The sequence below is a fragment of the Pelophylax lessonae genome (assembly GCF_965119305.1).
Source record: "Pelophylax lessonae genome assembly, chromosome: 2".
Taxonomy (NCBI): domain Eukaryota; kingdom Metazoa; phylum Chordata; class Amphibia; order Anura; family Ranidae; genus Pelophylax; species Pelophylax lessonae.
This window is the reverse complement of record NC_138769.1, coordinates 732770345-732914523: the sequence shown is the minus strand read 5'-3', so window position 1 is coordinate 732914523 and position 144179 is coordinate 732770345.

Genomic DNA, 144179 nt, shown 5'->3' with positions numbered 1-144179 from the left:
AAATCAGAGCTCAATAGTACAAATTACTCAATTCTATTTTACAAGCTTAAAAACCCATAAAAAAAACCCTTGACATAAAGACAAAGGTTTGGAAGAAACACGTTGCCCGATGACTACAAAACTGTCTCCTTTGTTTTACAAGATGGTCAGACCAAATGTTGCTATCAGTAATTTAATTTTCATAATGCCCTTCAGGTCCAATAAACTCCTTTGTTAAATGTTATTCATTCCATTTTGTACTGTAAATATTGAAAAGGGCCATCTCTGTGCTCTTGCCGTAAGTGGGTACTAAGTAGCAGAGTGAGTCTTCTAAACATTCCAATTACACCCGGTATAGGTGAATTAGTTCAAAGTGGCCAAAAGGATAACTAGTCCACTAAGAGGTGTGAAGACCACCCAAATAGAGGAAAATGGCGCCCAAAGAGTACAAACTCCAACCCCAAGTGGCTCCACTTTTCACATTGCAGGGGGTTATAGGGCAACAACACCCACCTCCTATAAAATCACTGGCCCATTAGGCAAGAGGCAAGAGGTGTTATTTAATTTTGAATTGAACAGGGAACTGAAAATGGACTTTGTTGGCACATCATAACCTAGAATGGGGTAGGGTATAGTGATAGCATACTAGATCACTAGTATCATTATACCCTACCCCATTCCAGGAGTGGAATATAGGCTTTTTTCCATTGGTTCGGTTGGTTTGGGGGTGTTCATATGTCAATTGTCAAACATGCACTTTGATGGTGGTATATATTTTAAGGCAATGTTATGTATACTTGTCAATATTTTTAATTTTTCTTCAATAAAGCAAACGTTTTTATGACATATGGTGTCATTTATGATGTGCCAACAAAGTCCATTTTCAGTTCCCTACTAATTTCTATAAATTAGGACAAGGCACGGGTCTGCCATAGTGTCCATAGTGCCACCCTATGATGACACTTTAATTATTTAATTTTGAATTGATGTACAGTGGTTTTATACACGATTCCTTTCTAGCAAGTGTATTACTTCCTACCAGGGCTTTTTTTTCAGCGGGAACGCGGGGGAACGCAGTTCCGGCACCTCCAGCACTGAATGTATGTAATGGCAAGGAGTGCTGGGTTGTGCTACACTGTCTATTGATGCTGGCTGCTGAGGAACCTATTGTTGCTGGAGGGGATCTATTCCTGCAGGAGGATTTATTGCTGCTGGCAATATCTAGTGTGGCTGCTGGGGGATCTATTGTCTCTGGAAGAGATCTCGTTTTGCAGGGGGGTCGATTGTTGCTGGGGTGGGTCTTATGTTGCTGAGGGGTCAGTTGTTGCTGGGAGGAATCTACTGTTTAGGCAGCAGTCTATTGACGCTGGCTGCTGGGAGATTTGTTGCTGCTGAGGGCCCATTGTTTCTGGTTGGATCTATTGTTGCTGGGAGATATATTGTTGTTGGCTGCATGGGATCTATTTTACTGCTTTTTTGTTATCATTGACAAATTCCATACAAATTACTTAGTACCACAAATGTTACTTTGTTCTGTATTTTCTAAAAGGGATGGTACTGGGAGGTGGGTGGAACCAAGGAGCGGTTCACGGAGGTAGGTAGGGGCGGAGACAAGGGGTAAGTCCAAAAGAGGGAGTTCCTGCACCTATTCTCTGAGAAAAAAAGCTCTGATTCCTACTTGTTCAGAGAGCTGACCCTCTTCTTATACATTCACTGGCTACTTTATTAGATACACCTTGCTAGTACCGGGTTGGACCCCCTTTTGCCTTCAGAACTTCCTTCATTCTTCTTGGCATAGATTCAACAAGGTGTTGGAAACATTCCTCAAACATTTTGGTCCATATTTACATGATAGCATCAGATTTTTTGGCTGCACATCCATGATGCAAATCTCCTGTTCCACCACATTCCAAAGGTTCTCTATTGGATTGAGATCTGGTGAACGTGGAGGCCATTGGAGTACAGTGACCTCATTGTCATGTTGAAGTAACCTGTGGTGGGAGGATGTGAGCTTTGTGACATGGTGCATTATCCTGCTGGAAGGAGCCATCAGAAGATGGATACACTGCAGTCATGAAGGAATGGACACGGTCAGCAACAATACTCAGGTAGGCCGTGGCATTTAACCAATGCTCAATTGGTACTAAGGGGCCCAAAGTGTGCCAAGAAAATATCCCCCACACCATTACACTACCACCACCAGCCTTAACCGTTGATACAAGGCAGGATGGATCCATGCATTCTTGTTGTTTATGCCAAATTCAGACCCTACCCTCTGAATGTCGCAGCTGAAATCGAGACTCATTAGATCAGGGATCAATTTTCCAATCTTCTATTGTCCAATTTTTGGCGAGCATGTGCGAACTGTAACCTCAGTTTCCTGTTCTTAGCTGACAGGAGTGGCACCCGGTGTGGTCTTCTGCTGCTGTCGCCCATCTACTGTAATGTGCATTCAGAGATGGTATTCTCCATACCTTGGTTGTAACGAGTGCTTATTTGAGTTGCCTTTCTATCATCTCTATGTCTATCTGCCTATTCTCCTCTGACCTCTGACATCAACAAAGCCACACAACTGCTGCTCACTGGATATTTTCTCTTTTTCCGACTATTTTCTGTAAGCCCGAGAGATGGTTGTGTGTAAAAATCCCAGAAGATCAGCTGTTTTTTTAAATACTGGGACCAGCCCTTCTGGCCACAACAGTCAAGTCATGTTCAAAGTCACTTAAATCCCCTTTCTTCCCTATTCCAATGTTCGGTTTGAACTTTAGCAAGTCATCTTCACCTTGTCTAGATGACTAAATGAATTGAGTTGCTGCCATGTGATTGGCTGATTAGCAATTTGTGCTACCAAGCAATTGAACAGGTGTACCCAATAAAGTGACTTGTGAGTGTATTTTTATTTGGTATACCTAGAACAGCCATTCTTTACCAGGGCTATTTGGAACCCTAGTGTTCCTCCAGAGGTTGCTATGGGCTCCTAGAGCCCTGATTATTGACTTCCTAACTGATGGTGTCTTTATATTTAAAGGGCCATCCCCACTTGAAAGAGAAGGTAGCATTATACCAATGATTTTTTAGTTGATTTTAGGGTGGTATTCTAACTAATCAGGTTCAGGTTGAGGGGGTGGGGGGTCAGCCTGTTAGTGCTCAGAGCATGATCCCCTCCCTTCGGGGACTGGGCCGCAAGGTAGTATTCCAACATAACGACCCCAAATACACCTTTTTTTTATTCAATTATTTTTCTCTAATAAAGTTTTTTGCTGTTTAAAATACCTCACCTTTGTTGGAGCCATATTTTGCAACTGCTTTTCTTTTTTTGTTTTTTCATATTCTAAATAGTTGCTTGGCCCACAGGCTATATGCTGCTGGTTTTGAGGAAATAGACTATATACACTATATGTCACACCCTCATACGCCGATACGGCTCTGAGTGATTTCCTGAGGTTCAGTTTTTTCTTCCCCTTTCCCTTGGTATATATGTTTTACAATTGATTCTATATGAATCATTTCCTTACTGGACCACAGAGTGACATAACTTTATTGAGACTTTTTTCTTTTAATAAACAGCAACAACATCGTTTAAAACATATATGTGTATCGTTATAATATACATGTTTTCCCACTGATATGTAGATGTATCATCTGTAGAGGTATTTCGGGAGATACATATATATGGTTATTTATGTTGCCCCCTTGAGCAATTTTTTCAGCATCCCGGTGTGGTAATATATGTTAGGGCCTGTTTTCCAACTATGGCCTTTGTACTAGGAGATTCACTGGATGAGGAGATCCGGGCAGTATTTAATAAAGAGACCAGCATAGAGGAGAGTTCAGATGATGCTTTAAAATCTCTGTTCAGGGAGCAAAAAACGGCTTATTTTGCGCTCACTCAACAGAAAATGGGATATATTATCCCTGGAATCGTATATTAGTCAGGGAATTATCCCACGAGGTCTTAGGGAGAGAGTTATCCCTGCTATACATCTGCACAATGACAGGTTTTTAGAGAAATGGAAGGCCCAATGTATCTCACATGGCATTGAAATTATGAAGCTCATCGTAGAAGAGGAAAAACTCCAACTTAAAAATTTGGAAGATGAAATCAGTGAAACAAAAGAAAAACTGGAACACCTCAAAACCCTAGATGAGTTTGATAAGTTCAATGACCAACTTAAAAAGGAGATTGATAAATCCCAAAAAAATCTCAAAAGTACAAAGCAATCTAAATTCCAAAGGGATTTATCAGACTGGGCAAAGGGGGAAATTTTTGACCTAACTGGGCGAAACAGAAGAAGTCGCTCCAGACGTAGAAGAAATACTAATAGAAGTAGGTCCAATAGTAGGCTGGGTGCTTTGGGAAGTGATGATGAGGAAGATAGGTCTGTCCGTTTTTTAGGGCAGGGAACCTTGGAAGAAGAAGACTCACCCCCTCCATCAAGAGGGATATTGAAAACAAACAACCCTCCCCCCCAAAAAAGGGCGTAAAAGGAGGAGGAAACGTAGAAGCAGGATCACAACGGGAGACCAGGGCACGGACCAAAAGAAATTAGAGGTAAATGTTCCTATTGCTGATCAGCCCCTAATAGTGGAAACCCCTGTTCATGATGACTGTAAAGTGGTTAATCTATCCAACTTCCCGTTAAATAAATCACATATATCGCTTCTACAAAAAGGTTTATCATTTTCACCTACTGCAAAAATGGACCATTTCGATGTATATAAAGATATTTGTCTATTTTTAGGAAAAGTTTATCTCTCTTCACTATTCTCCCAAGATCAGGACACAATGGCCAATGCCCATGGGTCAATTGACCCTAGTGATAAAGAAGCATTAGAGATCCTTGAGTCCCTACTAGACGAGAATACCGATGAACCGCTGGATGAGGAATTGATTTCTGGTCCCTATCGTAGAAAATGTAAGCTCCTAATTAGATCCACCATTATGCCTAAATTCACTACTAACAAATGGCTTTACACCTTTCTGATGCTTGTGGAGGAAGATTTAACCAAGATTGATTGGAGCCTTCCGGTCTCTGATAATCTCTCTGCTGATGAGAGACTAGCTCTAGATGAGCTCAAGAAAGCAGAGGGTATTGTCATAAAAAGAAGTGATAAGGGCGGTAATGTGGTACTGCTGTCCGAGACTAGCTATGAGGCTGAGGTCTCTCGGCTGCTCTCGGACAGTAGTGCCTATAGGAAGCTGGCCTTCAACCCTTTCCCACAATTGGCAGCTGAGATTCACATCAAATTGTCCCTGGCGTATGAGGCCGACTTAATCACCAAGTCCGAGAAGGAATACCTAGAAATTCCTAATTATAACCTACCGACATTTTATATTCTTCCTAAACTTCATAAAAATTTCTGTAACCCTCCAGGACGTCCCATTGTATCGGCAATTGGAGGACCTCTTGAAAAACTCGGTAGATATCTTGATTCATTCATCAAGGACTTGGTGTTTGACTTGCCCTCATACGTCCGGGACACTGGTGATGTCCTGCAAAAGATATGTGATATTGAGGTCCCTAGTGGAGCTCTCCTGGTGGGAATAGATGTTGAATCACTATACACCTCAATTCCTAATGAATGGAGAATATTAGCCGTCTATCATTTCCTTGAACAAAAACACTATCAATTTGGGGCCCAAAATGAATTCTTGGTCGAAATCCTAGATTTTGCATTAACTAATAATTTCTTCCAATTTCTTGGGAGTAATTTTCAGCAAATACGAGGGACTGCGATGGGAGCCCCATGGGCCCCATCATATGCCTGCCTCCACCTAGGCTTATGGGAGGAGGAAACCGTATACGCTTCCTTAATGTACCTCAGCCATGTAAAAACATGGCTGAGGTACATTGATGACGTATTGGTTTTATGGACTGGCTCCAGAAGTGAGTTGGATGAATTCATGATTGAACTCAACTCCAATCCTAGAAACATTAAACTTACATACACAGCAGATCCCCTTGAAATTTCATTTCTTGATCTTAAAATTAAGATAGACCAAGGTCGTCTTTCAACTTCCACATTTCGAAAGGAGACTGCTGCAAACACGCTATTGCGTGCAGACAGCCATCACCCCGGATCTTTGATTCGCGGAATACCAGTGGGGCAATTCATCAGGGTCAAGCGCAATTGCTCTGACCCAGTTGAATACCACCGAGAGGCCGATACATTGTATTCTAGATTTAGGGAGAGAGGATACTCTCATAGAACCCTTAGACGTGCAAAAAAACTGGCAAGTAAACGGACACGCCAAGATATCCTCAACCCCCCTAAAAATAAACAAAAATCAAAACAGGATAACTGTCCTAGATTGATCACCAAATTTGGTGGCCAATGGAATGATGTAAAAACCATTTTAGAAAATCATTGGCATATCCTGAGAAGAGCGGGGAAAATAGGAGAGATAGTAGGACCAAGGCCCTTGTTAGTGGCAAAACGAGCGAGCAACCTAGGTGATTACCTGGTTCACTCAGAATTTCAAAAGAACACTAACCATACTTGGCTGACAGACCTCCCTCCACTTAAGGGAATGTTTCCCTGTGGCCATTGTGGCATTTGCAGGTTCGTGGAGAAGACCAACATCTTTACAAATTCAGAGGGTACCAGAACTTTCCTCATCCAGCGGTTCATCAACTGCGGGACTAGTAGAGTCCTCTACTCTATCCAATGCCCGTGTAATAAATTTTACGTGGGAAAAACGAAGCGTCCGCTTCGTATAAGAATCAACGAACATATTAAGAGTATTAGACTCAATGAAGACACCCCTCTCGCCCTTCACTTCAAAGAGCAACACAACAGTGACCCCAAAGGCCTAAAAGTAAAGGGTTTCTTTTCCCTTGATCTCCCACCTAGACGTGGTGACTACGATAGGATCCTTCTTCAAAGAGAAAAGGCCTGGATTTTTCATCTTGGTACTCTTACACCCAAAGGCCTTAATACCGAGTGTAGTCTTAAAGTATTTTTGAATCAATAATAACTAATTTGAAGGAAAAAATTATATATATTCGGACATACACCCTATCATTGTTCCCCACACGATAGGTCATTACTGTGACACACCTGCTATATACTAACAGAAGCTACACGTGTCTGTTGTCCACTTCCTTTCTGGGAAAATAGATATTGATCAAAAAAATACATACCTTTTAAATACCCCTAGATCTCTGTTCTGGGAATAAATATGACATGGTTTGCTTTCTTTTTCACTAACTCGGTTATCTCTTCCTTTGGAAGTGACTTTATCTTTGAACCTTAATATGCTCTCCTCTATCTCTATTATGTCTTGAAAAATGAAAATTATAATTAGATCTTTCTGCCTTTTCCATATACAAACCTCCAACCAACCGGGATGCTGATTATTTATAACCATATGTGATATATTTGATTGATGTATATTATATACTTTCTTGGTAACAATTTGTGCTTTTTCTTAGTGCTAATCCTTCCCGAATCCACTAGGGGTCTCTGTTTATGTGACAACACGTTACTAGGGAGCCTGACTGTTTTTATCCAATCACCGCTGAGCTCCTGGTATTAAAAGATGAACGTGATGGACGCCAGTTACGTCCTGAAGAAGCGTGCTGCGTCATGCGAAACGCGTCAACGTCACACGCTGCTACGCTCACAGACTCCACCCTCCACCCTGCTTGGGACACCAACCGCTTACACGGACTGGCTGCTTGGCGCCCAAACACTACTTGGTAGATGGTAAGCTCCCACACCCTCTGGCGGACATCACGGCTTGCTCCCTCAACGGATCCACCACGGCCGGACCTGCCCATGGATTGATCCTCTAGCTACTGACAGACTGTGCGCAGCGCAAACCATATGGACTTACACGACTTATACGGTCAGTAACCGGCTCTGTTCCTGTCGCTTTATGCCTGTGTACTTGTCAGCCCTGGCGGTACTTATATAACAGACCATACTGCAATACCGCACGAAAGGCTGATCGCATTATTTGAGATATACCACATGTGTCTAAAAGTGAGCACAGTCACCTATCCCGGACTGTTATACCCACAGACCAGAGGACATTCCACTCTATAGGTGTTCTGATTGCTCAGACACAGATACTGTCTCAATATCAGATCGTATACGCTGAATCACCGCCTCAAGCTGTCAGTTTGCTTGCTTCGCTTGTTTGTCTGTCTGCTTTAAGCCACGTCCGTGCTGCTTTATATGGTGTCTACTGCTATGTCTCTGTCTATATAATATTGGAAGACTTTGGAAAGTGAAGCCATATAACTACATATCCATTTGCCAGAGTGAGCTTGTGGTAGAGCAATTGCCTCTTACACCGACACAGGTGTGAGGACCCTGCATCCAGCGGTCATCATTGGAAATCCCTGCATTACTATGGACTGAGTCTTTTATACCACCAAGTTGATCATTATTCCCAGCTGGGTAACTACACATATTTGGAAGTGGCCCATGTATATACATACATATATTTACAAACTAAAGGGTGGTTAATTCCATGATAATTTCTTGACCTAATCATCAGGTTGATCTCCACATGTGCCATCTGGGTGGTAGGTGGAGTCTGATCATAGCGTAGCAGCAGCATTTCACAAGACAGGACCCAATACATGATTTTATCTCCATGTCAGTGGGTTAATTGTTAATACTATTTCATATAGTGTTGATGTTGTTGCTTTAATTTTTTATTCAATTGTTTTTCTCTAATAAAGTTTTTTGCTGTTTAAAATACCTCACCTTTGTTGGAGCCATATTTTGCAACTGCTTTTCTTTTTTTGTTTTTTCTATTCTCCTCTGACCTCTGACATCAACAAAGCCACACAACTGCTGCTCACTGGATATTTTCTCTTTTTCCGACTATTTTCTGTAAGCCCGAGAGATGGTTGTGTGTAAAAATCCCAGAAGATCAGCTGTTTTTTTAAATACTGGGACCAGCCCTTCTGGCCACAACAGTCAAGTCATGTTCAAAGTCACTTAAATCCCCTTTCTTCCCTATTCCAATGTTCGGTTTGAACTTTAGCAAGTCATCTTCACCTTGTCTAGATGACTAAATGAATTGAGTTGCTGCCATGTGATTGGCTGATTAGCAATTTGTGCTACCAAGCAATTGAACAGGTGTACCCAATAAAGTGACTTGTGAGTGTATTTTTATTTGGTATACCTAGAACAGCCATTCTTTACCAGGGCTATTTGGAACCCTAGTGTTCCTCCAGAGGTTGCTATGGGCTCCTAGAGCCCTGATTATTGACTTCCTAACTGATGGTGTCTTTATATTTAAAGGGCCATCCCCACTTGAAAGAGAAGGTAGCATTATACCAATGATTTTTTAGTTGATTTTAGGGTGGTATTCTAACTAATCAGGTTGAGGTTGAGGGGGTGGGGGGTCAGCCTGTTAGTGCTCAGAGCATGATCCCCTCCCTTCGGGGACTGGGCCGCAGGGTAGTATTCCAACATAACGACCCCAAATACACCTTTTTTTTATTCAATTATTTTTCTCTAATAAAGTTTTTTGCTGTTTAAAATACCTCACCTTTGTTGGAGCCATATTTTGCAACTGCTTTTCTTTTTTTGTTTTTTCATATTCTAAATAGTTGCTTGGCCCACAGGCTATATGCTGCTGGTTTTGAGGAAATAGACTATATACACTATATGTCACACCCTCATACGCCGATACGGCTCTGAGTGATTTCCTGAGGTTCAGTTTTTTCTTCCCCTTTCCCTTGGTATATATGTTTTACAATTGATTCTATATGAATCATTTCCTTACTGGACCACAGAGTGACATAACTTTATTGAGACTTTTTTCTTTTAATAAACAGCAACAACATCGTTTAAAACATATATGTGTATCGTTATAATATACATGTTTTCCCACTGATATGTAGATGTATCATCTGTAGAGGTATTTCGGGAGATACATATATATGGTTATTTATGTTGCCCCCTTGAGCAATTTTTTCAGCATCCCGGTGTGGTAATATATGTTAGGGCCTGTTTTCCAACTATGGCCTTTGTACTAGGAGATTCACTGGATGAGGAGATCCGGGCAGTATTTAATAAAGAGACCAGCATAGAGGAGAGTTCAGATGATGCTTTAAAATCTCTGTTCAGGGAGCAAAAAACGGCTTATTTTGCGCTCACTCAACAGAAAATGGGATATATTATCCCTGGAATCGTATATTAGTCAGGGAATTATCCCACGAGGTCTTAGGGAGAGAGTTATCCCTGCTATACATCTGCACAATGACAGGTTTTTAGAGAAATGGAAGGCCCAATGTATCTCACATGGCATTGAAATTATGAAGCTCATCGTAGAAGAGGAAAAACTCCAACTTAAAAATTTGGAAGATGAAATCAGTGAAACAAAAGAAAAACTGGAACACCTCAAAACCCTAGATGAGTTTGATAAGTTCAATGACCAACTTAAAAAGGAGATTGATAAATCCCAAAAAAATCTCAAAAGTACAAAGCAATCTAAATTCCAAAGGGATTTATCAGACTGGGCAAAGGGGGAAATTTTTGACCTAACTGGGCGAAACAGAAGAAGTCGCTCCAGACGTAGAAGAAATACTAATAGAAGTAGGTCCAATAGTAGGCTGGGTGCTTTGGGAAGTGATGATGAGGAAGATAGGTCTGTCCGTTTTTTAGGGCAGGGAACCTTGGAAGAAGAAGACTCACCCCCTCCATCAAGAGGGATATTGAAAACAAACAACCCTCCCCCCCCAAAAAAGGGCGTAAAAGGAGGAGGAAACGTAGAAGCAGGATCACAATGGGAGACCAGGGCACGGACCAAAAGAAATTAGAGGTAAATGTTCCTATTGCTGATCAGCCCCTAATAGTGGAAACCCCTGTTCATGATGACTGTAAAGTGGTTAATCTATCCAACTTCCCGTTAAATAAATCACATATATCGCTTCTACAAAAAGGTTTATCATTTTCACCTACTGCAAAAATGGACCATTTCGATGTATATAAAGATATTTGTCTATTTTTAAGAAAAGTTTATCTCTCTTCACTATTCTCCCAAGATCAGGACACAATGGCCAATGCCCATGGGTCAATTGACCCTAGTGATAAAGAAGCATTAGAGATCCTTGAGTCCCTACTAGACGAGAATACCGATGAACCGCTGGATGAGGAATTGATTTCTGGTCCCTATCGTAGAAAATGTAAGCTCCTAATTAGATCCACCATTATGCCTAAATTCACTACTAACAAATGGCTTTACACCTTTCTGATGCTTGTGGAGGAAGATTTAACCAAGATTGATTGGAGCCTTCCGGTCTCTGATAATCTCTCTGCTGATGAGAGACTAGCTCTAGATGAGCTCAAGAAAGCAGAGGGTATTGTCATAAAAAGAAGTGATAAGGGCGGTAATGTGGTACTGCTGTCAGAGACTAGCTATGAGGCTGAGGTCTCTCGGCTGCTCTCGGACAGTAGTGCCTATAGGAAGCTGGCCTTCAACCCTTTCCCACAATTGGCAGCTGAGATTCACATCAAATTGTCCCTGGCGTATGAGGCCGACTTAATCACCAAGTCCGAGAAGGAATACCTAGAAATTCCTAATTATAACCTACCGACATTTTATATTCTTCCTAAACTTCATAAAAATTTCTGTAACCCTCCAGGACGTCCCATTGTATCGGCAATTGGAGGACCTCTTGAAAAACTCGGTAGATATCTTGATTCATTCATCAAGGACTTGGTGTTTGACTTGCCCTCATACGTCCGGGACACTGGTGATGTCCTGCAAAAGATATGTGATATTGAGGTCCCTAGTGGAGCTCTCCTGGTGGGAATAGATGTTGAATCACTATACACCTCAATTCCTAATGAATGGAGAATATTAGCCGTCTATCATTTCCTTGAACAAAAACACTATCAATTTGGGGCCCAAAATGAATTCTTGGTCGAAATCCTAGATTTTGCATTAACTAATAATTTCTTCCAATTTCTTGGGAGTAATTTTCAGCAAATACGAGGGACTGCGATGGGAGCCCCATGGGCCCCATCATATGCCTGCCTCCACCTAGGCTTATGGGAGGAGGAAACCGTATACGCTTCCTTAATGTACCTCAGCCATGTAAAAACATGGCTGAGGTACATTGATGACGTATTGGTTTTATGGACTGGCTCCAGAAGTGAGTTGGATGAATTCATGATTGAACTCAACTCCAATCCTAGAAACATTAAACTTACATACACAGCAGATCCCCTTGAAATTCCATTTCTTGATCTTGAAATTAAGATAGACCAAGGTCGTCTTTCAACTTCCACATTTCGAAAGGAGATTGCTGCAAACACGCTATTGCGTGCAGACAGCCATCACCCCGGATCTTTGATTCGCGGAATACCAGTGGGGCAATTCATCAGGGTCAAGCGCAATTGCTCTGACCCAGTTGAATACCACCGAGAGGCCGATACATTGTATTCTAGATTTAGGGAGAGAGGATACTCTCATAGAACCCTTAGACGTGCAAAAAAACTGGCAAGTAAACGGACACGCCAAGATATCCTCAACCCCCCTAAAAATAAACAAAAATCAAAACAGGATAACTGTCCTAGATTGATCACCAAATTTGGTGGCCAATGGAATGATGTAAAAACCATTTTAGAAAATCATTGGCATATCCTGAGAAGAGCGGGGAAAATAGGAGAGATAGTAGGACCAAGGCCCTTGTTAGTGGCAAAACGAGCGAGCAACCTAGGTGATTACCTGGTTCACTCAGAATTTCAAAAGAACACTAACCATACTTGGCTGACAGACCTCCCTCCACTTAAGGGAATGTTTCCCTGTGGCCATTGTGGCATTTGCAGGTTCGTGGAGAAGACCAACATCTTTACAAATTCAGAGGGTACCAGAACTTTCCTCATCCAGCGGTTCATCAACTGCGGGACTAGTAGAGTCCTCTACTCTATCCAATGCCCGTGTAATAAATTTTACGTGGGAAAAACGAAGCGTCCGCTTCGTATAAGAATCAACGAACATATTAAGAGTATTAGACTCAATGAAGACACCCCTCTCGCCCTTCACTTCAAAGAGCAACACAACAGTGACCCCAAAGGCCTAAAAGTAAAGGGTTTCTTTTCCCTTGATCTCCCACCTAGACGTGGTGACTACGATAGGATCCTTCTTCAAAGAGAAAAGGCCTGGATTTTTCATCTTGGTACTCTTACACCCAAAGGCCTTAATACCGAGTGTAGTCTTAAAGTATTTTTGAATCAATAATAACTAATTTGAAGGAAAAAATTATATATATTCGGACATACACCCTATCATTGTTCCCCACACGATAGGTCATTACTGTGACACACCTGCTATATACTAACAGAAGCTACACGTGTCTGTTGTCCACTTCCTTTCTGGGAAAATAGATATTGATCAAAAAAATACATACCTTTTAAATACCCCTAGATCTCTGTTCTGGGAATAAATATGACATGGTTTGCTTTCTTTTTCACTAACTCGGTTATCTCTTCCTTTGGAAGTGACTTTATCTTTGAACCTTAATATGCTCTCCTCTATCTCTATTATGTCTTGAAAAATGAAAATTATAATTAGATCTTTCTGCCTTTTCCATATACAAACCTCCAACCAACCGGGATGCTGATTATTTATAACCATATGTGATATATTTGATTGATGTATATTATATACTTTCTTGGTAACAATTTGTGCTTTTTCTTAGTGCTAATCCTTCCCGAATCCACTAGGGGTCTCTGTTTATGTGACAACACGTTACTAGGGAGCCTGACTGTTTTTATCCAATCACCGCTGAGCTCCTGGTATTAAAAGATGAACGTGATGGACGCCAGTTACGTCCTGAAGAAGCGTGCTGCGTCATGCGAAACGCGTCAACATCACACGCTGCTACGCTCACGGACTCCACCCTCCACCCTGCTTGGGACACCAACCGCTTACACGGACTGGCTGCTTGGCGCCCAAACACTACTTGGTAGATGGTAAGCTCCCACACCCTCTGGCGGACATCACGGCTTGCTCCCTCAACGGATCCACCACGGCCGGACCTGCCCATGGATTGATCCTCTAGCTACTGACAGACTGTGCGCAGCGCAAACCATATGGACTTACACGACTTATACGGTCAGTAACCGGCTCTGTTCCTGTCGCTTTATGCCTGTGTACTTGTCAGCCCTGGCGGTACTTATATAACAGACCATACTGCAATACCGCACGAAAGGCTGATCGCATTATTTGAGATATACCACATGTGTCTAAAAGTGAGCACAGTCACCTATCCCGGACTGTTATACCCACAGACCAGAGGACATTCCACTCTATAGGTGTTCTGATTGCTCAGACACAGATACTGTCTCAATATCAGATCGTATACGCTGAATCACCGCCTCAAGCTGTCAGTTTGCTTGCTTCGCTTGTTTGTCTGTCTGCTTTAAGCCACGTCCGTGCTGCTTTATATGGTGTCTACTGCTATGTCTCTGTCTATATAATATTGGAAGACTTTGGAAAGTGAAGCCATATAACTACATATCCATTTGCCAGAGTGAGCTTGTGGTAGAGCAATTGCCTCTTACACCGACACAGGTGTGAGGACCCTGCATCCAGCGGTCATCATTGGAAATCCCTGCATTACTATGGACTGAGTCTTTTATACCACCAAGTTGATCATTATTCCCAGCTGGGTAACTACACATATTTGGAAGTGGCCCATGTATATACATACATATATTTACAAACTAAAGGGTGGTTAATTCCATGATAATTTCTTGACCTAATCATCAGGTTGATCTCCACATGTGCCATCTGGGTGGTAGGTGGAGTCTGATCATAGCGTAGCAGCAGCATTTCACAAGACAGGACCCAATACATGATTTTATCTCCATGTCAGTGGGTTAATTGTTAATACTATTTCATATAGTGTTGATGTTGTTGCTTTAATTTTTTATTCAATTGTTTTTCTCTAATAAAGTTTTTTGCTGTTTAAAATACCTCACCTTTGTTGGAGCCATATTTTGCAACTGCTTTTCTTTCTTTGTTTTTTCTATTCTCCTCTGACCTCTGACATCAACAAAGCCACACAACTGCTGCTCACTGGATATTTTCTCTTTTTCCGACTATTTTCTGTAAGCCCGAGAGATGGTTGTGTGTAAAAATCCCAGAAGATCAGCTGTTTTTTTAAATACTGGGACCAGCCCTTCTGGCCACAACAGTCAAGTCATGTTCAAAGTCACTTAAATCCCCTTTCTTCCCTATTCCAATGTTCGGTTTGAACTTTAGCAAGTCATCTTCACCTTGTCTAGATGACTAAATGAATTGAGTTGCTGCCATGTGATTGGCTGATTAGCAATTTGTGCTACCAAGCAATTGAACAGGTGTACCCAATAAAGTGACTTGTGAGTGTATTTTTATTTGGTATACCTAGAACAGCCATTCTTTACCAGGGCTATTTGGAACCCTAGTGTTCCTCCAGAGGTTGCTATGGGCTCCTAGAGCCCTGATTATTGACTTCCTAACTGATGGTGTCTTTATATTTAAAGGGCCATCCCCACTTGAAAGAGAAGGTAGCATTATACCAATGATTTTTTAGTTGATTTTAGGGTGGTATTCTAACTAATCAGGTTGAGGTTGAGGGGGTGGGGGGTCAGCCTGTTAGTGCTCAGAGCATGATCCCCTCCCTTCGGGGACTGGGCCGCAGGGTAGTATTCCAACATAACGACCCCAAATACACCTTTTTTTTATTCAATTATTTTTCTCTAATAAAGTTTTTTGCTGTTTAAAATACCTCACCTTTGTTGGAGCCATATTTTGCAACTGCTTTTCTTTTTTTGTTTTTTCATATTCTAAATAGTTGCTTGGCCCACAGGCTATATGCTGCTGGTTTTGAGGAAATAGACTATATACACTATATGTCACACCCTCATACGCCGATACGGCTCTGAGTGATTTCCTGAGGTTCAGTTTTTTCTTCCCCTTTCCCTTGGTATATATGTTTTACAATTGATTCTATATGAATCATTTCCTTACTGGACCACAGAGTGACATAACTTTATTGAGACTTTTTTCTTTTAATAAACAGCAACAACATCGTTTAAAACATATATGTGTATCGTTATAATATACATGTTTTCCCACTGATATGTAGATGTATCATCTGTAGAGGTATTTCGGGAGATACATATATATGGTTATTTATGTTGCCCCCTTGAGCAATTTTTTCAGCATCCCGGTGTGGTAATATATGTTAGGGCCTGTTTTCCAACTATGGCCTTTGTACTAGGAGATTCACTGGATGAGGAGATCCGGGCAGTATTTAATAAAGAGACCAGCATAGAGGAGAGTTCAGATGATGCTTTAAAATCTCTGTTCAGGGAGCAAAAAACGGCTTATTTTGCGCTCACTCAACAGAAAATGGGATATATTATCCCTGGAATCGTATATTAGTCAGGGAATTATCCCACGAGGTCTTAGGGAGAGAGTTATCCCTGCTATACATCTGCACAATGACAGGTTTTTAGAGAAATGGAAGGCCCAATGTATCTCACATGGCATTGAAATTATGAAGCTCATCGTAGAAGAGGAAAAACTCCAACTTAAAAATTTGGAAGATGAAATCAGTGAAACAAAAGAAAAACTGGAACACCTCAAAACCCTAGATGAGTTTGATAAGTTCAATGACCAACTTAAAAAGGAGATTGATAAATCCCAAAAAAATCTCAAAAGTACAAAGCAATCTAAATTCCAAAGGGATTTATCAGACTGGGCAAAGGGGGAAATTTTTGACCTAACTGGGCGAAACAGAAGAAGTCGCTCCAGACGTAGAAGAAATACTAATAGAAGTAGGTCCAATAGTAGGCTGGGTGCTTTGGGAAGTGATGATGAGGAAGATAGGTCTGTCCGTTTTTTAGGGCAGGGAACCTTGGAAGAAGAAGACTCACCCCCTCCATCAAGAGGGATATTGAAAACAAACAACCCTCCCCCCCCAAAAAAGGGCGTAAAAGGAGGAGGAAACGTAGAAGCAGGATCACAATGGGAGACCAGGGCACGGACCAAAAGAAATTAGAGGTAAATGTTCCTATTGCTGATCAGCCCCTAATAGTGGAAACCCCTGTTCATGATGACTGTAAAGTGGTTAATCTATCCAACTTCCCGTTAAATAAATCACATATATCGCTTCTACAAAAAGGTTTATCATTTTCACCTACTGCAAAAATGGACCATTTCGATGTATATAAAGATATTTGTCTATTTTTAAGAAAAGTTTATCTCTCTTCACTATTCTCCCAAGATCAGGACACAATGGCCAATGCCCATGGGTCAATTGACCCTAGTGATAAAGAAGCATTAGAGATCCTTGAGTCCCTACTAGACGAGAATACCGATGAACCGCTGGATGAGGAATTGATTTCTGGTCCCTATCGTAGAAAATGTAAGCTCCTAATTAGATCCACCATTATGCCTAAATTCACTACTAACAAATGGCTTTACACCTTTCTGATGCTTGTGGAGGAAGATTTAACCAAGATTGATTGGAGCCTTCCGGTCTCTGATAATCTCTCTGCTGATGAGAGACTAGCTCTAGATGAGCTCAAGAAAGCAGAGGGTATTGTCATAAAAAGAAGTGATAAGGGCGGTAATGTGGTACTGCTGTCAGAGACTAGCTATGAGGCTGAGGTCTCTCGGCTGCTCTCGGACAGTAGTGCCTATAGGAAGCTGGCCTTCAACCCTTTCCCACAATTGGCAGCTGAGATTCACATCAAATTGTCCCTGGCGTATGAGGCCGACTTAATCACCAAGTCCGAGAAGGAATACCTAGAAATTCCTAATTATAACCTACCGACATTTTATATTCTTCCTAAACTTCATAAAAATTTCTGTAACCCTCCAGGACGTCCCATTGTATCGGCAATTGGAGGACCTCTTGAAAAACTCGGTAGATATCTTGATTCATTCATCAAGGACTTGGTGTTTGACTTGCCCTCATACGTCCGGGACACTGGTGATGTCCTGCAAAAGATATGTGATATTGAGGTCCCTAGTGGAGCTCTCCTGGTGGGAATAGATGTTGAATCACTATACACCTCAATTCCTAATGAATGGAGAATATTAGCCGTCTATCATTTCCTTGAACAAAAACACTATCAATTTGGGGCCCAAAATGAATTCTTGGTCGAAATCCTAGATTTTGCATTAACTAATAATTTCTTCCAATTTCTTGGGAGTAATTTTCAGCAAATACGAGGGACTGCGATGGGAGCCCCATGGGCCCCATCATATGCCTGCCTCCACCTAGGCTTATGGGAGGAGGAAACCGTATACGCTTCCTTAATGTACCTCAGCCATGTAAAAACATGGCTGAGGTACATTGATGACGTATTGGTTTTATGGACTGGCTCCAGAAGTGAGTTGGATGAATTCATGATTGAACTCAACTCCAATCCTAGAAACATTAAACTTACATACACAGCAGATCCCCTTGAAATTCCATTTCTTGATCTTGAAATTAAGATAGACCAAGGTCGTCTTTCAACTTCCACATTTCGAAAGGAGATTGCTGCAAACACGCTATTGCGTGCAGACAGCCATCACCCCGGATCTTTGATTCGCGGAATACCAGTGGGGCAATTCATCAGGGTCAAGCGCAATTGCTCTGACCCAGTTGAATACCACCGAGAGGCCGATACATTGTATTCTAGATTTAGGGAGAGAGGATACTCTCATAGAACCCTTAGACGTGCAAAAAAACTGGCAAGTAAACGGACACGCCAAGATATCCTCAACCCCCCTAAAAATAAACAAAAATCAAAACAGGATAACTGTCCTAGATTGATCACCAAATTTGGTGGCCAATGGAATGATGTAAAAACCATTTTAGAAAATCATTGGCATATCCTGAGAAGAGCGGGGAAAATAGGAGAGATAGTAGGACCAAGGCCCTTGTTAGTGGCAAAACGAGCGAGCAACCTAGGTGATTACCTGGTTCACTCAGAATTTCAAAAGAACACTAACCATACTTGGCTGACAGACCTCCCTCCACTTAAGGGAATGTTTCCCTGTGGCCATTGTGGCATTTGCAGGTTCGTGGAGAAGACCAACATCTTTACAAATTCAGAGGGTACCAGAACTTTCCTCATCCAGCGGTTCATCAACTGCGGGACTAGTAGAGTCCTCTACTCTATCCAATGCCCGTGTAATAAATTTTACGTGGGAAAAACGAAGCGTCAGCTTCGTATAAGAATCAACGAACATATTAAGAGTATTAGACTCAATGAAGACACCCCTCTCGCCCTTCACTTCAAAGAGCAACACAACAGTGACCCCAAAGGCCTAAAAGTAAAGGGTTTCTTTTCCCTTGCTCTCCCACCTAGACGTGGTGACTACGATAGGATCCTTCTTCAAAGAGAAAAGGCCTGGATTTTTCGTCTTGGTACTCTTACACCCAAAGGCCTTAATACCGAGTGTAGTCTTAAAGTATTTTTGAATCAATAATAACTAATTTGAAGGAAAAAATTATATATATTCGGACATACACCCTATCATTGTTCCCCACACGATAGGTCATTACTGTGACACACCTGCTATATACTAACAGAAGCTACACGTGTCTGTTGTCCACTTCCTTTCTGGGAAAATAGATATTGATCAAAAAAATACATACCTTTTAAATACCCCTAGATCTCTGTTCTGGGAATAAATATGACATGGTTTGCTTTCTTTTTCACTAACTCGGTTATCTCTTCCTTTGGAAGTGACTTTATCTTTGAACCTTAATATGCTCTCCTCTATCTCTATTATGTCTTGAAAAATGAAAATTATAATTAGATCTTTCTGCCTTTTCCATATACAAACCTCCAACCAACCGGGATGCTGATTATTTATAACCATATGTGATATATTTGATTGATGTATATTATATACTTTCTTGGTAACAATTTGTGCTTTTTCTTAGTGCTAATCCTTCCCGAATCCACTAGGGGTCTCTGTTTATGTGACAACACGTTACTAGGGAGCCTGACTGTTTTTATCCAATCACCGCTGAGCTCCTGGTATTAAAAGATGAACGTGATGGACGCCAGTTACGTCCTGAAGAAGCGTGCTGCGTCATGCGAAACGCGTCAACGTCACACGCTGCTACGCTCACGGACTCCACCCTCCACCCTGCTTGGGACACCAACCGCTTACACGGACTGGCTGCTTGGCGCCCAAACACTACTTGGTAGATGGTAAGCTCCCACACCCTCTGGCGGACATCACGGCTTGCTCCCTCAACGGATCCACCACGGCCGGACCTGCCCATGGATTGATCCTCTAGCTACTGACAGACTGTGCGCAGCGCAAACCATATGGACTTACACGACTTATACGGTCAGTAACCGGCTCTGTTCCTGTCGCTTTATGCCTGTGTACTTGTCAGCCCTGGCGGTACTTATATAACAGACCATACTGCAATACCGCACGAAAGGCTGATCGCATTATTTGAGATATACCACATGTGTCTAAAAGTGAGCACAGTCACCTATCCCGGACTGTTATACCCACAGACCAGAGGACATTCCACTCTATAGGTGTTCTGATTGCTCAGACACAGATACTGTCTCAATATCAGATCGTATACGCTGAATCACCGCCTCAAGCTGTCAGTTTGCTTGCTTCGCTTGTTTGTCTGTCTGCTTTAAGCCACGTCCGTGCTGCTTTATATGGTGTCTACTGCTATGTCTCTGTCTATATAATATTGGAAGACTTTGGAAAGTGAAGCCATATAACTACATATCCATTTGCCAGAGTGAGCTTGTGGTAGAGCAATTGCCTCTTACACCGACACAGGTGTGAGGACCCTGCATCCAGCGGTCATCATTGGAAATCCCTGCATTACTATGGACTGAGTCTTTTATACCACCAAGTTGATCATTATTCCCAGCTGGGTAACTACACATATTTGGAAGTGGCCCATGTATATACATACATATATTTACAAACTAAAGGGTGGTTAATTCCATGATAATTTCTTGACCTAATCATCAGGTTGATCTCCACATGTGCCATCTGGGTGGTAGGTGGAGTCTGATCATAGCGTAGCAGCGGCATTTCACAAGACAGGACCCAATACATGATTTTATCTCCATGTCAGTGGGTTAATTGTTAATACTATTTCATATAGTGTTGATGTTGTTGCTTTAATTTTTTATTCAATTGTTTTTCTCTAATAAAGTTTTTTGCTGTTTAAAATACCTCACCTTTGTTGGAGCCATATTTTGCAACTGCTTTTCTTTTTTTGTTTTTTCTATTCTCCTCTGACCTCTGACATCAACAAAGCCACACAACTGCTGCTCACTGGATATTTTCTCTTTTTCCGACTATTTTCTGTAAGCCCGAGAGATGGTTGTGTGTAAAAATCCCAGAAGATCAGCTGTTTTTTTAAATACTGGGACCAGCCCTTCTGGCCACAACAGTCAAGTCATGTTCAAAGTCACTTAAATCCCCTTTCTTCCCTATTCCAATGTTCGGTTTGAACTTTAGCAAGTCATCTTCACCTTGTCTAGATGACTAAATGAATTGAGTTGCTGCCATGTGATTGGCTGATTAGCAATTTGTGCTACCAAGCAATTGAACAGGTGTACCCAATAAAGTGACTTGTGAGTGTATTTTTATTTGGTATACCTAGAACAGCCATTCTTTACCAGGGCTATTTGGAACCCTAGTGTTCCTCCAGAGGTTGCTATGGGCTCCTAGAGCCCTGATTATTGACTTCCTAACTGATGGTGTCTTTATATTTAAAGGGCCATCCCCACTTGAAAGAGAAGGTAGCATTATACCAATGATTTTTTAGTTGATTTTAGGGTGGTATTCTAACTAATCAGGTTCAGGTTGAGGGGGTGGGGGGTCAGCCTGTTAGTGCTCAGAGCATGATCCCCTCCCTTCGGGGACTGGGCCGCAGGGTAGTATTCCAACATGATAACGACCCCAAATACACCTCCAAGACTACCCCTGCCTTGCTAAAGAGGCTGAGGGTAAAGGTGATGGACTGGCCAAGCATGTCTCTAGACCTAAACCCTATTGAGCATCTGTCGGGCATTTTCAAATGGAAGGCGAAGGAGCGCAAGGTCTCTAACATCCACCAGCTCCGTGATTCTCTATCCAGGTGAGTACCTGGATAGAGAACTGGCTCCAGGGGAGAGTCCAGAAGGTGGTGATTAATGGGGAGTACTTGGATTGGGCGGGTGTGGAAAGTGGGGTCCCCCAAGGTTCTGTCCCTGGGCCAATCCTGTTTAATTTATTCATAAATGATCTAGAGAAGGGGATATTCAGCACAATCTCAGTATTTGCAGATGATACTAAACTAAGCATGCCAATATCTTCTATGCAGGATGTGGAAACCTTACAAGCGGACCTGAACAAAATAATGGGGTGGGCAACTACATGGCAGATGAGGTTTATTGTTGAAAAATGTAAAGTAATGCACTTATTGTGTCAGAAACACAAAAGCAAGCTACTCATTAGGGGGGGGGGGGGAACCTTTGGGTGAATCTACGATGGAAAAGGACCTGGGGGTACTAGTGGACAACAGACTTGGCAGTGGCATGCTAAGCCAAGCCGCTGCAAACAAAGCCAACAGAATACTGGGATGTATAAAAAAGGGGATTCACTCCAGAAATAAAGAGATTATTCTCCCACTCTATAAGACTGGTTCAGCCACATCTGGAGTATTCCGTCCAATTCTGGGCACCGATCCTCAGGAAGGATGTGCTGGAACTGGAGAGAGTCCAGAGAAGGGCAACAAAAATAATTAGGGGAATGGAGGACATCAGCTATGAGGAAAGACTACAAGCACTGAACTTATTCTCTCTGGAGAAGAGAACCTTGAGAGGGGATATGATATCAATGTACAAATACTGTACTGGCGACCCTAGCATAAGGAACAAACTTTTCAGAGAAAGGGAATACAATAAGACAAGTGGTCACTCACTAAAACAGGAAAAACGGTTTAACCTTAAAATACGTAAGGGGTTCTTCACTGTAAGAGTGGTAAGGATGTGGAATTCTCTTCCACAAGCAGTGGTATCAGCAGGGAGCATTGATAGTTTCAAAAAACTATCAATGGGCACCTTAAAGACCACAACATACAGGGGTATACAATGTACGGTTAACAGAAAACACACACACACATGATAGGTTGAACTGGATGGACTGATGTCTTTTTTCAACCTCACAAACTATGTAACTATGTAACTATGTCATCATGGAGGAGTGGAAGAGGACTCCAGTGGAAACCTGTGAAGCTCTGGTGAACTCCATGTCCAAGAGGGTTAAGGCAGTGCTGGAAAATAATGGTGGCCACTAGTGTTGAGCGAACACGGACTGTATTATTCGTGTTCGTACCGAATAATTGGATTTTTTGTACCCGAACACGGACACGGACACTTTACTGTATGTTCGGATAAAAATCCGTGTTCGGTCGTTTTATTTCCCGGTTTTGCATGCTTTGGCGCTCTTTTCATGGCGGGCTTTCAACAGCCAATCAACAATCGTTTAACTGGTGTGCCTTAAGCCATCCCAGCCATGCCTGCAAATGTCTCAGTAGCTGTGATTGGCCGTCTGAAGCATGTGACCAAGTCTTTATAAGTTCCAGGCAGCCGCAGCGTCTTCATTCTGCTGCTTAGATCAGGGACAGAGCACACATCAACGTGCTGGCTGCTGATTAGGGAAAGACAGGCAGGAAAAAACCATTTGTGTCCGGATAGAATTGAGGGACAGGTCGGAGTGTTTAGGCAGGGCGAGTTGTAGGCATTTTAGGGATAGAGTCTGCTGAATTATAGGCTCAGTGTCTTCTACAAAGTACAATCGATATTGCTGTGTGGGGGGTGGGGTGACTCTGCACTCAATCCTGATCTACGATCTCTTCTCAATCCTGTTAGGGAGAGGCTGCTGCTGCTGAATTTTAGGGAAACTGTGTTCTACAAACTACAATCGATATTGCTGTGTGGTGTGGGATAGGAGATAGGAAGGTGTCAGTGATCCACATCCATTTTCCTGTGTGTGAGCTGCAGTGAACACAATCTTTTTGGGGTGCAGTGAACAACGTCCTTTTTGGGCTGCAGTGAACACAATCTTGTTGGGGTGCAGTGAACAACGTCCTTTTTGGGGTGCAGTGAACAAAATCTTTTTGGGGTGCAGTGAACAAAATCCTTTTTGGGGTGCAGTGAACAACATCCTTTTTGGGGTGCAGTGAACACAATCTTTTTGGGGTGCAGTGAACAAAATCCTTTGTGGGGTGCAGTGAACACAATCTTTGTGGGGTGCAGTGAACACAATCTTTTTGGGGTGCAGTGAACAAAATCCTTTTTGGGGTGCAGTGAACACAATCTTTTTGGGGTGGAGTGAACAAAATCCTTTTTGGGGTGCAGTGAACAAAATCCTTTTTGGGGTGCAGTGAACAAAATCCTTTTTGGGGTGCAGTGAACACAATCTTTTTGGGGTGCAGTGAACAAAATCCTTTGTGGGGTGCAGTGAACACAATCTTTGTGGGGTGCAGTGAACACAATCTTTTTGGGGTGCAGTGAACAACATCCTTTTTGGGGTGCAGTGAACAAAATCCTTTTTGGGGTGCAGTGAACACAATCTTTTTGGGGTGCAGTGAACACAATCTTTGGGGGGTACAGTGAACACAATCTTTTTGGGGTGCAGTGAACAAAATCCTTTGTGGGGTGCAGTGAACACAATCTTTGGGGGGTACAGTGAACACAATCTTTTTGGGGTGCAGTGAACAAAATCCTTTTTGGGGTGCAGTGAACACAATCTTTTTGGGGTGCAGTGAACACAATCTTTTTGGGGTGCAGTGAACACAATCTTTGTGGGGTACAGTGAACAGAATCTTTGTGGGGTGCAGTGAACACAATCTTTGGGGGGTACAGTGAACACAATCTTTTTGGGGTGCAGTGAACAAAATCCTTTTTGGGGTGCAGTGAACACAATCTTCGTGGGGTGCAGTGAACACAATCTTTTTGGGGTGCAGTGAACAAAATCCTTTTTGGGGTGCAGTGAACAACATCCTTTTTGGGGTGCAGTGAACACAATCTTTTTGGGGTGCAGTGAACAAAATCCTTTGTGGGGTGCAGTGAACACAATCTTTGTGGGGTACAGTGAACAGAATCTTTGTGGGGTGCAGTGAACACAATCTTTTTGGGGTGCAGTGAACAAAATCCTTTGTGGGATGCAGTGAACACAATCTTTGGGGGGGGGGTACAGTGAACACAATCTTTTTGGGGTGCAGTGAACAAAATCCTTTGTGGGGTGCAGTGAACACAATCTTTGTGGGGTGCAGTGAACACAATCTTTTTGGGGTGCAGTGAACAAAATCCTTTTTGGGGTGCAGTGAACAACATCCTTTTTGGGGTGCAGTGAACACAATCTTTTTGGGGTGCAGTGAACAAAATCCTTTGTGGGGTGCAGTGAACACAATCTTTGTGGGGTACAGGGAACAGAATCTTTGTGGGGTGCAGTGAACACAATCTTTGGGGGGTACAGTGAACACAATCTTTTTGGGGTGCAGTGAACAAAATCCTTTTAGGGTGCAGTGAACACAATCTTTGTGGGGTGCAGTGAACAAAATCCTTTTTGAGGTGCAGTGAACACAATCTTTGTGGGGTGCAGAGAACACAATATTTGTGGGGTACAGTGAACACAATCTCATACTTCTGAACATTTGAGGGTGCTGCCTGTTCCATACTCCTCCTCCTACTGCTCAACCATCCTTTTAGGGGTACAAACAATAGTAATTGGGGCCTAGTGTGGTGGTGTACGTGTGAGATACATACACTTTCTTTTTGATCATATTTTCTATTCCGCTATTCAATTAAAACCTTTGGGGATCAATTAAATTGCGTGATAGTCTGTGTCGGTACGTGTGAGATCCACCTTTCCAAGTTTTTGGGGTTCATCTCATACTTCTGAAGATTTGAGGGTGCTGCCTGTTCCATACTCCTCCTCCTACTGCTCAACCATCCTTTTAGGGGTACAAACAATAGTAATTGGGGCCTAGTGTGGTGGTGTACGTGTGAGATACATACACTTTCTTTTTGATCATATTTTCTATTCCGCTATTCAATTAAAACCTTTGGGGATCAATTAAATTGCGTGATAGTCTGTGTCGGTACGTGTGAGATCCACCTTTCCAAGTTTTTGGGGTTCATGTCATACTTCTGAAGATTTGAGGGTGCTGCCTGTTCCATACTCCTCCTCCTACTGCTCAACCATCCTTTTAGGGGTACAAACAATAGTAATTGGGGCCTAGTGTGGTGGTGTACGTGTGAGATACATACACTTTCTTTTTGATCATATTTTCTATTCCGCTATTCAATTAAAACCTTTGGGGATCAATTAAATTGCGTGATAGTCTGTGTCGGTACGTGTGAGATCCACCTTTCCAAGTTTTTGGGGTTCATCTCATACTTCTGAAGATTTGAGGGTGCTGCCTGTTCCATACTCCTCCTCCTACTGCTCAACCATCCTTTTAGGGGTACAAACAATAGTAATTGGGGCCTAGTGTGGTGGTGTACGTGTGAGATACATACACTTTCCTTTTGATCATATTTCCTATTCTGCTATTCAATAAAAACCTTTGAGGATCAATTGAATTGCGGGATAGTCTGTGTCGGTACGTGTGAGATCCACCTTTCCAAGTTTTTGAGGGTTATCTCATACTTCTGAAGATTTGAGGGTGCTGTCTGTTCCATACTCCTCCTACTCCTCATCCATCCTTTTAGGGGTAGAAACAATAGTAATTGGGGCCTAGTGTGGTTTTGTACGTGCGAGATACATACACTTTTTTGGATCATATTTCCTATTCCGCTATTCAATAAAAACCTTTCTAGGGCAAGATCTTAAATTACAGAAATATGAGGAGACCGTCAAATAAGGGCCGTGGCCTGGGTCGTGGTGCTGCTGGTAGAGCTCCTGTTGCAAGGAGAGGACGTGGTCGATCTGTGCCAGCTACAAGCACAAGTGAAACACCTTCCTCAAGTGTGAGTAGGCGACAGAACCTGCATCAGTATTTGGTAGGGCATCATACGCCCCTAGAAGTGATGAGGCCAGAACAAGTGGAGGCGATAGTAGATTGGTTTGCTGCTGACAGTGCCTCCAGTTCCTTCACATTGTCTCCCACCCAGTCTACTGCAGAAAGGTCACAGTTGGCACCTGCAGCCGATGTCCAACCATCTTTCACCTCACCCCCTTGCAAATCAGGCAAGCAGTCTGAGCCCCAAGCCGTACAGCAGTCTCTTCTTCTTTTTGATGACTCTGTCAGCAGGGTTTCCCAGGGCCATCCACCTAGCCCTGCCCCAGAAGTGGAAGAGATTGAGTGCAGCGATGCCCAACCACTTATTTCTCAAGATGAGTACATGCAAGGATCATCGCAGCACGTCTCAGGTGCCAACTGCTGCGGCGTTCAGCATTGTGGAGACCGACAAGGAGGGCAGGGGTGAAGACTGGGTGGAAGATGATGTGGAGGACGATGAGGTCCTCGACCCCACATGGAATGAACGTCATGCAGGTGACCTGAGTAGTTTGGAGGAAGAGGCGGTGGTCGCACAGAGCCACCAGCACAGCAGAAGAGGGAGCAGGGTGCAGAAGCGGAGCGGCCGTGCCCTAGACACTACGCCCGCTACTGCCCAACGCAGCAAGGGAACGAGCGCACCAAAGTCAGCTCAAAGGAGTTCTCTAGCGTGGAAGTTCTTTAGAAAATGTGCTGATGACAGGACACGAGTGGTTTGCACCCTGTGCAATCAGAGCTTGAAGCGAGGCATAAACCTTCTCAACCTGAGCACAACCTGCATGATCAGGCATCTAAGTGCAAAGCACGAGCTGCAGTGGAGTACACACCTTCAAAACCAAGAAATGTCTCTGGCTCATCCTGCTTCCTCTTCTGCTGCAGTCTCGGCCGCTCCAGCCACATCTGTAGTGATACCGGCACCTGCCACCCCGCAAACAGACGATCTGTCAGCAACACCACCACCTGGGTCACCAACAACCATCTCCACAATGTCCCGTGGAAGCGTTCAGCTTTCCATCTCCCAAACACTTGAGAGGAAGAGGAAGTACCCCCCTACCCACCCGCGATCCCTGGCCCTGAATGCCAGCATTTCAAAATTATTGGCCTTTGAAATGCTGTCATTCCGTCTGGTGGAGACGCACAGTTTTAAAAACCTTATGTCGGTGGCTGTCCCACAGTACGTCGTGCCCAGCCGCCACTACTTTTCCAGGCAAGCCATCCCTTCCCTGCACAACCAAGTGGGGGAAAAAATCAGGTGTGCACTGCGCAACGCCATCTGTGCCAAGGTCCACCTAACTACCGATACGTGGACCAGTAAGCACGGTCAGGGGCGTTATATCTCCCTAACGGCACACTGGGTAAATGCAGTGGCGGATGGGCCTGAGGCGGATAGCAATTTGGCGCATGTCCTTCCACCACCGAGGATTGCAGGGCGCTTCAGTTTGCCTCCTGTTCCTAACTCCTCCTACTCCGCTTCCTCATCCTCTACCGCCTCCTCATCCGGACAGCGTAACACCTTCACCACCAACTTCAGCACGGCCAGGGGTAAACGACAGCAGGCAGTTTTACAACTTGCCTGTTTGGGGGACAAACCACACACCGCGCAGGAGTTGTGGAGGAGCATGGAACAGCAGACAAATGAGTGGTTGCTGCCAGCGAGCCTCAAGCCCGGCCTGGTGGTGTGCGATAATGGGCGAAATCTCATAGCAGCTCTGGGCCTAGCCGGTTTGACGCACATCCCTTGCCTGGCGCATGTGCTGAATTTGGTGGTGCAGAGGTTCCTTAAAAACTACCCCGATATGTCAGAGCTGCTGCAGAAAGTGCGGGCCGTCTGTGTGCACTTTCGGCGTTCTCACCCTGCTGCTGCTCGCCTGGCAGCGCTGCAGCGTAACTTCGGCCTTCCCGCTCACCGCCTCATATGTGACGTGCCCACAAGGTGGAACTCCACCTTGCACATGCTGGAAAGACTGTGCGAGCAGCAGCAGGCCATAGTGGAGTTTCAGCTGCAGCACGTACGCGTGAGTCGCTCTGCGGAACAGCACCACTTCACCACCAATAACTGGGCCTCCATGCGAGACCTGTGTGCCTTGTTGCGCTGTTTTGAGTACTCCACCAACATGCCCAGTGGCAATGACGCCGTTCTCAGCTTAACTATCCCACTTCTATGCCTCCTTGAAAAAACAATTCGGGCGATGATGGAAGAGGATGTGGCACAGGATGATGAGGAGGAGGAGGATGAAGAGGTAACATTTCCAAGGCTTTCAGGGCAGTCATTCGCAAGGGGCTCCGAGGGTGGGTTCCTGCACACACAAACGCCAGGGACACAATTGTCCAGCAGGGGCACAGTTCTGGAGGATGAGGAGGATGAGGAGGAGGAGGAGCTGGAGGAGGAGAAGGAACCATGTTCACAGCAGGGTGGCACCCAGGCCAGCTCATGGCCATCACTGGTGCGTGGCTGGGGGGATACAGAGGACATGGACGATACACCTCCCACAGAGGACAGCCTTTCGTTGCCTCTGGGCAGCCTGGCACACATGAGCGATTACATGCTGCAGTGTGTCCACAACGACCGCCGAGTTGCCCACATTCTAACTTGTGCTGATTACTGGGTGGCCACGCTGCTGGATCCCCGTTACAAGGACAACGTACCGTCCTTAATTCACTCACTGGAGCGCGATCGCAAGATGCGCGAGTACAAGCGCACGCTGGTAGACGCCATGCTGCTGGCATTCCCATCTGACAGCGGGGCCGCAGTGGAAGCACAAGGCAGAGGAGGAGGAGGTCGCCAACGCAACCAGGGCACCGCCAGCACCTCAGAAGGCAGGGTTAGCATGGCCGAAATGTGGAAAAGCTTTGTCAGCACGCCACAACAAACAGCAGCACCAGCAGCTCAGATGGAACGTCTTAGCAGGAGGCAGCATTTTACCAACATGGTGGAGCAGTATGTGTGCACACGCCTACATGTAGTTAATGAGGGGTCTGCCCCCTTCAACTTCTGGGTCTCCAAATTGGGCACATGGCCTGAGCTTGCCCTTTACGCCTTGGAGGTGCTGGCGTGCCCTGCAGCCAGTGTATTATCTGAACGGGTATTTAGCACGGCTGGGGGCGTTATAACAGACAAGCGCAGCCGCCTGTCCAGAGACAATGTGGACAAGCTCACGTTCATTAAAATGAACCAGGCATGGATCCCACGGGACTTTTCCGTACCTTATGCAGAATAGCAATGGATACCGACCTTACCCACCCATTGTTCCATTTTTAGGGTGTACCCTCATTTAAAATTTGTGAAAAGAAGCAGTGTTGGCTACCTCGTCCTCCTCCTCAGGGCCAGATTAACGTAGGGGCTATTGGAGCTGCAGCTCCAGGCCCCTACCTTTTATATAGGCCCCGGGTTGGCCATATTCACTGTTACCGCTCTTCTGTCACTTGTAAACAAAGAAGTCTGGCTTCTATGCTCGCTTCCCCAGGCAGCACCCTCAGAACCTCCCCACACAGCGCGAAGGCCGGACAAGGAGGGACAGTTGCCGATGCATGGATGTGTTTATGGGCTTCAGAGACAGCATCCCATGTTGAATTAGGCATGCATGGCTGCACCCTTCTTCCTCTGGGTGCATGGCAAGGCACGGCCCTTAAGGCCCTTCAAAATCCTCAGCACCAAGCCCATGATGCTCTTAATCCGGCCCTGGTCCTCCTCCACCGCCGCTTCCACCTACACCGCCCATAGGTGTGCGCAGCCTATTGCATTAAGGTGTGCTCCCCAAAGTTGAAATACACATGCATGTGTTTGCCAGCAGGGAGAGTAATGTATCGGGGCCATGTACCTGTAGGCAAAGAGAAATAGAGCAGAGCAGGTCCGAGGGAGATCTTTCCCATCTCCTCACTGGCAATGCTATGTGCCCTAGGTGATTAGGGTGTGCCCAGGCACACCCGGCACACCCTGTGCGCATGCCTATGTCACCGCCACATCCACCACCACCTCAACCTCCCTCCTACTCCATATGGGCCTCGTCCTTCAGAGATGAAGAAGAACATTGTTTTATTTTTCTGTTTTTTTTTTGTTGTTTTAAGTTATTTCCCTATCCACATTTGTTTGCTGAGCACTTGCCATGCTCTTAATTACGTTTTGCTGCCATTTGCAGCACTCTAGTCCTTTCCTTTGGTGTTTTAGAGCCATTTTAGTGCCTTAAAGTTCGGGTCCCCATTGACTTCAATGGGGTTCGGTGTCCGGGAAAAGTTCGGTAAAAGTCCGGGACACGGACCCAGGCTTTTTTTTAAAGTTCGGCCGAACCCGTCGAACACGGACATCTAGGTGTCCGCTCAACCCTAGTGGCCACACAAAATATTGACACTTTGGGCCCAATTTGGACATTTTCACTTAGGGGTGTACTCACTTTTGTTGCCAGCGGTTTAGACATTAATGGCTGTGTGTTGAGTTATTTTGAGGGGACAGCAAATTTACACTGTTATACAAGCTGTACACTCAATACTTTACATTGTAGCAAAGTGTCATTTCTTCAGTGTTGTCACATGAAAAGATGTAATAAAATATTTACAAAAATGTGAGGGGTGTACTCACTTTTGTGAGATACTGTATGTCCAGATCACCTTTATCTACTGCAAAATCTGATTTGTTCAAGCCTGTGCAGGAGATGAATTTAATATGACCTCATCCTCTGTGCAAACTTCTGGAAACAAAGGTGGTTTGCAAAATACAAAGAGCATTGTGATAAATTTAACGTCAAGCTGAGAATCGTTGTCATGATTGTGGCTGGCTGCAGATTGAAATACAAAGGTCATTTTAAATATCATTACAGTACAGTATAAATAGTGATGTCACCTGGGGTTTTCCTGTAAGGACCTTGCCAGATCCTAAAGTCGTGACCTAAATAGAAAGAGCAAGCTATATATACAGTAAAACCTTGGATTGTGAGCATAATTCGTTCTGGAAGCATGCTTGTAATCCAAAGCACTCTTATATCAAAGCGAATTTCCCCATAAGAAATAATGGAAACTCAGATGATTCGTTCTACAACCATTTATTCATAAACCCTTCAATTTATAGTCCATATAAAAAGATTATAGCATTGCGATAGGTTGTGTAACCATAAAATGTCCATCCAAAAATTGCCGCTTCCACAAGGGGATTGGAAGCAAAATCCAGCAGGAGCTACAGGGTATCAAAGAGAAGAGAGGAGCCTCTAAATGTAGCAATATGGTTACATTTAATCAAGGTACAACATTTAGCAACTCACATGGTTGATGAATAAAACAGGCATATCTATGTATGCAGGCATCCGGGGTAAAGCTGTCCACATAGACTATCTTCTGCACCGCTGGCTGCTAGTCTGTAATGCTGACCGGGAAGTCCACCCTGCAGTAAAGCGATCTGAAAGCGAGGGGCAGCATGGAAAGGATGACGTAGATGACGGTGCGGAGGACGGTGTCATGGTCTTACCTTCTTGCTGTTCTCCTTCGTTTGACATGTGCTGGCGGCCATCTTGGTTTCTGGGTTTCTTGTAGCCTCCCACCCTGCGGCTCCTCCTTCCCACTGGGAGGAGCTGGATGCCTAGCTCATATATATAGGAGGTCTGTGGCTTCAGTTCCCTGCTTGGTCCTCCTGTGTTCACATGCTACTAAGACTGCTGCTACTTCTGGTTCCTGTTCCTGGCTTCGTCTGACTACCCTGTTGGTTCCTGATCCTGGCTTCGTCTGACTACCCTGTTGGTTCCTTCTGGGAGACCCAACGGCAGATGTTTTGTGCCTGAGGAGTTGCGCACTCGGTTGTTGCGAACCTACCATAACTCCAAGACCGCGGGGCATCCTGGAAAGAATCAGCTGTCCTGGGCTGTTTCACGTCTGTTCTGGTGGCCTTCCCTACGTTCCGACATCGCTGCATATGTAGCGGCATGCTCCGTTTGTGCCCAGAGTAAGTCCCCTCGGCACCTTCCGTTGGGCCTTCTGCAACCCTTAGCCAACGGGGAGCGCCCATGGTCACACCTGGGGATGGATTTCATTGTGGACCTCCCTGCATCCCGAGGCCATACGGTCATTCTCATGATTGTGGATCGGTTTTCCAAAATGTGTCACTGTGTTCCTCTCAAGAAGTTACCCTCTGCACAGGAGTTGGCCACGATTTTTGCCAGGGAGGTCTTCCGGTTGCACGGTTTGCCCAAGGAGATTGTGTCGGATCGGGGGAGTCAGTTTGTGTCCAGGTTCTGGCGCGCCTTTTGCTCCCAGTTGGGGATTCATCTCTCCTTCTCCTCGGCCTACCACCCTCAGTCCAATGGGGCCGCAGAACGATCCAATCAGGCCTTGGAGCAATTCCTTCGTTGCTATGTCTCCGATCACCAAGACAATTGGGTTGACCTCCTGCCTTGGGCTGAGTTTGCCAGGAACACGGCGGTGAACTCTTCCTCTGGGACGTCTCCCTTCATGGCCAACTATGGGTTCCAACCTGCCGTGTTACCGGAGGTATTCTCTCCCCAGGATATTCCGGCTGTGGAGGATCACCTTTCCGTCCTACGTGCTTCTTGGGTACAGATCCAGAAGTCCCTTGAGGTCTCTGCGCAGCGCCAGAGACTCCAGGCTGATCGCAGACGAGCGCCTGCTCCTTCCTACCAGGCCGGAGACCGTGTATGGTTGTCCACCCGCAACCTCAACCTTCGAGTGCCCACTCCCAAGCTGGCGCCTCGCTTTGTTGGTCCCTTCCGAGTGCTTCGCAGGGTAAACCCGGTAGCCTATGCCCTTGCGCTTCCTCCTGGCATGCGGATCTCCAACGTGTTTCATGTCTCCCTGTTGAAGCCTCTGGTGTGTAATCGTTTCACTTCCTCGGTTCCTCGGCCTCGTCCGGTCCGAGTGGGCAATCGTGAGGAGTATGAGGTGAGCAATATCCTGGACTCACGCCTGGTCCGCGGTCGGGTGCAGTTTTTGGTTCATTGGCGTGGTTATGGTCCAGAGGAGCGTTCCTGGGTTCCCTCCGCAGATGTCCATGCTCCTGCCTTGCTCCGAGCCTTCCACGCACGCTTCCCTCAGAAACCGTTCTTTACTCCGCGGAGGAGGGGCCCTTGAGGGGGAGGTACTGTCATGGTCTTACCTTCTTGCTGTTCTCCTTCGTTTGACATGTGCTGGCGGCCATCTTGGTTTCTGGGTTTCTTGTAGCCTCCCACCCTGCGGCTCCTCCTTCCCACTGGGAGGAGCTGGATGCCTAGCTCATATATATAGGAGGTCTGTGGCTTCAGTTCCCTGCTTGGTCCTCCTGTGTTCACATGCTACTAAGACTGCTGCTACTTCTGGTTCCTGTTCCTGGCTTCGTCTGACTACCCTGTTGGTTCCTGATCCTGGCTTCGTCTGACTACCCTGTTGGTTCCTGATCCTGGCTTCGTCTGACTACCCTGCTGGTTCCTGACCCCTGGCTTCGCAAAGACTCTGCATCGGTTTCGCCATCCGTTTGGACTTTTGCTTTATAGCTTGTTTTTCAATAAAGCTGTCTTATTTTCACTTATCTGTTGTTGTACGTCTGGTTCATGGTTCCGTGACAGACGGTCTATGTGGACAGCTTTACCCCTGATGCCTGCATACTTAGATGTGCCTGTTCCAATCATCAACCATGTGAGTTGCTAAATGTTGAACCTTCATTCAATTTAACCATATTGCTACACTTAGAGGCGCCTCTCTTCTCTTTTATACTCAGCTGTGACTTGAGGCTACTTGTATATCAAGACATTGCTTGTATATCAAGTCAAAATTTATTTGAAAATTTTGCTTGTCTTGCAAAGCGCTCTTAAACCAAGTTACTCTCAAACCAAGGTTTTACTGTATATTCTTTTTGGTGAGTTTTTAATGACTTTTCAGGCACAAAGGAGTTAAAGCAACTTAACAACCGACTCACTTCATTCAATTTCCATCTTTTTCCCATAATCCACTTGTGCCAAGCAGGAGCTACTTGCAGGAAGGTCATCAATCTGCTATTCGTCCATATGATTCATTGAGAAGGACATTGCACTTCCAAGGCTCCGTGGACTGTCACTGGGATAAGTAAGAGCCTTCTACCGGGACCGCTTGAGAGGTGACAGATTACCAACGTCCTTTGCTGCTTTGCTGCCAGAATGCTTATGTATTTTTAAAAGGCCAACAATTTTCACATCAGCAGAAGAGACGACATAGAGATTTGTCATTGGCGGCATGACACCCAAGTGGAAAATTGAGTAGATACATCACTAAGGTCAAAATTGTTTTTAAAAAAATGGAACTGCAACCTGTAGAAGCGTGTCAGATAAAATGCCATCTCCGTCTAAAGCTACTTGTACAGCTTGATAAAAGTGCCAAAGGAAGAAGAGTGTCAGGCACCAAATGTTGATCGAATTTCCACTGTGTACTGCTAAATGAGTGTAAGACCCTGTTCACCCCTGAGCAATCTGAAGCGCAATTTCACCACTTGCTGACCGCCGCACGACTATTTACTGCAGCAGTCAGCCGCTCCTGAGCAAAGTGACGTACTGTAGCACTATGTCGCTCGCCCACGAGCCTGTAGAGGGCGAGCGCGCGCTGCCGGCGACGCCCTCCCGCCCCCGCTCATTCTCTGGGGAGCCAGCGCGTGTGACCGGCGGCTCCGATGTCTGCCGGCCATTCGCGATCTCCCGCAGGAGAGGGAGAAAGACAGACGGCTGATGTAAACACAGCCGTCTGTCATTCTCCCTGAAGTAATGACAGAGGCTATGTGACCCTGCTATGTAGGATCGTATGTCTCTGTGATTACATCACAAGCCACGCCCCCCACAGTTAGAATCACGCCCCTAGGGACATACTTAATCCCTTGATCACCAGTAAAGTTAACCTTTTCAATGCCAGTGTAATTTTTACAGTAACAGTGCATATTTATAGCACGGATTACTGTAGTAATGTCACTGGTACCCCGAATAGTGTCAAAAATGTCAGTCAGGGGTCCGATCTGTCTGCCGAAATGTCGCAGTCCCGCAAAAAAATTGCAGATCGCTGCCATTACTAGTTAAAAAAAAACAATAAAAATTACATAAATCTTTGCCGTAGTTAATAAACGCAATAACTTTTGCGCAAACCAACCGAAATACGCTTATTGCGATTTTTTTTTTACCACAAATATGTAGCAGAAAACAAATTGGCCTAAAACGTAAAAAAAAAATAGATTTTTACATTTTTTGAGAATTTCATATAAAAAAAATGTGAAAAATATTGTTATTTTTTCAAAATTGTCGCTCTTTTTTTGTTTATAGAGCAAAAATAAAAATCGCACAGGTGATCAAATACCACCAACAGAAAGCTCTGTTTGTGGGAAAAAAAGGACGTCAATTTAATTTGGGTACAGCGTCGCACGACCGCGCAATTGTCCGTTAAAGTCACGCAGTGCAGAATCGCAAAATAGGGCCTGGTCTTTGAGCAGCCAAATCCTCCGGGGCTTAAGTGGTTAAAGAATTTCAACGCTCTGCACTAGGATTTTTATTACATTCAATGGATGTTCACACTGAGCAAAATTTCACCTGATACCCGTTGCTCAAAAAAGTATAGGAGCTCCTCTTGAGGCAAAATCTTCAATAGGAGAGCCTGCAATATGCCTTTTTTCTAGTAGACCACTGGAGGGACACTCGGCCCTTAGGTAAAGGATAAATGACAATTATACTTTATTCAAATTACATGAAACAGCTGTAAGCAGTTAACGCGTTTTGGTCATCAGGCCTTAATCATGGCTTAATTAGCCATAATTAAGGCCTGACGACCGAAACGTGTTGGAGGTTTTACAGCTGTTTTATGCCATTTCAATAAAAGATAATTGCTATTTGACCTTTGCCCAAGTGCTAACTGTCCCTCCAGTGGTTTAAAGTTTACAGAGGCATCGGCAGCCTCTTAGTCCGGAGCTGAGGATTAAAGAAAGGTAACAAGGCCACTTCACCTGTTTGCATATTTTCTAGTTTCCCATTAGCTTAAAATTAAGAGGAAAAAAAAGTCCCAAATCTGAATAGTGCACAAAAATGTCTGCACAAACCAGTGTCGGCTTGTCAATAGGGAGCGCAGGGGCGCTGCCCCCCCAAGGCTAGTCATCACCACATTCACTATTTAAAAAAAAAAGTGTTCCCTTAAGTGTGTACGGGGCGCCGGACACACTGCTGTCTATGGAAAGGGAAGGAGTTTTGTCAGCACGTGATTGTGTCTGGGGAAGCTTATTGGCCGCCTTTGGATTGTCCTCGAGGCGCAGAGCGATGCGCCCCAAACACTCCCACTGTACATTGGCTTCCTGTGATTGGTCCAGGACATCCAGGGCGGTGCTTTGGGCGTCACTGTTTTCTTCCCGCGGTGGAAGCCGAACGTAGAGCCTGCCTGAGCCTCAATGCATGCGGACATTGCTCTACTGGCTCTCTGCTCTGCACTGTGCTATTGTGGACTGGAAACTCTACGGCTACAGACAGCACTACGCCTACAAGAGGACAGCTTTAATAATCCGAGGGAGCCCTCAGCCCATCAGCCCAGGCCCCAGTCGGTCCCAGACTTGTTGGACTCTGTTGCTGACTTGCTGCTGCCTGAAACAGAAAAAGTAAGTGGAAGCAACCCCCCCATCACCAGCTTGTCAGGGAAGGGATCATGTAATGGGCAGGCTGGAAGGGGTTAAATAAGCAGGTGACTTTTTTCAGGGGGGGGGGGGACATCTAAGTAAGAAGAACTAGGCTGAAGTCCATCCATCCATCCATTCATCCTAGTTTATCTGATGTGCTTGCATTGTGCAATTCTTGTATTAATGGGGAATATCTGAGAATATATTGCATGGGGCAATTCCTGTACTAATAGGTAATATATGAATATATAACATGGAGCAATTCCTGTACTAATGGCCCATTAGTATAGGAATTGCCCCATGCTATATATTCAGATATTCCCCATTCCCAGCTGTGTGAACCTTAGGAAACTTCTGGGTCTTGTGCATCAACTTACACCCCCTCCACATCACACCCCTAGGAAGAACAAGCAGAACGTTAACAGACAATATGACCAAAACTTGTGGACAATTGACTATCACACCTATATGAACTTCATTAGACACCTATTTGCAAAACCATAGGCCTTAATATGGAATTGCAAGAAAACGTGAGAGGGTGCCACCATTCGAGTGTATGCTCTTTATTAGCATAAGATCAAGATAAAAGTAATGCACTCACTGAATAATGAATAACTTCAGTGGGATTTAGGTCATCTATGGAGCAGCAGAGATCAGCAGGCAAGAAATGGTAGATGCAGAGTTCGGCTGAAGTGGTTGGATGGAGAGAGAGAAGGAACCACTGTGGTGCTTGGAGCTGAAATGAAAGCGGTCAAGCCTGCCCAGCAGCTTTAGGGTCTCTTCAGCCCACTTGGCAATGGTCAGCTCCACTGGGAGATAAAAAAAAAAAAAAGATGTTACAAGCATTCTTCCATCCATGACAAATTCTGGCCATATTTTTCCTAAAATAGTGATTTCCTATGTTCCTCAGCTCCATCTAGTGGCCATAATGCAATATTTTTTTTTTTTAAATACCTCAATGAGGAAAATAATGGTGCATTATAACCGAGTTTCTTCACCGTAAAATGTGGAATAGACTTCCTCCAGAGTTCCTGGCTAGCTCACTATATTGCTTTAAAAAAAGGCCTGGATTCTTTCCTGGGTGTACATAATATGACTGGATACTAACATTTATAGGTAAAGGACCTCATCTGGAATATGCAGTTCAGTTTTGGGCACCAGTTCTTAAAAAGGATATTGGGGAACTGGAGAGAGTGCAGAGAAGGGCAACCAAACTGATAAGAGGCTCGGAGGAGCTCAGCTATGAGTAGAGATTAAAGGAACTGAATTTATTCTCTCTTGAGAAGAGGAGATTAAGGGGGGATATGATCTCCATGTATAAATACATAAGGGGGGATATGATCTCCATGTATAAATACATAAGGGGGGATATGATCACCATGTATAATACATAATAGAGGATATGATCTCCATGTATAAATGCATAAGGAGAATATGATCTCCGTGTATAAATACATAAGGGGTGATATGATCACCATGTATAATACATAATAGAGGATATGATCTCCATGTATAAATACATAAGGAGAATATGATCTCCATGTATAAATACATAAGGGGTGATATGATCACCATGTATAAATACATAAGGGGGGATATGATCTCCATGTATAAATACAAAAGGGGTCCATATAGTGAACTCGGCGTTGAGTTATTCACTTTAAGGATTAACACAGAGGACAAGGGAGCACTCTAGAGGAAATCAGATTTTGTCTCCAAATACGGAAAGGTTTCTTCACTGTAAGAGCTGTGAAAATGTGGAATAGACTTCCTCCAGAGGTGGTTCTGGCCAGCTCAGTAGATTGCTTTAAAAAAGGCCTGGATTCTTTCCTGGGTGTACTTAATATAAGTGGGTACTAAAATTTATAGGTAAAGTTGATCCAGGGAATATCTGATTGCCTCTGTGGGGATCAGGAAGGAATTTTTTACCTTGTTGTATCAAATTGGATCACGCTTCCTGGGGGTTTTTCGCCTTCCTCTGGATCAACTGCGGGTATAGGATTGTGTATATAGGATTGTATGGTTGGGTTTTCTTTACTGATTTTTGTTTTTTAATGGTTGAGCCAGATGGACTTGTGCCTTTTTTTCAACCTGACTACCTATGTAACTATGTAACCACTAGATGGGGCTAGTGATGATAGGAAATTGCTGTATTAAGAAAAACAAGGATTAATCAAGGATGGGCAAATGCTTGTCACATTGGCCCACATTTTTTTAAGTGCCCAATTATCCAGTAGACAGCAATATACCCACATTTTTTTATGAATCTACAATACTGTCTCCCTCAATGAACAAAAAAGAATTACACGTGTACAGCATTTTCCACATGAGGATCTATCAGGACTGTCTTGGAAAATACGGGTCAACTGTTAATGAAAGAGGGCTGCTCCGGTCACTAAAGAATGAGCAGAAACAAGGAAGGTAATATCTTCATAGCAGGATTACCACACAATATTTTAATAAAAGCTGCAGATTTAAAAAGTTTGAAAAATACTTTTCTTTTTCTCTTATGCTTTACATCTACATTAAACACAAAAAAATCATAATATGATTACTATTCATCAAACAGATGCTGGAAACAAGCGTGTTTCTTAATTTAGAAGACCTGTGCTTTGTCTGATGTCAGCTGTTATAATTGGGAGATGACGCTTCCTTATTCTCACAAAAACATTTTGTCAATCACGCTGTTTGCCTTAAAGGATTCTGCTGTCGAAAGCTTTTCTTAAAGCCAACTTCGGCTTAAATTTGCCTCCAGGTCCATCTTCTTTCCCTACCTATGGCTTCAAAAGAAGGTAAAAATAGCATTGGTTGTTTTTTTCTAGTGTTGCTCTCTGTGTCCTCCTAGCCAATGGTCACCTCTCTACTTCTGGGTTGAGTCTGCCAATCATCTAACTCAGGCATGTCCAACCTGCGGCCCGTAACCTCAGGCAATGTGGACCACTGGCCCCTAACAATTTCTTTTTTTGCTGGGGAGGAAGGAAGTCAGGTCGGGGGCACAGCCACAGCAGCTTCCAACTAACGGTAGGCAGAGGCTGCCTCAGAGGGGGGAGGGGAGCATGTGCAGTGTTTCTGACTCCTACCACCATGACCACTTCAAATCACTGAAGTGGTCATGGTGGTTAGAGTGTTCCTTTAATATCTCTCAGAAGAAGTAAACCTCCGTATACTGATTCCATTTTATTTGATCATCCTCTAGTTGTGTTAAACCAGTGTGGGGGGTGCGGCCGCGCGGGAAGGGCGCGGCAGCATTTTATTACTTATACCTTAACTATAGTATATATTTTATATGCGGCCCGAGAAAAGTTCTCTATACTCAATGTGGCCCCGAGAAGCCAAAAGTTTGGACACCCATGATCTAACTTGTTCCTTTGAGCCCAAGATGTCAACGACAAAGTTAATCCAGCAGAAATCAGTTCTAACCTATCCCTACCAGCAGTGAGGACCACCTACCATGAAGATGGAGAATAAGAAAACCCAGCTCACCAAGTGACTAGCTAATAGACACCTAAACTCTACCTGAACTCCAAGCAAAGGATTCTGCTGTTGAAAGCCTTTCTTAAAGCCCAACTGCTGCCTAAATGTGCCTCTAAGTTCATCTTCCTCCCCTCCCCTCCCCTCCCTATGGTTTAAAAAGAAGGTTAAAAAAGCACTGATTGTCCTTTCTAATGTTGCCCTTTGTGTCCTCCTAGCCAATGGTCACCTCTCTACTTCTGGGTTGAGTCTGCCCATCATCTAACTAGTTCCTTTGAGCCAAAGATGTCAATGACAAAGTCAATCCAGCAATCAGTTCTCACCTATCCCTACCAGCAGTGAGGATCACCTACCATAAAGCTGGAGAAGAAGAAAAGCCCAGCTCACCAAGTGACTAGCTAATAGACACCTAAACTAAACCTAAATTTCAATCAAAGAATTCTGCTGTTGAAAGCCTTTCTTAAAGCCCAACTCCTGCCTAAATGTTCCTCTAAGTTCATCTTACTCCCCTCCCCATAGTTTAAAAAGAAGTTTAAAAAAGCACCGATTGTCCTTTCTAATGTTGCCCTCTGTGTCCTCCTAGCCAATGGTTACCTCTCTACTTCTTGGTTGAGTCCGCCCATCATCTAACTAGTTCCTTTGAGCCCAAGATGTCAATGACAAAGTCAATCCAGCAATCAGTTCTCACCTATCCCTACCAGCAGTGAGGATCACCTACAGTACCATGAAGCTGGAGAAGAAGAAAACCCAGCTCACCAAGTGACTCACTAATAGACACCAAAACTGAACCTGAACTCCAATCAAAGGATTCTGCTGTTGAAAGCCTTTCTTAAAGCCCAACTCCTGCCTAAATGTTCTTCTAAGTTCATCTTCCTCCCCTTCCTATGGTTTAAAAAGAAGGTTAAAAGCACTGATTGTCCTTTCTAGCATTGTCCTCTGTGTCCTCCTAGCCAATGGTCACCTCTCTACTCCTGGGTTGAGTCTTCCCATCATCTAACTAGTTCCTATGATCCCACTATGTCAATGAAAAACTCCATGCAGCAGAAATCAGGATCACCTACCATAAAGCTGGAGAAAAAGAAAAACTCAGCTCACCAAGTGACCAGCTAATAGACACCCAAACGAAACCTTAACTCAACTCAAGGCAAATGATTCTGCTGTCAAAAGCCTTTCTTAAAGCCCAACTTCTGCTTAAATGTTCCTCCAAGGCCATCTTCCTCTCCTCCCTATGGTTTAAAAAGAGGGTTAGAAAAGCACTAATTGTCCTCTCTAGTGTTGTCCTCTGTGTCATCCTAGCCAATGGTCACCCTCCTACCTCTGGGTTGAGTCCGCTCATCACGTAAGGGTAGGGTGGTGGTTGTTTGTCACATCCTCCATGTTTCCCTCCACATTGGGCACAAAGAAAAGGTCACATGAGTGGCCTACATTGAAGTGAGTTCCTTTGGGCTATGTTAGGCACCCGCACCTTGTACAGGATCACCTTACTACAAATAGGGTACCTTTGCTTTGCGTCTTCTTCATCAATGCCGTAGGACAAGGCTGAGGCTTCCGTGGGGGAATACTCAACCTTAAGGCGGACCTCTACTCTTTGAGATGAACGTACACTGTGTACACTTCCACTGTGACTGTTCTCCAGTTAACTCACGGTTCCCTGTGACAATGTACTGTATTTCTTCTCTGTAATCTGCATGTATTTATTTTCCTTTTTCTCAATAATTTTTATTGAAGTTTTGAACAGACATATGTTTATACAGATATAGAGTACAAAGAAACATATGACCACAGTATATATACTGTATATATCTAGTAACATTTTCATTACATCTAATCAGTGCTTCAGCAGTTAACAATTAACAGTTTTTGACCATCCACAAAGGATACGCTGGTTAAACAGGATTACCATTGATGTAATTATGGTACCAAGCGTTCCATGGAGACCAAGCTAAGACTTCTCGAGGATATGCCTCTCTGTCTTTGTATAGTAGGAGCTCATAGGTATAGTGGGTGTGGATTAATTTGCCTGTGTCCAAGAGATTTGGAGGGTTGTGAGTCCTCCAAAGTCAGGTCACAGAGAGCCCAGCTGCTTGTAGAATGTGTGTCACTACCTTCAGTGATTTGGGGGGAATTTGGTCTATAGTTAGATTGAGTATGGCTAAAGCAGGGTTCAATGGAATGGGGTGACCTACAACCTGTGTAAGGATTTGGGAGATCTCTTCCCAGAAGGCTTGCAGGCGGGGACTATTCCACATTATGTGTAGAATTGTTCCTGTATCACCGCACATTCTCCAACATGATGGGATTTGGGGTCTTTTGAATTTGGCAAGGAGAGTGGGTGTCTGGTACCATCGTTGGGTCAGGTTCTGTGTTAATTCCGATAGGATAGAGCACGAAGTGGCTTTGTATACGGCAGATAGTGCCATTTTCCATTGGAATTTGGAGTATTGATGTTGTAAGTCCTGTTCCCATTTAAATGAGGGGGGAATTTTTGTGAAAAGAGTTTTCTTTCCAAGTAGGGAATAGAATATTGAAATTTCTTTGTTGACCTGTTATTTGGAGGAAAGATATAATGCTACTTGTGTGGGTAAAGATGTTAGTATATAAGTATTGTGTGTGAGACAGCTGGATATTTGGATATATTTGTAATGATCCGATGGTTCAAGCTTGTATTCAGAACGGAGAGTACTAAATAATTGGAGAGACCCCTTGTTATATGATGAATCAATTGTAGTGAGGCCTTCGCTTGCCCAGGAGTGTCCGGTATTAGATGTTTAAGGGTAGTAATAGGTGGCTTTAAATCTGAAGTGTGTGTGTGTGTCTCTCCAAGTGTATGATCCTAATTTCCACCATGCCTTTATAGAGGCTATAATGGTGGGGGAGTGGTGGGAAGGAATTGTGGTCCCAGGGCACAGGCTAAACAACCAGGATCTTAAGTCATGGAATGGTATGGATGAACATTCTAGTTCTCCCGATAGGGTAGAAGGTGTAGAGCCAAACCTTTTAGTTGTGTTTAGTTGACAGTGTGATAATTGTCTTGTATATTTGTGAAATTGGAGCCCCCTACAAGTCTATGTTTAGTCAAGGTTGTCAACCTGAAGTTTTTGGTTTCTTACCTTGCCAAATGTACCCACTCAGTTTACTTTGGAGGGAATTAAGGAATGATTTGGGGAGTGAAATTGGTAGGGTCCTAAAGAGATACAAAAGCTTAGGCAACAAGTTAATTTTAAAGGCTGCTTTGTGGCCTGCCCGTAAAAATTCATATTTAGCTAACGAGTCTAGCTCTTGAGAGATTTTGTCAGGAAAACAGAAAATTTCCTATCAATTCTTACCATAATTTTCCTTTCCTGATGGACTCCATGGCAGGAGCAGGAGTTCCCACCCAGAGTCATGAGTAGGCTATTTACGGAACTCGGCCTCTAGCTCAGAGCAAAGATTTATGGGAGTGGGGTCCTATAGGGGATGAGTGGAGGCGGGGTTAACCCATACATGTGCTGCCATGGAGGCCATCAGGAAAGGAAAATTACTGTAAGTATTTGATTTTTCAGTTTTATTGTTTTTTTCTTTTTTTTTACTGAAAACATACATTTGATAAAACCAAATATCTTGAAAAATATATACAGTATAGTGATCGACCGATATTGTTTTTTTTTTATTGCCGATGCTGATACCGATATTTTGGTCATTGCATACTGGTATCAGCCGATATTGGCCGATATTTTCGTACATTAATTTTTTTTTTGACAGGTACTCTTGTGGTGGGATTTGGGGATCTAAAAGACCCAAACCCCTCCTCTGCACTTAAAAGCATTCAAAACGGCAAGTTTGGCTATTTTGAATGCTGTAATTTTTTTGAATTTGGCGCCGAGTACCCGGAAGTGATGTCATGACATCACTCCTGCGTTTTTACATGGAGACCCGATCAGAGCTGACTGCGGCTTTGATTGGGTCTTCTCTTGGGTGGCCGTGCAGGCTGGTTGCCTGGGTCTCCCGGTGGGATGGGAGACCCGAGCGAGCCATGGAAGGTGGCCGGAGTTGGGGGGACGTCCCCTCCTGCTCCTTGTAATGACAGCTGAGCAGCTTCTCAGCCACATCGGTTGTCATTACAAGACAGCCGATAGTCATCTATGGACGCAGGTACCGGGGTGATGCCTCTAACTGCAGGCATCACTCCGGTACAAGCACTTTCCCTAAATATCGGAAATATCGGTAACCGATAATCGTTCAATCCCTAATACAGTATACAGTGGGTACGGAAAGTATTCAGACCCCCTTAAATTTTTCACTCTTTGTTATATTGCAGCCATTTGCTAAAATCATTTAAGTTCATTCTTCTTCCTAATGAATGTACACATAGCACCCCATACTGACAGAAAAACACAGAATTGTTGACATTGTTGCAGATTTATTAAAAAAGAAAAACTGAAATATCACATGGTCCTAAGTATTCAGACCCTTTGCTCAGTATTTAGTAGAAGCCCCCTTTTGATCTAATACAGCCAGGAGTCTTTTTGGGAAAGATGCAACAAGTCTTTCACACCTGGATTTGGGGATCCTCTGCCATTCCTCCTTGCAGATCCTCTCCAGTTCTGTCAGGTTGGATGGTAAACGTTGGTGGACAGCCATTTTTAGGTCTCTCCAGAGATGCTCAATTGGGTTTAAGTCAGGGCTCTGGCTGGGCCATTCAAGAACAGTCACGGAGTTGTTGTGAAGCCACTCCTTCGTTATTTTAGCTGTGTGCTTAGGGTCATTGTCTTGTTGGAAGGTAAACCTTCGGCGCAGTCTGAGGTCCAGAGCACTCTGGAGAAGGTTTTTGTCCAGGATATCCCTGTACTTGGCCGCATTCATCTTTCCCTCGATTGCAACCAGTCGTCCTGTCCCTGCAGCTGAAAAACACCCCACAGCATGATGCTGCCACCAACATGCTTCACTGTTGGGACTGTATTGGACAGGTGATGAGCAGTGCCTGGTTTTCTCCACACATACCGCTTAGAATTAAGGCCAAAAAGTTCTATTTTGGTCTCATCAGACCAAAGAATCTTATTTCTCACCATCTTGGAGTCCTTCAGGTGTTTTTTAGCAAACTCCATGCGGGCTTTCATGTGTCTTACACTGAGGAGAGGCTTCCGTCGGGTCACTCTGCCATAAAGCCCCAACTGGTGGAGGGCTGCAGTGATGGTTGACTTTCTACAACTTTCTCCCATCTCCTGACTGCATCTCTGGAGCTCAGCCACAGTGATCTTTGGGTTCTTCTTTACCTCTCTCACCAAGGCTCTTCTCCCCCGATAGCTCAGTTTGGCCTGACGGCCAGCTCTAGGAAGGGTTCTGGTCGTCCCAAACGTCTTCCATTTGAGGATTATGGAGGCCACTGTGCTCTTAGGAACCTTAAGTGCAGCAGAAATCTTTTTGTAACCTTGGCCAGATCTGTGCCTTGCCACAATTCTGTCTCTGAGCTCTTCAGGCAGTTCCTTTGACCTCATGATTCTCATTTGCTCTGACATGCATTGTGATCTGGAAGGTCTTATATAGACAGGTGTGTGGCTTTCCTAATCAAGTCCAATCAGTATAATCAAACACAGCTGGACTCAAATGAAGGTGTAGAACCATCTCAAGGATGATCAGAAGAAATGGAAAGCACCTGAGTTAAATATATGAGTGTCACAGCAAAGGGTCTGAATACTTAGGACCATGTGATATTTCAGTTTTTCTTTTTTAATAAATCTGCAACAATGTCAACAATTCTGTGTTTTTCCGTCAATATGGGGAGCTGTGTGTACATTCATGAGGAAGAAGAATGAACCTAAATGATTTTAGCAAATGGCTGCAATATAACAAAGAGTGAAAAATTTAAGGGGGTCTGAATACTTTCTGTACCCACTGTATACACCCCAATTTAATATTTTGAGAGTATTTAGTACAATTTCAGGTAATAAAACTTGCATTTTGATCATTTATATAAAACATGGAAAAATTGGTTCAGCTGTAAAAAGATCATTTATCTGATGTAATACAGCTATGAGTAGAGTACAGAGGTAAAATGAACGTCTTGTTGGGTAATTTATACCAAACAAAATTATAAACGCAACACTTGTTTTTGCCCCCATTTTTCATGAGATGAACTCAAAGATCCAAGAAAACCGGGATTCATCCATGAAGAGAACACCTCTCCAAAGTGCCAGACACAATCAAATGTGAGCATTTGCTCACTCAAGTCGGTTACAACAACGAACTGCACTCAGGTGGAGACCCCGATGAGGACGACGAGCATGCAGATGAGCTTCCCTGAGACGGTTTCTGACAGTTTGTGCAGAAATTCTTTGGTTATGCAAACCGATTGTTGCAGCAGCTGTCTGAGTGGCTGGTCTCAGACCATCTTGGAGGTGAAGATGCTTGATGTGGAGGTCCTGGGCTGGTCTCAAACCATCTTGGAGGTAAAGATGCTGGATGTGGAGGTCCTGGGCTGGTCTCAGACCATCTTGGAGGTGAGGATGCTGGATGTGGGTCCTGGGCTGATCTCAGACCATCTTGAAGGTGAAGATGCTGGATGTGGAGGTCCTGGGCTGGTTTGGTCACACGTGTTCTGCGGTTGTGAGGCCGATTGGATGTACTGCCAAATTCTCTGAAACGCCTTTGGAGGTGGCTTATGGTAGAGAAATAGAAATGAACATTCAATTCACAGGCAACAGCTCTGGTGGACATTTCTGCAGTCAGCCCCCCCATCCATGCATCCGGCCCCCTAATCTACATGCAGGGGCGCCGGACGCATGGAGTTCAATGGGGATTTTTTTTTCATCACCTGATTAGAGCCATAGGCTCTAATTGGGCGATGCAAAGGGTGGACCCGGGGCGCAGAGCAGTGCGTCCCGAGCCCACCCATTGTGTGACAATAGCGAATGAAAATGTGCTATTGTCACACCGATCCTCCTCCTGGCCAATCAGGAAGCGCGCCTGATACGCGCTTCCTGATTGGCCGCAAGGCAAACCCCATGCCATTGGCCGAGGAGAAGGCGGGACCGGAAGGACTGGAGGAGATGCGGCGGGACCGAGCAGAAGAAGCCATTCGGGGGACTGAGGAGGAGCCGATCGCCGCCGCTGCTGCTCCAGGTAAGTAAGGGCACACGCACGCTGATCTCTGCATTGGGGACATGTATACTGGTCACTGCATTGGAGGTACGCACGCTGATCTCTGCATTGGGGACATGTATACTGGTCACTGCATTGGGGGCATGTATACTGGTCACTGCATTGGGGGCATGTATGCTGGTCACTGCATTGGGGGCATGTATGCTGGTCACTGCATTGGGGGCATGTATGCTGGTCACTGCATTGAAGGGGGCACGCACGCTGGTAACTGCATTGGGGGCATGTACGCTGGTCACTGCATTGGGGGCATGTAGGCTGATCACTGCATTGGGGGCATGTATGCTGATCTCTGCATTGAAGGGGGCATGTATGCTGGTCTCTGCATTGGGGGCATGTACGCTGATCTCTGCATTGAAGGGGGCATGTACGCTGGTCACTGCATTGAAGGGGGCATGTACGCTGGTCTCTCTGCATTGAAAGGGGGCACGCTGGTCTCTCTGCATTGAAAGGGGGCACGCTGGTCTCTCTGCATTGAAAGGGGGCACACTATACCTTAAATACTGAAGGCCCCTTTCACACTTTTGCAACCTCATAGTCACACAATTTTTTACAGCGTTTTTTGCCGCAAAGCAATGCCTATTACATTTTTCTGTTTGCGCCCCCCCCCCCCCCCAAAAAAAAAATTTTGAGCACCAGCCGCCACTGCCTGTACAATAATCATACTGTCTAATCAGCATCTTGATATGCCACACCTGTGAGGTGGATGGATGACCTCGGCAAAGGAGAAGTGATCACTAACACAGATTTAGACAGATTTGTGAACAATATTGGAGAGAAATAGGCCTTTTGTGTACATAGAAAAAAGTCTTAGATCTTTGAGTTCAGCTCATGAAAAAGGGGGGCAAGAAACAAAAGTGTTGTGTTTATAATTTTGTTCAGTGTAGATACATTTTCTTGTATCAGACCATAGAAGTCAGATGCAGGTTCAGATCAGTAGCGTATGCTTATACAGTGCACATGTGTGTACATCCACAGACTCGCCATGGCAGACGAAAACAGTCAGACATGAAAAGACACTCTAAGCAATCCGTCCCCTGAGACCAAACCATCAACACAATTAGAGCTGATGGGACCTTCCAGACCTTCACTGATGAGCCCCAGGAGGGGAATGCAGCTCTGTTCCCCCAGAAAATGTCTAAGCCGACAAAACCCCTGTGGTGTCAGAGCAGATGGGGCCATTTATTGGAAGAATGTTCTTATTTATAGAGGTTGATGTGTACACTGAGAGGTTATTCTTATGGATTTAATATGTCCTGGTATTGTACTGCACAAGATAGAGAAGCCAGATCTGAGATTATTAAAGCATCACTCCGGACAAAACTTTGTGTTTAGTATTGTCTGTGCCCTTTAAAGAAAAACTTACAAAAATTAGTACACCCCTCACATTTTTGTAAACATTTTATTCTATCTTTTCATGTGACGACACTGAAGAAATGACACTTTGCTACAATGTAGTAGTGAGTGTACAGCTTGTATAAGAGTGTAAATTTGCTGTCCCCTCAAAATAACTCAACACACAGCCATTAATGTTTAAACCACTGGCAACAAAAGTGAGTACACCCCTAAGTCAAAATGTCCAAATTGAGCCCAAAGTGTCAATATTTTGTGTGGCCACCATTATTTTCCAGCACTGCCTTAACCCTCTTGGGCATGGAATTCACCAGAGCTTCACAGGTTGCCACTGGAGTCCTCTTCCACTCCTCCATGATGACATCACAGAGCTGGTGGATGTTAGAGACCTTGCGCTCCTCCCCCTTCTCTTTAAGGATGCCCCTCAGATGTTCAATAGGGTTTAGTTCTGGAGACATGCTTGGCCAGTCCATCACCTTTACCCTCAGCTTCTTTAGCAAGGCAGTGGTTGTCTCAAAGGTGTATTTGGGGTCGTTATCATGTTGGAATACTGCCCTGCGGCCCAGTCTCCAAAGGGAGGGGATCATGCTCTGCATCAGTATGTCACAGTATATGTTGGCATTCATGGTTCCCTCAATGAACTGTAGCTCCCCAGTGCCGGCAGCACTCATACAGCCCCAGACCATGACACTCCCACCACCATGTTTGACTGTAGGAAGACACACTTGTCTTTGTACTCCTCCCTTGGTTGCCACCACACACGCTTGATACCATCTGAACCAAATAAGTTTATCTTGGTCTCATCAGAGCACAGGAGATGGTTCCAGTAATCCATGTCCTCAGTCTGCTTGTCTTCAGCAAACTGTTTGCAGGCTTTCTTGTGCATCATCTTTAGAAGAGGCTTCCTTCTGGCATGACAGCCATGCAGATCAATTTGATGCAGTGTGCAGCGTATGGTCTGAGCACTGACAGGCTGACCCCCCATCCCTTCAACCTTTGCAACAATGCTGGCAGCACTCATACGCTTATTTCCCAAAGACAACCTCTGGACCCTAAGCACGTGCACTCAACTTCTTTGGTCGACCATGGCAAGGCCTGCTTTGAGTGGAACCTGTCCTGATAAACCTCTGTATGGTCTTGGCCACCGTGCTGCAGCTCAGTTTCAGGGTCATGACAATCTACTTATAGCCTAGGCCAGTGATGGCAAACCTTGGCACCCCAGATGTTTTGGAACTACATTTCCCATGATGCTCAACTACATTGCAGTGTGCATGAGCCTCATGGGAAATGTAGTACCAAAACATCTGGGGTGCCAAGATTCGCCATCACTGGCCTAGGCCATCTTTAAGTAGAGCAACAATTATTTTTTTCAGATCCTTAGAGAGTTCTTTGCCATGAGGTGCCATGTTGAACTTCCAGTGAGCAGTATGAGAGAGTGAGAGCGATAACACCAAATTTAACACACCTGCTCCCCATTCACACCTGAGACCTTGTAACACTAACGAGTCACATGACACCAGGGAGGGAAAATGGCTAATTGGGCCCAATTTGGACATCTTGACTTATGGGGTGTACTCACTTTTGTTGCCGGCGGTTTAGACATTATTCGTTGTGTGTTGAGTTATTTTTGAAGGGACAGCAAATTTACACTGTTATACAAGCTGTACACTCACTACTTTACATTGTAGCAAAGTATCATTTCTTCAGTGTTGTCACATGAAAAGATAGAATTAAATATTTACAAGAATGTGAGGGGTGTACTTACTTTTGTGAGATACTGTATCACTTCTTGTCCTGGTGACTCCAAAGGTGACAGTTTGTGAAGGGGTCTCATCAACACAGCAAGTGAAAGTAGATAGATAGATAGATAGATAGATAGATAGATAGATAGATAGATAGATAGATAGATAGATAGATAGATAGATAGATAGATAGATAGATAGATAGATAGATAGATAGATAGATAGATAGATAGATAGATATTGGAATGAATCTAGAAGTAAGTCTATAGTGAGGAGGCTGGCATGCTGATCCAGAGTCTTCTGTACTTTCTGAGTCACAGACCCAGAACAAGGATACTGACCAGACCTTCTGACTTCCATCTGGCTTTGCTTGCTGCATGCTTCTTGTTCCAGTGATTGGAAGTACTGAGAAGACAGCCAGGTGCCGGGCATTTTCAGAAGAAGGAGGCATCTCTTCTTAGCACTGTGATAACACAAATCTGACACATCATTTCTCATGGTTCAGTCGGATTAATATTAATTATCACTTCTTCTGCCCTTACAATGTGACTTGTAGAGAATCCTCCGGTGTGATGGGGGCAGATGGTGTCTCAGCGTGTGATGGAGCCTGTGTGTGTGTATGAAGAGCGGAGCTGACGTTGGATCGGGGCCCCAGGAGGAGAACACGGAAGCCCAACATCCAACTGAAGATAATGAGACGCAGAACCATCAGTCACCGGATACATTTACAGAAATCAGCACAAACCCACCAATAAAATGTCATCGCTATCTGTCATCCTTGTTCTACAAAGCCTATCCATCATCCCTATGTGTCATCCCTATCCATCATCCCTATCTATCATCCCTATCCATCATCTCTATCCATCATCCCTATCCATCATCCCTATCCATCATCTCTATCCATCATCTCTATCCGCCATCTCTATCCATCATCCCTATCCATCATCCCTATCCATCATCCCTATCCATCATCTCTATCCATCATCCCTATCCATCATCCCTATCCATCATCCCTATCTGTCATCCCTATCCATCATCCCTATCTGTCATCCCTATCCGTCATCCCTATCTGTCATCCCTATCCGTCATCCCTATCCGTCATCCCTATCCATCATCCCTATCCATCATCTCTATCCATCATCTCTATCCATCATCTCTATCCGCCATCCCTATCCATCATCCCTATCCATCATCTCTATCCATCATCTCTATCCATCATCTCTATCTGCCATCCCTATCCATCATCCCTATCCATCATCCCTATCCATCATCCCTATCCATCATCCTTATCCATCATCTCTATCCATCATCCCTATATATCATCCTTATCCATCATCCCTATCCGTTATCCTTATCCATCATCCTTATCCATCATCGCTATCCATCATCCCTATCCATCATCCCTATCCATCATCCTTATCCGTCATCCCTATCCGTCATCCCTATCCGTCATCCTTATCCGTCATCCCTACCCATCATCCCTACCCATCATCCCTATCCGTCATCGCTATCCACCCTCCCTATCCATCATTGCTATCTGTCCTCCCTATCCATCATCCCTATATATCATCCTTATCCATCATCCCTATCCGTCATCCTTATCCATCATCCCTATCCGTCATCCTTATCCATCATCCCTATCCGTCATCCCTATCCATCATCCTTATCCATCATCCCTCTCCGTCATCCCTATCCGTCATCCCTATCCGTCATCCCTCTCCGTCATCCCTATCCGTCATCCCTATCCGTCATCCCTGTCATCTCTATCCCTCATCCCTATCCGTCATCCCTATCCGTCATCCCTATCCATCATCCCTATATATCATCCTTATCCATCATCTCTATCCGTCATCCCTATCCGTCATCCCTATCCGTCATCCCTGTCATCTCTATCCGTCATCCCTATCTGTCATCCCTATCCGTCATCCCTATCCATCATCCCTCTCCATCATCCCTCTCCATCATCCCTCTCCGTCATCCCTATCCGTCATCCCTATCCGTCATCCCTATCCGTCATCCCTGTCATCTCTATCCCTCATCCCTATCCATCATCCCTATCCGTCATCCCTATCCGTCATCCCTGTCATCTCTATCCGTCATCCCTATCTGTCATCCCTATCCGTCATCCCTATCCATCATCCCTATCCATCATCCCTCTCCATCATCCCTCTCCATCATCCCTATCCGTCATCCCTATCCGTCATCCCTATCCGTCATCCCTGTCATCTCTATCCCTCATCCCTATCCGTCATCCCTATCCATCATCTCTATTTGTCTTCCTTATCCATCATGCTTATCCCTCCAAACTGCTTTTATTATTTTGAGCAGACAAGTTTATGTAATGTTCCTATTAGTAATTTAGGTGTTTGAAGAGCAAACTATATACACCCCCCCTACACACCACTTACTGTATATCACCCCCCCCCCCTACACACCACTTACTGTATATCACACCCCCCTTACACACCACTTACTGTATATCACACCCCCCCTACACACCACTTACTGTATATCACCCCCCCCCCCTACACACCACTTACTGTATATCACACCCCCCCCTACACACCACTTACTGTATATCACACCCCCCCTACACACCACTTACTGTATATCACCCCCCCCTACACACCACTTACTGTATATAACCCCCCTACACACCACTTACTGTATATCACCCCCCCCTACACACCACTTACTGTATATCACACCCCCCCTACACATCACTTACTGTATATCACACCCCCCCCCTACACACCACTTACTGTATATCACCCCCCCTACACACCACTTACTGTATAACACCCCCCCCTACACACCACTTACTGTATATCACCCCCCCCCTACACACCACTTACTGTATATCACACCCCCCTACACACCACTTACTGTATATCACCCCCCCCTACACACCACTTACTGTATATCACCCCCCCTACACACCACTTACTGTATATCACACCCCCCCTTACACACCACTTACTGTATATCACACCCCCCCTACACACCACTTACTGTATATCACCCCCCTACACACCACTTACTGTATATCACCCCCCCCTACATACCACTTACTGTATATCACCCCCCCTACACACCACTTACTGTATATCACACCCCCCTACACACCACTTACTGTATATCACACCCCCCTACACACCACTTACTGTATATCACACCCCCCTACACACCACTTACTGTATATCACCCCCCTCCTACACACCACTTACTGTATATCACCCCCCCCCTACACACCACTTACTGTATATCACCCCCCCTACACACCACTTACTGTATATCACCCCCCTCCTACACACCACTTACTGTATATCACCCCCCCTACACACCACTTACTGTATATCACCCCCCCCTACACACCACTTACTGTATATCACCCCCCCCTACACACCACTTACTGTATATCACACCCCCCCCTACACACCACTTACTGTATATCACCCCCCCTACACACCACTTACTGTATATCACCCCCCTACACACCACTTACTGTATATCACCCCCCCCCTACACACCACTTACTGTATATCACCCCCCCTACACACCACTTACTGTATATCACACACCCCCCCTACACACCACTTACTGTATATCACACCCCCCCTACACACCACTTACTGTATATCACACCCCCCCCCTACACACCACTTACTGTATATCACACCCCCCTCCCCCCTACACACCACTTACTGTATATCAGCTGCCAATCTCCACCAATCAGAGAACAGCCAGGCAGTGGATGTGTCACATGACCTTCTACCAGCTGACACCAGCAACTGCCACCTTCGTCTTCACCAGCTCAGCTCCGACCCCTATGGGCCAGAGAAAATGTGACATTTCCTCTGTGGGCCTGTTCATTCAGCTATAACTCTGTCATTATATAAGATAACAAAGTAACAAATATTTGCTATTTTTTTAGACAAACAAGGCTTTCATTTGGTGATATTGTCCAGCAAAGAATATTTTATTGTTTATGCAATCCAGAGATGAAATGCAACAAGGCTAAAAAAAAAAAAAATCACTTTTTATCTACTGTCACCAGTGTTAGTTTAACCTCATCTTCTACCACCTTCTTTCTCTCTCCTCCAATCAGCATGCTCCTTGCACTGAAGCACAACTTTTTGGTTCCGTCTTCTTCTGCTTCTTCCTCTCCCTGTCTGAGCTCTGCTGTATGAGAACTGCAAAAGACTGATACTAAATCAAATGTATGTACTTACACTGCCTGCACATAAATGGTAGGTGGGAGGCTTCTGAGGTCTCCATAAAGAGTACCTGTCATCCGCGCGATGCTATCATGTGACACGCCCCCTTGTAAAAGCAACAAAGTTAAGTGAAAAATGTAAAAAGTTTTAAAAATAATATATATTAAATTAAAATGTAAAAAAAAAAACCCTTAGATCCTGTGCACTTAGGCACATGAAACGCACATATGTTGCACATGCGCACGTAAAATATAACCAAGCATCCTCCACTGGGTGCCCCCAGAAGGAAGTAATTCCAGGGCCATCATTTCCGGTTTCCTTTAAGTTGATGAGCGGTAAACATTTTATAAGATTCACCTACTGACAGTTTTGGGTATTGCAGTCTGTTGCCGCTTCATAGACGCATCGGCTTCTATTGGCTTCTACCAAAGCCATGTTTTCATTTTTTGCCTATTTCAGGCTGAAGATTGGTTACAGATGTGAAGAACTGTACTGGTGGGGAGATCTGTACTGGTGGGGAGATCTGTACTGGTGGGGAGATCTGTACTGGTGGACAGAGGGACCTGTACTGGTGGGGAGATCTGTACTGGTGAACAGGGGAACCTGTACTGGTGGGGAGATCTGTACTGGTGGACAGGGGGACCTGTACTGGTGGGGAGATCTGTACTGGTGGACAGGGGGACCTGTACTGGTGGGGAGATCTGTACTGGTGGGGAGATCTGTACTGGTGGGGAGATCTGTACTGGTGGGGGGGACCTGTACTGGTGGGGGGGACCTGTACTGGTGGGGGGGGGACCTGTACTGGTGGGGGGGGACCTGTACTGGTGGGGGGGGACCTGTACTGGTGGACAGGAGGACCTGTACTGGTGGGGAGATCTGTACTGGTGGGGAGATCTGTACCGGTGAACAGGGGAACCTGTACTGGTGGGGAGATCTGTACTGGTGGACAGGGGGACCTGTACTGGTGGGGAGATCTGTACTGGTGGACAGGGGGACCTGTACTGGTGGGGAGATCTGTACTGGTGGGGAGATCTGTACTGGTGGGGGGGACCTGTACTGGTGGACAGGAGGACCTGTACTGGTGGACAGGAGGACCTGTACTGGTGGGGAGATCTGTACTGGTGGGGAGATCTGTACTGGTGGGGAGATCTGTACTGGTGGACACTGGGACCTGTACTGGTGGGGAGATCTGTACTGGTGGGGAGATCTGTACTGGTGGGCAGGGGGACCTGTACTGGTGGGCAGGGGGACCTGTACTGGTGGGGAGATCTGTACTGGTGGGCAGGGGGACCTGTACTGGTGGGGATATCTGTACTGGTGGGCAGGGGGACCTGTACTGGTGGGGGGATCTGTACTGGTGGGGGGATCTGTACTGGTGGACAGGGTGACCTGTACTGGTGGAGAGATCTGTACTGGTGGGGAGATCTGTACTGGTGGGGAGATCTGTACTGGTGGGCAGGGGGACCTGTACTGGTGGGCACGGGGACCTGTACTGGTGGGCACGGGGACCTGTACTGGTGGGGAGATCTGTACTGGTGGGGAGGGGGACCTGTACTGGTGGGGGGATCTGTACTGGTAGGGAGATCTGTACTGGTGGGCAGGGGGACCTGTACTAGGGGGAACAATACTGATGGGAGAGAAGATATCTGTGTTAGGTGAAATTTGTACTGTGGGGGGGAATCTGTAGCGGGGGAGAGCTGTACTAGGGGTAAATGTACTGGGAGGAGATCTGCACTGGAGGGTCTTTATTGGGGGCAGGGCCGTCTTTAATATTGATTGGACCCTGGGCAAACATTTTCCTGGGGCCCCCCCGGCCCAACGACACCACCCCCGGCCCCCCCACTATGCAATTTCTCTCTCCACCTCCACCTGAGACATACAAAAAATAGCAGATGGACTCAAAATCACTTTACTGCAGCAGATTGGACAGCAAAGGCAATTTGATGTCAGAGGTTACAGCATATCATTACAGCTCACTGATTAGTTGCTAGAGGTTACAGCACATCATTTTTACTTGCTGATTGGTTGCTAGAGGTTACTGCACATCATAATCACTCATCCATTGGTTGCTAGAGGTTACTGCACATTATTACCGTTCACTGATTGGTTGCTAGAGGTTACTGCACATCCTTGCCACACACCAATTGCTTGCTAGAGGTTACTGCACATTATTACTGTTGACCCATTGGATGCTAGAACTTACTGCACATCATTACCGCTCACCCATTGATTGCTAAAGGTTACATTACAATATTACTGCTCACTGGTTGGTTGCTATAGCTTACTGCGCATCATTATCTCTCTCCCATTGGTTGCTAGAGGTTACTGCACAACATTATTGCTAACTGGTTGCCAGAGGTTACAGCACATCACTGCTCACTGATTGGTTACTAGAGATTACTGCACAGCATTACTGCTCACTGATTAGTTAATAGAAAGATTATGCTACAAATGCAAAGAAGTCCTCTTGCTAGATTAAAAGCTTGCTGTCTTGCATTGCAGCAGAATTTGGGCAGAAAAGATGGGGTTAATAAAGCCGAGCAGGATCATTTTAAAAAACAGTACTGTCAATGATCATAGCAAGCAGAGAGGCAGAGAGTAGTGATCATTTAGTGGCTAAAGAAGTGAAAGTTCAACTCAGCAGGGCAAATGAGCTAATTCCGATTGTTAATCACACAACATACCAGCTGCCCGCTCATCCATACCGACCAGTGTTACATACAGGCAGTGCTTGTAATGCTGTTAAAAGCAGAGAGGAGAAAAGCGTGCTAACAGATTAGCGGTTCAAACAGACGTAACTCTCACGGCCCACCGCCTTCCCTTATCCATGCTGCCTTAGGACTGTCACCTCTCTGCGATCCTCTCTCACTTCTCGGAGCCCTGCCACTGCTCATTAGTGTGTCCCTCCACTCAGCCAGTTCCATAGTTGCCAACATTTGAAATTCATTTCAAGAGACAATTTGCAGCACAGCTATCAATTACTTACCACACCCACTTCCCTGAAGCTCCACCCACTCCACATAATTAATCTCCGCCCACTTATCAAATTACCATCAAATCCCCCCTTTACACCTTTACATTGAGTCCTCCATTACCATCAGAGCCCCCCTTACATTCAGAGCCCCCCTTACATTCAGAGCCCCCCTTACATTCAGAGTCCTCCATTACCATTCAGAGCCCTCCGAGTACTGTCTGGAACTCATCATAGTGGGGAAGGAGAGGAGGAAATAAGAGACCATCACGTTCTAAAACAGACATCACAGGGCAGGTGAGGAAGGGGCTGGGCAGATTGTTCTACTTACAAGCTGAGAGACGAGGGGAGCACTGCAGTTAAGAGCAGAATAGACTGTGCTGGGAATCCTTTCTGCTCCATTCTGCTGTCATGTATGAGGAGTGTAACGTTAAAAAACCATACCCCGTGGAGAAACCATACCCTCGTCACTTCCGGTCTGAAACAGCTGAGCAGCGCAGTAGTGCGCATGCTCAGAGCCCCGGATACGTGATTGAAGAAGAAAGAATTTGAGAAGTGCGCATGCTCCGTGGGCATGAAATTATCACGGCACTGTCTCTAATGTTATACTTGCGGCGGGTACATTAAAACACTTCGGGTGCAACATAAATCATGTCCTCTCCTATCGCTGTAACTTCCCTCATCTCCGGTAATAAATATAAAAGCGGCGGCGGGTGTATGAGACGTAAATGTGACGGCGATCGCGGCTCCGTGATCCGCTTTTATATTTATTACTGGAGATGAGGGAAGTTACAGCGATAGGAGAGGACATGATTTATGTTGCACCCGAAGTGTTTTAATGTACCCGCCGCAAGTTTAACTACCGTGAGAAATCCATACCCTCCGTAGCGGAACCGGAAGTGACGAGGGTATGGTTTTCTCACAGGTATGGTTTTTTCACGGAACAAGGAGGTTGAAAATACCGCGGGAATGGTGCACTGGACTGACCTCCCACTGACGTCACCGTTGGAGCCTGTAAAATACAGGATAGCTGCCTCTCCATCCCCGCCCACTCACATAGCATAAACAGTAAAGAAAAGACAGGCTCCACGTAGGGGATGTTCTATTAGACTTCCACCACACAGAGCCCGACTAATGAAAGGTACTGCTAGGGGAGGAGATTTATCCCGATCTCTAACTGTCCACATAAGAAGCAATGCATTGTCTGCAGAGTTTATGCCAGTTCTGCTGCCAGGCAAGGACACCGCTGGTTAGTGCTTCCCTGCAGCTGCATGTGACAGGGAGCGATTGTGAGGATGTTGGGCCCCTCAACAATGACAGGGCCCAGGGCAGGTGCCCCTTTTGCCCTGCCTTAAAGACGGCCCTGATTGGGGGGACCTGTACTATGGGGAGCTATACTGAAGGGGAGATCTGTACTGGGAGAGGAGGCTTTTACTGGTGGGAGAGAGATTTGGGGGGGATATGTATTGGGGGAAGGGACATTTTTCTAGTGGGAGGGAGGGAGATCTGTACTGGGGAGGGAGCTAATTCAGCTAACAGCTAACTCTACTGTGTCTATGGACCTGTGCATTTCACACTCCTGACCCCTGCACTCTGTGTATTACAGACCCCTGTTAGATTTTTGGGTACTAGGACTGTGCCACACCGTGCACACAGTGAGTAGGCTCAAATTTTAGGCTTCCTCCACTATTACCACAATTTTGCTGTGTACACGCCCTATTTATCCTCTTAGTGTTCAAGGCTGAAAAAAAAAAATATTACAATATATATATATATATATATAAATACATATATACAGGGATTTTTTTCAGCGGGAATGCGGGTGAACGCAGTCCCGGCACCTCCAAAACGGAATATATATATTGGCAAGGGGTGCTGGGGTGTGCTGGAGGGTCCATTGATGCTGGCTAATAGGGAATCTATTGTTGCTGGAGGGGATCTGTTTTTGCGGTGGATGGGGGTCTATTGTTGCTGGGGAGGTCTTCTGTTGCTCATTAGGGATCTTATGTTGCTGGTGGGTCAGTTGTTGCTGGGAGGGATTTATTGTTGAGGGAGAGAGGTCTCTTGATGCTGGCTATTGGGGAATCTATTGCTGCTGGAGGGGATCTATTTGCTGCTGGAGGGGATCTATTTGCGCAAAGGGTCTATTGTTGCTGGGGAATTCTGTTGTTGCTGGTGGAGTATCTATTGTTGCTGGGGTGGGTCTTATGTTGCAGGGGGGTCAATCATTGCTGGGGGGGTCTACTGTTGAGGGAGGGGTCTAATGTTACTGGCTGCTGGAGGGTCTATTGATGCTGGCTGTTGGGTGTCCATAGTTGCAGGGGTTGGATCTATTGCCGCTGGGTGTCCACTGTTGCTAGATCTATTATATTGCCTTTCTTGTTATCATGAATTCTCTAAAAGGGGTGGTACTAGGAGGTGGGTAAGAGGTGGAACCAAGGAACGATGCTCGGAGGTGGGTAGGGGGCAGAGTCAAGGGGTGACTCAGAAGGGAGGAGTTCCTGCACCTATTCTATGAGAAAAAAAAGCCCTGCATATATATTATATATATATATACAGTGCCTTGCAAAATTATTCGCCCCCCTTGAACTTTTCGACCTTTTGCCACATTTCAGGCTTCAAACATAAAGAAATAAAACTGTAATTTTTTGTGAAGAATCAACAACAACTGGGACACAATCATGAAGTGGAACGAAATTTATTGGATATTTCAAACTTTTTTAACAAATAAAAAACTGAAAAATTAGGCGTGCAAAATTATTCAGCCCCTTTACTTTCAGTGCAGCAAACTCTCTCCAGAAGTTCAGTGAGGATCTCTGAATGATCCAATGTTGACCTAAATGACTAATGATGATAAATAGAATCCACCTGTGTGTAATCAAGTCTCCGTATAAATGCACCTGCACTGTGATAGTCTCAGAGGTCCGTTTAAAGCGCAGAGAGCATCATGAAGAACAAAGAACACACCAGGCAGGTCCGAGATACTGTTGTGGAGAAGTTTAAAGCCGGATTTGGATACAAAAAGATTTCCCAAGCTTTAAACATCCCAAGGAGCACTGTGCAAGTGATAATATTGAAATGGAAGGAGTATCAGACCACTGCAAATCTACGAAGACCTGGCCGTCCCTCTAAACTTTCATCTCATACAAGGAGAAGACTGATCAGAGATGCAGCCAAGAGGCCCATGATCACTCTGGATGAACTGCAGAGATCTACAGCTGAGGTGGGAGACTCTGTCCATAGGACAACAATCAGTCGTATACTGCACAAATCTGGCCTTTATGGAAGAGTGGCAAGAAGAAAGCCATTTCTTAAAGATATCCATAAAAAGTGTCGTTTAAAGTTTGCCACAAGCCACCTGGGAGACACCAAACATGTGGAAGAAGGTGCTCTGGTCAGATGAAACCAAAATCAAACTTTTTGGCAACAATGCAAAACGTTATGTTTGGCGTAAAAGCAACACAGCTCATCACCCCAGGGCCGTCTTTAAGGCAGGGCAAAAGGGGCACCTGCCCTGGGCCCTGTCATTGTTGAGGGGCCCAACATCCTCACAATCGCTTCCTGTCACATGCAGCTGCAGGGAAGCACTAACCAGCGGTGTCCTTGCCTGGCAGCAGAACTGGCATAAACTCTGCAGACAGTGCATTGCTTCTTATGTGGACAGTTAGAGATCGGGATAAATCTCCTCCCCTAGCAGTACCTTTCATTAGTCGGGCTCTGTGTGGTGGAAGTCTAATAGAACATCCCCTACGTGGAGCCTGTCTTTTCTTTACTGCTTATGCTATGTGAGTGGGCGGGGATGGAGAGGCAGCTATCCTGTATTTTACAGGCTCCAACGGTGACGTCAGTGGGAGGTCAGTCCAGTGCACCATTCCCGCGGTATTTTCAACCTCCTCATACATGACAGCAGAATGGAGCAGAAAGGATTCCCAGCACAGTCTATTCTGCTCTTAACTGCAGTGCTCCCCTCGTCTCTCAGCTTGTAAGTAGTGATGTCGAGAACATAAAATTCGCCGTTCGCGAACGGCGAACGCGAACATCTGCGAATGTTCGCGAACCGGCGAACATTGCGAACCGCCATAGACTTTAACCACTTAAGCCCCGGAGGATTTTCCTGCTAAACAACCAGGGGGTATTTTGCGATTCGGCACTGCGTGACTTTAACAGACAATTGCGCGGTCGTGCGACGCTGTATCTAAACGAATTTGGCGTCCTTTTTTTCCCACAAACAGAGCTTTCTTTTGGTGGTATTTGATCACCCGTGCGATTTTTACTTTTTGCGCTATAAACAAAAAAAGAGCTTACATTTTGCAAAAATAACAATATTTTTCACATTTTTTTATATGAAATTCCCCAAAAAAAAAATGTAAAAATCAAAATTTTTTAAAATTTTCGGCCAATTTGTTTTATGCTACCTATGTTTGGTAAAAAAAATCGCAAAAAGCGTATTTTGATTGGTTTGCGCAAAAGTTATCGCGTTTACTAACAAAGGGAAAGATTTCTGTCATTTTTGGTGTTTTTTTTTTAACGTGTAATGGCGGCGATCTGCGATTTTTTTTGCGGTACTGCGAGATTGGGGCGGACAGATCGGACCCTTGACTGACATTTTTGACACTTTTGGGGTTACCAGTGACATTTCTACAGTAATCAGTGCTATATATATGCACTGTTACTGTAAAAATACACTGGTAGTGAAGGGGTTAACTTTATTTGGGAGGGAGGGGCTGTGTGTGTCCCTAGGGGCGTGCTTTCTACTGTGATTGGCTGTGGCTTGAGCTGTAAGGACACTGATCAACGGATCTACATAGTAGATCCATGTGATCAGTGTTTTTACAGCGAGGAGAATGACAGGTGGCTTGTTTACACAAGCTGCCTGACATTCTCCCTCTCCCCCGCCGATCGCCGAGTGACCGGCGGACATCGGGTCCGCTGTTCACACGCGCGGGGGGGTCCGTGACCACGCGGGAGCGCGCCTCCGCGGGCGCGCGCTCGCTCCCCAGAGCCTCACAGGCGAGCGACGTAGACCTACGTCACTCTGCCTGTGAGGGGCTGACTGCCGCAGTAAATATACTGTGAGCAGTCGGAAAGCGGTTAATAGGCAGGCGAATTTTAAAACCCACATGGACTCTTTCTGGCCACAAGTGTAATGGAAAAGTTGTTTCAAGGGGACAAACACCTGGACTGTGGCATGCCATAGGGGGATCCATGGCAAAACTCCCATGGAAAATTACGTAGTTGACGCAGAGTCGGGTTTTATTCCATAAAGGGCATAAATCACCTAACATTCCTAAATTGTTTGGAATAATGTGCTTTAAATCATCCAGTGTGTGTATACGATCAGGTATGATGTTGTATCGATCAGGTAGTGTAAGGGTTACGCCCGCTTCACAGTGACAGACCAAACTCCCCGTTTAACGCACCGCAAACAACCGCAAACAGACCAGAACCGACCAAAATGGGACAGGAACTGGGCTTTAAGGGTTAGGGTTAGGGTTAGGTTTAGTGTTAGGGGCTAGGGTTAGGGTTACGGTGAGATACTTAGGGTTAGAGTTAGTAACCCTACCCCTACGCCTCTAACCCTAACCGTCTAACCCTATGCACTAAAAATAACCCTAACCTTAGCCCTAACCCTAACCCTAGCCCTAACCCTAACCCTAATTCTAATTTTTTTTCTGGTTCTGGACATGCTACAGAGCTGAAACTTCACAGGTACACTTTTTAGACCCCCAGACACTGAATCACACAAAAAAAGTTCTTAAAAATTTTAATTTTTTGATAGAGAGCCAATTATTGGAAAAATTAAAAAAAAAAATAAATAAAAAAAAAAATTTCTTTGGATTTAGCATCTGGGGGGTCTAAAAAGTGTACCTGTGAAGTTTCAGCTCTGTAGCATGTCCGGAACCAGAAAGAATTACGAATTAGGGCTAGGGTTAGGCTTAGGGCTAGGGTTAGGGTTAGGGCTAGGGTTAGGGTTAGGCTTAGGGCTAGGGTTAGGGTTAGGGTTAGGGCTAGGGTTAGGGTTAGGGTTAGGGCTAGGGTTAGGGTTATTTTTATGGCTAGGCTTAGAGGGTTAGGGTTAAGGTTAGAGGGTTAGGGTTATGGTTAGAGGGTTAGGGTTAGGTTTAGTGTTAGGGGCTAGGGTTAGGGTTACGGTGAGATACTTAGGGTTAGAGTTAGTAGCCCTACCCCTACCCCTCTAACTCTAACCGTCTAACCCTAAGCACTAAAAATAACCCTAACCTTAGCCCTGACCCTAACCCTAGCCCTAACCCTAACCCTAGCCCTAACCCTAATTCTATTTTTTTTCTGGTTCTGGACATGCTACAGAGCTGAAACTTCACAGGTACACTTTTTAGACCCCCCAGACAATAAATCCAAAGAAATTTTTTTTTAAAGTTTTTTTTTTTTTCCAATAATTGGCTCTCTATCAAAAATGACAATTTTTAAGAACTTTTTGTGTGATTTAGTGTCTATGGGGTCTAAAAAGTGTACCTGTGAAGTTTCAGCTCTGTAGCATGTCCAGAACCAGAAAAAAAAGATAATTTTTCAGTAGAGCAGGGATGGTGGGAACCCCTTTTACACCTATATGATCTTTTTTTCTGGTTCTAGACATGCTACAGAGCTGAAACTTCACAGGTACGCTTTTTAGACCCCCCAGACACTAATCCAAAAAAAGTCATGCCTGCCACCGTATATATCAGTGGTGGGTGGGCAGTGGCACTGCAGTGGCAGTGCACAGTACACTCTGTGGACCTGACAGTCACTGGCAGCCCAGGCAACTGCAATAATAAAAAATATATATTTTTTTCAATTTGCAACAAGATGCTGTGCCACCGTATATATATATCAGTGGTGGGCAGTGCACTGCAGTGGGTACAATACACTCTGTGGACCTGACACAGCACTCACTGCAATTAAGACAGAGGAAAAGAAAAAATATTTTTTAAAATGCCAGGTACTGTGCCTGTGCCACCCGAAATGAGTGTGGTGTGCACACAGTACAGTCTGTGGTGGGTCTGTGGCCTCTCACACACAGCGGGCAGGCAACTGCAGTGTACAATATATATATAAATACTCAAATACCAGCCCTCAAAAGGGCTTTTGGGGACAATATATATATATATATCACAGAACAAAAAAAATTACACAAATACCAGCCCTCAAAAGGGCTTTTTGGGGACAATAGATATATATATACATATCCAAAAAAAAACTCAAATACCAGCCCTAGGAAGGGCTTTTTGGAGTGCTGTCCTTACAGCAGGAGTGGACCAAGAACACTGGCTAACAAGACCGGGAACACTGACTAACTGTCCCTAGCTATAACAGCAGCACCAGCACTTTCCCTGCTCTCAGTAACACAGAAATGATCTAAGATGGATGCTGCCCTTGCTTATTTATAGGAGGTGGGAGGGTGTGGGAGGGAGGTATGCTGATTGGCCTGGAATGTGTCTGCTGACTGTGAGGTTCAGGGTCAAAGTTTGCCTCAATGATGATGTATAGGAGGCGGACCGAACATCGCATATGTTCGCCCGCAGCGGCGAACGCGAACGTTCGAAGTTCGCCGGGAACCGTTCACCGGCGAACCGTTCGGTACATCTCTACTTGTAAGTAGAACCATCTGCCCAGCCCCTTCCTCACCTGCCCTGTGATGTCTGTTTTAGAACGTGATGGTCTCTTATTTCCTCCTCTCCTTCCCCACTATGATGAGTTCCAGACAGTACTCGGAGGGCTCTGAATGGTAATGGAGGACTAGTCTGAGTGGTAAGGGGGGCTCTGAATGTAAAGGAGGCTCTGATGGTAATGGAGGACTCTGAATGGTAATGGAGGACTAGTCTGAGTGGTAAGGGGGGCTCTGAATGTAAAGGAGGCTCTGATGGTAATGGAGGACTCTTAATGGTAATGGAGGACTAGTCTGAGTGGTAAGGGGGGCTCTGAATGTAAGGGGGGCTCTGATGGTAATGGAGGACTCTGAATGGTAATGGAGGACTAGTCTGAGTGGTAAGGGGGGCTCTGAATGTAAAGGAGGCTCTGATGGTAATGGAGGACTCTGAATGGTAATGGAGGACTAGTCTGAGTGGTAAGGGGGGCTCTGAATGTAAAGGAGGCTCTGATGGTAATGGAGGACTCTTAATGGTAATGGAGGACTAGTCTGAGTGGTAAGGGGGGCTCTGAATGTAAGGGGGGCTCTGATGGTAATGGAGGACTCTGAATGGTAATGGAGGACTAGTCTGAGTGGTAAGGGGGGCTCTGAATGTAAAGGAGGCTCTGATGGTAATGGAGGACTCTGAATGGTAATGGAGGACTAGTCTGAGTGGTAAGGGGGGCTCTGAATGTAAGGGGGGCTCTGATGGTAATGGAGGACTTGTCTGAATGGTAATGGAGGACTCTGAATGGTAATGGAGGACTAGTCTGAATGGTAATGGAGGACTCTGAATGGTAATGGAGGACTAGTCTGAATGGTAATGGAGGACTCTGAATGGTAATGGAGGACTAGTCTGAATGGTAATGGAGGACTAGTCTGAGTGGTAAGGGGGGCTCTGAATGTAAGGGGGGCTCTGAATGTAAATGGGGGCTCTGATGGTAATGGAGGACTGTGAATGGTGAGGGGGCTCTGATGGTAATGGAGCACTCTGAGTGGTAAGGGGGCTCTGAATGTAAAGGGGGCTCTGATGGTAAGGGGGGCTCTGATGGTAAGGGGGGCTCTGATGGTAAAGGGGGCTCTGAATGGTAAGGGGGCTCTGGAATGTAAAGGGGGGCTCTGGAATGTAAAGGGGGGCTCTGAATTGTAAGGGGGGCTCTGAATGGTAAGGGGGCTCTGGAATGTAAAGGGGGGGCTCTGAATGTAAAGGGGGTTCTGATGGTAATGGAGGACTCTGAATGGTGAGGGGACTCTGAATGTAAAGAGGGGCTCTGATGGTAATGGAGGACTCTGAATGTAAGGGGGGCTCTGAATGTAAAGGGGGCTCTGAATGTAAAGGGGGCTCTGATGGTAATGGAGGACTCTGAATGTAATGGGAGGCTCTGAATTGTAATGGGGGCTCTGAATGGTAAGGGGAGCTCTGATGGTAATGGAGGACTCTGAATGTAAAGAGGGGCTCTGATGGTAATGGAGGACTCTGAATGTAAAGAGGGGCTCTGATGGTAATGGAGGACTCTGAATGTAAAGGGGGGTTCTGATGGTAATGGAGGACTCAATGGTGAGGGGACTTTGAATGTAATGGAGGGCTCTGAATGGTAAGGGGGGCTCTGATGGTAATGGAGGACTCTGAATGTAAGGGGGGCTCTGAATGTAAAGGGGGGCTCCGATGGTAATGAAGGACTCTGAATGTAAAGGGGGCTCTGATGGTAATGGAGGGCTATGAATGGTAATGGGGGCTCTGAATGGTAATGGGGGCTCTGAATGTAAAGGGGGGCTCTGAATGGTAATGGGGGCTCTGAATGTGAAGGGGGGGGGGCTCTGATAGTAATGGAGGACTCTGAATGTAAAGGGGGGCTCTGAATGGAAAGGGGGGCTCTGAATGGAAAGGAGGCTCTGATGGTAATGGAGGGCTCTGAATGTAAAGGGGGGGGCTCTGAATGGTAATGGAGGATTCTGAATGTAAAGGGGGGGCTCTGATGGTAATGGAGGATTCTGAATGTAAAGGGGGGCTCTGATGGTAATGGAGGACTCTGAATGAAAGGGGGTCTCTGAATGTAAAGGAGGACTCAATGTAAAGGTGTAAAGGGGGGATTTGATGGTAATTTGATAAGTGGGCGGAGATTAATTATGTGGAGTGGGTGGAGCTTCAGGGAAGTGGGTGTGGTAAGTAATTGATAGCTGTGCTGCAAATTGTCTCTTGAAATGAATTTCAAATGTTGGCAACTATGGAACTGGCTGAGTGGAGGGACACACTAATGAGCAGTGGCAGGGGTCCGAGAAGTGAGAGAGGATCGCAGAGAGGTGACAGTCCTAAGGCAGCATGGATAAGGGAAGTCGGTGGGCCGTGAGAGTTACGTCTGTTTGAACCGCTAATCTGTTAGCACGCTTTTCTCCTCTCTGCTTTTAACAGCATTACAAGCACTGCCTGTATGTAACACTGGTCGGCATGGATGAGCGGGCAGCTGGTATGTTGTGTGATTAACAATCGGAATTAGCTCATTTGCCCTGCTGAGTTGAACTTTCACTTCTTTAGCCACTAAATGATCACTACTCTCTGCCTCTCTGCTTGCTATGATCATTGACAGTACTGTTTTTTAAAATGATCCTGCTCGGCTTTATTAACCCCATCTTTTCTGCCCAAATTCTGCTGCAATGCAAGACAGCAAGCTTTTAATCTAGCAAGAGGACTTCTTTGCATTTGTAGCATAATCTTTCTATTAACTAATCAGTGAGCAGTAATGCTGTGCAGTAATCTCTAGTAACCAATCAGTGAGCAGTGATGTGCAGTAACCTCTGGCAACCAGTTAGCAATAATGTTGTGCAGTAACCTCTAGCAACCAATGGGAGAGAGATAATGATGCGCAGTAAGCTATAGCAACCAACCAGTGAGCAGTAATATTGTAATGTAACCTTTAGCAATCAATGGGTGAGCGGTAATGATGTGCAGTAAGTTCTAGCGTCCAATGGGTCAACAGTAATAATGTGCAGTAACCTCTAGCAAGCAATTGGTGTGTGGCAAGGATGTGCAGTAACCTCTAGCAACCAATCAGTGAACGGTAATAATGTGCAGTGACCTCTAGCAACCAATGGATGAGTGATTATGATGTGCAGTAACCTCTAGCAACCAATCAGCAAGTAAAAATGATGTGCTGTAACCTCTAGCAACTAATCAGTGAGCTGTAATGATATGCTGTAACCTCTGACATCAAATTGCCTTTGCTGTCCAATCTGCTGCAGTAAAGTGATTTTGAGTCCATCTGCTATTTTTTGTATGTCTCAGGTGGAGGTGGAGAGAGAAATTGCATAGTGGGGGGGCCGGGGGTGATGTCATTGGGCCGGGGGTGATGTCGTTGGGCCGGGGGGGCCCCAGGAAAATGTTTGCCCAGGGTCCAATCAATATTAAAGACGGCCCTGCATCACCCTGAACACACCATCCCCCACTGTCAAACATGGTGGTGGCAGCATCATGGTTTGGGCCTGCTTTTCTTCAGCAGGGACAGGGAAGATGGTTAAAATTGATGGGAAGATGGATGGAGCCAAATACAGGACCATTCTGGAAGAAAACCTGATGGAGTCTGCAAAAGACCTGAGACTGGGACGGAGATTTGTCTTCCAACAAGACAATGATCCAAAACATAAAGCAAAATCTACAATGGAATGGTTCACAAATAAACATATCCAGGTGTTAGAATGGCCAAGTTAAAGCGGAGTTCCGGGCACAAAAACATTTTTTCAATAAACATACCCCTGGGACAGTCAGGGCTAGTACATTCCACAATGGCTAGCCTCTGATCTGTCCCGGTTCGCACTTACCTGCAAGAAGAAATACTTACTTATAAAATTTCTTCTCCAGCGTTGCCATCTCTCTTGTGGGCAGCTGAAGCCGACACGATCCTCTTCTGCGTCCTCTTCCATGTCTTCTTCTCCCAGAATGCGCCTGCACTGGCCCCTCTCGTCACTTCCAGTGTGGTGCCGCATTCCTACACAGCTTCTGGGCATGCCCAGAAGCTGTTTAGCATGGAATATGGCGTCGCACCGGAAGTGACGAGCAGGGCCGGTGCCGTCGCATTGATTCCTGGGAGCGATGACGTTCAGCTCCCAGGAATCATTGCAAACTGGAAGTGATGGCGCTGGCCGCGGCCACAGAGGGAGGAAGTGGAGAATAGGTGAGCATTTCTTTCTACGAATACAAGGTGAGTAAAAAAAAATCCTAACTATTCAGGTGAAGAAAAGCCAGCGGATGGGCACAAAATCGATTAGGTCGATTTTGTGCCCGGAACTCCGCTTTAAAGTCCAGACCTGAATCCAATCGAGAATCTGTGGAAAGAACTGAAAACTGCTGTTCACAAACGCTCTCCATCCAACCTCACTGAGCTCGAGCTGTTTTGCAAGGAGGAATGGGCAAAAATTTCAGTCTCTCGATGTGCAAAACTGATAGAGACATACCCCAAGCGACTTACAGCTGTAATCGTAATCGCAAAATGTGGCGCTACAAAGTATTAACTTAACCACTCTGCAACCGCTCACAGTAATACTACTGCGGCAGAGTGGTTCGTTATCGTCCAGCCACGTAGTATTAACGTGACTGGACACTCCCCCTTCTGGGCGGCGCTTGCGCGCCGCCGGAGGCTCGCTCCCGCTGTTTTCATTCACAGCGGGAGTCGGGCCAGGGGAGGAGCAGCGGCGATCGTCGGGGATCGAGTCTGGAGATCCGCCCGCTGTGTGTAAACACAGCGGGCGGATCTCCATAGTGACAGGGAGTGACAGATCGGACTGTTCAGCATAGCTGGACATCCGATCTGTCCATGACTCACACAGTCACCTCCCCCCCTACACGTCAGTAAGCACCAGGCATACATTAACCCCTCCCTCTCCAATAAAATTAACCCCTTCCCTGCCAGTGTCATTTTTACAGTAACAGTGCATATATATAGCACTGATTACTGCAGTAATGTCACTGGTACCCCCAAAAGTGTCAAAAATGTCAGTCAGGGGTCCGGTCTGTCCGCCGCAATGTCGCAGTCCCGCAAAAAAAATCGCAGATCGCCGCCATTACGCGTTAAAAAAAAACACCAAAAATGACAGAAATCTTTCCCTTTGTTAGTAAACGCAATAACTTTTGCGCAAACCAATCAAAATACGCTTATTGCGATTTTTTTTACCAAACATATGTAGCATAAAACAAATTGGCCAAAAACTTTTAAAAAAATTGGTTTTTACATCTTTTTTGGGGGGAATTTCATATAAAAAAATGTGAAAAATATTGTTATTTTTTCAAAATAAACGCTCTTTTTTTGTTTATAGCGCAAAAAGTAAAAATCGCACAGGTGATCAAATACCACCAAAAGAAAGCTCTGTTTGTGGGAAAAAAAGGACGTAAATTTTGTTTGGGTACGGCGTCGCACGACCGCGCAATTGTCAGTTGAAGTCGCACAGCGCCGAATCGCAAAAAGTGGCCTGGACGGAAGACAGCAAAATCCTCCGGTTGTAAAGTGGTTAAGGGGGCTGAATAATTTTGCACGCCCAATTTTTCAGTTTTTTATTTGTTAAAAAAGTTTGAAATATCCAATAAACTTCGTTGCAATTCATGATTGTGTCCCACTTGTTGTTGATTCTTCACAAAAAATTACAGTTTTATATCTTTATGTTTGAAGCCTGAAATGTGGCAAAAGGTCGAAAAGTTCAAGGGGGCCGAATACTTTCACAAGGCACTATATATATATATATATATATATATATATATATATATATATATATATGTATATATATATATATATATATATGTATATATATATATGTATATATATATATATATATATATATATATATATATATATATATATACACTGTACACCGATCAGCCAAACCATTATGACCACTGGTTCCTCTTGTAACACTCAGGCAGATGACTTCTGGCAGTGCTTGTCATCATTGATTGCAATTATAGAGGAACGGTAAGCTGCATGTACAGTAATTAAGACATCACAAGCCGCCATGTAATATTCTGCGTATGATGGAGAGCCGAGTCGCCGGAGTAGACATTGAGTCAGAGCAGATGTCCCACCATTAGCATCTCTGGAAGCTCTCCAAGGGCTCACATGTACATAAATGATCCTAAATTAGGTTTTCTGGACATTTATTTATAGTTTTCCAGTAAACTGGTGGTTCATTAAAGCTCAACTCTGGACTCAAGGATATTCTCCCTATATTGGTCCCTCCTCCCTGGAGGTCCCCACCAATAATATTTTATATTTAACTATTCCAGGAGTCTTCAAGCTGGTCATCCTTTTGAGCCTGGTCTCCAGGTTGCCGGGAGCTTTTGGTGGCTCAGCCACTAAAAAAGGAGTGTTGCCAGAAGTCCACCCCTGGTCTGCTGTGCAACTTAAAGCTGGAGCACTGTGCTGCTGTCCCCGCTAGATCAGGACAGATCAGCGCTTGCCTCCTGGACTCTGAACTGGTGACTGTTAGGAAAACTGAGACCTGTACTGGTCACTGCTGGGGACACTGAGATCTGCACTAGTTACTAATGGAGACACCAAGATCTACACTAGTCACCGAAGGGGACACAGATATTTATACTGGTTACTAATGAGGACACTGATATCTGTACTAGTAACTGATGGAGACACTGAGATGTAAACTGGCCACTATTGGGGATATTGGGGTCTATACTGGTCACTGCTAGGGGATGCACAGATCCATACTGGTCACTGATGGGGACACTGAGATCTATACTAGTCACTGATAGGGACACTGATATTTATACTAGTTACTGAGGACACCAATAGCTGTACTAGTCACTGATGGGGACACTGAGATCTATACTGGTCACTATTGGGGATACTGGAATCTATACTAGTCACTGCTAGGGGACATATAGATCTGTACTGGTCACTGCTGGGGCACACTGAGATCTATACTAGTTTCTAATAGGAACATCAAGATCTGTACTGGCCACTGATGGGGACACAGATTTATACTGGTCACTACTGGGCATACTGGGATCTATACTAGTCACTCAGTGCTATATTTTGGCCTAGCCCGACAAGGCCCAGGCCTAGGGCGGCACTTTGCAGGGGGGCAGCAAAAAAGCCCCCCCCACCTGAGACTCTTGTGGCCACTGGTTGCTAGAGCTGCCTCCCCCACCTCTCTCACTCACCCTCCCTCTCTCTTTCACCCCTCTCTCATCCCCCCTCTCTCTCACCACCCCCTCTCTCTCTCCCTTTTGCCCCCTCTCTCTCTCATCCCCCCCTCTTTCTCCCTCCCTTCCTCACCCACCTCCCTTGCTCTCTCTCATTTCCCCTCTCTCTCTCTCTCTCCCTCACCCACCCCCCTCTTACCCCCCCTCTCTCTCCCTCCCTTTCCCACCTCTCTCTTACACCCCCCTCTTTCCCTCACCCACCCCCCCTCTTACCCCCCTCTCTCTCCCACCCCCCTCTCACCCCCCCCTCTCGTGAGATCTCAGGGGTTCATGCTGGCACTTTGAGTCCTTAAATTTTTGAGAGTCACATCCGTTAAAAATGAAGGAGTGGGGCAAATTTACATAGGTGGAAAGGGGGCACCCAATTTTAGTCTTGCCTAGGGCAGCACAAAACCAAAATACACCTCTGTAGTCACTGATGGGGGCACTGAGATCTGTACTAGTCACTAATGGGAACACTGAGATTTATACTGGTCACTGCTGGGGATACTGGGAGCTATACTAGTCACTGGGGGGGGGGGGGGCATGGCTTAGGAAATGATCATAGAGACCTGTGTTCCTATATAGAAGGATCACAGGTGCTCTGTGATCATTCCAGAGAGAAGAACGGTCAGATGTGTTTACAACAGCCGACCGTTCTTCTCTCTCAGAGGGGAGCGATCGCGGGTGTCAGGCAACAATCGGAGCCGCCTGCCCCGTGCATCAGAGACCCCCGCTGCCGAGTGTGGACGGGAGCGCGTTCCTGGCGGCGCTCGCTCACCCCATAGCTGCAGGCGCGCGACCGACGTCGGTTTGCGCCTGAGGGCCGCAGTGCCGCAGTAAATAGGCGAAGAGCTGGAATCCAAACACAGGTGAGACCGCTCCAGGTGAGGTATAATTCAGGTGCAGGTCGGATCCGCCATCCGGATAGATAATCAAACATAGAAGAAAGTGACCGCACTCCGAAAATTCAAATAAAAAAGGAGTCGTTTTATTCTTCATCCTTGTGTCGTGAAACGCGTCAACCTTCATTGTCCCATGTCTCATCAGTCTTATCTTTGATGTCTGTGATGAAGAATAAAATGACTCCTTTTTGATTTGAATTTTCGGAGTGCGGTCACTTTCTTCTATGTTTGATTAAATAGGCGAAGAGGTTAAACCTCAACTGCAAAATGAAATGAATAAACAAATAATTCTACATTAATCCTCTCACTCTCCTGGCTGTGCTGTCTGGCAGGGTGGATGTATCATAGAATTACAAACCTGTTGGCAAGGCTGTATCACGCATTTATGATGCATCACCATAGGTGTGTGCACAGCCTACTGCATTAGGGTGTGCACCCCAAATTTATTAAACATGGATGGTGTTAGTAGGGCAGTAGACTTGTCAGTAGGGCAGAGGTTGGTGTCAGTAGGGCAGAGGTTGGTGTCAGTAGGGTAGAGGTTGGTGTCAGTAGGGCAGAGGTTGGTGTCAGTAGGGTAGAGGTTGGTGTCAGTAGGGCAGAGGTTGGTGTCAGTAGGACAGAGGTTGGTGTCAGTAGGGTAGAGGTTGGTGTCAGTAGGGCAGAGGTTGGTGTCAGTAGGGTAGAGGTTGGTGTCAGTAGGGCAGAGGTTGATGTCAGTAGGGCAGAGGTTGGTGTCAGTAGGGCAGAGGTTGGTGTCAGTAGGGCAGAGGTTGGTGTCAGAAGGGCAGAGGTTGGTGTCAGTAGGGCAGAGGTTGGTGTCAGTAGGGCAGAGGTTTGTGTCAGTAGGGCAGAGGTTGGTGTCAGTAGGGCAGAGGTTGGTGTCAGTAGGGCAGAGGTTGGTGTCAGTAGGGTAGAGGTTGGTGTCAGTAGGGCAGAGGTTGGTGTCAGTAGGGTAGAGGTTGGTGTCAGTAGGGCAAAGGTTGATGTCAGTAGGGTAGAGGTTGGTGTCAGTAGGGCAGAGGTTGGTGTCAGTAGGGCAGAGTTTGGTGTCAGTAGGGCAGTGGACGATGTCAGTCGTTTTTTTTTATTTTTATTATTTAATTTTTTTAATTATTTTTTACTACTTTTTTTTTTAGGAGCCCCCTTGAAAGGCTTTTGGTGAAATATCAGCAGGGGGAATCTGCACCATACGGGTAGATCAGGGTGTGCCCAGGCACACCCGGCACACTCCTTGCGCATGCCTATGTGTATCACGCATTTCTCATCTTTGACGGATCCGGGTGTCGGCTTATCGAATATTGTCCCCATTCCTAACACAACCTGAGAGACAAGATAAGGCAGAATATACGTCTTCCTACAGGGGATAATATATTCCTGGACGGAGATCTGAACTTCCTTCATCTTCTGTAATCACTGAATGCAGATCCTCATCGTACAATCTTTCATCCAGGTTCCCCCCGTCAGCCGCGGCCAAAGAAAGAAAAAAAATAAAAAAATAAAAGATTTCCTATTAAGTGTTCCTACTGAAGCATCAATCAGCGGTAATGAGCCGTGGTTAGCTGTATTATGGAGGAATACAAACCAAACTCCTCCATATATTCCACGGAGACATCCGCCATACACTGGAAGTGGAAGTACAGAGGATTTTCGTATTTTGAGTCATTATTCCAATTTTAATGTGAATTCATTCCATTATGTATTTCCATCTTTTTTTTTTTTTTTTTTTATAGCTCATTTTTAGTTTTTCAACCAAATAGGACTTTCAGTTAATTACATTCCAGGTGCATCAAAACAAACAGCGTGCAAAAGTCTTTGGGATCTATTTGCCTCAAGCATTTGAGCAAATGTCACAAATAATCTCTGTAATGTGTTTTATTTCCTGTAACCGTCAGCTCCATCTAGTGGCAATAATTTAGTATTTTCCTGATTGAACGAGACAATTGGGGGAAAAGAGAAGGGGGCACAGTAGGATTTTCTTGGTACCATCACCAGACGTAAACCAAATTTTAAAATCACAAAAAAATTATTTAGAGTACAAAAATATTTAGCCACTTCCATACCAAGCCCATAGTTGCCAACATTTGAAAAATATTTCCAGGGACATTTTGCAGCACAGCTATCAATTACTTACCACACCCACTTCCCTGAAGCTCCGCCCACTCCACATAATTAATCTCCGCCTACTTATCATCAGATTATAGGATCTATTCAATAAAGAGAGAGAATTAAAGGAAATTGAAAAGGGAGTTTTAAACTTAAGGCCAAAGTAGCAGAGTGGGAATAATTCTCCCATTCAGCTGCACTACTTCTGCCTAAAGTTTAAAATTCTCATCACAATTCCCTGCAATTCTAAAGTGTCAAATCTGCTCTGGTGTGACCATAGAAAAAAATGTAATATGGAAATATAAATAAAGTGCAAAGTGTAACTAAGTACATTGCCGGTGTTCCGTGAGAATTACCTACCCGTGAGAAAAACCTACCCCTCGTCACTTCCGGTACTCCGCACTGTATGTAATGCAGCGGGTACATTAAAACAGCTGTGCTGAAATACGAGTGATCTCCGCTCCTGTCCCGGTCACTTCCCTGCTCTCGGATAGTAAATATAAAAGCGGCGGCGGCTGTATGAAAACATAAATCACTGAGCCGAAAGCCGCTTTTATATTTACTTGCTGAGAGCAGGGAAGTGACCGGGACAGGTGCGGGGATGACTCGTATGTCAGCACAGCTGTTTTAGGTAAGCGCCGCGTCGGTAGGTTTTTTTCACGGTACACCGTGATCGTTTTATACTAGTGCGCATGCGCACTAGTAAGCTCCTCTGTTCTGCCATTAGGTATCCGGCGCTCTGAGCATGCGCACTGCTGCGCTGCTCAGATGCTTCTGGCCGGAAGTGACGAGGGGTAGGTAATTCTCACAGGGTAGGTAATTCTCACGGAACACCGGGACAATACAAATTACCCGGGACAGGCTCCTATTTGCCGGGACTGTCCCGGCAAAAACAGGACAGTTGGCAAGTATGCAAACCATTTCTGGCACTCCACTACTGCATGTAAAAATCATCATTTTTTTGCTAGAAAATTACTCTGAACTCCTAAACATATATATATATATATATATATATATATATATATATATATATATATATATTATATATATATATATATATATATATATATATATATATATATATATATATTTAGCAGAGACACTAGGGCAGTGATGGGGAACCTTGGCACCCCAGATGTTTTGGAACTACATTTCCCATGATGCTTATGCACTCTGCAATGTAGTGAAGCATCATAGGAAATGCAGTTCCAAAACATCTGAGGTGCCAAGGTTGGCCATCACTACCCTAGGGAATAAAATGGCAGTCATTGCAAATTTTTATGTCACACGGTATTTGCGCAGAAAATTTTCAAGCACTATTTTTTGGGGGAAAAAAACGGAAAATTTATATCAAATACTTACCGTAATTTTCCTTTCCTGATGGACTCCATGGCAGCATACGTATCGGGTTTGGCCCCGTCTACAAACCTACCCATAGGACATCACTCCCATAAATCTTTGCACCTGTTCAGCACACGTGTTCTGTAACTATCCTCCACAGAAATCCGGGAGGGAACTCCTGCTGCCACGGAGTCCATCAGGAAAGGAAAATTACGGTAAGTATTTGATATAAATTCTCCGTTTTCCTGACAGACTCCATGGCAACATACGTATATATAACTCGCCGTACACACAGAGTGGGCTAGTGCTGAACAGAAAAAAAGTTTAATTCACTTTGTCAACAGACAAGATTTGCAAACCAAAATTCACAGAAGAGAGAGCCGCTGGCTCAACACAGTAAGTAGTGTGACAGGAAAGTATTAATAGAGGACCATGCCACTGCTTTACAAATTATGTCAGGAGCTACGTGTCTGGAGACTGCCCAGGAAGTTGCAACGCTTCGCGTTGAATGAGCCGTAACTGCTGTTGGAGGGGTCAAGCCCTTAGCCCTATAAGCCCACTGGATGGTTTGAATAACCCATGAGGAGATAGATCTCGTAGAGGCCCTGGAGCCTTTGTTCTTCCCATAGAAGGCAACGAAGAGATATTCTGATTTCCTGAAAGAAGATGTTGCTTCCAGATATTTTCTGATGCAATTACCGACATCCAGAGAATGAACCGGAGAGTCTTCCTCTTGTCTGAAACTTGGGAACACAATTTCAACATTTTCGTGGAAAACAGAGGTCACTTTCGGTCTTGCATCCAACATGGGAATAAGAACCACTCTATCGGGAAAGAATGTCAAGAAGGGCTCTTGTGCCCCGAAGGCCCCAATTTCTGATACCCTCTTAGCCGAAGTTACCGCTACTAGAAAGACTGTGATCAAAGTAAGCTCCTTGATGAAAAGGGGCTCAGACGTGTCCTGAATCCGATTGGAAAGGAAGTCCAGTACCAAGGGAAGGTCCCACTTGGGAAACCTAGGCTTTCTTTGAGGCCTAATTCTCACTGCTCCTTTAAAGAATTGTCGTATCAGAGCATGACTGGCCCAAGAGATACCCGTGAAGGCAGAGATAGCTGACACTTGGACCCTGAGGGAACTTACAGAAAGAGGGAGATCCAGACCTGATTGCAAGAAGGACAGCACATCTTGAATCTTGATGGAAGAAAGAGGATCAGGTCTTGCAGCCAACTGTGCGGAAAACCTTGACCAGATTCTTTGGTATACCCTATTTGTCGAATCTCTTCTGGCACTGAGTAGCGTAGAAATCGCATCTTCAGGACACCCTAACGATTGTAATCTCCTCCTTTCAACATCCAGACCCTCAGATGTAGACGAGCTGGGCATGGATGGAGCACCGACCCCTGGGACAGCAAATCCGGTCTGATGGGTAGAGGAATTGGGTCTCGGACACTGAGAAGTATCAGAAGGGAAAACCATGGCCTGTTGGGCCAGAAGGGAATCACTGCCAGTATTTCTACAGGCTCCGACCTGAGTCTCCGGAGAAATTGTAAAATTATCGGAACCGGTGGGAAAGCGTACACCCTGTGAAACCTCCACTGGTCCGAGAGGGCATCCACCCCGAATGCCTGGGGATCCCTGAACCTCGAGTAATACTTCCGTAGCTTGTGGTTGCAGGGGGAGGCGAAGAGATCAACTTCTGGGGAGAACCCCAGTGACAGGATCCAATTGAATACTTCCCTGTGTAGGGACCACTCGTTGTTGTCCAGGTCTACTCTGGACAGAAAGTCCGCTTGGGCATTCTGGATTCCTGGGACATAGACTGCCGACAGATCTGAGAGGTTCTTTTGTGCCCATGACATGATCGGCTCTACTTCCCTTAGAAGGGACCAGCTGCGCGTTCCTCCCTGTCTCCTCACATACGCTACTGCTGAGGTGTTATCCAGTTGTAGCATGACAGGTAGACCTTTTGTCAGATGAGAGAACGCCCGAAGAGTTTGATATGCTGCCCGGAGTTCCAGGACGTTGGACACTATCCCTTGGGTAGGAAACCTCCACCTGCCCTGAGCCACTTCCGACTGACAGTGGGCGCCCCAGCCCAGGTTGCTGGTGTCCGAAGTGATCACTACCCATGGGGCTGGCCTCAGTGAGTGGCAGTTCAACAGATGATCTTTGCACAACCACCAAGGGAGACTCGCTCTCATGGCTGGAGTCAGAAAGATAGGTTGATCCAGGTGCCATGCATCCCACTGTTGTAGAAATCCCTTCTGAAAGGGCCTCATCTTCCACAGGGCCCATTTTACCATGGGAACTACTGCGACCATAGTCCCGATCACCTTCAGGCATTGGCGTGCCTGAAGATGAGAAGACGAGAGGGCAAACCAATTTCTGTCCCGGACTGTACCTATCTTTTCTACTGGCAGGGATATTGTCGCCTTTGCCGTATCGAACAGAGCGCCCAGATAGACAAGGGACTGTGTTGGACTTAAGTGGCTCTTTTCTTCGTTCAGAAGCCAGCCGAAACTCTGAAGGGTGGATATGACCTGTCCCAGATGATCTACCAGTTGATCTTTGCTTTGAGACAACAGGAGGAGGTCGTCCAAATAATGATAGAGCTGAATACCTCTCGTTCTCAGCAGGGCTACCACGGCCAATAAGATTTTTGAAAAGGTCCGTGGAGATGTGGAGAGCAAACACATAAGCAATAATAAAACAAGCATAGCTGCCATGGAGGTATTGAAATCAAGGGGTACTCACGAACCGCTGCCACCAGGGATGGATGATCACACACACCGGACTTTTTGTCACTTTAGGGTACCGGCCACCCGCAGCAGCTGGGCTTTTTCTGCATGCATCTTCGCCCCTACTCCTTACCCCGCAGCAGCTGGGGCTTATTGGAGAACTCTATACCCGATTGGTAGAGACATCCATCTCCCGGGATCCATCATCAGGTAGGATACAGATAATCCTTTGGAGGACAAAAAAGGAACACGTGTGCTGAACAGGTGCAAAGATTTATGGGAGTGATGTCCTATGGGTAGGTTTGGAGGCGGGGCCAAACCCGATACGTATGCTGCCATGGAGTCTGTCAGGAAAACTGTTTTATTAATTAAAAAAAAAAAAAAAACACTAAACTTAGCCCAATTTTTTGTATAATGTGAAAGATGATGTTACGCTGAGTAAATTAATACCTAACATGTCACACTTTAAAATTGCACACACTCATGGAATGACGCCAAATTTTGGTACTTAAAAATCTCCATAGGCGACTTTTCATTTTTTTTTTTAAGGTACCAGTTTAGAGTTACAGAGGAGGTCTTAGCCTTAAATTGTTGCTCTCGCTCTAACGTTCGCGTTGATATCTCACATGCATGGAATAAACGCTGTTTACATATGTGGCCGTGACGTAAGCATGCGTTTGCTTTTGCGTGCAAGCACGCGGGGACGGGATAGTTTATTTTTATTTTTTTATTGTTTATTTTATTTACTTTCTTTTTTTTTTACACTTTCCCTTTATTTATTTATTTATTTATTTATTTATGTATTTTTTGACAACTTTTGTTCCTATTAATGTAAACATCCCTTGTAGTAGGAATAGTGAATGACAGATCCTCTTTAGGGAGAGATCTGGGGTCAGTAAGCTGTAAATAAAATCCAGCCGAGATCACGGCAGTATTAACAACTGCCAGGCCAGGCGTGATGTCATAACATTGCGCCCGGGCCTCTGAGAGTCATAGAGACTGCCGGGGACCATCTGGTCCTTGGCAGTCTCTATGGTGTACTTCGGCGCATTCCTTCCCTGGCTCGCCGATCGCACGGGCGAGCCGACAGAAGCACAGAAGGGTGGCAGGAGGGGGGGGGAGGCCCCTCCCGCTGCCTGTAAGAATGATCAAGCGGCTGAACAGCTGCTATGATTGTTTTTATGGTGCAGGGAATTGGCAGCTAAAAAAAAGATATCTAAATGATGCCTGCAGCTGCACCAGTCATTCAGATATCCCCACTTAAAGCTGAGGACGTCATATGACGTCCAGCGGTAAAGAAGTGGTTAAAAGACAATCAAGAAGCACATAATAATTCAAGAGAAGTTAAAGAGCAACTGCAATCTGCTCACATAATTTGTAATAAAAACATATTTGCCATTCTGAAGCTTCCCTCCAACAACTTTGCATATTATTTTATATATACTGCGATTCTGTACTTGCCAAATATGCTGAAGAAATCTCCCTCCACTAAGTCTGACTGCATCCATTTTAACGGTGGGTAGCAGAAGTGTTCACTTCTTGGATTTACACAGACACACAGAGGCACACAGACACACATACACATATATACAGACAGACAAACACACTAACACCACTGCTTGCCTGCACATTTCTCATCTCTGGATGAATACTCATGGATCCCTGCAGTCTCCTGTTATCTCTACCCCCATCCAGCCCCCTCCAGCTCTGCAGCTCCCATTGGCTCTCCTATGACTCACCCCTCCTCCCTTGCTGGCAAAATCTCATGAGAGTGAGAGAGAGAGCTGAATATGCTTCCTCCCCCCCCTCTGGTGCAACGTTTGGCACCTATCAGGGGGGAGGGGGGAAACGGGTACCTGTTTTTGACTACCCGCTGCGCTGTCACTCGGAAGTTCAGCCCCCCTCCTTCTTACTCCGCCACCAGGCCAATTAGAAAGCGCAGCGCGCATGCACAGTAGGGAACCAGCTGTAAAGCCAAAAGGTTTCACTGCCGGGTTCCCTTACCCTGAATGGTGGCGGCAGCACCCGAGAGCCAATACGAAATTCAGCTTTGGGTGCCGACATCATGGGAACCCTGGACAGGTAAGTTCTTATATTTAAAAGTCAGCAGCTACAGTATTTGTAGCTGCTGACTTTAAAAAAAAAAAATTCCTGGGGGGTGGAATTCCTTTAGGTGCTTCTTTTTTTACCAATACTATTCCTTTATATTGGCTTTTGACATTTACAAATGCACCAGTTTAGAAATCTGATGAAAGGTTTAGCACTGGTAAGATAAATAGTGACTTTTTATATACAACTATATAAGATCAGACCAAAATGAGGGACAAATGAGGAGGAAAGAGGGACACGAGGACTTTGTTCCAAATCAAAGACAGTCCCTCAAAATCAGGGACAGTTTGGAGCAATGCTGTCTGCTGGCTGAATAAAAAAAAACTGAGCCAAGTGTGGCCAGCCTATTTCTGACTTAGCATGGGGCATGTCAGGCTTCTACAGAGAAGACACTGCTTCTGCGTGTAGCAAGGATCCTTTCCTGCAGTATGCTGGCAGGGGACAAACTTTCCTACTCAGGCTGTGGCTGTTTAAAGGTAGTGTGTCCCCTTTACCTTTCAATCACAGTGCATTGATGCAGATAGTAGTGCTGATGCATTGTGGGTGCATCAAATGCCTTGCCATAGATGTGCACAGCCTATTACCTTTGGGTGTGCACCCCAAAGCTCTAACACAGATATGTGTGCATCTATACATATATATATATATACAGGGCTTTTTTTCAGCAGGAACGCGGTGGAACGCAGTTCCGGCACCTCCAGCACTGAATGTATGTAATAGCAAGGGGTGTGGGGTGTGTTGGAGGGTCTCTTGATGCTGGCTGCTTTGGGATCTATTGTCACTGGTAGGGATCTGGTATTGTGTGAGGGTCTATTGTTGCTGCTGGGTGATCTATTGTTGCTGGGGGGTCTTATGTTGTTGGTAGGGATCTCCTGTTGAGGTAGAGGTCTATTGTTGGCTGATCTATTGATACTGGTTGCTGGGAGAGCCGTTGTTGCTACTGGAGGGGGTCTAATGGTCCTGGGTTGAATCTTTTGTTGCTGGGTGAGGTATTTTGTTGTGTATGGGAGGTGGGTAGGGGGGTAGGGGGTGGAACCAAGGGGCAGTGCTCAGAGGTGGGTAGTGGGTGGAGACAAGGGGTGACTCAGAAGGGGGAAGTTCCCGCACCTTTTCTCCAAGAAAAAAAGCCCTGTATATATATATATATATATATATATATATATATATATATATATATATATATATATATAAAACCCTGGCACATTGATCTCCCTGCCGGCACAATGAAAGAGAAGAGTGTAAGATGATTAGGGTGTGCCCAGGCACACCCGCCACACACTGTGCGCACGCCTATGTGCATACCCACTTCCACTCCAGTGAGGTACCGGTACGTTGCTGGAGTTTGAGTGGTTATACCAGGATGATTGCCTGCACCTGCATTTTTTAATGTGGCTTTCTCGGGCTGTCCCATTCCACCAGGAGTCTCGAGTTACCAGCCGGCGCTTTTGCCGGCTGATCAAAGAGGTAACTAAAAACCGGAATGGCTCTGATGGCCTCTATGATAAAGGAAACTGGAAATGATGAACACACATCACCGGTTCCGCTGATTGTAAATGTCTCCATTTTTAAATAGGGAAAGCATTTGATCACACAGATCTCGGTGTGATCAAATGCCTTGAAGGCCAGAGGAGACATTTAATACACCAAAGATCAGTGGTCTACAAACTATGGCCCTCCAGTTCTTCAGGAACTACAATTCCCATTGTAACGGATCAACTGGCACCCCGACTGGGTACCTCCGTTGATGGATGCTCCTAGTGCTTCCCGAGGGCTCCAAGCACTCCACCAGATGCCATAACCATCTCAGACCACACAAACCGCCGCAGCTTGGTTGGGGTCTCGCCGTCTCCTACCCACCCTGGACCTACAACAAGGCTCCAGGTTCCCATGGGTGAACCTCTCTTTCCCCAGGGAGTGAAGCAGAAACAGGAACAAGCTCTTACAAGAGTTTAGGGATTATTCAAGGGAGTATGAAGAGCAAAGCAATCCCTTGTAGCAGATTCCCCCAATAAGAGACAGGACTCTAGATTGAGGGTGAAGTAGAACTCAAACTGTTTATTCAAACACAGGCACAAAGAGATATACACTGTGGGACAATCCCCCCTCCCCTTTAGCAGCCAATCCACATACACATATACATACCATAATAAGTTTATCTTAACCCTCCTCTTATGTTAGAATTCCGTTACTATCCATGATGTTAGGGTCAGTTTTAACCCGTGTTTTAAATCAGCCATAAAATACCCTCTGAATAATTATTTATCATCAAATTTGTTTCTTACCTCTTGGTTACCTTGTTAGGCTTCTTTATCCTTGAAAAGATTGGTTTTAATATTTTTGGTGTGACCCCTAGACCTTTCTTTTGATAGTGTAGGGGGTCAGCCCCTTGAATGACTAACTTCAGTACACTGTAGTTCTATTGAGAAATTCCCACAGACTGTCATGCATCTTCCAGCCACAAGAGGTCACTGTTGTTGCTTTAGGTGAAGGGAGGAAGCAGGAAGTTCCAGGAAGTGTGTGGTGTTCGGCTCTCTATGGCTGTGCTGAGCTGAGGAAAGGTACTGCATGCTGTGGCCTTGAGAGGGATATAGACTGTATAATCCTGGGACAGAACAACAGGATCTTGCCAGAGGAGACAGAACTGAACTGTGATACAACGGACAGTAGCTGAGAACCAGAGAAAGAGAGGAGAGAACATCCCAGAGCACCTCAAGCAAATTACAGAGCAAGGGGCCAGACTGCAGTGACCTCCAAGTGACAGAACAAGATAAACTACTTGCAAAGAAACCCAGACCAGTGCATAAGAGACTGCAGCTACAGACAGCAAGGGACAGATCCAGAGACCTGACTGCATCCACCATCACAGAGACTGAGATAAAGCAGCTGTACCTACAGAACTGTGAGTTGCACCGGTGCTAACCTGTGGTAGGGCATAGAACAGGTTTCTGTAAACAGAGCGTTGCAGCAACGTGTCCCGGTTAGCGGGAATCAGATAGGATCATATAACAGAGTAGCCTGTATCTCTGTGTGTGCGTTGGCGGGAACGCCATTTTAAGTATCACGTTGCAGTTAACTTTGCTGTAAACCTATGTAATCTGTTTTTACTGTTAACATCATTCTCCGGCCATTATACTCTGTTGGTTAATAAAGCCGGTATCTGCTTCAGCCTCTCTGTCTGCTGTACCGTACTTTAATTCTGCATTGCGGTCCCCTACTCCTCTGACCGCTACAAGTGGCGCTGCGAGCAGGGTACGGTTACAGAGATGGAGGCGGCTGAAGGAAATGTGCATGATGCTAATGTGAGTACCTCAGGCAATGGTGGAACCCCTGCAAGGGCCCTCCCTATGGGCATGCTGTTTAACTTGCTGCCAAAATTTGATGGCAAGAACATGTCACTGTCAGACTGGGTGACAAGATTACAGAGCGCTGCAAGAATTTACAATGTCAGCCCAGAGTTACAGGTAGAAATCGCTTTGGCTGCCCTGGAGGGTGAGGCCCGAAAGAATGTGTTTCTACAATCAGAAGCCACACGCAGCACCTTGCAAGAGATTGTGCGATTTCTGGAAGAAATATACGGTGAAACAGCTAGTGCGGGCCACCTCCGGGCGAAATTCTTCTACCGGGTTCAGCAAGAAAATGAAGGGGTCTCACAATATGCAATGGCTCTACAAGAAGTATTGGCTGAGGTACAGAAAAAGGAGGCAGACGGAGTATCTGGCATGGGATCTGCCGACCGAATATTGCGGGAACAGTTTATTCTGGGACTCTTCAGCTCTCCCCTGAGAAAGGTTCTGGGGGAGCGAGTCAGGGTGGACCCTACTCTGAACTTTCGGCAAATATTGGCGGAGGCTGTGGCACGCAGTAAAGAAGAAAGTTATGCCTCCGGAGTGATACGGACCCAGACCGCCACACCCTTTGGGGTTGTGGGGAAGGAAGAGGTCCTAGTTAAAGTGGTACAAGACCTGCAAAACTCCCTGAGTGCTATGCACGAAAAATTGACACAAATGGAAAGGCGAATGGAGTCGAGCTATTCCCCTGGGGCTGCCTATCCGGCCCAACAACCGCCCTATCAGATTGCCCCACTGGTTCCTACACCACAGCATGCAGTACCTTTCCTCAGCTCAGCACAGCCATAGAGAGCCGAACACCACACACTTCCTGGAACTTCCTGCTTCCTCCCTTCACCTAAAGCAACAACAGTGACCTCTTGTGGCTGGAAGATGCATGACAGTCTGTGGGAATTTCTCAATAGAACTACAGTGTACTGAAGTTAGTCATTCAAGGGGCTGACCCCCTACATGCCTCCCCACTTAACGATGGTCGTCCTCGGCCATCCTATATAGTCCATGGGGAAGAAAGTGATTATTACAATCTCTAACAGCAGCACAACATTGTCCACAACACATACAGGTGGACCAAACGAACTGATCAGCATTGTACCTGTTTGGTGGAACCCCTGCAGTAGACCTATTGGATCTCCGGAGGTCTTGACTATCTGTGAGGGACTGACTTTCCTCATTGGGAGCTGCCAACCTGGGTTCCTCCTCATTGCGAGCCGGTGGTGGTTCTGTAGCATAAGCTTCATCCCCTGTGGCCTGGGGACCTTCCGTAGTGTCAGGAACAATCCACCAGTCTTCATCATTGTTTTCATTGGAGATAATGAGTTCTGAGGACGGGACAGGAAGTGTTGTCTCTTCAGCAGGTTTGGGATCTTCAGACCGACATGGCCGTAACATATTCCTATGTAGGATCCTTGAGGCAAACTCCTCATTTTCCACCCGTACTTCGTAGACCGGGCCATTGGGGTACACTCTCCTGATCACTTTGTAAGGTTGTACCTCCCAGCGCTCACTCAACTTGCCTTTGGGACGTTTCTCCCGCACCAATACCCGGTCTCCAGGTTGCAGCGGAACCTCCTGGAGGGGAGGACGGTCAGTATGAGTTCTCTCTTGCAAACGCTGGCCTGCTAACCGGCGGATGGTCTGGAGCCGCTGACGGTGTTCTTTCACCCATGAGGTGGTCGATCGTTCTATTAAGTCCTGTGGTTGTTCTAAATTCAGTTCAACAATTTCCCGGCCAGCTCTGCCGAACAATAGCATGTACGGAGTATACCCGGTTGTGTTGTGAACCCGATTATTGTAAGCCCAGACTAATTCATGGAGGTAGTCTGGCCAGTGCATCCTTTTGTCTTCCTCTAATGTCCTCAACATCTGAAGCAGGGTCCGGTTGAAGCGCTCACAGGCCCCATTCCCTTGGGGATGATATGGAGTTGTCCTGGATTTTTCAATGCCATACAGTCGATGTAGCTCCTCCATCACTTTCCCTTGAAAGCACGCTCCTTGATCTGAATGGATCCGCTTCGGACACCCGTAGACTCGGATGAAATCTTGACAGATGGCCCGAGCTGCAGACTCAGCCGTCTGGTCTCGAGTTGGGGTGACCACTGCAAATTTAGAGAAGTGGTCCGTCACACCAAGTTCCTCAATATCTTCCAACAAGGCCAGCCAGGGCGCCTCCCGCGCGCAGGCGGAGAGACTATCGTCCAGGGACACAGTGCTGGCGGTGCGGAGAAGGAGGACACTTCGCCAGAGAGTGTCAGAGTGATCTATCTAGACGCTCAGAGCCGGCGTTAAACTACCGGCCCCTGCAGTAGTGGGGCGTACTGCGGGGAAGGTGGAGAGTCAAGACACCCAACACAGCTCTGAACACCTGGTCGCAGGGTGCCCCGTCATACAAGCTGAATTTGAAGGAATTCCAGTCAACTGCTTAGTAGATACCGGATCACAGGTGACGACCATGCCTGAGTCATACTTCAATCGTTACTTCCAAGCACTGGCTAAGCCAGAACGAGAGACATTGGTCCGAGTTACAGCTGCGAACCATCAGCAAATTCCGGTCACGGGAGTCGTGTGGATGAACGTACGGCTGTGTGGACAGGAAGTGGGAAGAAAAGGTATTCTGCTGGTCCCCGAGACGTTCAAGGAGGATGTACCGGTGATAATGGGCATGAATATTCTACGAGAATTGGATCAGATCATGTTCACTAAACGGGGACCTGGCTATTGGAAGCAAGCCACCCCACACAAACCCACGCAAAAAGCTTTCCAACGGTTGATCCGGTTCTGTGGGACACAGAAGAGTGTCCCAGTACACCAGTCCGTGGGAACTATCCGAGTGCCGGGAAAGGCGACCCTCAGTCTTCCTCCGGGTCGGGAGACTATACTGACACTGCCTGTGGGAACCTTCCGCAACCTTGAAGGTATGGAGGTGATCATCGAACCAGGGGGTCTAGGAGAACTAGGTCAGGATGCCCTAGTGGCCTGGACACTGGCAGTGGTCCAGAATGGACGAGTACCCATAAGAGCTGTGAATGTGGGACATCTGGAAGTCGCTTTGGCACCTGGAGTAGAACTGGCCCGTGTGTACTTACATCGGGGAGAAGTGCTAAGTCGGGAAGAAGTGACTTTAGCTCCAACAGGCAATGCTGCATGGACACTGGCAGTTACTGCCCGACCCGAAGAGGCTCCGACCCCAGAATGGAATGGGAGAACCATTGTGGACCAAATGGAGATAAATGTGAAGAATCTCGGTCCAGACCGTTTGCGGGCGGTTGAAGCCATGCTGTGGGAGAATCAGGCTGCGTTTGCCCGCCATGCCGATGACTTTGGCTGCACAGATGCTATCACACATGAGATACCGACCGGGGACGCTGCCCCAATCCGGGAGAGATATCGACAGATCCCGCCCAAGTTGTACCAGGAAGTGAAGACATTGTTGAAACAGATGATAGATTCAGGAGTGGTACGAGGTAGTCAAAGTCCTTGGGCAGCCCCAGTGGTGCTTGTCAAAAAGAAGGACGGCACTATTCGATTTTGTGTGGATTATCGGCGGTTGAATGCATGCACCACACGAGACTCATACCCTCTGCCACGCATCGAGGAGTCCCTGACAGCCCTAGGGCGGGCTAAATACTTCTCCACCCTGGATCTAGCAAGCGGGTACTGGCAAGTACCGGTGGCCGAGAAGGACCGGGCCAAGACTGCATTCATACTCCCCATGGGACTATTCGAATTTAACAGAATGCCATTCGGGCTATCCAATGCCCCGAGCACCTTCCAGCGGCTGATGGAGAAGTGTCTGGGAGACCTGAATTTTGAAGCAACCTTGATATACTTGGATGATATCATTGTATACTCCGCTACTTTTCAAGAACACCTAGACCGACTAGGACAGGTACTCAAGCGGTTGCGATCCCATGGCCTGAAGATAAAGCCAAAGAAGTGTCATCTCTTCAAGAGGAAGATAGAGTACCTAGGCCATACGGTGTCCCAAGATGGGGTGCTGCCATCTCAAGACAAAATGGCTGCCATACAACAATGGCCAGCGCCCAGAACCGCTGGAAGTATTGATGATAGATTATCTTCTCGTGGGACAATCCGCCAGAGGTCCACAATACTGCCTGGTCATGATTGACCACTTCTCTAAATTTGCAGTGGTCACCCCAACTCGAGACCAGACGGCTGAGTCTGCAGCTCGGGCCATCTGTCAAGATTTCATCCGAGTCTACGGGTGTCCGAAGCGGATCCATTCAGATCAAGGAGCGTGCTTTCAAGGGAAAGTGATGGAGGAGCTACATCGACTGTATGGCATTGAAAAATCCAGGACAACTCCATATCATCCCCAAGGGAATGGGGCCTGTGAGCGCTTCAACCGGACCCTGCTTCAGATGTTGAGGACATTAGAGGAAGACAAAAGGATGCACTGGCCAGACTACCTCCATGAATTAGTCTGGGCTTACAATAATCGGGTTCACAACACAACCGGGTATACTCCGTACATGCTATTGTTCGGCAGAGCTGGCCGGGAAATTGTTGAACTGAATTTAGAACAACCACAGGACTTAATAGAACGATCGACCACCTCATGGGTGAAAGAACACCGTCAGCGGCTCCAGACCATCCGCCGGTTAGCAGGCCAGCGTTTGCAAGAGAGAACTCATACTGACCGTCCTCCCCTCCAGGAGGTTCCGCTGCAACCTGGAGACCGGGTATTGGTGCGGGAGAAACGTCCCAAAGGCAAGTTGAGTGAGCGTTGGGAGGTACAACCTTACAAAGTGATCAGGAGAGTGTACCCCAATGGCCCGGTCTACGAAGTACGGGTGGAAAATGAGGAGTTTGCCTCAAGGATCCTACATAGGAATATGTTACGGCCATGTCGGTCTGAAGATCCCAAACCTGCTGAAGAGACAACACTTCCTGTCCCGTCCTCAGAACTCATTATCTCCAATGAAAACAATGATGAAGACTGGTGGATTGTTCCTGACACTACGGAAGGTCCCCAGGCCACAGGGGATGAAGCTTATGCTACAGAACCACCACCGGCTCGCAATGAGGAGGAACCCAGGTTGGCAGCTCCCAATGAGGAAAGTCAGTCCCTCACAGATAGTCAAGACCTCCGGAGATCCAATAGGTCTACTGCAGGGGTTCCACCAAACAGGTACAATGCTGATCAGTTCGTTTGGTCCACCTGTATGTGTTGTGGACAATGTTGTGCTGCTGTTAGAGATTGTAATAATCACTTTCTTCCCCATGGACTATATAGGATGGCCGAGGACGACCATCGTTAAGTGGGGAGGCATGTAGGGGGTCAGCCCCTTGAATGACTAACTTCAGTACACTGTAGTTCTATTGAGAAATTCCCACAGACTGTCATGCATCTTCCAGCCACAAGAGGTCACTATTGTTGCTTTAGGTGAAGGGAGGAAGCAGGAAGTTCCAGGAAGTGTGTGGTGTTCGGCTCTCTATGGCTGTGCTGAGCTGAGGAAAGGTACTGCATGCTGTGGCCTTGAGAGGGATGTAGACTGTATAATCCTGGGACAGAACAACAGGATCTTGCCAGAGGAGACAGAACTGAACTGTGATACAACGGACAGTAGCTGAGAACCAGAGAAAGAGAGGAGAGAACATCCCAGAGCACCTCAAGCAAATTACAGAGCAAGGGGCCAGACTGCAGTGACCTCCAAGTGACAGAACAAGATAAACTACTTGCAAAGAAACCCAGACCAGTGCATAAGAGACTGCAGCTACAGACAGCAAGGGACAGATCCAGAGACCTGACTGCATCCACCATCACAGAGACTGAGATAAAGCAGCTGTACCTACAGAACTGTGAGTTGCACCGGTGCTAACCTGTGGTAGGGCATAGAACAGGTTTCTGTAGACAGAGAGTTGCAGCAACGTGTCCCGGTTAGCGGGAATCAGATAGGATCATATAACAGAGTAGCCTGTATCTCTGTGTGTGCGTTGGCGGGAACGCCATTTTAAGTATCACGTTGCAGTTAACTTTGCTGTAAACCTATGTAATCTGTTTTTACTGTTAACATCATTCTCCGGCCATTATACTCTGTTGGTTAATAAAGCCGGTATCTGCTTCAGCCTCTCTGTCTGCTGTACCGTACTTTAATTCTGCATTGCGGTCCCCTACTCCTCTGACCGCTACAATAGCATACCTCTCATTGTCAAATTTAAAAAATGGTAAAATAAAGTCAGCAACTCTGAAATGAATTTGTCCTATGTTTCTTCACTTTATTTAGAGAAGCAGACAAGCAGGAAAAGAGATAGGCCCCTCCCTAACTACAGCTCACAGGGTTGAGAGGGGATTGGCTGTCACTTTTACTAAGCAGAGAGAGTGTTTATGATTTCAGTTTTGGCACTTATTAGTGTCCTAAAATCCTATATTATAACTGGGTCAATTGACCCTAACACCATGAACGTCTTAATTTTCACCACAGTATTTTATAATTTAGTGAAAAGGATTATTTTTCTATTACATTGTTTAAATAGAGGTTTATAGACATTCAAAACCTGAAAACGGGTCAGTTTTGACCCTAACACAAGAGGAGGGTTAAGGCAAACAGAAATAATAGAACAATGGAATACAGGCATTTACCAATAACAAACTCCACCCCATCTCACTATCTAGCAAGGGTCTATGAGACACTCCTGCAATATTCTAGCAATCTGAAAAGTCATACCAATCATCTTCATACATTTCCTGAGAGATATTGCTGACAAATATTACTGTCCCACCTGAAACCATCCAAACCATTCTCTCCCCCAAGTATCTGTCCCTTACTCCCAGTGACGGTGAACACCATCACACCCATTATGCCTTTGAATGTCAAAGTCTTACAATGCCTCATGGGACATGTAGTTCCGCAACAGCTGGAGGGCCGTAGTTTGGAGATCCCTGCCCCAGATCGCTCTACAAAGAGTACCTGTCACTGCTATATTTATATTCCCTGTGAAAACAATCAAAAAAAAAAAAAAATAAATAAATGAGCGCAATAGTGTAAAAATATTAATAATAATGCTAAAGCGCCCTCGCCCCCACATGCTCACACGCAAAGGCAAATACACGTGCCGCCCCACAAGCATGCAAACAGCGATCGTTCCACACATGTGAGGTATCACCATGAGTGTCAGATCATGGGTAGTAATTCTAGCACCAGACCTCCTTTATAAATCCAAAGTAGTAACCTGTAAAGACTTTTAAAGTGTCGTCTGGATTGTAACATTAATGCCATTTGTTGCGGTTGCATGGGCCTGTGAAATTTTAAAGTGTGACATGTTTGGTATTTATTGACTCGGTGTAATATTATCTTTTACATTTTATTTCAATATTTCTTTATTATGATTTTTCAGAATAACAATACAACAATACATACCAACATCATGAATAGCGAAATACAAATCCGATTCCAAAAAAATTGGGACACTGTACAAATTGTGAATAAAAACAGAATGTAATGATGTGGAAGTTTCAAATTTTAATATTTTATTCAGAATACAACATAGATGACATATCAAATGTTTAAACTAAGAAAATGTATCATTTTAAGGGAACAATAAAATGATTTTAAATTTTATGGCATCAACACATCTCAAAAAAGTTGGGGCAAGGCCATGTTTACCACTGTTTGGAACCCCCTCTTCTTTTTATAACAGTCTGCAAACATCTGGGGACTGAGGAGAAGTTGCCCAAGTTTAGGAATAGGAATGTTGTCCCATTCTTGTCTAATACAGGTTTCTAGTTGCTCAACTGTCTTAGGTCTTCTTTGTCACATCTTCCTCTTTATGATGCGCCAAATGTTTTCTATGGGTGAAAGATCTGGACTGCAGGCTGGCCATTTCAGTACCCAGATCTTCCTTCTACGCAGCCATGATGTTGTAATTGATGCAGTATGTGGTCTGGCGTTGTCATGTTGGGAAATGCAAGGTCTTCCCTGAAAGAGACGACGTCTGGATGGGAGCATATGTTGTTCTAGAACTTGGATATACCTTTCAGCATTGATGGTGCCTTTCCAGATGTGTAAGCTGCCCATGCCACACACACTCATGCAACCCCATACCATCAGAGATGCAGGCTTCTGAACTGAGCGCTGATAACAACTTGGGTTGTCCTTGTCCTCTTTAGTCCGGATGACATGGCGTTCCAGTTTTCCAAAAAGAACTTCAAATTTTGATTCATCTGACCACAGAACAGTTTTCCACTTTGTCACAGTCCATTATAAATGAGCCTTGGCCCAGAGAAAACGCCTGCGCCTCTGGATCATGTTTAGATATGGCTTTTTTTTTGGCCTATAGAGTTTTAGCTGGCAACAGCGAATGGCACGGTGGATTGTGTTCACCGACAATGTTTTCTGGAAGTATTCCTGAGCCCATGTTGTGATTTCCATTACAGTATGATTCCTGTATGCGATGCAGTGCCGTCTAAGGGCCCGAAGATCACCGCCATCCAGAATGGTTTTCCGGCCTTGACCCTTCCGCACAGAGATTGTTCCAGATTCTCTGAATCTTTGGATGATATAATGCACTGTAGATGATGATAACTTCAAACTCTTTGCAATTTTGCTCTGAGAAACTCCTTTCTGATATTACTCCACTATTTTTCCCCCCAGCATTGGGGGAATTGGTGATCCTCTGCCCATCTTGACTTCTGAGAGACACTGCCACTCTGAGATGCTCTTTTTATATCCAATCATGTTGACAATTGACCTAATAAGTTGCAAATTGGTCCTCCAGCTGTTCCTTATATGTACATTTAACTTTTCCGGCCTCCTATTGCTACCTGTCCCAACTTATTTGGAATGTGTAGCTCTCATGAAATCCAAAATGAGCCAATATTTGGCATGACATTTCAAAATGTCTCACTTTCAACATTTCATATGTTATCTATATTATATTGTGAATAAAATATAAGTTCATGAGATTTGTAAATTAGTCCATTCCTTTTTTACTCACAATTTGTACAGTGTCCCAACTTTTTTGGAATTGGGTTTGTACGTGCACATACATATCTTTTACATTTTACCATACAATCTGGCATTACAATGTGTTTTTATGCATTAAAATGAACAAAAGTAATTTTTTTTCAAAAAAAGTGTGTTTGCAAACCGCTGAGCAAATACCGTGCCACACAAAAAATTGCAAAACCCACCATTTTATTCTCTAGGACCACTGCTTTAAAAATATGTATAATGTTCGGGGTTTTTAAGTAATTTTCTAGCAAAAAATTTCAGATTTTTTTCATTTAAACAAAAAGTGCTGGAAAAGGCTTGGTCTTCAAGTGGATACTTGCACACATTTACATGCATTACCTTTGTTCTCTATATAATGAGCATTTTCCTGGAAAAAAAGATGTACAAAGAGCCTAAATGGGCAACAGCACCTCAGTAAGGCCATCAAACCCCCTGTCAGCACATTGCTAGTATCAGACTGACAGCACTGTGCACTGCAACAGAGTCTGATTTGAGGCGTGAAGCTAATATAAACACTCCTGGTATGTATACTAGCTGTAATAAATAATAGTCAATTATTTGTTGTAATAAATACATAACTAAAATAATTGCTGAGTTCTGTTTTACATTTTGATTTTTTAGTGGATACATTGTCTTTCCTGTCCTTCCTGTCCTTCCTGCGCCCCCCCCCCCTTCCCCCAAGAAAGATCGATATGAAGGTGTCCCGCTGAGTCACCTCGCTCTGATCTGACCCTTCAAAATCTGTGACTTTTAATGGATGTCACAAGACAAACCAAGCCTGTCCTGGATGTCACATCTATGAGACCTCTCCGGGGATCCATAAATAATGGATTCTCTCACCCTTGAGGGTCTATGAATAATAGATTCACTCTGGAATAACCAGATCATTTATAAACAGATTACATGTGCAGATGGGATCTGGGCACTGAGCAGAAGCCGGGTGCTAATTATAAAATATCAGCTATAGAATATTGAAGCCACCACCAGCCAACTGGTTTGCAAGAGTTGTGAAAGGGGCCATCTTTACCTTAGAGGACAGTGAGTTGCACATTTTGGACAGATAAGACAACTGTTTCTCAAGAGTTGTGAAAGAGGCCATCTATGTCTTTGAGGACAGTGAGGTGCATATTTTGGACAGAGAGGACAACTGGTTTGCAAGAGTTGCGAAAGAGGCCATCTTTACCTTTGAGGACAGTGAGGTGCACGTTTTGGACAGAGAGGACAATTGGTTCTCAAGAGTTGTGAAAGAGGCCATCTATGCCTTTGAGGACAGTGAAGTGCTCATTTTGGACAGAGAGGACAACTGGTTCACAAGAGATGCGAAAGAGGCCATCTACACCTTCGAGGACAGTGAGGTGCATATTTTGGACAGAGAGGACAACTGGTTTGCAAGAGTTGTGAAAGAGGCCATCTATGACTTTGAGGACAGAGAAGGTGCACATTTTAGACACTCAGGACAACTGGTATGCAAGAGTTGCAAAAGAGGCATTGTATGCCTTTGAGGACAGTGAGGTGCACATTCTTGACAGAAAAGGCAATTGGTTCTCAAGAGTTGTGAAAGAGGCCATCAATGCCTTCGAGGTCAGTGAGGTGCACATTTTGGACAGAGAGGACAACTGGTTTGCAATAGTTGCAAAAGAGGCCATGTATGCCTTTGGGGACAGTGAGGTGCACATTTTGGACAGAAAAGACAACTGGTTCTCAAGAGTTGTGGAGGAGGCCATCTAAATCTTTAAGGACAGTGAGGTGTACATTTTGGACATAGAGGACAATTGGTTTGCAAGAGTTGCGAAAGAGGCCATCTATGCCTTCACGGACAGTGAGGTACACATTTTGGACAGAGAGGACAACTGGTTTGAAAAAGTTGCCAAACAGACCATCTAAACCTTTGAGGACAGTGAGGTGCACATTCTTGACTGAAAAGCCAACTGGTTCTTAAAAGTTGTGAAAGAGGCCATCTATGCTTTTGAGGACAGTGAGGTACACATTTTGGACAGGGAGGACAACTGGTTTGAAAGAGTTGCCAAACAGGCCATCTAAACCTTTGAGGACAGTGTAGTGCACATTCTGGAGAGAGAGGACAACTGGTTCACAAGAGGTGTGAAAGAGGCCATCTACATCTTTGAGGACAGTGAGGTGTACATTTTGGACATAGAGGACAATTGGTTTGCAAGAGTTGCGAAAGAGGCCATCTATGCCTTCGAGGACAGTGAGGTGCACATTCTTGACAGAAAAGCCAACTGGTTCTTAAGAGTTGTGAAAGAGACCATCTATGCTTTTGAGGACAGTGAGGTGCACATTTTGGACATAGAGGACAATTGGTTTGCAAGAGTTGCGAAAGAGGCCATCTATGCCTTCGAGGACAGTGAGGTGCACATTCTTGACAGAAAAGCCAACTGGTTCTTAAGAGTTGTGAAAGAGACCATCTATGCTTTTGAGGACAGTGAGGTGCACATTTTGGACATAGAGGACAACTGGTTTGCAAGAGTTGCGAAAGAGGCCATCTATGCCTTCGAGGACAGTGAGGTGCACATTCTTGAAAGAAAAGCCAACTGGTTCTTAAGAGTTGTGAAAGAGACCATCTATGCTTTTGAGGACAGTGAGGTGCACATTTTGGACAGAGAGGACAACTGGTTTGCAAGAGTTGCGAAAGAGGCCATCTTTACCTTTGAGGACAGTGAGGTACGCATTTTGGACAGAGAGGACAATTGGTTTGAAAGAGTTCCCAAACAGGCCATCTAAACCTTGGAGGACAGTGTAGTACACATTCTGGACTGAAAGGGCAACTGGTTCACAAGATGTGTGAAAGAGGCCATCTACATCTTTGAGGGCAGTGAGGTGTACATTTTGCACAGAGGGGACAATTGCTTCACAAGAGGCGTGAAAGACTGCAACAACCATCCACGAGCAGAACTGGGGATCTTCAACACCATCTGTCTTCCACATATGACCTGTTAACATTTCTATCCCTATGATTTTACATCAATTCACTGAATTCATGGAAGGCAACATCCCCTGGAGGGTGAAGCTCCGCTTTAACACATGTGCAGGACAGCAAAGATGGGATGATGTAACTAGAACAGGGTGATTCCACAACTTTCACACCTCCCATCGTGTTCTTGGACAATAAACATCTGCACATTCCATGATAACTACCACCAACTGTTCTGTGTTCTAATTGGTACACCAATGATTTGGGGCCTCTGTGCAAAAGGAAAACAGAATCATCCACAGTCTGCCCTTGTGTAGCCACCCTGAGGTGAAGTGTCAGCCCACCCTGTCTTTGTGGGTACCTCCATGCCTTTGGGGGCCAGGGGGGCGCTACATTTGCATGCAAGATTCCACTGTGTGTGTATACTTTGCCTGCCTCCTCTTGCATGAGAGGATCCAGTATCGTAAGCAGCGGAGACATTGTAGGCAAATGCTGGGCAGCTACACCTCCTATCCTTCCCACAGCCTATGCAAGAAGTAATGTGACCTGTTATAGGACTCTGTCATGTGACCACCATTAGAACAGAAGAAAAAACAATTTAAGCAAGTTTTCCCAACCAAAATTATCCACAATCTTGCTTTAAAAAAATATTTTAATATGCCTTTTTGCATCTTATTATTATTATTACTTTTATTTATTTGCCTTTGCATCTTCTTTGAAGCAACTGTGTGGTTAAAGTTGAAGTTTATTCAAACTTAAATCTCTGTGCTTAACCTAATTTTTTTATCTATATATAGCTGCTGGTTTTCTATCACAAATTAAATGAACGTATTATATATCAAAGCTAATGTTTAATCTGCTTATATATTGCCTTCCCTGGCTTCTCCATTTCCCCTTTCTTCAACACGCTAGTTACATTTTTTAAATAAAAACGTTCTATTTTGTTACATACCTTTGATCTCTATGCTTCTCTATGCAATGCTGGCAGATCATGGCTGGTGGGAAGGGTCAGCAGGGTGCTGCACATTGCTTCCCGAAGACATCACAGCACCCTGCCTCAGTGTTCCTCTAAAGCACGGGTAGGGAACCTACGGCCCGCGGGCCATATATGACCTGCAAAATAATTTGGTCTGACCCCCCCCCCCCCCCCATGCTGCTGAGTCTGTGTCTCTCAGCTGAGCAGAAGGGAGCCAATGTTTCCTGTCTATTTCCGGGTCACAGCAGTACCAGCCTGAGCCAGCAGTACCCACAGCAGTACCAGCCTGAGCCAGCAGTACTAGCCAGCAGTACCCACAAAAGTACCAGTCAGCAGTACCCACAGCACAGCACAGTACCAGCCAGTAGTACCAGCATAAGCCAGCAGTACCCAAAACAGTACCAGCCAGCAGTACCCACTGCAGTATAAGCCAGCAGTACCCACAGCAGTACCGGCCAGCAGTAACCACCTGCAGTACCAGCCAGCTGTACCCACCAAAGTAAATAGATGGACAGTGCAGCGCTAAAAATAGTCCTGGGTAAGTAAAATAAACAGATAGAGAGGTCTGGGAGTATAAGTCCGTAATCAGTGCAATATCCCGATGAAAAGATCCAGAGGAGCCAGGTGCAGATAGAAGTGACACACACCCTCCACCTTCCAAAGTGGCCTCTCACCTCAAATCTCTAATACACAGGCACTGCAAACACATCTCACGGGCATACAGCAAAACTTCCAGCCATCAGATACCGGCACTGGAAACATCCCCCGGGTACACTACGACACCTTCAAGCCTCACAGATGCATGACACTTCCGTGTAATTTACTCCGGTATAAAGGATGGCATGAGGAAAGAAATACCCAACATAGTGTAATCCTGACTAATCTTTATTGCAAACAAATGAGCATAAAATTGGCCTCTTACTTGAATCCAAGGATTATGCAGCATAGACAAATAGCAACGATCCGGCAGGGATCCTCAACTTGTAGTGTAATGTAACAAAACTTTTAATTGAAGCGCCACACCACTGCTAAGAGGTCCAGATACGGCTTTATTCCATTAAAAGTCAAGAGTAGAATCCAAAAAGTATTCAACGCGTTTCAGCAGTCTAAGAGTGCTCCCTTCATCAGGGCTTAATTGACAAGAATGTGAACAAACCAGAAGTAAACTACAATGAATGTGTGAACTACAAACACAGGCATTGTCAATAGCTTGTTTGGCGGCCAATATTTACATTGTTGCCAATCAAGCCCTAATTAGAGGGTGTTTTTGGACCCACAAAATGCGTTGGCCACTTTTTGGGTTGTACCCCTGACTTTTAATGGAATATAGTTGTGTAGCACTACTCTCTTGGGAGCTGCTGGTTGCGGGTTCCCCTGGGTTACCATTAGCAATGACATGAGAGTTTGACATGAAGTGTTTTAGCTCAGTCAGGAAACAGTCCAGTATTTTGGGTTTTTGTGTTTTTATTTGGAATTTGGATAGGAGAAGGGAATGAGTGCGATACTCCAACTTTATAGACTATGCACAATTGGCTGGGACGACTTTAAAGATGCTGAGTAACGCTGAGTAACGCTGAATGGCGCTAGTCACGGCTAGGCCGCTGCTTCACTTGGCTCTTGCCTATGAAGTGAATAATTAAGCTTCCTGGGGTAAACTGTACTGTACTGCTGGACAACTTCAGGGCCCTTCCTGGCACCCCCTTTGTTCCTCATCTTCAGGGTTAACTACACGGTACCCCCTTTACTGATACACTCCTGTGTGAGCTGACTCCTTGATCCCCTGACTTCTCTGGAGTGGCCCCCTCTCTTAGGCAGACCCTTAGGCAGATCTCCTGGTACTCATGATTCTGTTTTTGCCAAAAGAATCTGCAAGCAGCTCCACTGGTCAGCTCTCTGCATCCTCTGCAGCCCAACTCCACACCTGGTTCAATAGGCTGACCACCTGAACCAACCTCCTCAACCTGCAGGAGGAGAGACAGCCGTTCACCTCCTCCTAGGACTTTGCTCCCGTTAAAAGACGCCCTGTCACATGCTCCCTCAGGATTTATCGGCAATCCCAGGATGCATTGCAGCAATGCCCTCCCCTGGGACTTTGCTCCCGCCAAAAGATGCCCTGTCACATGCTCCCTCAGGATTTATAGCCAATCCCAGGATGCATTGCGAGAATGCCCGCCCAACGAGAAAGCCATAAACCCTGGTGTGCTACTGGTTAGGTTTCCTCCACTGTCCAACACGCTCCCCTATTGGATACAGTGGGGGAGACTCCCTTAGACCCAATAAATCACACCTGGAGACATGTGACAGGCAAAACTAACAGAAACCAACCCGTGCCCACCAGAAAGAGCCAATCAATGCATTTTCCTAGCACCTACCTAGGAGGGTGCTACAGTTGTATTTGGACCTCTTAGCATTGGTGTGGCACTTTAATTTCAGTTTTTGTTGCCCCAGGTAACATGTCATGCTGAGCCTCCTGGAGGCAGGCCACTGCCAGTCAGCCTGTGGAGATAAGGGCTAGACAATGCTGGACATCCTCCAGCCAGGTAATGGCTGTATCTAATTGGCTGTTAGCAGTGAAATCAGATTAAGCAGTTTCAGTTCAGGAGAGGAGCCTCTACAACTGTGTAAGACTGAAGGGAAGACCCGAGGTCAGATTGACAAAAACTGTATAAAAGCAATACTACTACTTACCAGCTCCCACCACTGGGGATTGTTTGGTCCCCAAAATGCATTAACTGTCTTGTGTCTTCCTGTTATCTAAATGTTATCAGAAAAAAAAAATACTATGGACCAGCTGGTGCTCTTTTTGTTAATTTTACTTGGATTGGTCAGTGGAAGCCATTGGCCTGTCTGAGGAGGGGGAGGGGGGGGTGCTACCTAATGGTGGAGCTGCTAAGGTAGATTTGATTGACAATGTTGTTCTTTTATAAATTTACTCTAACTATCGCATACAATACTTTTTTCTAGCAGAACATTTTCCATGTGGTCCTTTATGAGACGCTCAAGTATCTTTCCAACTATAGATGATTAAGTTACGGGCCTGAAATTATTAGGTTAAGACTTGTATCCTTTTTTAACCACATCCCATCCGGCCTATAGCAGAATGATGGCCAGGCGGGGGATCAATTATCCTGACAGGGTGTCATATGACGTCCATAAGAATATGCCGCTTGCACGTGCCCCCAACACACTATACTGTATCTCCGATTTCAGGCTGTTTATCGGCTTTTCTTCTATTAGCGGCTCTCCTGACAGGGGGGTTTGCACTTATAATCAGCTCATCGGTTATCAGTGCAGACCCATCAAGAATGCCCACAAATTCCCACCCAAAGTGCCAACCCGTGCCCACCAGGGATGCCAATCAGTGCCCACAAGGGATGCCAATCAGTGCCCATCAGTAATGCATGTCAGTGCCTCCTCATCAGTGCTGCCTATCAGTGCCACCCATCAGTGCCGCCTATCAGTGCCCATCAGTGCAACCTGTCATTGCCCATCAGTGCTGCCTATCAATGCCCATCAGTGCTGCCTACCAGTGCCCATTATTGCTGCATATCAGTGCCTGCTATCAGTGCTGCCTATCAGTGTTCATCAGTGCTGCATATCAGTGGCACTTATCAGTGCCCATCAGGGCTGCATATCAGTACCGCCTATCAGTGCTGCATATTAGTGCCTCTTCATCTGTGCCCATCAGTGCCACCTCATCAATGCCCATCAGTGCCATCCACCAGTGCCCCTCAGTGCCACCTATCAGTGTCCATCAGTGCTACCTATCAGTGCCACCTATCAGTGCCGCATATCTGTGCTGCAGATTAGTGCCTCATGACCAGTGCCCATCAGTGCCGCCTCATTAGTGCCCGTCAGTGAAGGAGAAAAAAAAAGAACTTTTTTTTTTCAAAATATTTAGTCTTTTTTTTAGTAAATACCTCCAAAAGAAAGCTCTATTTGTGGGAAAAATATATAAAGGTGTCATATGGGTACAGTGTTCCATGACAGTAAAATTGTCATTCAAAATGTGACAGAACTGAAAGCTGAAAATTGGCCTGGGCAGGAGGGGGGTGAAAGTGCCCTATATTAAAGTGGTGCAATATAGGCACCAAATTGGTGTGTTGCTGATTGACTGGTACCAAGTGAATCCTCACAGTCTCTAAAATAAGAATGATGGCTTTAAAATATCAGAGCTCAACTCTTTTATGACCCATCTGTGTAAACCACCTGGTCCAAGTTCTTTGTTCACGTTTATTTTATCTAATTGTTTCTGGACCATACCAGTTGTGAGCCATTAAGGTTTGTTTGGACCCACCAGCCTAACTTGTCTTTTTAGCACTGGCCTGAGGGGCAAATTCCCTCTGCCTACCAGTCCAGTCCTCCCCTTGCCTTTTCTACCCCGCCCTTCACCCCAAAAAGCTGTCTGTTTAGTGATACTCTATAATACCAAAATATACTAAAGCCTAATTGGCCTTATGGTGATACATTGGCACCTAACCAGTCATTAGACCCTTTAAAATTAGAAAAAATGGCATTAAAACAACAGAGCTCAACTCTTTGATGACCCATGGGTGTAAGCCATCTGGTCCAGGTTCTTTGTTCACCTTTATTTTGTCTAATTGTTTCTAGACCATATGAATTATGAGCCACCGTGATTCATTTGGGCCCACCAGCCTAACATACTGGGGCTAACTGGCAGCTTTCAGCCCAGGGGGCAAGTACAAACCAGAGGCCCATGGTGCAGCGACTTGGCCCCCCTCCCACTTTCCCTCTTCCCAGCTTCCTCCTGACCCCCATTCCAGGCTGAAGCTCCACTCAAGCTACTCTCTACTCATACACTGAATCCAGGTTCCTGGTCTGGCCAGCAGAGGGCGGTTGGAGGGAGCTGGGACAGCTCAGTTGGGGCTGGCCAGGGAAGGAGAGTCTCCAGTAGGGCATGGAACTGGCCTCTGCTCAGACACAGTTTACACCATCCATGCTGGGGGAGAGGCCTGCACTCGGTCCTTGTCTTCAACCCACACTCATTAGGTCAGCAGCAGGGACTTTTTACTTCTCTTCACCAGGAATCCTTTAGCCATGTCTTTGGCAGAAGCGGTGCAGCCTTTGTTATGGAGCATCAGGAGCAGCCCAGGGGGCAATTGCCTCCCTGCCCCCTGGCCCAGTCTTCCCCTGCTAATGTATCTTGTTAGTAGTGGGTCAGTAAAGCCAAAGAAATGCCGCTCTAGGTGAGTGACCGACTCTCACACATTGTGAACAGGAACCCAGGGTGCTGCAGAGCTCATCTGTGAGATTCAGAGGCATGCAAAAATCTGGAATATTGGTGCACTCCTTGGTAACTTTATTGAAGTATTAAAGTCACATCACAGGTATGACAGGAACATAAAAGGTAATGCGTATTGCGCTAAAGTCAGAACTTATTCAAACCTCATAACGCCCGCCCCTAATAGTAGTGATACAAGTTGATGGCAAAATATACTAAATCCAAATTGACCTTGTGATGATCCATTGGCACAAAGCCTCTAAAAATATGAACAATGGCTTTAAAACAACGGAGCTCAACTCTTTGATAACCCATGGGTGTATGCCATCTGGTCCAGGTTCTTTGTTCACATTTATTTTGCCTAATTGTTTCTGGACCATATCACCACTGTGATTTGTTTGGGCCCACCAAGCCTAACATATCTTGTTTGCACTAATCTGAGGGGCAAATGCCCCCTCCCCACCAATCCAGTCCTCCACTTGCCTTTTCTACCCCACCCTTCGCCCCCCCAAAAAAACTGTTCCAGCTAGAGATAGACTTTAATACCAAAATATAGTAAAGCCTTCCGGCAACGTTCTCCACCCTGTTGCATGTGACACTTTGTACAGTAGCTTCTCCTTCCTTCCTGCCATAGAGTCCACCCAGAATGACACCGATGTTCAACTAATACGTTATATTGATCCCAGCTTGCTGTGTGGCACCTGAGAGTCATCTATAGAACTGGAAGACTTATTACTATTCTTTTCGTGCTCTGCAGCCCGCAGCATCTCAGATCAATTCCAATGTCCTCACAGCACGAGTCATATTTTTTCCTCTTCCTATAAATCTTTCAGAACATTGTTTTCTGCTCGGTCTATGATTACTTTCAAGTGCTGCCCACTCTGTATTTCACAGTGGAGAGGCTCCAGCCTTACGGCGGTTGCAGCCGTTCTTTTAATTTGCAGCAGAGGATAAGGCCGAACTCTGAATGAGGACTCTGGGAGGTGGCAGAAAGTTGGCTTTCATTTGAAGGTATCTGCAATGTGTCAGTCATCGGACTGGATAGCTGATGGGGTTACTGGGGACTGCTGTGTGAATTGAGTTGTCAAGTTACATCTCACTCAGAGGGATCTCTGCAGCATTGCAATAACACACTTGTTAGTTTATGGGGAGGGGGAGCACCAATCCTCCTTAAAGCACTGCAAGATAAAGTGTGTCCTATTTATATATAAGTGATTCACTGGGAAAAGCATGGTGGCTGCAATTGCTGGCCTCACTTTGAAAATGCTATCTACTTAGTTTCATCTCCCGTAAGTACTTTTGAGTCAAAGACCTGAAAAAATCATGCTGTAAGTCAGTGCCAGAATTCCATTTGTCTATACACAATACGGTCAGCAGCTCAACATTGAAACCAAAGTATCAGCATGACATCCAAGGAACCAGCGGTCTCAAAAGAGAGTTTAGCAATGGCAGCCTCCGTAATTATTTTATGACAGAGAAATTATAATAACAGATTCTACTAAAATGGTATACCCAACCCTGAGAACAGGGCCTGCCTGTTGGGCGATAAATTGAGACTTTGATTGGTGATGTAGCTTTGGGGTAGGTCACCTTTTTCTCTAGACATTATTGTATGCATCATCAGCCCCCCCATTTTATTTAATCCATAATCTGGTGATCCTGGAACAGTCATCAAGTAATTCTGGAATACATCAGCTGGTGATTATGATGTGTCAGCTGGTGATCCTGGGACAGGTCAGCCAGTGATCCTGGAATGTGTCAACTGGTGATCATGGAATATGTCAGCTGGTGATCCTGGAATGTGTCAGCTGGTGATCCTGGAATGTGTCAGCTGGTGATCCTGGAATGTTTCAGCTGGTGATCCTGGAATCTGTCAGCTGGTGATCCTGGAATCTGTCAGTTGGTGATCCTGGAATGTGTAAACTTGTGATCTTGAAGTGTTAGCTGGTGATTCTTGAATGTGTCAGATAGCGATCCTGGAACATGTCAGATGGTAATCCTGGAACAATCATCTGGCGATCCTGGATGTTTCAGCTGATGTCCTTGGAACATGTCAGCTGGTGATTCTGAAAGATGTCAACTGATTATTCTTAACCATGTCAGCCTGTGATCCTGGAAGATGTCCACTGGTGATCCTAAAACATGTCAGCTAATGACCCTGAAACATGTCAACAGGTGGTCCTGGAACATATCAGCTGGTTATACTGGAATATCAACTGATGATTTGACACATGTCAGCTAATGATCCTGAAACATGTCAGCTGGTGGTCCTGGAAAATATCAGCTGCCTATACTAGAATATCAACTTATTATTTGGAACATGTCAGCTGGTGTTCCTGGAACATGTCAGTTGATAATCCTGGTATATATCAGCTAGTGATCCTGGAATAGTCAGCTGGTAATCCTGAAACGTGTCAGCCTATGATCCTGGAACATGTAAACTGGTAATCCTGAAACATGTTAGCTAATGATTCTGAAACATGTCAACTGGTGGTCCTGGAAAATATCAGCTGGCTATACTAGAATATCAACTGATCATTTGAAACATATCAGCTGGTGTTCCTGGAACATGTCAGTTGATAATCCTGGAACATGTCAGCTAGTGATCCTGGAATAGTCAGCTGGTAATCCCGAAACATGACAGCTTGTGATCCTTGAACATGTAAACTGGTAATCCTGAAACATGTCAGCTTATGGTCCTGAAACATGTCAGCTGGTGGTCCTGGAACATATCAGCTGGCTATACTGTAATATCAACTGATGATTTGGAACATGTCAGCTGGTGTTCCTGGAACATGTCAGTTGATAATCCTGGAACATGTCAGCTAGTGATCCTGGAATAGTCAGCTGGTAATCCTTAAACCTGTCAGCTGGTGATCCTTGAAGATATCAACTGATAATCATGAAATGTGTCAGCTAGTGATCTCAAACCATGCTAGCTGATGATCCTGGAAAATGTTAGCTAGTGATTCTAAAACATGTCAGCTGATGGTCCTGGAACATATCAGCTAGTGATCCTGGAACACCCTGCTTGATGCCTATCAGGACAATCAGAGCACAAACCCTCCATAGGATTAAATAGCGATATAGATTAATGTACACAAAAATCATAAACTTAAAGTCGTCCTTTAAATATAAACCATCTCTGCCCCTGAAAAAGAAAGTGAGAGTTGTACTCAGATCAAGAGGTGAGGGGAAATCTTCCACCAGTGGAGACACCTGTTCCCGGAGACAACTGTCTCACTTTGGGAAATTTCTGCTAACTTTCTGTTGCTTTTTTGGGACAGAAAGTGAAGGGAAATTTCCCCAATGGTACAAAGGCATCCACAAAACTCTATCCCCCAAAATAATAAAATAAATCATAAATCTGGCTACATACTGTATATATATATATATATATATATATATATATATATATATATATATATATATATATATATATATATATATTGGATAATTTATGTAAGATATTTGAAATACATACACACAAGTACACATAGATGGCCAGGGGGCAGTAAAAGCAGGTGGTTGTGCTGCAGTTTTACCACCCACCTAAACAGGGTAATGCAGACAGACAGGGCTTTACTCATGCTTCGCGGTCACAACAAGATTAAAATAGAATTGCACACTCAGCGGGCTATACTGCTGCTGATCGCATTCAAGGTAATTGGCCTGCACCGCAACTACCCAGTAACTGAGCGCATTGTGGCACATTGTATTAGCACCCGGCAAGTGCACCGACATGCACGGCCAATTATTTATTTATTTTCTCCCACGTTTTGTCACCTTCACTTACAGAATCTCACAAAAGTGAGTACACCCCTCACATTTTTGTAAATATTTTATTCTATCTTTTCATGTGACACTGAAGAAATTACACTTTGCTACAATGTAAAGTAGTGAGTGTACAGCTTGTATAACAGTGTATATTTGCTGTCCCCTCAAAATAGCTCAACACACAGCCATTAATGTCTAAACCGCTGGCAACAAAAGTGAGTACACCCCTAAGTGAAAATGTCCAAATTGTGCCCAAAGTGTCAATATTTTGTGTGGCCACCGTTATTTTCCAGCATTGCCTTATCCCCTCTTGGGCATGAAGTTCAGCAGAGCTTCACAGGTTGTCACTGGAGTCCTCTTCCACTCCTCCATGATGACATCACGGAGCTGGTGGAGCTCCTCCACCTTCCGTTTGAGGATGCCCACAGATGCTCAATAGGGTTTAAGTCTGGAGACATGCTTGGCCAGTCCATCACCTTTACCCTCAGCTTCTTTAGCAAGGCAGTGGTCATCTTGGACAAGTGTTTGGTGTCGTTATCATGTTGGAATATTGCCCTGTGGCCCAGTCTCTGAAGGGAGGGGATCATGCTCTGCTTCAGTATGTCACAGTACATGTTGGAATTCATGGTTCCCTCAATGAACTGTAGCTCCCCAGTGCCAGAAGCACTCATACAGCCCCAGATCATGACACTCCCACCACCATGCTTGACTGTAGGCAAGACACACTTGTCTTTGTACTCCTCACCTGGTTGCCGCCACACACGCCTGACACCATCTGAACCAAATAAGTTTATTTTGGTCTCATGAGACCACAGGACATGGTTCCAGTAATCCATGACCTTAGTCTGCTTGTCTTCAGCACCTGGCTTTCTTGTGCATCATCTTTAGAAGAGGCTTCCTTCTGGGACGACAGCCATGCAAACCATGGGGTGTGTCTCTCTTCAGGAGAGCCCCTCGACCAAGTATTTGGGATCAGCTTCGGCTGGCCCAGAAGAACGGGGTCCGCCAGGACTTCTGGCTAGGTGGACCATTGGAAACCCTTTATCCCTGTCAGGAGCCTTGCTCCCCGGGGGATCAGGGTAATGATTCTACCCCTTCGGGGTTGGACAAAGCACACCCCTAAGTGCACTTTTTTGCGTTTACTTACGGGGTTTTTTTTTTCATTTAGGTTTTTGCACCACTGCAGATTTAAAAAAAAAAAAAAAAAACTGTTTCTGGCTTAGATCAGGTGGTAAGGAGGCGTCATTTTGCCTCCTCATTGTATGTCAAATGCCTCTGAAAAGCGATCACTTTTCAGAGAGACGCAAGGGCTGCCACGCATATAAATCAGCTCAATGTTAGCTGTAACTGAGAAATATTTAGTTTGCTCTATAATATATCATAAATACAAATATGACATTGCAGGGTAAACCTTACATAGGAGTTTTGTGACTGGGATTTCATCTACTTTGTCTGACAGTGAGAGTAGATGGTAGCGGTGACAGGTTCTCTTTATGGAGACACAATGGTTACTATATAATAAAATCCTGATGCCTTCTTGTTGTCTGGCCAGTGTAGATCACAAATGGAGAATCCTCAATTTACAGCTCAGGCGCCACAGTTAGGGCAGAGCAGCAATTAGTGGTCGGGAGTCTAATGATCTTCTTCATCTTAAATTCACAGAGGGTTCAGTAAACAAGGAAAGGGCATTCTGCAGACATGTAAAGGTGATCCTATGACTTTACTGCTGCCAAAATCATCTCTACATAAAAGAGAAAATAAAAAGAAACTCAACACAAGCTGCAATGGGGTACCTGCTTTAAGCCTTTCATAGCACCAGCATAGTAGTTATGGTGGCAATGAAAGGGCTTCTACCCTACCCTGCCAGCCAGTGTTGGGACAAGGGGTAGGCAGGAGGGACAGCTGCCCTTGGTGCAATGGTTTATTGCAGGGATGGGGGGAGCCCTGTTCCAGTTGTTTCTGTTAAAAGGCTGACAGGAGTAGTGACAGCAACATACCTGCTAACCCTAAGGGAACGGGAATGGGGTGCAATTTGGCAACTTTGCCCTGGGCCCTGGATGACCTTGTCCCGGCATTGCTGCCAGCATCCATTTATTTTGGGCATACCATTCTTTACCAAATCTTCAAAAGAATGATCCCCAGCCCAGCCTAGTAAAACAAAGATAGTGCATACAAATACTCTACTCCTCATACATCTCTTCCCCTCCCCTTTATTTCTCTTATGTCCTCAATTCCCCTTCCCTCTAGTGTTGGGCAAACGGTTCAGCCCAAGTATGAGTTTGGGCCGAACATTGGCTAGTCGCCCAGTTCGGGGAACACCTGAATTTGCAGGGTGTTCTGCAGGTGTTCGCCCTGCCGAAACATCTGCTCAGTGCATTTTGCACCCTGATTGGGCAAGGCTTGCCCAATAAGGATGCAGTAAAATCTGGTTGTTAAGGAGCAGGGCCAGGAAGCCGGCTGTGGCGTCCTTAACAACTGATGAGTCATCAGCTGTCAAAGGGTTTTCCCGCTGACAGCTGTATAAAAAAAAAAAACATTGCTGGTAAAAATAGTAAAAAAAAAAGTGTGCCCCCCCTCCCAATCCATACCGGACCCTTATCTTTGCATGCAGCCTGACAGGTCTCCTGAACCATACCAATGTACGTGCCCTCAACACCCCAAAGCACCTTTTTCCCCCATGTTGATGGGGACAAGGGTCTCTTCCCCACAACCCTGGGCTGTGGCTGTCTGTGGGTGGGGGGGCTTGTCAGAATCTGGAATCCCTCTTTAGCAAGGGGGCCCCCAGATCTTGCCCCCCCCCCCGATCCATACCAGACCTGTATCTGAGTAAGCAGCTTGAGAGGTCTCCTGAACCATACCAAGGTACGTGCCCTTAACACCCCAAAGCACCTTCCCCCCATGTTGATGGGGACAAGGGTCTCTTCCCCACAACCCTGGGCTGTGGCTGTCTGCCGATGGGGGGCTTATCAGAATCTGGAAACCGTCTTTAACAAGGGGGCCCCCGGATCTTGCCTCCCCCCATGTGAATGAGTATGGCCTACAAATTCACCAACAAAAGTGTCAAAATAAATAAAAGCAGTAGACAGGCTTTGACAATTCCTTTATTAAAAATAAAAAAAAGTGTCCCCCGATGAAGATCCATCATCAATTATGGCTTTCACTGCACCGCTGAAGAAAAAAAGAAAAATTGATCAACCCGCCATAAAGGCAAACCGCTAAATGTCTGGCTTGGCGTTTGACAGTTCTTACATAGGTAAGGGCAATGTCACCTGGTGGCACCGCCCCCCCCTGTGACATCATGGACCAGTGCATACGGTGATCTACATTGGGGGACACTATTTTTTTATTTTTTAATCAAGGAATGGTCAAAAACTGTCTCTGTGTTTTTATTACTTTTTGACACATTTTTGGTGAATGGGTAGGCATCCTATGTACCCCATACTCCTTCATTCACAATGGGGGGGGGGGGCAGATTCCTGGGGGGCTTCCAGATTCCAATAAGCCCTCTGCCCACAGACCCCCACAACCACAGTCCTGGGTTGTGGGGAAGAGACCCTTTTCTTCTTATTCTTTTCTCAGCCCTCTTCTTTCTGGCTTCATCTTTTTTCTCCTCAACCTTCGACTCTTAAACCCTTTCTAATTTTATGTCCTCCTCTCCATTCCCTCTTGTCTCTCTGCTTATCTTTTCACTCCTCTCCTCGACCTTCCCCTCATGATCCCCTTCTCTTCCTCTTTGTTCTCTTTTCTCTCCATTTTACTTTATTCCTTAATCTCTCACTTCTCCTCTCTTACTTCCTTATTGCATCCTTCTCTCCTCATCTCCTTTATCCAGCTCTCTCCTCTACCTTACCTCACCTCTTCTTTTTTCTTCTCTCCTATCCTCTTCCCCTTCCTCTTCTCTTTCTCCTCTCCCTTCCCTGTTTTATATCTGGCCTTCCTTATCTTTGTCTGCTTTCTCGCCTCCCCTCTTATCTCCTCATTGCACTCCTCTCTTCTCCTTTACCTATCTCTCTCCTCTTCCTCAGGGCTGTCTTTAATACAAGGCAAAATGGGCATCTGCCCTGGGCCCAGTCATTGCTGTAGGGCCCAAGGCAGCTGCCCCTTGAGCCCGCACTGCCTGCAAAAAGTTGATAGGTGAATTTGAGAGGGCCCAATAAAATATTTGCCCAGGGTCCAATCAATATTAAAGAAGGCCCTTCTCTTCCTTACTGCTCCCCTCTCTTCTCTTTTTCCTCTCCTTATTTTCTTAATGCTCATATCCTATTCTCCTCTCCTCTCACTTGATTCTCTCTTGCTTTCCTCTTCTCTCCCTCCTCCCTCTTCTTTCTCTTCTCCTCTCCCACTTTATCCCCTCATTTCAGCCTTGTATTCTCATCTACTTTATCCATCTATCTTATTTTCCTTATCTCTTCTCTCTCCTCTCCTTTTTTTCTCTTCTCTCCCATCCTTTTTCCTCCCTCTTTTTTTTTTTTTTTCTCATTCCCTTCTTTCATTTCTCTCTCTCTTCTTCCTCCTCTCTCTCCTTTCTCTTCTCCTCCTATTTTATTTCCATTTATACTCTTCTTGTCTCCTTTATTCACCCCTCTTCTCTCCTCTTCCCTCCCTCTTTTTTTTCTCATCCCCTTCTTTCATTTCTCTCTCTCCATCCTCTTCTCTCTCCTTTCTCTTCTCCCCCTTTTTTATTTCCATTTATACTCTTCTTGTCTCCTTTATCCATCCTTCTCTTCTTCTCTGCCTTTTCTCTCTTCTCTCCTATCCTCTCTCCCTTCCTTTTCTCTCCTCTTGCCACTCACTTCTCTCCTTCTTCTTCTCTATCTCCACATTTTTCTCTCTCTCTTCTCCCCCCTCTCTCTTATCTCTGTATTACACTGTTCTCTTCTCATCTCCTTTTCTCCCTTACCTCTTTTCTCTCTCTCTCTCTTCTCCTTCTTCTCTCCATTCTCTCCTCTCCTCTTATTGCTCCTTCCTCTTCTCATCTCCTTTTCTCCCTTCCCTCTTTTCTCTCTCTCTCTCTTCTCCTTTTTCTCTCCATTCTCTCCTCTCCTCTTATCGCTCCTTCCTCTTCTCATCTCCTTTACCAGTCTCTTTTTTCTCCCATCCCTCTTTTCTCTCTCTCTCTTCTTTCTCCTCCTTCTCTCTCTCATCTCCCCTCTATTCTTATTACAATCTCCTCTTCTCATCTCCCTTTTATCTCTGTATTACACTGTAGCCCTACTCCAGAGGGAGTGGCTGAGTGGGGGTCCCCCTGGGTTACCGCTAGCAACAACCGTACCTTCAGACATGTTTTCTTTGTTTTTTTAGGGTTTATTTGAGAACTTGGATGGGAGATGGGAGAAGTGGGATACTCCAACAACTGAACTATGCACAATTAGGCACGGACACTGAATGATGCTACTTGGTGTTTTGTTAGCGCTCCTCTGACACTCATTAACGCTGACTGATGCTGACCTAAGCAAGGCCAGATACTGGAACTTCACCTCTGACTGTAGGAAAAGTCCCTTTAACCACTTTACCACCGGAGGATTTTGCTGTCTTACATCTGTGCGACTTTAACTGACAATTGTGCGGTCATGCGACACCGTACCCAAACAAAATTTACGTCCTTTTTTTCCCACAACCAGAGCTTTCTTTTGGTGGTATTTTATCACCTGTGCGATTTTCTACTTTTTGCGCTATAAACAAAAAAAGAGTGACAATTTTGAAAAAAATAACAATATTTTTCACATTTTTTATATGAAATTCCCCCCAAAAAAATTTAAAAATCAAATTTTTTTTTAATTGTAGGCCAATTTGTTTTCTGCTACATATTTTTGGTAAAAAAAAAATCGCAATAAGCGTATTTTGATTGGTTTGCGCAAAAGTTATTGCGTTTACTAACTAAGGGAAAGATTTCTGTAGTTTTTGGTGTTTTTTTTAACGAGAAATGGCGGCGATCTGCATTTTTTTTTGCGGGACTGCGACATTGCGGCGGACAGATCGGACCCTTGGTTGACATTTTTGACACTTTTGGGGTTATCAGTGACATTTCTACAGTAATCAGTGCTATATATATATGCACTGTAACTGTAAAAATGACACTGGCAGGGAAGGGGTTAATTTTATTGGAGAGGGAGGGGTTAATGTATGCCTAGTGCTTACTGACATGTGTGGGGGGAGGGGACTGTGTGACACAGGGACAGATTGCAGGTTGAGCTATGCTGAACCCTGTAATCTGACCCTGCCTGTCACTTAGGAGATCCGCCCACTCTGTTTACACAAGCGGGTGGATCTCCAGACTCGATTCCCTGACAATCGGGGAAGAGCGGCGGCGATGGCCGCTGCTCCTCCCCTGGCCTGACTCCCGCTGGGACTGAATACAGCGGGAGCGAGCCTCCGGCAGCGCGCGTGCGCCGCTGGGAAGGGGGAGTGTCTGGCGATGTAGGTCTACGTCTCCAGACGATAACAAACCACTTTGCCGAAGTAGAGCTCTAGTGAGCAGCGGTAAAGTGGTTAAGCTCCCCAAGACACTCCTTCCTGAGGTAGCCGACTTTAGAGCAAACTGTATTGCTGAACACTTCAGGGCCCTTCCTGGCTCCCCCTTTTTACTCCCCAACTTCAGGTTTTAACTACTTGGCACCCCCTTTACTGTGCACTCCTGGTCAGCTGGCTCCTGGGTCCCCTTTGACCTCTCTGGAGTGGTTCCCCTCTCCTAGGCAGACCCCTGGGCAGTTCTTGAGAAATCCTGAAGATTTCTGCCCAGCAGCTCCACTTGAATCCTTTGCAGCCCAGCTCAACCTCCGGACTATAGGCCGACTGCCTGGACCACCTTCACACTTTACAGAAGGAGAGACAGCCGTCACCTCCTCCTGGGACTGATGCTCCAGCCAAAAGACCCTCTGTCACATGCTCCCCACAGATTTATTCCCAATCCCAGGGTGCATTTTTTTTGGCAAACCCCACCCACTGGGGCAGTCATAAACCCTGGTGTGCTATCGGCTAGGTTTCCTCCACTGTCCAACGAGATCCCTCATTGGATAGAGTGGGGAGACTTCCCAAACTCAACAGATCACACCTGGAGGCATGCGACAGATGCTAACAGATCAGGCCCTCCTAATAAGCAGACAGGGCCACAACTATACTTGTCCTAGCACCTATCTAGGAGGGTGCTACAACACTGTTCTCTTCTCATCTCCTTTTCTTCCTTCCCTCTTTTCTCTCTCTCGCTCTTCTCCTTCTCCCCTCCCCTCTTATTGCACCCTACTCGTCTCATCTCCTTTACCAATTTCCCTCTTTTCTCTCTCTTCTTTCTCCACCTTCTCTCCCTTCTTCTCTTATTACACTCTCCTGATCTCATCTTCCTCCCTATCTCTGTGTTACACCCTCCTCTTCTCATCGCTTCTACCAGTCTCTCTCCTCTCCCATCCCTCTTTTCTCTCTCTCTTCTCTCTCCTCCTTCTTCTCTCTGCTCTCCTCTTATTGCACCCTGCTCTTCTCATCTCTTTTACCTGTCTATCGCCGCCTCTCCCATCCCTCTTTTCTCTCTCTCTCTCTTCTCACTCCTCCTTCTTTGTCCTCCTTCTCTCCCTTCTCTTCCTTTTGTGTCCCCCTCTTCTCATCTTCTTTACCAGTCTCTCTTTTCTCCCATCCCTCTTTTCTCTCTCTCTCTCTTTTCTCCCCCCTCTCTCTCTTCTCCCCTCTCCTCTTATTGCATCCTCCTCTTCTCATCTCCCTCTTATCTCTGTATTACACTATTCACTTCTTATCACCTTTACCAGCCTCTCTGTTCTCCCATCCCTCTCTCTCTTCTCTCTCCTCCTTCTTCTCTCCCTTCTCCCATCTCCTCTTATTACACCCTCCTCTTCTCATCTCTGTGTTACACAGTATTCTCTTCTCACCTCCCTCTTATCTCTGTATTACACTAATCTCTTCTCATCTCCTTTTCTCCCTTCCTCATTTTCTCTCTCTCTTCTTCTTCTCCCCTCTCTTCTTATTGCATCCTCCTCTTCTCAACTCCTTTACTAATTTCTCTCTACTCCCAACATCTTTTCTCTCTCTCTTCTCTCTCTTCCTTCTTCTCTCCCTTTTCCCCTCTCCTCTTATTGTACCCTCCTCTTCTCATCTCCCTCTTATCTCTGTATTACACTATCTTCTTCTCATCTCCTTTTCACCCTTCCTCCTTTTCTCTCCCTCTTCTCCTACTTCTCTCCCTTCTCCCCTCTCCTCTTATTGCACCCTCCTCTTCTCATCTCCCTCTTATCTCTGTAATACACAGAGATGTATAGTAACGAAGCAGAACTACTTAAGTACTGTACTTAAGTACCGAAATGCGGTATCTGTACTTTCCTAGAGTAGAATTTTTTTCTCCTACTTCTACTTTTACTTCACTACATTTTTTCGATGATTTCGATACTTCTACTCAAGTATTTTTTTTTTGTGCTGCATAGTTACTCGTTACTTTTAAAAAAATTACCACTGTCAGAACAGTAGATGGCAGGTTGCATAAAGCTCAAAAAAATGTGTATAATGTCATTTGTAAATCAGCGCATACGAAAATAAAGGCTGTGTATAATAAAAGCTGCTATACCAAATCTTTCCAATAAAAAGAAAATATGAAACAAACAAATAAATGGGGCTACAGCGCTTAAAGTGCATTAAGAAACTACTAACAAACACAGGTTAATCATTTGAATAAATCATTTGAAATAATAAAAGACAATATGATGTTCAAACTTTTGACTTCTTTCTTTAATAACTACGTAACACAGTACTTGTACTTTTACTTTCAGTACTTGAGTAGAATTTTTTTTTAAAACTACTGGTACTTTTTACTTTTAGTACTTAAGTAGCAAATTTTTTGAAAAAACTACTTGCAATACTTAAGTAAAAAAAATGTTGAATACTTTAGTACTTCTACTTAAGTAACTTTTTCTGCGAGCACTTCCACTTCTACTCAAGTCACTTTTTGATTGAGCACTTGTACTTTTACTCAAGTAGAAATTTCGAGTACTTTATACAAGTCTGGTATTACACTATCTTCTTCTCATCTCCTTTTCACCCTTCCTCCTTTTCTCTCCCTCTTCTCCTACTTCTCTCCCTTCTCCCCTCTCCTCTTATTGCACCCTCCTCTTCTCATCTTCTTTTTAAGTCTCTCTCCTCTCCCATCTCTCTTTTCACTCTCTCTTCTCTCTCCTCCTTCTTTGTTCCCTTCCCTTCTCTCCTCTCCTCTTATTGCATTGCATTCTTCTCTTCTCATCCCCTTTACCAGTCTCTCGTCTCCCATCCCTCTTTTTGCTCTCTCTTCTCTCTCCTCCTTCTTCTTTCCCTTCTCTCCTCTTATTGCACGTCCTCTTTCCATCTCCTTTACCAGTCTCTCCCTTCCCCCATTCCTCTTTTCTCTCTCTCTTCCTTCTTCTCTCATCTTCTCTTATTGCACCCTCCTCTACTCATCTCCTTTGCCAGTCTCTCCCTTCTGCTATCCCTCTTTTCTCTCTCTCTTCCTTCTCCTGTCCTCTTATTTCACCCTCCTCTTCTTATCTACTTTACCAGTCTCTCTCTTCTCCTATCCCTCTTTTCTCTCTCTCTTCCTTCTTCTCTCCTCTCCTCTTATTGCACCCTCCTCTTCTTATCTCCTTTACCAGTCTCTCTCTCCCCCCATTCCTCTTTTCTCTCTCTCTTCCTTCTCCTCTCCTCTTATTGCACCCTTCTCTTCTCATCTCCTTTACTAGTCTCTCTCTTCTCTTATCCCTCTTTTCTCTCTCTCTTCCTTCTCCTCTCCTCTTATTTCACCCTCCTCTTCTCATCTCCTTTACCAGTATCTCTCTTCTCCTATCCCTCTTCTCTCTCTCTCTCTCTCTTCCTTCTTTTCTCCTCTTCTCTTATTCCACCCTCCTCTTCTCATCTCCTTTACCAGTATCTCTCTTCTCCTATCCCTCTTCTCTCTCTCTCTCTCTCTCTTCCTTATTCTGCCCTCTTCTCTTATTGCACCCTCCTCTTCTCATCTCCTTTCCCAGTCTCTCTCTTCACCTATCCCTCTTTTCTCTCTATCTTCCTTCTTCTCTCCTCTCCTCTTATTGCACCCTCCTCTTCTCATCTCCTTTACCAGTCTCTCTCTTCCCTCTTCTCTTCTCCTATAGCACCCTCCTCTGTTCTTCTCATCTCCTTTACCAGTCTCTCTCTTCTCCTATCCCTCTTTTTATCTCTCTTCTCTCCTCCTGTCCTCTATTTACCTTGAGAGTTAGTCCTGCACTTCCCATGATGTATGACTTTCTACTAATATGTTCTATCTTACTCCTTATATTTCCATTAATGGAGGTCAGGGGGCTCCGGCTGCGTTGATGTGCCTTGGGGCAGTTCTCTCTTCTTGCACCTTCCAACGCTCTTTTATAGTTCCGGTCATTATTATGCAGAAAATGATCTGGCGGTCTTTTATGTACTGTGTCCCCGCAGTTAATGAACGATCAATGAGAGATATGAAGGTTTAAATAAAGGTCGTCCCCCAGATTTAAATTACATGCACAGCTATTGTATTATAGATCTACTCTCCGGTAGCAGGGCTCCAGCTGGAAGCCGGTTCGCAAAGGGTCATCACTTCTTTACATCACAAGTGGAAGAGACACAATCAGTCTGTGCTGATGGGGGTCCGACCCTCGCACAATGCTAAAATAAGTGTTTGCAGGGCGCCACAAAAGATTCAGATGGCTTGAGAGTGCAGAGAGGAGGTGGAGAGATTTAATGGTGTGTATCTGGAGCAGATTGAAGCTGTTACAAGTGTTTATTGCTACTTGTAGGAAGCAAAGGAAAAATCAATACTCCACTGCCTCCCATACTGCTGGATTAACCCTTCCCTTCCCACATCTGGTACAGTTACAGAGATCGGGGGGCTCCAAACTTTCTAAACATAGGACCCAATTACCATCCTTTAGACTTTAGTCGGGACAGACTGTGGTTAGTAGAGGTAGAAAATATCTTGGTGTTAGTGGGGAAAAATATATAGTGCTGTGGTCAGTAGGAAGAGGACCATCCTTGGTGCCAGCGGAAGGAATAGTGCCCAATCGTTGGTGTCTGTGGAAGGAATAGTGCCCCAACCTTGGTATCAGCGGGAGGAATAGTGCCCCATTATTGGTATTATTGGAAGGAATAGTGCCCCATCATTGGTGTCAGTAGAAGGATCAGTGCCCCATCATTGGTATTAGTAGACAGAATAGTACCCCATCATTGGTATTAGTGGGAGGAATAGTGCCCCATCATTGGTGTGAGTGGACGGAATAGTGCCCCATCATTGGTATCAGTGGAAGGAATAGTTCCCCGTCAATGGTATCAGTGGAAGGAATAGTGCCCAATCGTTGGTGTCTGTGGAAGGAATAGTGCCCCAAACTTGGTATCAGCGGGAGGAATAGTGCCCCATTATTGGTATTATTGGAAGGAATAGTGCCCCATCATTGGTGTCAGTAGAAGGATCAGTGCCCCATCATTGGTATTAGTAGATGGAATAGTACCCCATCATTGGTATTAGTGGGAGGAATAGTGCCTCATCATTGGTATCAGTTGAAGGAATAGTGCCCCATTATTGGTATCAGTGGAAGGAATAGTTCCCTGTCAATGGTATCATTGGAAGGAATAGTGTCTTATTATTGGTATCAGTGGGAGGAATAGTGGCCAGTCATTGGTATCACTAGGCGGAATAGTACCCCATCATTAGTATTAGTGGAAGGAATACTGCCTCATCATTGGCGTAAGTTGAAGAAATAGTGCCCCATGATTGGTATCAGTGGCAGGAATATTGTCCCATCATTGGTAGCAGTGGGAGGAATAGTGCCCCATCATTGGTATCAGTGGCAGGGATATTGTCCCATCATTGGTATCAGTGGAAGTAATAGTTTCCTAATATTGGGATCAGTGGAAGAAATAGTTCCCCGTCAATGGTATCCGTGGAAGGAATAGTGCCCTATTATTGGTATCAGTGTGAGGAATAGTGCCCCATCATTGGTATCAGTGGCAGGAATATTGTCTCATCATTGGTATCAGTGGAAGTAATGGTTCCCTACTTTTGGTATCAGTGGATGGAATAGTGCTCCATCATTGTCATCAACGGAAAGAATATCGCTCCATCATTGCTGTCAGTGGGAGAAATAGTGCTCCATCATTGGCATCAGATGAAGGAATAATGCTCCATCATTGGCATCAGTAGACCGAATAGTGCTCCATCGTTGGTGTCAGTGGACAGAATAGTGCCCCATTATTGGTATCAGTGGAAGGAAAAGTGCCCCATCATTGGTATCAGTGGAAGGAATAGTGCCTCATTATTGTTAGGAGCAGAAGATCCCGGGAGACACACATTAGAACAAGACCTGCTGTGTGTAGACAAGTGGCAGTCTCAGCCTGGACCCCCGCCAGGTCACGCCCCAAATGCATTTAACTCCGCCCACTGGAGCGTACTCATGGGGATGGAGTAATGAGAAAACTACAGTTGGCAGAGTGAAAGGTTTTTGGGGCGTGGGCTGGCAGGGGTCAAGGCTGAGACTGCCACTTGTCTACACACAACAGGTCTTGTTCTGATGTGCGGCTCCTGGGATCTTCAGCTCTTACCTGCCATTGTCTGGAGCGTGGGGCTCCTTTCCTGCCAGCACTCACAGCAGCAGGAACAGGACTAAATTTCCTAGCAGCCTGGGTGGCTCCCATACATACCATAGGCCCCATTATTGGTATCAGGGAAGAAATAGTGCTCTATTGTTGGTATGAGTAGATGGAATAGTGCCCCCTCATTGCCATCAATGGAATAGCAGGAGGGCAGCAAACAAGCCCCTCCCCCTGGTCCGCACTCACACCCTCCACGGTCCCCCTGCACTCAGCCCTCCATGGTCCCCCCCCAGCACTCAGCCCTCTACGGTCCCCCGCACTCACCTCACCATGGTCCCACCACACTCAGCCCCTCCTTAAGGATGGAGGGAGAGGAAGTTAAAAAATATAAGGAGTTCTGTAAATAAAATAAAAAGAGGATGCTTTCTTAATTATGTGTATTCCTTCTTCATAGACCTCAAATATTTTGGGGGTTCCAAGCACAGTGCCTAAAGAGAAGTCCATGCCTGCTATTCATCCTGGGCAGAATGAGCTCGTAATTCAGACTAAACCTAAACAGGAGCTCCATCTATAAGACTGGGAGAGGGAAGAACCTTAGAGCTTATCTTCCTGGGCTCCCCCTATGTGCAGGATGGGTTAGAGCGGGAGTGAGAGGGAGGGGTGAGAAGTGGGTTCATATATGCCTAAAGATGAGAATATGTAAACCCTCAGAACTTACAGTATGCAGTTTCCGCAGGATTTCCAGTTTCAGGGTGGCACCTTTCCTTTGCAGGATCCTTTAGAGCCACCCTTGCCGGCAGAGACTAGTGTTGTTACCCTCTACACTGTGTGCATCAATAGAAACACACAGCCCTATAGCCCATAATGGCAAGGCACTCATCTGTTTCCCTCTCTGTCCTGGCGAAAAAGAGAGCAGGAGCCAGCAGCATTAAAAGCTGTAAATGGCAAGTGCTAGGGTAAGAATTTTAACAACAAATTTACCAGGGAATGTTTGTTTTAAGATGCTCAAAGTGTTAAATCAATGAGGGTTTAATATTATTTTGATCTACTCACTTTTTGCTAGTGACCATTCAACGCATGCTCAAAGTTTACATTTGCCAGTTGCCTGGTAAAGCTAAGGCTCCATGTACACGGGACGCTGGAAATGGCCGTTTAGGAGCAGTTGGGCGTTTTTTTCAGAAGTCCCTGAACGCAGCTCCATGTTATCTTATCTGTCCATTTACACATGGTCGTTTACAGTCATTTGCAGGCAGTTGCGTTCAGGGACTTTTTTTAGAACGCAATTATATTGCGTTCGAACAAACGCAGAAACGTTATACGTTTTTTTTCTTCCATTCAAAATCAATGGTTCCCTATGGGAGCCTATTGATTTGAATGGAAGTCACCGCAAGTCGGATCCGACTTGCGGCGCGACCTGCACTGTGAGAATCTTGAGGGGGAACTCCACACCAAAAATGGGAAAAAAATTGCGTGGGGTTCCCCCCCAGGTTCCAAACCAGGCCCTTCGGGTCCGGCATGGAATTTGAGGGTAGCCCCCCACGCCGAAAAACAGAGTGGGGTCCCCCCCAAAATCCATACCAGACCCTTATCCGAGCATGCAGCCCGGCAGGCAAGGAAAGGGGAGGGGACGAGCGAGCGGCCCCACCCCCCCTGGACCACACCTGGCCACATGCCCTCAACATGGGGGGGGTGTTGGTGCTTTGGGGCAGGGGGAGCTCTGCACCCCCCACCTCAAAGCACCTTGCCCCCATGTTGATGAGGACAAGGGCCTCATCCCCACAACCCTGGCCGGTGGTTGTGGGGGTCTGCGGGCAGGGGGCTCATCGGAATCTGGAAGCCCCCTTTAACAAGGGGCCCCCCAGATCCCGGACCCCCTCCCTATGTGAATGGGTATGGGGTACACTGTACCCCTACTCATTCACCACATAAAAGGCAGTGTATGGAAATAACAACAGGAGACGTTTTGGAAAGTTTTATTAAAAATCTTCATCCGGCTCTTCTTGTCTTCTCCTCTCCGGGGTCTTCTGCTCTTTTGCTGTCCCCTCTCCGGGGTCTTCTGCTCTTTTGCTGTCCCCTCTTCTGCTGTCCTCTCTTCTTTTCTTCTCTACTCCGGGGTCTTCTGCTCTTTTGCTGTCCCTCTTCTGCTGTCCTCTCTTCTTTTCTTCTCCTCTCCGGGGTCTTCTGCTGTCGGCTGTCGGCTCTTCTTCCTCCGGTCCTCCTCCGACGACGTCTCCTTGATTATGAAGATCTCCGGTCTCTGCAGCTTGTTATATAGCCATTAGGGCGTGGCCACGATGACGTCATCGGGAGGCCCCGCCCCTCACGTCACAGATGACCCCATACCCATTCACATAGGGAGGGGGTCCGGGATCTGGGGGGCCCCTTGTTAAAGGGGGCTTCCAGATTCCGATGAGCCCCCTGCCCGCAGACCCCACAACCACCGGCCAGGGTTGTGGGGATGAGGCCCTTGTCCTCATCAACATGGGGGCAAGGTGCTTTGAGGTGGGGGGTGCAGAGCTCCCCCTGCCCCAAAGCACCAACACCCCCCCCCATGTTGAGGGCATGTGGCCTGGTGTGGTCCAGGGGGGGTGGGGCCGCTCGTTCGTCCCCTCCCCTTTCCTGGCCTGCCGGGCTGCATGCTCGGATAAGGGTCTGGTATGGATTTTGGGGGGGACCCCACGCCGTTTTTTCGGCGTGGGGGCTACCCTCAAATTCCATGCCGGACCCGAAGGGCCTGGTTTGGAACCTGGGGGGGAACCCCACGCAATTTTTTTTCCCATTTTTGGGTGGAGTTCCCCCTCAAGATTCTCACAGTGCAGGTCGCGCCGCAAGTCGGATCCGACTTGCGGTGCGACTTCCATTCAAATCAATAGGCTCCCATAGGGAACCATTGATTTTGAATGGAGGCAGAAAAACGCTGCTAAAAGCAACGTGGCCAAACGTGCAATAACGCAAATGGAAAAAGCTACTGAAAGCACGTTTAACAGCTGCTTTTTCCCGGCGTCAGAAATAGCTTTGCAGGACGTTTTTTCTAGCGTCCCGTGTACATGGAGCCTAATTCTGACAGATTTGCTCATTTCTACATAATAGTGTAACATATTGGTAGCTGTGTGCTGGGCTGCATATCCCCCATGTGTGTGGCTAACTAGGTGGTGGGGGTGCCATGCACCCTTTAATCTGTTCCTACTTGGGCACGGGATGTTTCCCTAGACTTACCAGGGGGCTATGGGCATGGGATCCCAGGCACAGGTTGATTCTGTAGACCTACCAGGCTGCTATGAACGTGGGATCCTGGGAATAGGTTAGTTCCGTAGACTTACCAGGGTGCTATGGGCATGGGATCCTGGGCATAGGTTAGTTTCCTAGACCTACCAGGGTACTATGGAAATTGAATCCTGGGCATAGGCTGGTTCCTCAGACCTACCAGGCTGCTATGGACATGGAATTCTGTGCATAGGTTGGTTCCCTAGACCTACCTGAGTGCTATGGACCAGTGTTTCCCAACTCCGGTCCTCAGGGCACACTAACAGGCCAGATTTTAAGTATTACCTTGGGGAGATGCAGACTAGAATACTGCAATCACTGAGCAGCAAATGATATCACCGGGGATGTATTTCAGTTTTCTTGCAAACCTGGCCTGTTAGTGTGCCCTGAGGACCGGAGTTGAAAAACACTGCTATGGACATTGAATCCTGGGCATAAGTTGGTTAACTAGACCTACCAACCTGCTATGGACATGGGATCCCGAGCATAGGTCGGTTCCCTAGACCTACCAGAGTGCTATGGACATTGAATCCTTGGCATAGGTTAGTTACCTAGACCTATCAACCTGCTATGGATATGGGATCCTGAGCATAGGTTGGTTTCCTAGACCTACCAGGCTGCTATTGACATGGGATCCTGAGCATATTGGTTCCCTAGACCTACCAGGCTGCTATAGACATAGGATCCTCCACAGGGTACCCATTGGAGCCTACCAATATATGAATACATCCTGGGAGGCTCCCCCAGCCTGGCTTAACAAGCACCCTCCCGCCATAATACCTGTCTCAAACCCTATGACAATGGCCCCTATTAGTATCCCCCACTAGTGTCCCCCACACACCACCATCTATTTCCAATGGATGCCCCCAAAACGAAGTTGGTTAGAAGGAAGAGTCCACTCCCGTATAAATGATTCAATTTTTTGTGTAATGGATGTGATATACATTACTATTTGCATGTCAACCCAATCAGGGCTTTCTGATGCTTAATTCCCAATTCACATTTGGGGCCATCACTGATTACATGCGCGAACCCCAGTGGGGTTCCTGGCAATTACCAACAGGAGGCAGCCCCATTAAAAATAATAGAAAGCTGACAGCTCTCGCAGCTGATCGTGACTAGGGATGATCGAACGGTTCGGGTCGACCATCGGTACGACCCGAACATTGGGTGTTCGAAATTCGGCTGAATTCCGAACTTTTTGTGGTAAAAGTTTGGAATTCGGCCACCAGAACCGCCCAAAATGCAATGGGACAGGAACTGGGCTTTAAAAGCCCATGATTGGTCCAGAAGCATCAGTAAAATGTTATTGGAGTGACTACGGGGTCCAGAGCCCAATCAGGAGTGAATACGCCCCCCATACGACCCCTAGTATATAACATAGCCCCGCCAAAACTCTAGCACTGTAATACAGGGGCTGTTGAAGAGAGTGGAAGCATTTGTGTTGCTCCAGTGTCATTTTGCAATTATTAGTGTGAGGAAAGGGATATGCAGTGTAGTTAGGGTACTATATACCACTATAGTTAGATTCAAAAATCTAGTTTTTGTAGGGATAGCTTTAGGTGTCAGGGTGACTGTAGTGTAGTTTAGGGGACCTGACTCTGCCATGTCAGGGTGACCGTAGTGTAGTTCAGGGTGAGCTGACTCTGCCATGTCAGGGTGACCGTAGTGTAGTTTAGGGTGAACTGACTCTGACATGTCAGGGTGACCATAGTGTAGTTTAGGGTGAACTGACTCTGCCATGTCAGGGTGACCGTAGTGGAGTTTAGGGTGAACTGACTCTGCCATGTCAGGGTGGCCGAACTCTGCCATGTCAGGGTGACCCCACTATGCAGATTCTGGGTTAGGGGTATATATATATATATATATATATCAAAAACAAACATTTTTAAGAACTTTTTTTGCCTGATTCATAGTCCCTGGAGCATGACCCAGAACCCTAGGCACTTTTTAGGGGCATTTATTGGGTTTTAGGGCTTCAAGATGGTGTTTTTTGATTCCAGAAGTTCGGGTCCCATTGATTTCAATGGGGTTCTGGAATCCGAACCAAACTTTTGGTAAATTTGGGTGTTCTGGTCGAACCGAACTTTTCAAAAGTTTGATCATCCCTAAATTCGTGACCACTGGCATTGAATCAGTGATGGTCCCATCTGCAAGTGTGAGTGGGATCTAAAGCTGAACTTCAGGAATTCAGTCACTTTCTAATATTTGCTGGTTTACTGTGGGGGAAGTCCAAAGAGATGCATGTCCCCTCATGGACTTACTGCATCTCTTTAAAAAAATAAAATGAATGTGGCCAGGCCTTTTTTAGCTTTATTTTTCTTGTGGGTCACAGGAGTGCACTAAAAAGAGGGGGGTAGGGGGTGGCACTGTCTGGTAATCAAAGAAAGTATTATATGTGTTATGACTAGCTACATATAACAAATATAAAAATATATAATAAAACCAATGTGCAAATCCTAATAAGGTAACCTGTGCAGTGGACCCCCAGAGTGGATACCCTTGAAACCCCACCAGACCCATACAGCACACAGCCGGTATCCTTTAACCCTTGGACCACCAGGGACCTTTCCAGTGGTCCCCCCCAGGACCTGGACAAGGAGAGAGGATCTACCAATCCTACATCTTTACATAACCACCTTATACCCCTGCGTGGGGTGGGTATCTCTGGTGAGTGCGCTACCTATCATAGGGGTCACTGTGCACCTCACCACTCACCACGGGGTTATCCACTAGTGTGTACGGGACGCACGAAGAAATTTGCCAACACTTCCTTTAGGACAAACACCCATCACAGTTTTGCTGGAGAGAGACTCATTGATTATTATATTTTTGATATCGGACACAGTATCTGGGTGTTTTAGCATTTGTCACTTTATAGTCACCATTTGCCCCCCTTATTTGGTACACTTATTTGTTACGTCACCTGTTGTATCTTTTATCAACTAGCATCATTTTGCACTTGTCACTTTAATTATTGGGGGCTATTTGAACCACTTTAAGCACAGCTGCACTTAATATATTTATGTGTATTAATTTTTTTGTATCAAGTTTTATATATACTTACTGTATTATCATAGATAGTATTTATTTTAGCATACGTCACTTTATACAGGTGGAACACGTTATGCACGGCTGCACTCACAGTTGTCTGTGAATACCTATTGACCATACCATTATTTCACGTAGTGCACACATATTTATTTCTGATTTTATGTATACAGTACCCGTGACTTACACGGTGAAGTACATGCACTTGTCACTTTGATGCACAGGTTACCTTATTAAGATTTGCACATTGGTTTTATTATATATTTTTATATTTGTTATATGTAGCTAGTCATAACACATATAATACTTTCTTTGATTACCAGACAGCGCCACCCCCTACCCCCCTCTTTTTAATGCATCATTGTAATGTTCTGGTACCTTTGGGTACCCTAATTACTCTTTCATAAGTGTATGCGCCCCACCATTCTCTTTTGGTAAGGTGCGCATACACCTTTAAGACTGATGCTGTCATCACTGAGCGCCGGACTGGATGGCTATTTAGATCGCCGGCTCTCACTCACATGTGTTCGTTCAAACTGCTTTGTGCCTTGATGCTAACCTGTCTTGAAGCTCTCATGCTTGCAAGCATACCTCGCTGTCGGAACCACGCTGAGCTGATCCCTGTATCCCGCTACCGGATCATCCGCTCTTGCCGAACCTCTCCTCTGCTACATTGCTATTAGTGATAAGTACCCCACAGGGGAAACCTCTATAACCTTTATACTAAAGCTTACACTATCTAGCTCTGCATACTAAGGACTATTACTACATCTGCATTATCTAAGATTGCTAGCTCTTGAGCCTACTACCACCTGTTCTTGCACTGGGTTGATCTCTCTTGTATGTCCACCTGCTACTCTGTCATCTACTACCATACATGATTGCTAAACCTATCTGCATCCCATCTGCTACTATCTTACTTTCAAGAACATTTCCTTTCAAGTGTCTGTCATCTACCATCTCTACCCAACCTGTCTCTTCAGCCTATCATCACTGTGTTACTATATACATAAGTCACTCTAGGAAACATCTTATTGAGTGTGTGTATTTACTTGCTGAATTGAGATCATCCACACATGATGAGTCATTGAGAGTTGGGAATGGTGTCTCAGCGTTTCTCTACATGACTACTGAAGTGGAATATTTCTGCAGCTGAAAATCCACATCATACGTAAAACGCAGGAGTGTTACAATCATATAGTCTTCGGACTATATTATAGGGAGGCAGCAGTCTCAATCATATATCACATCCAATACGCCCTTAGCGCGGAGTCTTTCAACCTATACAGGAGTGCACTTACTTGTGTTAAAGTCCACTGCCAGCTGATTTCACAGAGCCACTCCAGGCATTGAGTGGATCCCAACCGTATTGTCAGGATAATCAACAAAGGTTGATTGGCAGCTGGCTCACCCTCTTGGTGCACTACTAAAAGCCTGAGCCAGCTGGCCCCACCCCCTCCCCAGTTTAGCACTCCAGTGATCACCGGAGAGCAGTGACTGACAGTCACCACATTCTGCTCAGAGCAGACTGAGAACTGAGCGATCAGTGGCCATGTGATGGCTCAGTTCTCAGACCCATGCTGCAGCATGAGGTACGTATGTATATTTCCAGCTATCACTACAGGGAAGCCTTTGGTCCTGCCATCCATGTGGATGTTACTTTGACACATATCACCTACCTAAACATTGTTGCTGACCATTTACACCCCTTCACAGAAACAGTGTTCCTTGACGGCAGTGGCCTCTTTCAACAGAATAATGCACCCTGCCACACTGCAAAAATGGTTCAAGAATGGTTTGAGGAACACGACAACAAGTCTAAGGTGTTAACATGGCCTCCATGTTCCCCAGACCTCAATCCAATTGAGAATCTGAGGGATGTGCTGGAAAAATATGTCCGATCCATGGAAGCCCCACCTCGCAACTTACAGTACTTAAAGGATCTTCTACTGACGGCTTGGTGCCAGATACTACAGCATACCTTCAGAGGTCTAGTGGAGCCCATGCCTTGATGGGTCAGGGCTATTTTGGTGGAAAAATAGGGACCTACTCAATATTAAGTGGGTGGTCATGAGATTAGGACTGATCAGTGTAGGTGATCCTGTGTTACTGGCTGTTCTTCCCAAATGTTTCCAGCACTCATATCCAGTGCCATCATAAGAGCAATAAAATGCCCTGGGCAATGCAGTGCACTGGGACCCCGCCTACATAATCACATAAATGCAAATTATCGATAAGGCCTACTTCCTCTATAACCTTCTTGTTCCGGTTTTCACTATCGGCAAGGTTGCCCTACCGTGCAGACCCCTATGATGGACCCTTGTCTACTTGGTATTCCCACAGGCATCTCTGTTAACTGCAGCATTAGGTTATGTACTCCATTTGGGTTTACCTGTGATCCCTTGTTGTTCTTTACGTATATGGTGCTGTTTACATGTGTATAACCTTTGTACCTGGTTTGTTACCAAGGACTCCTTTATATGCCCTTATTGTATTGTTCTTTTTTCACTATGTATGGTCTTTATTTCAATAAAATGTTTTGACAAAAAAAAAAAAAAAAATTATCGATAAGGCGATATTAATTGGTACAGCAGTGCCAGGCTAATGACATCTTCCAAGTTGGGCGGCTGGGTCCAGTGAACACACGGATGGGAGTCAGACTCAACTGTCCTGTGTGTGTCTGTTCCTGTGGAGATGGACAGGTATTCCTGCAATTGTGGGCTCCCCCTCCGTGACCCACGTAGCCTGACAGCAGAGAAGGGCCGAATGGCGCTTGCCACCTGCTAGGTTCAGCGGCAGGATGCACACGAGAATCGGGACTAATGCTTGGCTGGGGTTGGGTCGCTGAGCAGGTCGGGCAACTGCCCAGCATGCCCATTTGATAAGATGGCCCTGCTCATATCTATAACTTCCTTCTAGCTAAAATATAAACTCTAAAAATCGACACATGTTTCACCTTTGCTTAGGCGGCTTCTTCAGGGCTAACATTGTGCTTTAATGAAATATTTAATAGTGAAAGAAGGCGCTGTATAAATTTGTGTATGTGCTGGGATACACCACCAATTTTTTTTTTTTTTAAAGCCCGTGGCATGTGAAACACACTCAAAAGACTTACACCCGGTGCATAAAAAAGTGCACACACGCAAACGTGGAAACACAAAAAGTGCACAGGGTGTGCGAAATGGTCTTCTCTCCGAAGAGGTAGGACCCTAACCTCGATCCCCCGGGGCGCAAGGGTGCATAAAAAAGTGCACACACGCAAACGTGGAAACACAAAAAGTGCACAGGGTGTGCGAAATGGTCTTCCCTCCGAAGAGGTAGGACCCTAACCTCGATCCCCCGGGGCGCAAGACTCCTGACAGGGATTTAAGGTACTTCCTATGGTCTGTCTGGCTGAAACCAGACAGACCCCGTTCTCCAGGGGGACTGCCGAAACAGTCCACCCCAAGTACTAGGTGGGGCTCCCCCAAAGGGAGACCGCATGAGAGAGGGCGAACTAAGCCAGAAGGCCATATACACCCCCTCCCAAGACTCAAGGCTGGGCCCGAGGACCCACACCCTTCAAGTCGTGCAGGAAAGAAGAGTGATAGTGCAGTGACACAACAACAAAGAAATAAAAACACACAAACAAAAAAGTGGGGGAAGGGGAAGTGGGGAGAAGTGCTATGGAGCCATGTGAGGTACCAAGGCAGGCCTTCCGGCTGGATTAAAAACTTCCTCTGGTCCGAGCCAAAAGACCTGTCCCAAGAGGCAGGTGCGAAAAAGGTGTGCATGGTGCAGTGACCAAGGTGCCGAAAAACTCAAGGCGAGCTGCCCCTCACCAGTGAGAATTAAGGCACCCCTGGGCTTCCACCCCAGGGGCACTTACACTACGGGCTTTTTCAATCTCAGCCCCCGGCCAGATCGAACGTAGCCTATCCCCACCAGCAGACATCAGAACCTGGACAGCTTAGGGTGAGCCTACCTACAACTGGGGACAGGCCTTTTGCAAGGCCAGATCAAAACCCAGGAGAGAAAGCCCTCCCATCGCCATCCTGTTCCTCAGCCCATTACATCCAGGAGCAATTCCACCGGCCACCCAGTCAGACCGGCTTTCTTGCTCCCTTCAAACTGGTTAGAACAGTTCAACCCATTCAAATCAGAAGGCGGCGGTCCCCACATGCTTTCCCAGATGACCTACTCCCCATACCCCGGTACCTCCAGGCGCTCCGGGTTTTGGTCATACCGGTACTAGCTGAGGTCCATACCGACTGATAAGAACAAATACTACACTTGATCTTAGCCAAAAGGCCGAGAAGCGATTTACCACCAATACTGATCAAAAATGATACAATGTATCTGTATATGGATATGTGCAGCAATGTACCAAAAAAGACAACCAATTGTGCTTTAATATTGAACAAGTCACAGTGTTTAAAGTGCTTATTTCACAATGTAAAGTCGATTGACCATGTGGGATGCCATGGATCTCTTTATCCTCCATCAATAGATGGAGCACACATCAGTCTTTGTTCTGACCTGACACAGCAAGGGATTAGTCCAGCATCCCCTGCTGAGACGGAATGGAGGACAATCGTGGGACAGGGGTATTAGCATAGCATATATTTCCCTGACGTGCCGTCTTTGCTGTCAACAGTGATTTGACAAATCCTAAAATAGACAACTAGATTTTCCATACATAGAGACAGGTTTAATACCTTTGTACATTAAACAGCAATTGAATTGAATTCCACAAGCTTGCAGATCGGAAAAAGACAGGCCTGGCTGTCATATCAGGTTATCTGCGTCTATTTAAAATACAAACTAAACAAAATACAAAATACTGCTTTGTGTTGTCTGTATTTACAGAAAATTGTGTAAAGAATGTCTGTATACTCTTCCCAGGCTAACCATTAAGATTTCTTCATTATATTTTGTTTTATTTTTAATTTGTTTGATCTTATTTCTTTTTTTTTTTTTGCTCAATTTAATTAATAATACACAGTTATTACACTCCAATAAATATCTTGTTAGGGTCTGGGCATATTATTTATTCTTGTCTGAGTATTAACCACTTCTGGACCGGAAGATTTTCCTCCTTAACCACTACAGCCCCGGAAGGATTTGTCCCCTTTCTGACCAGGCCCTATTTTGCGATTCAGCACTGTGTTACTTTAACGGACAATTGCGCGGTCATGCGACGCTGAACCCAAACAAAATTGATGTCCTTTTTTTCCCACAAACAGAGCTTTCTTTTAATGGTATTTGATCACCTCTGCGATTTTAATTTTTTGCGATATTAATAAAAAAAGAGAGAAAATTCTGCAAAAAAATTGACATTTTCTACTTTGACCGTTAAAAAATATCCAATATATTACATTTTTGTCATATATTTAGGCCAAAATGTATTTAGCTACATGTCTTTGACAAAATAATTCTCAATGAGCGTATTTTAAATCACTTTAAGCCCGGAAGATTTTACTCCCTTCCTGACCAGGCCATATTTTGAGATTTGGCATTGCGGACAATTGCGCAGTCGTGCGACGCTGTACCCTAAATAAATTTACGTCCTTTATTTCCCCACAAACAGAGCTTTCTTTTGGTGGTATTTGATCACCTGTGCGATTTTTAATTTTTGCACTATAAAAGAGCGAAAATTTTGAAAAAAAAAAACAATATTTTTCACATTCTGCTATATAACATTTCCCCCCCAAAAAATAATTAAAAATCAAACTTTTTTTTACATTTTAGGCCGATTTGTTTTTCTGCTACATATTTTTGGTAAAAATAATTGCAATAAGCATATTTTGATTGGTTTGCACAAAAGTTATCGCGTTTACTAACTACGGGAAAGATTTATGTAGTTTTTATTGTTTTTTTTTTTACTAGTAATGGCGGCAATCTGTGTTTTTTTGCGGGACTGCGACATTGCGGCGGACAGATCGAACCCCTAACTGACATTTTTTACACTTTTTGGGGGGACCGGTGACATTACTACAGTAATCAGTGCCAAAAATATGCACTGTTACTGTAATAATGACACTGGCAGGGAAGGGGTTAACACTGTGGGTGATCAAGGGGTTAAATGTGTACCTAGGGGCGTTTCTCTAACGGGGGGGGGGGGGGGGGGCATGGCTTGTGAAATGACCATAGAAACCTGTGATCTTATATAGAAGGATCACAGGTGCTCTGTGATCATTCCAGAGAAAAGAACGGTAAGCTGTGTTTACAACATCCGTCCGTTCTTCTCTCTCAGAGGGGAGCGTTCGCGGGGGTCAGTTCGCACAGGAGGGCTGCCTTGTCACAGTATAACTGCAGGCGGGCGGTTGGGAAGTGGTTAATTAAGTTGACTTGTCTGCAATATGAGATTTGACCACAAGGCGGAGCCCAAGGTAAATTTACTGTTTTTTTTACAAAAAACAAAAACTGTTCACCTTTAATAAAAATTCCCATCATTCTTTAGTCCAAGGAAAGGAAGCAGGTGCATCATGGGAGCTCAGACTCCAACTTTGAGACTAAAGAAGGAGCCAGCTATCAGAGCACATGTGGGACTAAAACTTGCATCTGCTTGCATCTTCTAAATGCAGCATCATTGGTGAGAATTATTTATCGCCATATACAGCTTAGCTTATTTATTGTATTTCTATATACTTCATATACTGATTACATGAATCTGTATTTGTTTTTCTCAATAGTTTCACCTGACTCTGTTTTGTTAATAAAACTTCAAGATTACACCCAGTCTGCCTTATTGCAGAATCGGAGGGTTTAGCTGCATGTCGAGCTACACACAGGGAAACATGTAGCGGCGACAGAACGGTATGTCCAAATGTGTTATTTTCCATGGAATTGGATTTATCTTTAAGATATTGATTATTTTTAAAAACTTTAGCAGTGGAGACATTAGAGTGTATGTTTTCTATACTCAGTCTTATGCTGCAAGAAACATTATTTTTTGAAAAATCTAAAGAAAACCTTTATTTGTATTTTGTTTATTTTTGGATTTTCTTTGTATTTTTTTTTATTATTATTGTTTTGCATTTTATTATTAATTTTGTAATATTTTTTTGAAATGTATTAAAAAAAATAAAATAAAAAAGAAATGTTCATATTGACCTGCTGTATTTATTGATAAATGAAAAAAAATGCTGCGTTGCTAACCAATTTTTTAAATAGAATTTATTATCCCAATATGTGTATAAAATAACAAATAAATGTATATGTGCACCGTCTAAATAGCATATATTCCACCAAAATAATGTCAGTGTCATAAAAATATGCAAACACAAACTGAACATTAACCACTTGCCGTCTGCTCACTAGAGCTGTACTGCGGCAAAGTGGCTCTTGTAGGCCTGACAACGTAGTACTACGTCGGCAGAAACTCCCCCCTCTAGGCGGCGGCTCGCTCCCGCTGTATTCAGTCACAGCGGGAGTCGGGCCAGGGGAGGAGCAGCGGCGATCGCCGCTGCTCTTCCCCGATCGTTGGGGAATCGAGTGTGGAGATCCGCCTAAACACAAGCGGGCGGATCTCCTAAGTGACAGGCAGGGTCAGATTGCAGGGTTCAGCATAGCTGAACATGCGATCTGTCCCTGTGTCACTCAGTCACCTCCCCCCACACACGTCAGTAAGCACCAGGCATACATTAACCCCTCCCTCTCCAATAAAATTAACCCCTTCCCTGCCAGTGTCATTTTTACAGTAACAGTGCATATTTATAGCACTGATTACTGCAGTAATGTCACTGGTGCCCCCAAAAGTGTCAAAAATGTCAGTCAGGGGTCCGATCTGTCCGCCGCAATGTCGCAGTCCCGCAAAATAAATTTCAGATCGCCGCCATTACTCGTTAAAAAAAAAAAAACACCAAAAATGACAGAAATCTTTCCCTTAGTTAGTAAACGCAATAACTTTTGCGCAAACCAATCAAAATACGCTTATTGCGATTTTTCTTACCAAACATAGGTAGCAGAAAACAAATTGGCCAAAAATTTAAAAAAAATTTGATTTTTACATTTTTTGGGGGGGGAATTTCATATAAAAAAAATGTGAAAAATATTGTTATTTTTTCCAAATAAACGCTCTTTTTTTGTTTATAGAGCAAAAAGTAAAAATCACACAGGTGATCAAATACCACCAAAAGAAAGCTCTGTTCGTGGGAAAAAAAAAGGACATAAATTTAATTTGGGTACGGTGTTGCACGACCGCGCAATTGTCAGTTAAAGTCGCACAGTGCCGAATCGCAAAAAGTGGCCTGGACGTAAGACAGCAAAATCCTCCGGTGGTAAAATGTTTTTTTTTTTTTTTTTTTTTTTTTTTTTTTATTAGTCAAATATTTTATTGAGTTATAAAGATGTAAAAGTACAAACATACATTCAGCACAAGTTGACATATGTAAAAATACAGAATGGCTTATAACGAGCAATATTGGTAATCAAGGGAGCATAGGACAACAACCCCCTGTGGGGCTTACACATAGTTAAGTATAGACCTGCAGCGTGAAGGAGTAGGTGGTAAATGAAGAGGTAAGAGGAAGGGGCAAGAAAGAGGAAACGAGCCATCAGGGGATCGGAGCATTCAAGTCAGACAGGGCCGCAGTGAGGCCCATACCCTGGGTGAACAGTACCCAGGGACGGGAGACAGGGGAGTCGTCCGAAAGGGGAGTCGGCAAATGAGTCACTAAATTGCATAAAGGAGGGGGGGCCAGTTGACCGGGCCTGCCCAGTAACAACTAGGCTCCCAGGACAAAAGGAGGTGGATGAGGATGTAGGGAAGGGGAGGGGGAGGTGGAGGGGAGTAAAGGTGGGGAGGGGGGAAGGAAGAGAGAAAAAAAAAAAAAAAAAAAAAAAAAGGGGGGGGGGGAGTAGGGAAGGTGGATAGAGAGATGAGCCCAGAGAACGGAGTATCCGGTGAAGTGGCTAATAGAAATATATACAGACTTTACTGACAGAGTTGAGAGTATTCCGGTGTGGACGTATAGTGGGTCCAACACGCCCATTTTTTGTGATGCTTGGAAGGAGTATCCCTCGCGACAGAAATGAGCTCCTCCATCTCCGCCACCTTAGAGAGGCGTTGGAACCACTGCTTAACGGTGGGCACCTGCGCTGTCTTCCAGAGTGCCGGAATGCATTGTCTGGCGGCATTCACCATAAGTATTGTTAGAGATTTAGAATAGGTCCTACTGGAAGTAGGGGAGTGGTGCAAAAGGTATTGGGCCGGGGTGAAGGCGACATCTGACGTGGTGACCTGCTTTATAATCCTATGAACTTCCGTCCAAAAGGGGGTGAGGCGAGGGCAAGACCAGAAGATGTGCAGGAGCGTGCCAGGTTCAACGTGGCACCTCCAACAGATCTGTGAGGTGGAGGGGAAAAGCTTGTGTAGCCTTGAAGGGGTGTAGTACCAGCGGCTGACCAGCTTGTAACCACTTTCCTGAGAAGTGACATTAAGAGAACATTTGTGATTGTTGGTGTAGATCAGTTCCCAGTCTTCTGGGGTGAAATCAACCGCCAACTCCGCTTCCCAATCCTCACAACGCTTGAGTTTCTTTCGTTCAGGGTCGTCAAGTAAAAGAGAGTGGATGGTAGAAAGAAGCCCGCGAACCGGACCCTCCTGTTGGCACAGGGAGTCAAACGGGGTCGTGGACGATAAGGAGGGGCACGTCCGGAAGACAGACTGAAGATATTGCTTAAGGAGCAAATATGGCCAAGGGGGTAAGGGGGGCAAGCCGGACTTTTCCGAGATGGAGGCTATCGAGAGGGGAGCATCGGTGCCCCAGAGGTGGTGAACCCGCAGTTGATCCTGAGCCCAATGCGAGGATAGGTAGGTACGGTGCATGCCAGGGGGGAAGTCAGGATTCAACCGAACAGGGGACATCGGACCCGGAATTGCAGAAATAGAGTGAGACGCATTTACCGACCGAAAAACTTTGAGAGAGGGACCGATAAGGGGGTGGCGTTTAAGAGAAGCGGGGATGTGCGAGTCTTGGAGCCATGGTGATGAGCGTAGATCCAGGGAAGTAAAACCCTTCTCTAGAGAAACCCAGTCTTTTTGGGGCGCATGTATGTTCCAGTCAACTATTCTGGTAAGGTGGCAAGCTGCATAATAATTATGTAGGTCAGGAAGTCCAATACCTCCTCTGGTTTTAGGCAATGTAAGGATCTTGTAGGAAATGCGGGGTGGTTTGTCTCCCCACAGAAAGGCAGTGCAGATGCGGCGGTGATTCTTGAAAAAGGACCGAGGAATCAGGACAGGAACCGTCTGGAGGACATAGAGAAGGCGGGGCAGGGCGTTCATCTTTAAAACTGCTGCCCTGCCGAACCAGGACAGCTGAAGTTTGGACCAGCACCGGAGGTCTTTCGAGATTCGTGCGAGGAGCGGGGGGAAGTTGCGTTCAAATAAGTTTTGGAGGTTAGACGGGATCTCAATACCCAGATATGTGATCGAATCCGATTTCCATGCGAATCGGAAGTTCGCCCGACAGCGCTCCACTTCCGGCTGGGGCAAGGAAACGTTCAAAGCAAAGGACTTGGAGAAGTTAATCCGGAAGTTGGAAATGGAGGAATATTCCTCGAATACTTTGAGGAGTGCAGGAAGAGTCGTGACAGGGTCTGAGAGAAACAACAGTAGATCGTCCGCATAGGCGGCGATCTTGTATGTTTCGTCAGCAAAGTGAATTCCGTGGACCGTGTCATTTTGCCTAATCTTATGAAGAAGGGGTTCCAGGGTCATGATGAAGAGCAGGGGTGATAAAGGGCACCCTTGTCTGGTCCCGTTGGAGACGTGAAAGGCACTCGACAGGGTGTCATTAACACGGACCCTCGCCTGCGGTTTAGCGTACATGGCCATAATATATCCAAGAAACCGAGGGCCCAGTCCCCAGGCGGAAAGCGTAGCCGCCATAAATTCCCATGAGACCCTGTCGAATGCCTTCTCCGCATCCAGGGAGAGCAGGAACCCCTTCTGATTAGTGGTGGAGAGGACATGGTGCAGGTTAATGGCTTTGATGGTGTTGTCTCGGGCCTCGCGGCCCGGGACAAAACCAACTTGGTCCTTGTGGATACCTTTGGGGAGGAGAGGGAGAAGTCTATTAGCCAGGATCTTCGCGAACAGCTTGACGTCCACATTGATGAGCGAAATCGGCCTGTAGCTAGCAGGGGAGGTCGGATCCTTCCCTTCTTTAGGGATAACAACAATGTGGGCCTCAAGCATCCGCGAAGACAAGGGATTGTCCGTCGAGACAGAATTAAAGGCCGACAAAAATGGAGAAGCCAGGATGTCAGGGAAGGACTTGTAATAGGAAACAGGCAGGCCATCAGGGCCAGGGCTCTTGTTAGGCTGCATCTGCTTAAGAGCCAAGTCCCATTCAAGTTTGGAGATGGGGAGGTCCAGCGCAGAACGAAAATCGGAGGAAGCCTTTTGGGGCAAGTTAGTCGCGAGGAAGTCGGAAATGGCCTGAGACGTGGAGGGGCTAGAGGAGGGGTGGGGACGTGAAGGGTCCAGATTATACAGATTACTGTAGAAAGCCTCGAATTCCGCAGCAATGTCCCGGTTGTTGGATACCAGAGAACCAGAAGACGAAAGGAGAGAGTGGACTATGGTCTTCGCCTTCTTCTGACGAAGAGCCGTAGCAAGGAGACGGCCGCTCTTATTGGCATGTTCATAGAAAAGCTTCTGCGAAAGGAGGAAACCACGCCTGGTCTTTCTATCAAGCTCCTCTGTGAGTTGTTCACGAGCGGAGGTGAGAGCAGTTAAGGTGTCTTGGGCAAGGGACTGTTTATGAGCAATTTCCAAAGTGCGAATGCGCGAAAGCAGCTCAGAGATAAGGGCCTCTCTTTGTTTTCTTAGAGCCGCCGAGAGCGCTATAAATTTTCCCCGGACCACACACTTGTGTGCTTCCCATTGAGTGAGGGCCGACGTATCTAGAGTCGCGTTAATAGAGAAGTAATCCTTTAAAGTGTCGCGGACAGCGGCTGACCTTGCTTTGTCCGTCAACAAGGAGGAGTTAAGGGACCACACCCGGTCTCTGGATAAAGTTAAGGGGAAGGACAAGGTGAGAGAGATGGGGTGATGATCCGAGAGTATTGACGGTTCAATAGAGGCCCCCGTAAGGGACGTGAGAGCCGGTTGAGACAAGAAGAGGTAGTCGATCCTTGAATATTTAGCGTGGAGCGGGGAAAAATAAGTGTAGTCCTTGTCTCGAGGATGAAGCGTCCGCCAGGAGTCGTGAAGCTGAAGGTCCCGGAGAGACAGCTTAATCTGTTTTAAAGCCTTGTATGGCAAGCAGGAGGAACCCGAGGAGGTGTCAAGCAGCGGCTCCAGGGGGACATTGAAGTCTCCCCCGAGGATCAAGGTGCCCTGCTGGAAGGGCGTCAATTCACTTATCACCGACCTAAAGAATGAGACCTGAGACTTATTAGGGCTGTATACATTCGCAAGGGTGAGCTGAATATGTTTGAGTGTACCCCGAAGCAACAAGTAACGTCCCTGGGCATCCGCTACAGAGTCAGAAATGGAGATAGGGGTAGATTTCGCGATGAGAACAGAGACACCCTTAGATTTAGAGGAGTCCGACGCAGCGTGAAACGCTTGGGTGAAGTGCTTGTTTGTGCATTTTGGGAGGGCGTCCGAGCGGAAGTGCGTCTCTTGCAGGAACACCACATCCGCTCTGAGCCTGTGCATGTGCATGAGCAGTTTTGAGCGTTTTTGGGGCGTGTTCAAGCCGCGGGCGTTCAAGGATACAACCTTAAGACGGAGGTCACTCGGCTGGGGAGCGGATGCGGGCATTTTCAGCGCACTCAAAGGGGAGGATGCAAAGAGAGAAGAGAAAAAAAAAAAAAAGGGAGGGGGGGAGGGAACCAGCAAGGGGAGAGGAAGGGGAGGAGATTGGTAGGGAAACTACTTTACCGTGAGGGCCAACAGACCAGCTGAGGAACTCAGAGGGGGTGGGGGGGTCTGGAAGTCGGAGAAAGTCGGACGACCGTTAAGGAACGTCGACCATTGGCGGGCGTAGAAGGAGACAACCAACACGGTGGCCAGACCTCCAGGGACCTGCAGGGGTCAATAGTAGCTTCTGAATGAGCCCAGCGCAACAGGGAGAGGGGGAGATCCGGAGCAAGAATGATCTGCATTGGAGAGTTGAGGAAGAGTCAGGGACATAGAGCGAGTGAGAGAGCCAGAGAGATGTACGAGGAGTATCAAGGAGTGTGGGCGAGGGTGACCGTGGCAAAGTGTCGGGGGTCCATTGGTTAGGCAGTAGCAGTCCGGAGGGTAGTGGGCAAGTCCGAAGCGAGGGGTGCGCGCGGTAGCAAGATATCCAAGGGTCAGGTAGGGTGCGGACGGTCAGTGTTGTAGTCGGGCGAGAGGCAGAGAGAGTAGGAAGGAGGAGCAGTAGAGAGGAAGAGCATTTCGGTGGGATGCATCCCATGAAGAGCATTTCTTAACAGTGGAGGTAGACGTGAACCAGAGAGCATAACCAATCAACACAGCACAGAGAAACAATCGAAAAAAAGGAAACATGTTGGAACCAATGCAACAGGGGAACAACAGTGCATTAATACATCAGTAATACAGTAATAACTTCCAGCAGCTGTCAAACAACACACAGCTCAAGTCCCGGTGTGGTGCTGCCTGGCAAAGCTGTATTCACCGCCATCACCATTCAGGACGCCGTGAGCCCACCGGCGGCCAGCACCCCCACACACCCGTAAGGATGTAAACCAGCTGGAGGGTTGCCGAGGAATACACATCCAGGGGTGCAGGCCGCCGGCGGGAGCGGGCGCCCACTGCCACAGCAATGAGTATCGTCACCAGGGGCACTGGCACCCGTGAAGCATCCCATCTCCCCCAGGAGCGTGAGCAACAGCCTGGGGGGAGGGCAAGGTAGAGCAGGAATATCCCGCGGGCAGCAGTGTGACAATGACCTGGTCAACTAGGGGGAAGGGGAGCCCAAAATCAGCGCTAAGGCTCCGCTCCCTACCAGCAAGCAGGGCATCATTCATCCAAAGGGCAAAATGTCCAGGAGAAGGGCAATACCAGTAAAATAAAATAAAAAAAAAAAAAATCACAGAGGAGTCCGGGAAAGGTAGGAGGGGAGGAGGAGGGGCGGATTAATTGGAGGAGGAGAGAATGTGGGAGGGTAAGGGGAAAGGGGAGGGGAGGGGAAGAGGAGAGGGGGAGGACGGGGGAAGAGGGGGGGCAAGAGGGGGGGAAGAGGGAGAGAGGGGGGAGGGGGGAAGGGAGCGAAAGGGAACAATAATAAAATGCTCTACAAATACAGTGCCGCAGACCTTATATTCCCCCAAGCATAGTAGTGAGCAGTACCCCAAGAGAACAAATGTAGTCCGTGTCCATATGAGCATGGGGATAACCATGAGGGTATCGCACTGGGTCGGGGGGGGGCCGGGAACAGTATCTCAAGGTGCTGGCCAGAGCTAGGGCCGAAGTGGTCCATCGGCGGACAGTCTCGGGCAGCAAGGAGTGGTAGCAGGTGACAATGGGGAAGGCAAGAGGGAGGGGGGGGAGAATCGAGGCACAATGAGAGGGGGAACCAAGGCACATACCGGTAACGATCATGAGGAACTCGAGTCCAGAGTAGAGGGGGCGAAGAGGCATAGCTGCCGGCTTTTTCCAGTGACGAGGGTGGGAGGATCAGGCTGCTCGGAGGTACCGTATGTGAGGGAAAGGCAGCTCACGGTTACTGGATGCAGGATGCATTGTCAATAGGACCCGCGGGATCGTTTACAGCAGGCATCAGTGCTGAGGCATCAGGCAGCTCGGTGGTGCGGAGGAGTCCGGGATCGTGGACACATCACGGAGGCAAGGGAGACTTCATGACAGGACAGCAGGAGGAGAGAAAAAAAAAAAATAAAAATAAAAAGGCATGACCAGCCGACGAGCAGATTCCAAAAAAGAAAAAAAAGAAGGTCTCTGTGCTACTAGATGAAGGTGATGAGCGCAGTCAGCTACGGAGCGTGCCGCGCTCTACGGTGGACGGGCGAGGCCGTCGGGCTTCCGTTGCGAGGAGCATCCCTGCTATTGCCCGGTGGTGAAGAAGGCGGGTGGGAGCGGCGGCGGCCCAAAACGAAGTTGTCAGCCATCTGGATACCATCCATGGAGATCGCCCGGTGCATCGGGGAAACGCGGAACTCACTGTACCAGTCGGGGACACTAACCGGTGGGATGCCCAGGGTGGCACAGAAGTGCTCGAGGTCTTCTGGTACTCTCAGCAAAGCCGATCGGCCTTGTGACGAGGCCGACAATCCGAAGGGGAACTTCCAGCGGTAAACGATCGCCCTGGATCTAAGTTCTTCTAGTAGAGGGCGTAGTTCTCTCCTTCTCTGCAATGTTATGGCAGAGAGGTCTTGGTACAGTTTAATGTCCGCGCCTTGAAACGTGAGGTGCTGCCGCATTCTGGCATTCCGTAAAACATCTTCCTTGAGCTGAAAGTTGGCCAGGCAGCACACCACGTCTCTCGGCGGATCATTCTCTCTTCCACGGGGTCTCAGGGCTCTGTGGATGCGCTCAAATACCACGGGCGCTTCGGGGGGCCTCCCAAGCAGATCATTGCATATGGAGGTGATGGTCTGAGGTAAATTTTGATGCTCAATGCTTTCGGGTACTCCCCTCACCCTCAGATTCCTCCGGCGACCCCGATTGTCCAGGTCCTCGACGTGTCTGTTAAGGTCCCTCAGGAGTATGGCATGCGATTCAGTAACTTGATGTACATGACCCAGGGAGGCGTCATGGCGGGCAGTGACCTGTTCTACCTCCTCCACTCTTACTGTCATGGCCTGGAAGTCACTGCGGAGCTCTGCTATAGCCGCCGCCATGGCAGCCTTAATATCCGCGGCAACAAATTGTAAGTCCGCCATTGAGAGGGTCGGTGGGGCCGTCGGAGCTCTCGGAGGATCCTGGGCGGACATAGGCAAGGAGGCACCCAGCTCTGCAGATTGCCTGTTTGGTGAGCGGGAGCGCGAGCGGGCGGATTGAGAGGATGAGGGGGACGGAGAAGGCCGCTGTGTCCGGAAGATGTCCGGTATATTGCGGCTGAGCTGAGTCTCCACTTCTCTCGAAGTGCCCACTCGGGTGGCAGAAGAGCTCCTGGCTTTGCTCCCCATGTCTCAGGCTGTGGTAGGCGCAGGGAAAGGGCTCAGAGAAGGCAAAATCAGACCCCTCAGTGCAGGAGCTCAGAGGCAGGCGGCCATATCAGATCGGGTCCAAGCCACGCCCCCCCCGTAAAATGGTTAACCACTTAAGCCCCGGAAGATTTTACCCCCTTCCTGACCAGGGCCTATTTTGCGATTTGGCACTGCGTGAATTTAACGGACAATTGCGCGGTCGTGCAATGCTGTACCTAAACTAATTTGACGTCCTTTTTTTCCCCACAAACAGAGCTTTCTTTTGGTGGTATTTGATAACCTGTGCGATTTTTTGATCATGCGCTATAAACAAAAAAAGAGCGTAAATTTTGCAAGAATAGCAATATTTTTCACATTTTTAAATATGAAATTACCCCCAAAAAAAATGTAAAAATCAAAATTTTTTAACATTTTCGGTCAATTTGTTTTATGCTACATATGTTTGGTAAAAAAAATTGCAAAAAGCGTATTTTGATTGGTTTGCGCAAAAAGTTATCGCGTTTACTAACAAAGGGAAAGATTTTTGTCTTTTACTACAGTAATCAGTGCTATAAATATGCACTGTTACTGCAAAATGACACTGGTAGTGAAGGGGTTAACTTTATTTGAGAGGGAGGGGCTGTGTGTGTCCCTAGGGGCGTGATTCTAACTGTGATTGGCTGTGGCTTGAGCTGTAGAAACAGCGATCAACGGTCCTACATAGTAGAACCGTGTGATCACTGTTTCTACACAGGGGAGAATGACAGGCGGCTTGTTTACATCAGCCGCCTGACTTTCTCCCTCTGCAGCGACGATCGCAGAGTGACCGGCGGACATCAGGTCCGCCGGTCACACGCGCGGGGGGGGGGGGCGTGACCACGCGGGAGCGCGCCTCCAGGGGGGCGCGCTCGCTCCCTAGACCCTCACAGGCTAGCGACGTAGATCTACGTCACTCTGCCTGTGAGGGGCTGACTGCCGCAGTAAATATACTGTGAGCAGTCGGCAAGTGGTTAAATAATGTATAGTGATCTGTCTCTGCTTCCTGAACATCCAATAATAAGAATACGTTGCTTCTTCTATCCTCTTAAATGTCCCACACCAGTGTAAATATGGACATGCTCCTAAAATTTTAACACATGTGCCACTTCAGTGCTCTCAGAAATCTCACCTCTAATCAATAAAAATAAAAATCATCTAGGGTGACCAGATGTCCCCGGTTTCCAGGGACAGTCCCTGTATTGAGGACACTGTCCCCGGTCTATGTCTGTCCCCGGTTTTGTCCCCGGGTTCATGGCTTGATTAATGTAGACAGGGCATCCCATGCTGGCTGAGAAACAGCTTTGTGGCTCAGATGAAGACGCCCCCTGCTGGACCATCTCACTGCTGCTCTTGCTGCTGTTCAGTGGAGGAGAAGCAGAGCCACAAATTGACTGTGTGAAGGGCTGAGACCAGGAGGTGAGCAGATGGGGGGGTTGCTTGTACACAGGTGAGGGCAGTGATG